Here is a 144,179-nt window from a genome sequence, read left to right as displayed (position 1 = left end):
GAGGAAATCGCCAGAAGCGACCTGACGGCCGACCTAGCGAGGGGTGGGCTGTCGTGAGAGATACGAGCTTGGCAGAGCAGGACCAAGCAGAGCTAGGAGTGGGACTGGTACCATTTGCACCACCCAAGGCTTAGGAGCTGCTTGTGAGTGCTCTTTGCGATGGTGGCCCCCCAGGAGGGAGTACCAGGCAGTGATAGGCAGAGATAGGCAGTGTTAGACGGCTAAGCGAGCACCATGCGAACCAGGGGGGAGCGTGGTCGGCGGAACTCAGCCGGGGCTTGATTCTGCCTACCAACGGCTGTGTAGCACCGCTATGAAGTGCCGCCGCTCCCACCCCTCGACTTACTTAGCTGCCGTCACAGTCGCTGCCTCGTTTTGCCTCGCCTGGTCACCGATCGCGGCTGTCCTGGTCTGAAGTTCGGAGCTTTGAACGCGGCTCCGACAGAGCCCCCGCTCCTCGCCTGCTCACCCACCTGCTCGCCCGCCTGCTCGGCTATCCACGGCTGACCATGCCCCCACCACGGCAACACGGCAGTGCGGCAGCGAACCCTCCGTTCTCTCCGTTCTCCGCCAATTGCTCGAAAGCAGGCAGCTCATTAAATTGACACCTCAGCAAAATAATTTATGTAATTTTTCAAACTCTCTACATCCCAATAAAACCTTGATGAGATATTATCCTGAGCCTAGCAAACAAATGTTTCCACCTTGCCCCACCGTGCCACCCTCAAGCCAATGCCTTCCTGTGAAGTTATAGACGAATAAGTAACCATCCTTCCTCCAATGAAGATCATCTTAGCTGACAAATTTGCTATTGATCCTAATAAATGGAAGCATCTCTCTACTCTACATGTATCTAAATTGCCTGAGCCAAGCAAAGTCTATCACAACAGGTGGCACCATAGTGGTCACCTTCAATGGTTTCCCAAGCAATTACGTCCAAATAAGTAATCATAGTTCTCTTATAGGACAATAACATTGACTCATAGATATTTATGTTGATTTTAAAACACACTACACCCCCTAAAGGGTCCATGAGGATTTAGTCTAAGCCAAGCAATGTATTCCTATGGAGATATATAGACAAATTGTTCCTAATAAAGGGCGCATCCCTCTATACTATCTTTATGTAAATTGTGTGACCCAATCAACATTCGTTACAACAGGTGGCAACAAACTTGTTGCCCCCACACCACAATGCAGTCCTATGTAGGTACATTTGAATAGGCAATCATAGTTGTTTTATAGGAAAATCACACTGCCTCACTAATATTTATGTTGTTTTTCAAATACACCACATTCCTCTACAAGGGCCATGAGTATTTGTCCTGAGCCAGGCAAAGTTTTCACCAAAACATAAGCCCACTGTGCTACCTTCAGCCAATCCATTCTTATAGTTTTACAGACAAATATGTAAATATCCTTTCTCTCTTGAAGATCAGCATGGCACACATGTATTTATATTGATCTCAATAAAGGGGAAATCCCTCTACACCATATGTATTTAAATTGTAATAACGGGTGGCACCAAACTGGTTGTCCTCACATCAATGCATTCCTATGCAATTACGCCCAAATAAGTAATCACAGTTCTCTTATCAGAAAATCACATTAGCTCACAAATATTTATGTTGTTTTTCAAACATAGAGCAAACACTATAAGATGATGGACTGAGAGCTGAATCGTTTCAGACACTCACCCCAGTCACAGATCTGGTTTGAATCTATCATCATTCTTCTGCAGACTAAGCCATCCCAGTTTGAACCGAGCCATATGAAAATCAGTCTTGCCCTGCTCCTCGCGAGAACAGTCCGGTCCGAATTGCCAGGCCAGGTCCTCCCTGGAGCGGAAACAAGCATCCTGGCATGGGTTTTGGGGCATCACCCCTCATCAGTCAAGCTAGCTTGAATCCAGTGGCAATGTGAGCAAGGTACCCATGTCTGGGCATACCCTGGCCACTTAGGGCAGACATAGCAAACACAATAAAATGATGGAGGGAATGCTCACATTTTTCAGACACTCACCCCCAGTCACAGATCAGGGTTGAATCCATCATAATTCTACTGCTTACTAAGCCACCCCAGTTTGGACCCAGCCATATTCAAATCAGTCTTGACCCTACTCCTCATGGGAACAGTTCAGCCTGAACTGCTAAGCCATGTCCTCTCTGGACCGGAAACAAGTATCCTGGGACTGGTTTAGGGGTATCACCCCTAATCATCCAGGTTAGCTTGTATCCAGTGACAAAGTGAGCAAAAGATTCACATCTGGGCAGACCCTGCCCACTTAGGGCAACATAGCGAACACAATAAGATGAAGGTTGGAGTTCTGAAACTTTATTTTACCCCAGTCACATGTCTGGGTTTAATCCATCAACAATCTTCTGCTCACTAAGCCCCTCCAGTTTGGACCCAGCCATATGCAAATCCATGTTGACCCTGCTCCTCATGGGAACAACCCAGCTCGAACTGCCAGGCCACGTTCTCCAGGGCCTGGAAACAAGCATCCTGGGACCCGTTTCGAGGTATCATCCTTCATGATCTAGGCAAGCATAAATCCAGTGGCAAAGTGAGCAAGGGAGCCACGTGTGGGCATACCCTGGCCACTTGGGGCGAACATAGCAAACACAATAAGATGATGGAGTGCTGAAACTTTTCTGGGGTTAATGTCTGAAACGTTTGGCTGATGAGGGGTGGTACCCTGAAACTGGTCCCAGGATGGTCCCAGGTTGCTTGTTTCCGGTCCAGGGAGAACTTGTCCTGGCAGTTCAGGCTGGACTGTTCCCAGGAAGAGCAGGGCCAAGACTGATCTTGCATATGACTTGGTTCAAACTGAGATGGCTTAGTGAGCAAAAGAACAATGATGGATTCAACCCAGATCTGTGACTGGGGGTGAGTGTCTGGAGACCTAAAGTGCATAGAGTCGAACTAGATCAGCTAGTGTACAACTATAACTGGCCTGTGATGTTTCACAATAATTGTTTATTGTATATTGTGTCTAGTCTGTGATTCTGGAACTTGTGATATTCCTCCAATACCAGCAATCATGAAACACTTTAAGTCTTTTTATACCCACTGACGGTAGCTCACCGTGTCTCACTTGTTACTGCTGATTGTTGACTCTTTTTCAGGCTGCACTTCACATTTGGATGGTGCACCAATTGATTTGCTTCCACACTATTTGGTGGAGAGTATGATATTGACTATCCATATCTATGTCGACTCATTGTCGTTCTGTCTTTTAGGTGGGTTGTGTCCCAATATAATTAGTGTACATAAGGTACTGTTTCCACCACACATATATAGTGGCGGTGTGTATCGGGCACTTGACATGTTGAACTACCGTCCAGATCCCCTGTAGATTAAGTTTCAAATGGTCCTGACAAAATGCCCAGATTATCCGCGATTATTGTATTGGCAAGCAACATGTAAGCCCTCTTTTGATGTTTTCATTTGAAACACAAATTAACATTATTTCATTCACTGATTTATGCTGTTTTTAGAAATGACAAGATCCATCACCCTAAATAAATAGTCTTAAATAATGTTTAGGTGTCTCTTAGTCATTTTTAGATGTTTTCACTTTCTTCACCAATTTACACTTGTAGCACCCTCCACCTAGGCTCATCACAGCTACCAATATCTGAAAAAGATCTCTGGCAAAAGGCCCCTTCAAGGGGCCCATTGGGCATTGCAGCGCCGGCCCAATAAGGAGCTGCCCGATGATGAAACATGCCACCCAATTTGGTGAGTGAGGGCTCTTGCTTCTGAATATTCATATTCCTCTGACTTTGATTGACTTGAGTTAGACATCTACAGGGTCCACCCTCTTTTTTTTTTTTAAAGGAAATGTATACCCTGTGTTTGCCAAAACATCATTAATATTTGTGAGCCAATGTCTTTTTCCTTTACAAGAACAATGACTACTTATTCGGACGTGCCTGCATAGGAATGATTTGCGTTGAGGCCAACCAGTTTGTGGCCACATTTTGTGACAAACTTTGCTTGGCTCACATGATTTACATGCATATAGTATAGAGGAATGTTCAATATAAATATTTGTGTGCCACATTGTTCTGCAAGAGAGAGAGGATGGTTATTTATTCGCCTGTGACGCTACAGGAATGCATTGGCTGGAGGGTGATACAGTGTGCTCATGTTTTGGTGGAAACGTTGCTTGGCTTATGCCAAATACTCATAAACCTTGTAGAGGGATGTTGTTTGTTCGAAAAACAACATAAATATTTGTGATCCGATGAGATTTTCCTTTAAACAACTATGATTAACTATAATGCATTCTGGTGTGGGGGCTACCAATTTGGTGCCACCTATTGTGACAAATTTTGATTGGCTCACACAATTTACATAAAGATAGCGCAGAGGTGGAAACATTCCTTGGATCACCACAGGACTTGCAGAGAAAAATCTGCGCATTGTGTGGTAAATCCAAAGGTGAAAAAGGCATCTCAGTCAAGGTAAAGCAGCAGGATCTGCTAATGTGCGATGCCGCAGACAAGCAATTGTTAAGAGGATACTCACGGCGTCCAGTGCAGAATTCTGCCAGCGATCTACCCATTCTGCAATCTCAGAGGTATCCAAGGTGGGAACTCCATTGCTTAAGACGCTGAAGAGAGTGCCATCATCCTGGATCAATAGTCAGAGTTACGCACACGCTAGGAGCAGGCTGTTATGTTAAATATTAAGCCACCCTAAAATGATGGTCCCTGTCTTTGTGGCTTTTTAGTCATTCTGTTTTTATATGCAAACACACATGTTCGTAACTCCACCCATTAATGCAGGAGCATGACAATCTCTTCGGCGTCTGAAGTGACTGACTCCCTTCCCTGGGGCTTGCCACAGAAAGTCATCTCCCTCCTCCAGACTACAGAAGACCTACACTTGCCGAGGTCCACTATCAGTGTGCTGAACTTACATCTTTCATCATAACTGTTCTGGACACTGTGCAGTTTTGACCCTATCCTCCCAAGTGGCGAGTCTAGAATATTCAGGCTATGATACCAGTGTCTAAGACTCAGTCTTGGATTTTGGTGAGAATTATCCTGAGGTTGCTGGGCCTCATGGCCTCTTGCATCCTGCTTGTAATTCATGACCATTGCCATATGGAGGCTGTGCGGTGAGACCTGAAATTCCAGTGAGGCCAGCATCAGGGGAATCTCTCTGACATGGTTCAGATTTTTGAGGGAACTGCAAATTACCTGCAGGGGTGACTGACAAACTGCATTTGTGGCTGTGGCAGGCCCCTCTCTTTTCCCCAACCAGAGCTTACTGTAGATACAGATCATTCACTCCTGGGCTTGGGCGGCTCTCTGGGAGAGGTGGAGATCAGAGGACTCTGGTTTCAGGTGGAATCCGGGCTCCACATCAATCTGTTGGAGCTTCAGGAGAGCCGGTTGGCATTGAAAGCCTGTCTTCCTTCAAACAGGGGAAGGTTGGTACAGATGTTCAGGTACAACACCACTGCTTTGTGATACTGAAAAAAACAGGCTAGGGAGGGTGGGTGGGGAATTGGTTTGGGTGGTGTTAAAAAAGAGGGAAAAAATAATCATTGCTCGAGACTCAATTTGGAAGCAAAGACAAAATACAATCATTATTTTATATAATGATTTAAAAACAGAGGAATATATATCACTGTGTTATCGTTTTTTTCTAGAAAATGTTTTTCTTTAGATGCTTAAGTTGGAATGTAGCCGGCCTTAACAGTAAAAATAAACGTAGATTGGTTCAGGACGAGCTTTGTTTGTATAAACCCCACCTTGCGTTGCTTACAGAAACTCATATTGGTGTAAAAGATAAAAAACTGCTTGGTCACTTGGGGTATGATCTTATTACTTGTTCAACTTTGGGCGCTTCTATACGGGGGTTGCTATAATGAAGTGTAAACATTTGAATTTAGAAATTACACGGACAATGGCTGACTCAAAGGGAAGATGGGCTATCATTCAAGCCGAACTGGAGCAATTTAAATATGTATTCTGTGTGGTTTACGGCCCTAATACTGATGATCCAACTATGTTTGATAGATTAACTATGGAATTATTAGATTGGGAAGGCGAACTACTCATTATGGGCGATTTTAATTGTGTGATGAACTATCATTTAGATACAACCCGGCGTCATGCACTAACACGGATGTGTAAAGTTAGAGCAGCGATATTAGAACTAAGTCACATACATAATCTGAAAGATGTTTGGCGTACTATACACCCTAATGTAGCCGGCTTTACATATTATTCAGCACCTCATAAATTGTGTTCCCGAATTGATATGGCTTGGGCTACAGAGAGAATCACGAATAATTGCACAATAGAGCTATGTCCCAGAGTGACGTCTGATCACAACCCTATACTGATTGAAATTAATATACTGACTAAAAAACAAGAGCTCAGACAATTCACTTTCCCGAGATACCTCTTTTCAGATACAATCTTTACTGCCCAGCTTAAGCAACACATTACTGAATTTGTACTGATTAATTTAAACTCTGTGACTGTAATACACGTTTGGGATGCTTGTAAAGCTAGCATTAGGGGCTTCGTACAACAATACGTCTTACGGATAAACTCGGAAAGGCGGAAAGAGACTAAAACACTGACTTCTAATCTTATAGCTTTGGAAAATCACCTAATACAAGCTCTGCAGCAAGAAACGCCTAACGTAGATCAGATAAAGATGGATTTGATTAATTTGAAGATTGCTACTAAAAAGATCTTGATTGAAAGACAAAGTCAGAAACTGCATAAGTATCATCTCTCACAGTATGAAAGTGGGGATAAAATAGGAAAATTATTAGCATATAAAGTTGCTGACAAGAAAGCGAAGACCATGATCAAAGCTATAAAAGATGACAATGGGGTCTGTTACACTCAATCGGATGATATACTAAATCAGTTTGTTAATTATTACACTAGGCTATACACACCTGAGAACTCCCCTTCTAGCGATCTTATCTTATCTTACATTAATAGACATCTAGCCAATCAAAATAACGGTTTAAGATTCAATCAATTGGAGGATGATATCTCTATTATGGAAATAAGAACAGCAATAGCTTCCCTTCCGTCCGGTAAAGCCGCCGGGGAAGACTTAATCCCAATTGAACTATATAAAATATGCTCACAGGAATTAGCTCCCCTGTTTAGTTTAGTTATCAATTCTATTAGGGAAACAGGGAAAGCGCCAGCCTCATGGAATAAGGCTAAAATAGTATTTTTCATAAAAAAATAGAAACCAGCCAATGATTGCGGGTCCTACAGGCCCATTTCTTTGATAAACACCGATGCTAAGGCCTTCACCAAAATATTGGCCACTCGGCTAGCCCCCCACATGCCAGAGCTGGTTAACATCCAACAGCATGGGTTTGTCACAGGGAGAGACACAACGGCCCACGTCAACATGGCAATCACAGCCTTTGATGTAGCTTCTACGGAGCTCTCCCCACTCGGTATGATCATGCTCGACGTGGAAAAAGCGTTCGACCGAGTGGGGTGGGATTATCTCTGGGCCGTTCTTAGGGCATTCGGTTTTCAAAGTAACTACATTGGCTGGATCAGATCCCTGTATGACCAACCTACAGCTAAGATAAGTTATGCAGGCATGGACTCTACCAAATTTCAGATAGCAAGAGGAACCCGGCAGGGGTGTCCTCTTTCACCCCTGCTGTTTGCTCTTTCTTTAGAACCATTTTTAAATGCACTTATTACTCAAATGAATATTAGTCCTTTTCAATTTGGTAGACATGCTTTAAAAATAAACGCATACGCGGATGATATAGCCATCTTCACAACCGATGTAGTTAAATCACTACCCTTGATCATTAGAGAATCAGAAGAATTTGGGAAGGTTTCGGGGTATAAATTAAATTTAAACAAGACGCAAATTATAGCCAACTATAAAACATTGATTCCAGTCCCTGGCATCTGTACTAATGCTACATATCTTGGAATAAAAATGTCAGCTCATCTTGGAGACTTAATCGCTCTCAACTACAGCCCACTCTTGAAAGAAGTAGCACTGTCTTTTAAAAAGTGGCACAAGATTCCATTGAGTCTTGTCGGCCGGATCAATCTTATTAAAATGAAAATTGTCCCCAAATTTCTTTACTTATTTAGATGTATCCCTCTTCGACTTAGCAGTGCTTTTTTCAAAAGACTCGATGGGTTATGCAGTAGCTACATATGGGGCTATAAGAATGCCCGCAGATCTATTCAATCATTGAAACTTTCCACTGAGATAGGTGGACTGAAGTTCCCTGACTTTAAACTATATTTTTTTGCTACTTTTTTCTCTCGTATTCGAAGCTTGCTAACCACTAAACTACCTCAACCTTTTTATTATGAGTTCATGTTAGGCTCTGATAGTAGCCTTTTTCTATTAAGGGTCCATGATCCCAATTTTTTCAAACGGGTTAAATTTAAGACCGCTAGAGAAATTATCGCCATTTGGAACACTATTATGAATTATGGGAAATTTTCTTTCTTTCATTCAAATTTACCTTTATGGGACAACCCAGGCCTTCCCGGAATCTTCTCTGATGGGGCAGGTATCTTCTGGGCTAGATGTGGGGTTCGTACATTAGGAGACCTTTTCGGACATGAGGGCTTTTTGGATTTCACGTTATTAAAAACTATATATAAATTGGATGATGCCATGTACTTTAAATACATACAAATGAAAGACTTTTTAGTCAGAAAAATGAAAATTAAAGATGCTAGCCAATCAGAAATTTTAAATTGTCTGTATTCTAACAAAACTAAATCAATTATTAGTGAGGGGTACGCATGTCTAATAAATCTAAAAATGGACGACTGTAGCAAACTCGCCATCAAATGGACCAATAGGATGGGTATAAATATAACACCAAACCAAATTTCGGGTTCTTTACGCCGAATCAATCAGGTTGTCCAGTCCTCTAGCTTAAGACTACAGCACTATAGAACTATTTGTCAACTCTACTACACGCTGCAGAGAATATCTAGCTGGGCAGGCAACAATGATGTCAGTAGCCGTACGAAGTGTCCTAAATGTGAATTACACGCTGCCGATTTAGTTCATATGTTTTTTTCATGCCCGTCTTTGACTGAATTCTGGGGGAAAATAGAAGACATACTCTCCTTTAAACAAATAATTAGCCCGAAACTCACTGCACAGTTGGTCTTACTCGATTTGCAGGATAGAAGTAACATATCCAAAGACCTCATCACTATCTTAATTGCCTGTGCACGACTGGTCATAGCTAGGGCATGGATCTCTCCTCATCCCCCGCACATATCGGAATGGTGGGCTTTAAGTAAGGAGATACAGCTGATGGAATTTTCACTAGCAAAACTATGGGGACCTCAATCTTTAAGGAAAAAAGAGAAAATTTGGAGACTTTTTTTATAACATTATTGTTTGGTTAATGCTGGCCAAAATCATTACTTATTTATTTATTTATTCATTTATTCTTTTTTACATATGTTCCTCTGTATCATTGACTATTGTATAAGATCTTAACGCTTTATGAATTTCTTATGTCTTTCTTCTTATATTTCTTATGTATGTGTCTCTTGCAATGATCAATAAAAATATTTAAAAAAAAACAAAAACAAAAAAACAGGGTGGGCCCTCTGTCAAGAGGCCTTGTGCCTCTGGACATGGCTGCAGCACCAGGGCATATCCCTAGTGGTTCAAATTCCTAGAGGGCTCTCTGAATGCCAGAGCGGGCAAACTCAGCCATCAATGCTTAGCAGATCCCGAATGGTGTCTCCATTCGGAAGTGGTGCAAGGTCTCTTCCAAGAGTAGTAGATCCTTGTTCAGATCTGTTCGCCTCCATTGAAAAGGCATAAGGTTAGCTGTTTTGCACACTGGCAACTCTTGCTCTGAGACGCTTCTTGTCTTGAGTGGAGCTCTGCCCTCCTGTACGCCTTTCCATTAATACCAATCTTGCCCAGATTTCTCAAGAAGATCAGGAACAATCGGCCCAAGACATCCTTGTGGCTCCCTGATAGGGCACAGGGAGTCTGGTATCCCGAGCTGTTGAGCAGAAGCATTGTTGCCGCATAATTGTTGCCTTGTTTTTCTGCCTCCTGTAACCCCTTGTGACCACTGCCTGCCCTCTGTGCACCTTGATCCCCCTGTTTTTGCCTTCTGTACCCCCCTTGTCTCCCCCTTTTTTGCCTTCTGTGCCCCCTCCCCTGTATTGCCTTGGTGTCCTTCCCCGCTCTTTCCCTTCTGTATCACTCTTTCCCGCCGCTGCTCCCTGCGGCCTGCCCCCCGCTGTTCCCATTCGCCACCCCGCTCCTGCCTCCCAGCTGCTCCTCCCTTCCACAGCCCCTCATATGGAAGCCGCGCAGCGGCCGCACAGCAGCCGCACACAGCGGACGCGCCGCTTGCGTGCCGAAGGCGTGCCAAAGGCAAGCCCGTCTGCGCCCGTCCGCGCCTGGACCGCGCCCAGCGCCAGGACCCCTGGTCACCGACAAAGTGAGGGCACCCGACTGAGATACGACTCCGCCGCCCTCAACGCACTCAACACGGGACGACCACCCGCCTGCTACCGAGCCACCGTGAAGCGCACCCACGGACCTTTCACCTGTCAAGCCTGCAAATTCACCTGGCTCCGAACTTGCCCCCCACCCCCCGAACCTCGCAACAACAACAACCACCTCAAGTGCATCCTCCTCAACACCCGCTCCATCCACAAACACGCCGTCGAATTGTGGGACCTCCTCGACACAACAGCACCAGACGTCGCCTTCCTCATGGAAACCTGGATGAACGCATCCTCGGCCCCCGACATCGCCATAGCAATCCCGGACGGCTACAAAATCACCCGGAAGGACCACGTCAACCAAACTGGAGGAGGAATCGCCATCGTCTACAGGAACACCATCAACATCACGACCATCACCGAAGATACACTCTCCGCCGCCGAACACCTACACTTCCAGATTCACACTGACCCCAAGACCACCCTTAGAGGAACGCTCATCTACAGACCCCCGGGCCCACGCACCGCACACAATTCAGCAAAACCATCGCCGACTTCATCAGCTCGCACGCCCTAGCCTCACCAGAATACATCCTCCTAGGGGACCTGAACTTCCACCTGGAGAAAAACAGCGACAACAACACCACCACCCTGCTCGCCAACCTCGCCAACCTCGGACTCAAGCAACTGGTGAACACCCCCACCCACCTCGCTGGCCACATGCTCGACCCCATCTTCTCCACCAGCAACTACGTCTCCTTCAGCCACTCCACCGGACTACACTGGACCGACCACAGATGCCTCCACTTCACCTTCAACCGCACGCAACAGATCCCCCGCAGATGCTGGAGCAAAATCACCACAGACCAGCTCCCCTCATCACTGGGCCAGAACCCGCCAGCCAACACCGCCGACACCAACGACGCAGCCAACAACCTCGCACAGTGGATCACCAACTGCCCCAACAACCTCGCACCACTGAAGAACCCCCCAGGCACGACCGACAACAGGAAAACCTCATGGTTCACAGACGCCCTCAAAGAATCAAAGAAATCCTGCCGAACCCTCGAAAAAACCTGGCGCCACAAACGAACTACGGAGAACATGACAGCCCTCAAAAACGCCTCCCGCAAACACCACCAGCTGATCCGCACCACTAAAAGGACATCATTCAAAGAGCGACTAGACAACAACACCCACAACAGCAAGAAACTCTTCAACATCGTCAAAGAGCTCTCCAACCCCAGCGCCAGCAACAGCGACATCACACCATCACAAGAACTCTTCAACTCCCTCGCCACGTTCTTCCACCGAAAGATCGCAGATATATACAACAGCTTCGGACCCCAGACTCTGCCTCCAGTCACCAAACTAGCAACCCCCACCACCACCCTCAGCGCCTGGACCCCCATCAGCACTGAAGACACCACCAACGTCATGAACTCCATCCACTCCGGCTCCCCCTCTGACCCATGCCCCATCATATCTTCAACAAAGCCGACGCCGTCATCGCACCCCATCTCCGGAAAGTCATTGACATCTCGTTCACGTCAGCCGCCTTCCCCGAGAGCTGGAAGCACGCGGAAATCAACACCCTTCTGAAAAAACCCACAGCGGACCCCTAAGACCTCAAAAACTTCCGCCCTATCTCTCTTCTTCCCTTCCCGGCTAAAGTCATCGAGAAAACCGTCAATAAACAGCTGACTGCTTTCTTCGAGACAAACAACTCGCTCAACCCGTCCCAGTCAGGATTCCGAGCCAACCACAGCACCGAGACTGCCCTCATCGCAGTCACAGATGACATCAGGACCCTGACGGACAACGGAGAAACAACCGCCCTCATCCTCCCAGAACTCTCGGCAGCTTTTGATACCGTTTGCCATCGCACCCTAATAAACCACCTCTTCCACACTGGGATCCAAGAAAGGCCCTGGACTGGATCACCTCATTCCTCTCCAACAGGACCCAGAGAGTCCGCCTCCCTCCCTTCCGCTCAGAGGCCACCAAGTTCATCTGCGGCGTACCCCAAGGCTCGTCGCTTAGCCCAACCCTCTTCAATATCTACATGAGCCCCCTCGCCGCCATCGCACGCAGGCACAACATCAACATCTCTCCTGCGCCGATGACACCCAACTGATACTCTCCCTCACCAAAGACCCAGCCACCGCCAAAACCAACCTCCAGGAAGGAATGAAAAACGTTGCAGAATGGATGAAGCTCAGTCGCCTGAAGCTGAACTCAGACAAGACGGAGGTCCTCATCCTCGGACAGTCCCCATCCGCCTGGAACGACTCCTAGTGGCCCACAGCCCTGGGCTCCGCACCGACAACCTCGGACCACACACGCAACCTGGGATTTATCCTGGACTCCTCCCTCACGATGACCAAGCAAGTCAACGCCGTCTCGTCCTCTTGCTTCAACACCCTGCGCATGCTCCGGAAAATCTTCAGCTGGATCCCCACCGAAACCAAAAAGACCGTCACCCAGGCCCTCGTCACCAGCCGACTGGACTACGGAAACGCCCTATACGCAGGAACCACCGCCAAACTTCAGAAACGACTTCAACGCATACAGAACGCCTCCGCACGACTCATCTTCGACATCCCTCGCTACAGCCACATATCCGCCCACCTAAGAAACCTGCACTGGCTCCCTGTCAACAAGAGGATCACGTTCAGGCTCGTCACCCACGCACACGAAGCGCTCCACAACATGGGCCCCGAATACCTCAACAACCGCCTCTCGATCTACACTCCCACCCGCCAGCTCCGCTCCGCCAGCCTCGCCCTCGCCACCGTCCCACGGATTTGCAGAACCACCACTGGAGGAAGATCATTCTCCCACCTGGCAGCCAAAACATGGTACTCCCTCCCCGCACACCTACGAATGACCCAGGACCATCTCACCTTCAGGAAACACCTCAAGACCTGGCTTTTCGAGCAGTAGCAGCCCCCCCCCCCCCTCAGCACCTTGACACCCTCACGGGTGAGTAGCGTGCTCTATAAATGTTCTAATTGATTGATTGAAGCATTGGACCTCCAATCATGCTGCCTCTTCAGGAGGATCTTCTGTTACATCAGCAGGGTAGGGTCCTGCGCCCAACCCTGGAAATGCTTTGCCTTCATGCATTGAGGTTGAGCTTCAACAGTTGACAGCTTTTGACCTTCCGAATGAACTCTGCAATGTTATCTTGCCAGCCAGGCATCCCTCAACCAAGATGGGATATGCCTGCCGTTGGAGCAAGTTTGTGACATGGTGTACAGTTAAGTGTGTTGACCCTCTAACTGCACTCCTAGTGGAGGAGTGTGGCTCAATGGTTAGAGCGGCAGACCCTGATGCAGAGTTCTGGCCATGGACCAGGGTTCGATTCCCGCCTCAGCGGGGTCTCGGACTCAATTTCCTTGGACCTGTTAATTCTCGCCTCGTGCCTATTCTAATCACGGGCCCCACGCTGCAACTCTGGGCAATAGCTTGCTTAGCCTCCACACCAGCCCCAACAGCGCTAAGGATGCCTGGCTTCACCCTGGGGGTGCCCAGTAGTGGACACTTCACAGGGAAAGCCAGGAGGGGTTCCACAGCGGTATGAGTATCAGTGCCAGGAAGCCGCATAGGCGACACCGCAAGGTGACCGTCTGGTGACAGTGCGCTCTATAAGTACCATGACATTTACATTTACTCCTTTCCCAAGCTCTTTTGTTAATTCTCACCTCAGTTCAGCACGGCTCTGCTTTGGGCATGTTGAAAAGTTATCTTTCTGCCATTTCAGCAATTTTGCGATTACCATGTCAGCCATCTCTTTTCAAATCCCATATGGTACATAGGTTCCTGAAAAACCTCCAGCATATATTCCCACCAGCGCCCTTTACTATTCTTCAGTGGAACCTCAACCTAGTTCTGACATTTTTGATGAACACCCCCTACAAACTTCCCCACAACTGTCCACTCAGGCTTCTCATCATAAAAAATGGCCTTCCTAGTGGCAATAACGTCTTCCCGGAGGGTAAGTCACAGGCACTCTCTGCCAATCCTCCATACCTTATCTTCTACTCAGACAAGCTGGTCCTTTGAACGCAAGCGTCCGAGTAGACGATCAACTCTTCGTGGGGCATGTTGGCGCCAAGAAAGGGAAGGCAGTGCAGAAGCAGACCATCTTGCGGTGGATAGTGCCCTGCATTGAAATCTGCTACGCATTGGCCAAAAAGCGACCCCGAGCATTCGCGCTCTCACTCTGCCATAGCCAAGGCTGCGACCACTGTGTTAGCCTGCAGAGTTCCTCACCTGGATGTCTGTCAGGCTGTAACATAGGCTTCCTTGCACACGTTTACAAAGTACTATTGCCTGGACAGTCTGGTCCGGTCTAACAGTAACTTTGTCCGTTCGGGCCTACATAGCTCTTTAGTCTAATCCATATTGCAGTCCCACCTCCAGGTAAATATTGCTTGGTTATCTGTTATAAGGTAAGGAATCTGCGGCTAGAAGTCTCTACCAGATGAACATGTTACTTACCTTCGGTAAAGCCTTATCTGGTAGAGATTCTACCTAGCCGCAGCTTCTTCACCAACCCTCCCATCCTCCATGCTCTGCGAACGGATGATAGTGTAAGGGAATTACCCTTTAAGGGCTATAGCTTCGCACACCAATGGTCCGTTTTCTCATGGCTCTGCACTTCTGCCAGTGAAATTGCAAAAAAAACCAGACTTCAGCACGCTGGGATGGCACTCATATAGGCATTTTGCACTTCACTTACGGCGCAGACGACAACACCACACAGAGCTGAACTACGCCACCTGCTGGCATGCAGGGATACTGCTCACCAGAAGTTTCTGGATCCAGTCTGCTGCCTGGAGAATATTCTACAGTAAAGAAATGAAAACATCCAAAACCAATTAAGAGGAATAGAGTTGGTTTTAATAAATAAAATGATACTAGAATGGCAAATTTCCAATCAGTAGAACCAGAGAAATGCAATTTCAAAGTTATTAGTGAAAATAGCGCTTAAAAGCACACATCGCCACTAGCAGTAATTGAATGTAAGAAATTGGGTTAGGTTATTGGTTGGGAGTAGGGGGTAGCCACACTCAAGCAACAAACACTATCCTCGTCAGGGTGAACTAGATACATTCACTAAATTAACCTGTGATTAATCCTCTGGTAGCTTGGCACAAAGCAGTCAGCTTTAGCTAGGACGGTCGTTGCTGGAGCTCCACGTTGGCAGTCTCTGCAAGCTGTTGTTGCTGTAGCGTGAACTTTAGCTCTTGCATTGACAGTCATTGCTGGAGGTTGTTTTCAATGTTAAGAGCAGGTCTGACTGGAGTGTAGCTTAGGAAGTTGTTGCCGGAAGCAGAGTCTTTGCGCAAACGGGCTGTTCGAGGTCACAAGGAGCCCAATTTTTAGCATTTCTACATTTGCTTCAGGAGGAGGGCACTCCGGTGCTAACCAAGGGTCCAGGATCTGGGGATGCACCCCTTGGGAACCAGAGGCTGAGTCAAGCTGAGGCCAACATGGCTAATTCAGGTCCACTTGCAGGTCCAGGCAGGTCCATTTGCAGCAAGTCAACTGGGTAGTTGCAGAAAGCGTCTGATGCATGTTGTGTTCCTGTAGCTCACACATATGGTCAGCCATCTGACCCTTGAAGTCACTCTGGTTAGTATGGGATGAGGGCAAGCTGGTCTAGTCTTCCTTCTCAGACAGCTACGCTTTTCTTCAAGCAGCAGAGCAGTCATCTGGCAACAGGGCAGTCCTTCTTCTGTAACTTTCAGAAGTCCAGGTATGTTCTGATGAGTAGCTCTGGTGGCCAATATGTACGCTTAGTGCCAGTCTTTCTGTGGGGGACTCCCTGTCCTACCCCCACATCTGGGGCTGGAAATTCATATCCCTTCCCCTGTCAAGGCTCCACACTGTCTGGGGGAAGGGAGGTGACAAAAGGCTGGGCAGGCCTGGTGTTGCATTCCTTTGTGTGCAGGATTCGAAACCCTTTAAAGTGTAAGTGGAGGTGGGTACAGACCTTCCGTAGTCATGTTATGTTATGTTATGTTAAGGCCGTACTTTTAGAGCGCACGGCTGCCCAAGAGGGCGTCCCGGCGCTTTGGCAAAGAGACCTGAAACCTAAAAACACAAAAGGCAGCAGCACTACAGTCACAATGATTACGCGGAGAAGAGCAGGGTCTTCAGCTCTTTCCTGAAAGCCAGGAGACTCGTAGCTTTGCGTAGGGAGAGAGGGAGCTCGTTCCAGCAACGAGCTGCCACAAACTGAAAGGATCGTTCTCCCATCCGGACACGCTTGGCCGGGGGCACCTCCAATTTAGCCAAGTCGGCGGAACGTAACAACCTCCGCGGCACATAGAAGGCAGTCCGCTTCCTAATATAATTAGGGCCGATTGAATGAAGGGCTTTAAAGGCCAGCGTAAGAATTTTAAATCTAATTCTTTTAGAAATAGGCAGCCAATGCAACCTATTCAGAAGCAGTTGAGCGCTGGCTCTCCTCGGCAGGCCGAAGATAGCTCTGGCCGCCGAATTTTGGACAATTTGCAGTCTGGCCAGGAGATACTTGGGCAGACCCGCAAAGAGCGCATTAGCGTAATCTAGCCTAGATCCCACTAACGCCTGGACTACTGTCTTCCGATATTGTAGGGACAGCAGAGGAAGAAACTTCCTCAGCATCTTGAGGATGCCAAAACATTTCCCGGATATCCCCATGATGTGTGGGCGAAAGGAGAGATCATCATCAAGCACCACTCCCAGATTTTTCACTTGGGAAGATGATTTCTCCGGGGGGAACATATCCTGGGGCCACCAGGACTTCCAGGCCGGGTCAGGGGCACAGCCGAAGAAAAGCAGCTGAGACTTATCCGAGTTGCACTTCAGGCTGTGCCGCTGAAACCACGCAAAAACTGCGCTCAAACAGCTCTTAATCCTGTCGCCGTCAAAAGCCTCACCTTTGCTGCATGTGAACAAAAGCTGGGTGTCATCAGCTTATGAGATGACCCGGGCCCCATAAGCCTCCGCTACAATCGCCAGAGGGGCCATATAGATATTAAAAATGGTGGGGCTCAGAATGGACCCTTGAGGAACCCCAACCTCTAGCGATTGCATTTCGGCGGAGAAAGGAGGAGCCCAGATCACCTGCCGGCGGTCCGATAGGAAAGAATGGAACCAGTCCAGGACCGTCCCCCGCAGGCCGATCTCCCTGAGTCTTAAAAGGAGACCAGCATGAGGGACGGTGTCAAAGGCCGCCGACAACTAAGCCCCCTTTGTGTTACTGTCTGAAAGCAATACACAAACCCCCAACTGCAGAGCCACTAACGATCATGTGACCCAGGACACTACCAGAAGGCACAAATGGTTCGGATAAGAAAATGCCAACTTTCTAAAAGTAGCATTTTCAGAATTGTGGTTCAAAATCAGAGTTTACTATTAAAGACGATTTTAAATTACAATGTATTTTAGAATAAACAACCTATATCTATCTGCTCTCTATCCAAAATTAGCACTTAATAAATGCAATATGGTAACCTGTGTTAGACAATAGGAGAGATAGGCCTTACAACAGTGAAAAACTATTTTAGGAGTTTTTCACTGCCAGGACATAAGTAAGTACGCGTACCCTACTTTTTAAATAAAATGCACCCTGCCCTATAAGTCTTTAGGGCCTAACTTAGGGATGGCATATAAGTATCAAAAAGGAAGGTTTAGACCTAGAAACAGGTTTATTTTGCCAGGCCAATACTGCAGTTTAAAACTGCACTGCAGGCTACAGTGGCACAAAAAGACTGTGTGTGCAGTTTACTGCCAACTCGACGTGGCATTTAAAACCCCTTGAAAAGTCTTAAACTCCCCATTTATTACATCTAAGTCATCGCTAAGGGAGGCCCTAGGTAGCCCATAGGGCAGAGTGCTATGTAAGTAAAAGGTAAGACATGCACTTTTAAGTTCTGCTGTGCTGCCCTGCTACCTGCTGCTCTATGACCCTGGTGAGGGAGAGCTTGGCTCAGTCTTGAACCCAGAGTGATCTCCAAGGGCTTGCTGGCTTGCCTCCTGTTGGTTGAGACTCAGGGATATCAAAGTCTCTACTCCTACTCTTGTGCCTAGCGCATTGGAAGTGGACCAGACACTTGCTTCCAAGAAATCAATGCATCTCTTGGCTGCGTGTAGCACAACCGACACATCAACTCTGCAGCAGAAGGGGAATCGGTGCATCGCATCAGAACCAACAACACCTGCAGAAACTGATGCTTGGAAGCACATCCCCTTGACTGGGCAGAGAAACCCAGCACATCACACTTGGAACCAACGACTCTCAGCTTCGGCGCTTCAGCTTCGTAATCAACACATTGCCACCACTGTATGAAGAAACTCAACACATCATCTCACCTGTGGGGGCCAACATCAATGCATCGCCCATCTGTACCCCTCATCTCTCTGTTGCGACCAAGATCAAGGTACTCCCTGGACCTCTGTGGCTCCTGTATCCATCCTTGCTCCATTGCAGTCGGCTTGAACTGTTGACTTTGCCCTGGTCCAACACGGCCAGATTACTTCTTTGGCACTTATTGCCTCTAAGCGCTACAGACACTTTTTATTCTTTAAAAATTCATATCTCGACATCTACTTATTGGACTTTCATCGTTTTGGTCTTGATACATTTATAAAATTAATGTCTATTTTTCGAACCTGGTGTGGAGTGTTTTTATGGTGTTTTCATTGGGTTACTGTGTGCTGCACAAATACATTTCACATTGCCTCTTTGGATAAGCCTGACTGCTCTGTGTGAAGCTACTAGAGGGTGGGCACAGGTAATGTTTTAGTGTTTATCTGACTTACCCTGACTAGAATCGTGGTCCCTACTTGGACAGGGTATATACCTCTGCCAACTAGAGACCCAATTATTGACATTGTTGATCTGCTGTGAGAATACCATATAGTAACTCATTGCTCACTACTACTCTATACTAAAGACCAATTTGAACCCTTTTTAATTCTCCCTAAATTGGCTTTTTGATTTTTTGCTACAACCATGTTTCTATCTGGAGAAGCTAACTTGAAGACCTACACTGTGGGCCAGCTCAAGGATTGCTGTAAGGGCGTTGACCTGTGCACTAAAGGCTTCACCAGAAAGATGGAGCTGCAAAAGGCACTGAGAGCCTGGGCAGAGGCCTGTAATGAAGGGGCCAAGACACCAAAGGAGGAGGAGCAAGAAATTGAGGAGGATGAGAAGCTGATGCTAGATGTTTAGGTGGATCTTGTACTGCCTGTGGAGAGGGTCAATGACTTGCTGGAAGCAGTGGTGGTTCACAGAGCTGGGAGCAGTGACTCATCAAAGAACCTGTCCCTGGAGGAGCTGGCAGACAGGAGGGAGGAGAGAAAGCTCAAGCTGGAGCTTGCCAAGTTAGAGCAGGAACAAAAGTTTGCCAAACTGAAATTTTAGGAAGAACAAGCTCTATAGGGCAGGAGATTGGCTCTTGAGGGGAGAAACATGCCCTATGAGCTGGACATCAGAGCACTTCAGGTGGAGCCAAGCAGTAATGGTGGCAACATACTTACAGCACCTACTAGTGAAGTAAGAGCCCACATACCCAAAGACTTGGTGCCCAGTTATGTTGTAGGGGATGACACAGACACATGTTTGCAGGCTATGAAGTGGCTCTAAGAGTACACAAGGTCCTAGATAAGTCCTGGGGGAGGGGGGGGGTGTTTGTGGAGGTAGATCACTACAGTAGGGAGGGATACCCTCTTGACCATGGAGATGGGGGACCAGACACACTACACTGCAAAGAAGGCCATTCTAGTCAACAAGTTTGGACTGACACCTGAGAAATGCAGACAGAGATCCAATGCCAGCCACACGCTCTCATCACAGACATGGGTGTATTTCTTAGTTTATGCTAGCAAGATACTGATGGGCGGGGCAAGGGGCAGCAAGGCTGATGATTATTCAGGACTGTACAACTTAGTTTTGAAGGAGCACATGCTTGATATTTGTTTTCCAGAGCTGCACCAACTCCTGGTAGATAGTAGGCTTACTGACCCCGGGAAGCTTGCTGAGGAGGCAGACATCTGAGTCAGCACCAGAATGTCTAAAAAGGTTTCTGGGGGGACTTCCAAAAGGGTGACCAGGGTTCCCATCAAAAGAAAGTGGGGGGAGATAAAATGAAGAAGTTCTCTCAATACCCTCAAAACAGTTCACAGGAAAAGGGTCAAATTCTCAATCTGGCCACCAGAAGAAAAAGTATCATGACAAGAGTCAGCAGCCAAAAACTCCCAAGTGCTATGAGTGTTTTGAGTATAGGCACTACAAGGGGAATCCCAAGTGCCCAAAAAAGCACAACCACCCTATGGAAGAAAATTACCAGAGGTGGTGAGTGTAGTACTGGGGGAGGAGTTTGTCCCAGTAATTGAGGGGAGTTCAGTGAGGTTACCCTAGTGTCCTTGTGTGACAGTGAGATGGTTCCTAAAATCCATGTGCCATTACATACTGCAAAGTGTATTCAGTCTGTCATATCAACTTTATTCGGTCGTCAGACCACAAAAGTACAGAATCCATAAATACAGCCCATTAAAAATGTTGGTCTAACATCTTTAAATAAGCCAACATTATACATAATAAAATCAGAAGTAAAATACAATGGCAAAGCCAACCATCTAAAAATCTAGGTAGTATACAGTAATTTACTTAATGACGGAACACATGAGAGAAAGGGCTCACAGCTGATCAAATTCATAAATGCAGCCCAATAACAATTTCTAGTCTAGCATCTTATAGAAACCATCACTATACATAGTGGGCCCGATTCAAAGAACTAACTTAAGACAAAATCCTAAATTTACTACCATTTTGTATTCACAGAAGGCACTTACTCATTTTGCTATTCACAGAAGGCACTTACTCATTTCTGTATTCACAGAAGTTAGGAGTCCTACCTTTACTACTCCTAAACTGAGAAAAATCCTAACTTTAAGACTTTCGATATTCACGGAAGGCATTTAGGAGTCCTAAAGTTAGGACTTCTAACTTCTGTGAATGCCGAAATTAGAAAGTGCGTTCTGTGAATACCAAAATGAGTAAGTGCCTTCTGTGAATACCAAAATGGTAGTAAGTTTAGGATTTTGCCTTAAGTTAGTTCTGTGAATCGGGCCCAGTAAGATCAGAAATAAAAAACATTGGCAAGGCTGACCATCTACAAATGTAAAAAGTATGCAGTAATTTACTTAATGACAGAGCAGAGGAGAAAAAGGGCTCACACCTGATCAGATCATGTGGCTTGGTACAGAGAAGCATTAGGATGTTCGGAGCTATAACACTAAGGTTAAATAAATATAACCGTAGTGTGGTGCTTCTTCTAGTGTGGTGGTGCATAAAAGTATTCATTTGGCAATAATCTGTCCAGGTCAAACTAGCTACCCCCCAGGAGATGTAACTAAGGTATACCAGCCCACTGGCCTGCTGAGAAAGGGTCAGAGATGGTCTTTTTGGCCTTTATTCTTAATGCCGACATATGCTCCAGGAACTTTGCAGTTGCGCACACAAATAATGGTCTAGCATCTGATTTTAGTATGCGCAATGCTGCCCCATGGTTACAGGTTCCAAGCTGTCTACATACGGGGTTACCCATTTTTTCCTAGGACCAAAGTATGCAGGACAACCAAAGAAGACATAACCGATTGATTCTATTGAGGCAAAGCAACAAGGGCAGCTTTTGTCCGCGGCAGCATTAACCTGTCTAGGAGTTTATAAATGTGTTCAGGGGTAGAGTAAATGCCTACGTTGTGTATAGAGTTTCCTATTGGCATGCACCGGGATAGGACCGAAATATCTTTCCAAGGTGCGCGTTGACTTGAAGTCCATAAATTCCTCGGTTAATATCCCCCTCCTGGTGCCCCTAGTTTCGTTCTGCACTACCCACTGTGAATACAATTTTTTGATCTGTTTCCTGGTGGGGATTTTTAAGCTGTTAGTGTTAAGGTGCAGATTTCCTCTAGGACAAAAGCATATGAGGACAGATCTGGAGTGGTTAATATCTTCTGCCAGAATAACAGCGAATGAAGTTTTACCAGGTCTTTAACAGATTTTATTCCCATATCTAGTTTAAGCGGGCAGAGTGGTGTACTTGGAGGGAGGGACACCAGGTTCCTAAGGAACTTGTTATTGGTAGTTGTCAAATTGCTCACTTTCTCAAAACCACACAACTCTGCCCCATAAATGGTACTGCTCACAGCCTTACTTTTATATATTAAGGGCAGAGGCGATCAGTTTTGTAAAGGAGCAGCAGTGTTCCTTCCTTAGGGCCTCTGTTACCTGTGTAAACTTAAGGTAGGTCTTATTTAGATGTTTTTCCAGACTATGCCTTCTGACAATCTAATACCCTGGTATTCAAAAGAACTCACTTTCTCAAGAGGTATGCCATCCAGAAGTAAACGCCCCTTAAATGTTTTATGTGGATTTAATAGCACCAGTTTTGTTTTAGTGGTGTTTATTTCAATGCCTCTATCATCGCAAAAGACCTGAAAGCGATTGAATAGAGTTTGGAGCCCCATCAGTGTTTTGGAGACAAGTAATGTATCGTCGGCAAAAAGTGGAGTGGAAATGTTCTCGTTCCCTAAGGTGGGCACGTACACTGGTGTTACAGCTAGAAAGCCGACCACATTATTAATATAAAGAGAAAATAGGGTTGGGGCAATAAAACTGCCCTGTCAGATACCCCTACTGATTTTTATGGGATCCGTGACTTCGCCCTGACCACCCCATCTCACCCTAGCCTAATTATCTTCGTGGAAGCATTCAAGTAGCACCAGGATTTCTGGGGCAGCTCCTCAGCACCTACCAGAGCTTGTTTCTATTCATTAGGTCAAATACAGACTTCAAATCTATAAACGCTACAAATAGACTCCCCTTGCCTAGTGCAACCACCTTCTAGTAGAGCAGAAAGAAATGGAAGACCTGGTCAATAGTTCCAGTTTTTTGGCAGAAACCTGCTTGGAACGGGGACAAGATATGTTTCTCGGTCATTCAGTCCTGAATCCTCACTAGAAGGGTACGCAGAACACTTTTTGGATGCAATCGATCAAACTAACGGTCCGGTAGTTAGAAGGATTGCTCCTATTCCCCTTTTTGAAGATGGGTATCACCTCAGCTCCTTTCCAAGATTGTCGGATTGGGCTTCCCCTGGCAATGTAATTTGAGAGTGCTGTTATGTATTCTGCCAAATTCGCCTTGTAGAGGTGGAAGAGATCCCTTGGGATCCCATCTGTCCCGACCGCCTTGGCAGGTACAGTGGCTTCTATAGAGGCCAAACTTTGTTCCTCAGTATAGGAAAGCCGTTTTCAGTGCTGGTAGATGTCTGGGAGGTTGGCTGTGTAGCAGGGCAATGAGTGTTGGTATACAGGGCACCAAAGTGCTCAACCCAGGTAATAGCCACAATGCTATTGGCTAAGGGAGACTGTATTTCATGGTGCCCTCTTCCCACAAGGGCTCAAAATTTCCTAAGGCCAAGTTGTGAGCAGGCCTCCCCTAATTCTCTTCACTTTTTTCTCATCCCATTCACGCTTGGCCCTTGCTAGGGATGATTTATATAGTTTCCTTAGGTCACGTGCCAATGGCGTGTTTCTAAGCCTTATGGCTGCTGCTAGATATCTCCTTAATGACCTGCATTCTCGTGTAAACCATGGGTTTGCCTTGGTTGTTACCTCCCGCTTTGACCTGGGATAGTGGGATAGGGCAATGAAATTTCGGGCTAGCTGGTCAAAGAAATTTGAATGCAGCGCACTTAAATTTTGCAATGTGCTCGGGTCATCTTGTAAAGATTGAATCGCAACCAGGTGATCCTCAAGTTCCTGTTTTATGTTGTTTTGTTTGGATTCATCCCCCAGGACCATTTGCCATTTAAGGCGGTGCATATCGTTCACGGGTGACACTTCTTTAGTGGCCATTATGTTGTTCACTGCACTCTCCTGTTTGCCCAATGGGTGTGCCAGCATCAGGCTTAGTGGGCTGTGGTCACTGTCACAGTTTTTGGCTATGGTCATGTCGATTACAGTTGGCCATAGCCTCAGGTCAACAAGAATGTAATCGATGCGGCTAAAACCTGTTGGGCCGTTGAAAGTCAATTCCCCTCATCTATCTGAGTGTGTTCTCCCATTCGTGGCCCTCAGCCTATGTTCTAGGGTCAATGCGTTCATTTGTAATGCTGAAGGTGACTGCTTCTTGATTGGTGGGAGATCAAGGGATGAGACTGACCATGATTTATCCTCCTCATTGACATGATAGATGTCCTCCTTATCGGGGTGCTCAAAGGGTACATTGAAGTCGCTACCCATTACTAATGAGTGCTCAGGCCCCCTCATGCCCAACAGCTCATGAAGAGCTAGTAGGGTGGGGAATTTACCCGTTCTGGTGCTCCTCGCATAGACGTTGATAATATCTATAACCCTGCCTAGTCCACATTGTAATCTAACTGCTAGGATGTCTGGGCTATTAGTGGGCAGCTCGCTGGCTACACAATTTAATCCGATGCTGATCAAAGTCAGCAAGCCTCCAGATGGTCGTCCCTGATTGGCAGCTATGGCAGGCTTATGGAATGGCACAAAGCCTGCCACGAATGTGGACGTAAGGCTCCAGGTCTCCTGCATTGTGCAAATGTCTTGTGTGTTTGATGAGCTCATTCCACTGGGGCAGCATAACTTGCTCCTTATGCCAGCCACATTCCATGAAACAATTTTGAGCTGGAGGTGACCTACCATCTGCAGCAAGTCACGATGAGCATAGGCATCCTGATTCTGTTCTCCATGGCGCTGGATTTGACTGTAAATATCAGTAGCTGTGGTGTTATGTACAGCTCCACCTCCGAGATCAATCTGTGGGGACTGTGTGGTATGTGTTGTATAGATTGAAAGTTCTAACCCAGCCCGTAAATTTGATATTGATGGTATCTCGGGTAGCTTTACAGCATCAACATTTATAGCACTGCTATGAGCTCTAGTTGCTTCAGCATGGCTATAAGGCCTGGGTGTAGCCAGTCATTTTCAGCCAAAGATGATGGCAAAAACTGCCTCCTGGGGATTCAATTGGAAGTGGGACGGGAAGTGTCAAGGGGAGTGGCAGGAGCCATCTGTCGCTTACGCTGGATGTTGGAAGTTGGTGGGGACTGTCTCCTGGGGATCTGGTTGGAGGTAGGGCAGGAAATGTCCAGGGCCAACTGCCGCCTAAACTGAATGTCAGAAGTTGGTGGAGGGCATGTCCTGTCTTCAAGGCCAATTAGAATATACACTATACTTTTGTTGGCTAGTGAGAGTTTAATAGTGTCTACTGTGCTGTTGGCAAGAACGCGTCTCCTGGCACTCGGAATATCATCCCTTATCATAGACCTGCATCCCCTCACATGCCTAATCCAATGTATGGATGTATTCTTAAGGGAGTCCTCATTCTCTTATTTCGCAATAGAACAACTATTGGGAACATTTGTCATATAATCTACATGGGGATGGAATAAAGGCAGTTTGAGTTTAGTACTTAGGGGAAGATTAACGAAAAAGTCATGCAACGCAGCGCAGCCCCCGCAAGGCTGCGCTGCGTTGCGCGACAGGGATGGAGCAGGAGAGTGCCATATCTTCAAAGATATGGCTATCTCCTCCCCTTTCCCTTGCGCCGGCTCTGATTTCAGCTGCCGTGCGCCATACACACACCTTAGTGCCGCACCGCTAGGGTGTGTGCATGAGTCCAGCACAGGTTTTGTACAGGAAGGGAACCCTTCCTGTACAAAATATTGTGCTCAACGTAAGGGACAGCTTTTCCCACTTTGTATGTGTGCTGCACAGTGCATCACGCATGCAAAGTCGGAAAAGGAAGGAGAAATGAAAGCATTTCTCCTTCCTTGCACCTAGTTGAAATGGGCGCAGTTTTCTCACGCTAAACCCAAAAGTTTTTCGTAAATTGGGTTTAGCGTGAGAAACCTTGGGTGGTTGCATGGGAATGCCCAAGCACCACCCTTGGTACGCCCCCATGGCGTAAAGTAACATGAAGTCGTGCAATGCATTGCTTTGCATTACTTTTACATTATTTCCAGCACTAAACAAGTTTGGCACTGGAAAGTAAATTACAAAAAAAAGATTTTGTGTCGTTTTACATCACTTTTGTGACGCAAAAAAAGCACAAAAGCTTAGTAAATCCCCCCCTTAATTTCTTGGCTGTCTCTGCCCCCCCACAATTCCCAGAGCAGGTGGACAATGCCCAGGTGCCCTTGTATACGACTCAATATCATGCTTGGCCCCCGTAACCCACTCTACTTGATTCATCCTTGATGGTAGAGTACTATAATTGCCTATACTTTGCTGGTCTATGATGATTGAGGGAGGTGTAGGGTTCGCTGAAGGAACTGGTGGGAAAGTTGAGTTGTTTGGGGGAGATGTCTCCCATTAATGACTGCTCTCTGTGTGTCTATTGCTGGTTAAGTATCTAAATTGCCCAGGTCTTCTAGTTTATCAAGCAGCTTGGCCATAAGCCTGGTGAGAGACCTGATTGTGGCTTTAAGAGTGATGACTTCCCTGTGTAGGTCATTATTTTTTGCGGGGTGCTCACTACCCTCTCTGTCTCATTAGTTACCACGTCCTCCTGGTACCCTAGCATATTTCAAGTAACCAGTGGGTCTGGTGGGTCTGAAAGGGGTAGAGATATGTTGCTGTATGGGAAAACAGCTATAGTTATGGACTCAGCAATGCCAGGGCTGAGCATGGTTTCGGGTGACTCAGTAGTCAATGACTGTTTCCTAGTTGTTGCCAATTTAAACATACTCTGGATGCACCCCAATTTTAGAGTGCTAGCAAGTGCAGGTATTGGGGAGGCAGTGGGATTGGCATTAGGTACTCTATCAGTGGCAGGGGGCTCAAGGAGTTCCCCGCATTCAATTAGTACATCGTCAATGAGATCGAGCATGCTGGGCCCCTCTGCCGAGCTCAGGCTTTGGGCTTTCCTTTTCGTTTTCTTCTTTTTGTGAACTCCGCCCGCCCCTCCCTCAGCACTCTTGCCCATTAATCAAGAAATGAGAAGGGAAGGCCCACCAATGAAACAGGATAGGGATTCCCAATTGCGTTCTAGATTGCAACGTACTGAATAGCACACAGTACCTTAGGGGTAGAGTCTCGGCAGACCTCTGCAATCGTTAGGATTAGTAGGTTAGGGGATTGCTCGGCCTAGCCTCCTCTGTACTCTGACAGGCACAGACAGGCTCGCCCTTGGCCCGGGCTTCGCCCAGGTGCACCCGTGCGCGTCCCGTGCTGCAGGAGAGTTCCGGCGCTTTTGTGGCGTGTCGGAGCTAGGTCCCGCCCCTCTTGGCATCGTCGCGCTAGGGGACCGCGTCCCACCCCAGCGAGGGACACGCAAGGAGCAACAGGTAAGATGGAGCCTCCCCTGGCCCAAACTTATAGGCAATGGGTTAACATCAATTGGCAACATGTTGAGGCTCTGAGGGGGACACAGGTGCCACTATGACTTTGGTAAAGAATCAACTGGTATCCTCAGAGCAGGTGATACCCAATGCATTCCACCAGGTTGTAGTGGGTGACAAAAGAGAGTGTCACTATCCATTGGCCCTTGTTCCACTTGAGCGGGAGGGGGGTCAGACTTTCTGAAAATTGCAGTAAGTTCTGTCAGAAGGGCTGTCTTTTAGGTAATAACTTTGAACACACTACCTGGAAGCAAGTAGAGCTCAAGGCACATCTGGAAATGTTTAACCCTGGTCGTAGCAACTTGATGTTGCTGATCGCGAACAAGGAAAAAGTCTCGCTGGGATGTCATTTTGCTAGCTCGCAGTCGCCAACTTGACGTTGAGGACGGCGAGCAAGCAAAAAATGACCGCTGCACTACGCTATGCGTGTTTCGTGCTGTGCTACGTTTAATTCCCTTAGAAACTTCACAAACTACGCAAGCTTAGCGTAGTGCTTTGCCCAGGCTTAGAAAAGTTAGGGTTGCATAAGTGGATTTGTGCAACAACCAGGCCCATGGCTGCCCAGGGTGGGAGTCAAAATGGGCTGGAGCCTTGAAAAATGGCACAGCCAGCTGCTAAACAGGGGAATGGCAAAGGGGGTGGAAAAAAAGCCCTAGAATGTCTACCAGATGAGGTGGATGGGGCACTTACGGTGGCTGCCCCAGAGCCCTCTGAAAGAGACACGGCTTGTGTGACCTGCTAGGCCAGTGGGTAGACATTAGATGAGCAAGATACACAAGATGGCTTACCTGAAACACGCAAACAGCAGCATACCAAGCAAAGCACTGCATACACGCCGCTGCACAAAGACGACACGGGCCGGGATGGACCTGGAAAACAAACACAAAGATACATTAGATGAGCAAGATACACAAGATGGCTTACCTGAAATACGAAAACAGCAGCATACATACCGTGAGAAGCACTTTGTGAACGCCGCTGCACAGAGATGACACAGGCCAGGGTGGACCTGGAAAACAAACACAAAGATACATTAGATGAGCAAGATACACACGATGGCTTACCTGAAACAGGAAAACAGCAGCATACATACTGTGAGAAGCACTTCGTGCACGCCGCTGCACAGAGACGACACGGTCCGGGGTGGACCTGGAAAACAAACACAAAAATACATTAGATGAGCAAGATACAAAAAATGGCTTACCTGAAACACTCAAACAGCAGCATACATACCGTGAGAAGCACTTTGTGCACGCCGCTGCACAGAGACGACACGGGCCGGGTCGGACCTGGAAAACAAACACAAAAATACATTAGATGAGCAAGATACACAAGATGGCTTACCTGAAACATGCAAACAGCAGCATACCGAGCAAAGGACTGCATACACGCCGCTGCACAAAGACGACATGGGCTGGAGTGGACCTGGGAAAGAAAAAAAAATACATTAGATGAACAAGATTCACAAGATGGCTTACCTGACACATGCAAACAGCAGCATACATATTGTGAGAAGCAATTTGTGCACGCCGCTGCACAGAGACGACGCTGGCTGGGGTGGACCTGGAAAACAAACACAAAGATACATTAGATGAGCAAGATACACAAGATGGCTTACCAGAAACACGAAAACAGCAGCATACATACCGTGATAAGCACTTCGTGCACGCTGCTGCACAGAGACGACACAGTCCGGGGTGGACCTGGAAAACAAACACAAAAATACATTAGATGAGCAAGATACACAAGATGGCTTACCTGAAACATGCAAACAGCAACATAGATACCGTGAGAAGCACTTTGTGCACGCCGCTGCACGGAGATGACACGGGCCGGGGTGGACCTGGAAAACAAACACAAAGATACATTAGATGAGCAGGATACACAAGATGGCTTACCTGAAACACACAAACAGCAGCATACATACCGTGAGAAGCACTTTGTGCATGCCGCTGCACAGAGACGACACGGCCTGGTCGGACCTGGAAAACAAACACAAAAATACATTGGATGATTTAGCAAAACAAGATAACTTACCTAAGGTGTTAGAAAATCGCTCCGTACATTTCAGCAACAAACACAAAAAAACACGAGAACGTCCCTCTAAAAAAAAAAAAAAACACGCCCACCAGTCTAAAAAGGGACGGGGCTTAAAAAAGAGAAAGAAATGAAAAAACACACCCCTCAATCCCAAAAAGACGGGGCTTGAATTAACAGACAACCCTCTTCTCCAATGGCTGGCCGCCATTTAGGAAGCCAGCCAATGGAGAAGAGGGTCGGGTTTAAGCCTGACTACTAAGAAACATAAAATCTCACTAGCGAGACTACGCTAGTCGATACCTAAATTTATGAGCAATAGCACCCCCACACCACCTCCACGCGGTAAGCCCCCCACCTCCACCTAGTTTATACCCCCCTCCCAACCCCGGAACCTACCCTCATGGCGGGGCATCCTCCCCATTCATCCCGAGGTCTGTGCAATTTACCCCCACCCCTATCCACAGGTCACTTCCTGCACCTTCTCGTTTCTTGCAACACCGTTTCCTCCTTTTCCCATAAATCTGTCTCTTATTTTCCCCCATTTGTTTGCTGCTTGTTTCCTTCTGCTCCCACTGCACTGCAGTTGGGCAGTTTACGTTTGGGTGTCGGAGGGGGTGCCTATACGCGAGGGATCCCATACAAGTAGGTGTGTGTGGGGGGGCATTCTGTACAGAGGGGTTGCCTATCGACTGGATGGGGTTCCCTTTATCGCTGGGTCCTGTATCGCTGGTTGTCTCAGATGAGGGATTCTGTGCAGCTATAAATATGTTTGTGGGTGGTCCTTTTATGGGAGTCACACACAGGGTGTAGGGGGAGACTCAGGTTTGTTTTTATAGGTGGGTCCAACATAGTTGCACCATCTGAATAATGTTTTTTGGGGGGTGCCCTCTGCGGTACCTATGTTTTAGGGGCAGTCCTGCACAAATGGGCTATGGAGGTCAGGGTTTCCTGTTCTATACGGAGGGCAGATACACAGCTAAGGGGGTCTGCAGCACGTCTGTGTGGGCCACGGTAGAACCGCTAATCCACTTGAAACCCTGTACAACTACGTTTCTGATTTCTTTGAGAGCATGGGGGAGCAGCAGCTCTGGTTTATTGAGGCTGGGGGTGGTCTGTAGCGATGTATGTGTTGTGAGGGGTGCTCAGGTGGTGTACTAGTTCATGTGTAGATAGGTGGTGATGAAATACTCAGAGCTGCCTCAGTCTGACACCTGCTCCTCGCCCCCTCTTAATTTACTGGGAATCTTATTTTTCATTTCTTTCTCTCTGTATTGAGCCGCCCTTGGCCTATTAGAGACGGGCACCCCCCTACAGCTGCAGGGTTTTATTTATTGAAAATTTTCGTTTGTGTTATTGCCGAACTATATCAATTAAACAGGAGTGATATTTAGGCCAATTAATTTATAGTATATTAAAGTACATGAAGCGAATTTGAACTGCTTAGATTATAAGTACATACGTTGGATGGTATAGAATATACCATGTACGTTGTAGTAAGTATATCCATGTTTTGAGGTTCAGTTTGTCTATGTAAATGTAAATGTAAATGTAGTTGAGCTTATATAGCGCACAGCTACCCGCAGTGGGTTTCCCGGCGCTTGCTTAGGGAACCCTTCCTGGTATTCCCCTGTGAGATAGCAGGGTATCCACAAGGTGAAAGTCAGGCATCCCGCCGCGAGGGGCCGTTGTGGAGATTAAGCAAGCTATTGCCCAGAGTCGCAGAGTGTGAACCCGTGAGTCGAGGAGGCACCGGGGCGAGAATTATCGATTCCGTGGAATTTTTTTTAGCCCAAGACCCGCCGAGGCGGGGAATTGAACCCTGGTCCAGGACCGATCTCAGCTTCCGGGTCTGCTGCCTCTAACCCCTGAGCCACACTTCTCCACTATAGTATATCGACCTACGTAACAGTCGGTTGGTTTACACTATATCCATGTGGTGAGTTGCATAGTGTAAACAGTGTGTTGTGAACGTGTAGGCTGAAAAAATTAGATTGAAAATATAATTGCGAAAATCTCAAACTTGCATGAATTGGGTCCATACAAAGAATCAACCTATATTTAATTCCTAGATATATCCAAACTCCTTTCCAATATTAGATTGGAATTATTAAATATCTTATTCTTGCTGCAGTCGGACCATATTTGTGACGAATACGTGAATATTGTTTGTAAGTGCAGGTCAAAAGTTTATGTGTAGCTATTTAGGTAATCTGTTTAGCAGTCTGTTTTTGCCAAGGAGGTTTTCATAGTGCATGTTTTCAAATGTATAAAACGGTTAGTAGGCATCTAGGAGAGTTAACTGCACTCTCCATATTGCATCCTGCTTTTTCCTTGCTGCTTCTTTCTAGCGCTATTCTCCTTCTTGCCTTCTCTCCAACATTATCTCTTTGACAGTTTTGCCACCTGTACTCATTCCCATGTTTCGAGTTGTTTTGCACCAGTCATACAGGTCCGATAGATTTTTTTAATATTGTGAAGTCAGTATTCACTCTTACATGTAGAGTGCCACTGACCCCTTCAGGTTGAGCACTTTTTATGAGTGTATAAATATATTAGTTGACAGGTTATCCTTGTCCAGGTTTGTATAGAATATCCGTGTGCGTGGGGCGAGCTTCAATCACCAGGAGGTGCTTGTATATCTACCTACATCTAGTGAGCTTGCTTTTTATACTCTCATTCTCACTGCCTGCATCAGCTAGTGCATGGCATACATAGGCTTTGACATGAACGTGACCGGTATGTGCATTATATGGAAATACATAAAGCTGAGCTGATGCATAGGTGTGCACTATGCTTCAGCTCACTGCACATATACACTATAAACAATTTTGCTGTATACATCAGTGCACTGTTGATCATTTCAGGTGGGCAAAATATCAATCATTAAGTATTTGTAAAGTGCTGCTAATCACCCATGAGAGTATCCATTGCTGGGATCAGTTTAAAAGCCAGTCCAGAGTTTCTTTATGAATTCTGCCACCGAGGGTGATATTCGGAGGGGGAGGCTGTTCCAGGACTTGACGGGGAGGTAGGGGAAGGAACAGCCTTTGCTGTGCCTTCAGAGGATGCACAGTGTCTAGGTGAGAGATGCGGACGAAAGGTCTCTGGATAGTTGGTGGAGGTTCAGGCAATGGTTGATGTCTGCTGGTCCTGAGTCGTGGAGGGCTTTGTAGGTGCATGTTATTATCTTGAATTGGAATCTTTTCCGGACGGGAAGCCAGTGGCGGTTCCAAAGGTGTGGGTGATGTTGGTCCATTTGGGCACGTTGAGTATGAGTCTTGCTGCTGAGTTCTGTATCGTCTGGGGTCTCTTCATTAGTTCGGTGGTGGTTATTGCGTACAGTGGGTTTCCGTAGTCCAGCTGGCTGGTGATTAGTGCTTGAGTGACGGTTTTACTCGTGCCGATGGGGTTACCATAAGATTCATGCACTCTCCTTGTAGTACTGTAATCATCCAGTCACTACCCATGTACTTTTGCAATGACCCAGGCACTAACACATGCACTGCTAAAATCCCCTGAGCACCACTGATGCAGTCTAGCCATCTCCCTGTGACTACCCATGCTCTCCTCCAATCACCCAGCCAGTTCCATGTCCTTATCTAATCACTTCACCAAAACGCAAGCACTTATAAATTCACCATGGACTCTCCTTGCAGTATTCTAATCACCCAGTCACTACCCATGTACTCATGCAATGACCCAGGCACTAACACATGTACTACTACAATCCCCTGAGCACTACTGATGCAGTCCAGCCATCTCCTTGTCACTACTCGTGCACTCCTCAAATCACCCAGCCAATTCCATGTTCTTATCTAATCACTGCGGCAAAACACAAGCACTTATAAATCCACCATGCACTCTCCTTGGAGTTCTCTAATCATCCATTCACTACCCATGTACTCATGCAATGACCGAGGCACTAACGCATGCACTGCTACAAACCCCTGAGCACTACTGATGCAGTCCAGCCATCTCCTTGTCACTACCCATGCACTCCTCCAATCACGCAGCCAGTTCCATTACCTTATCTAATCACTGCGCCAAAACACAAGTACTTAAAAATTCACCATGCACTCTCCTTGCAGTACTGTAATCATCCAGTCACTACCCACATACTCATGCAATGACCCAGGCACTAACACATGTACTGCTACAATCCCCTGAGCATCACTGATGCAGTTCAGCCATCTCCTTGTCACTAACCATGCACTCCTCCAATCAGCCAGCCAGTTCCATGTCCTTATCTAAACACTGCGCCAAAACACAAGCACTTATAAATTCACCATATACTCTATTTATAGTACTCTAATCATCCAGTCAGTATCCATGTACTCATGCAATGACCCAGGCACTAACACATGTACTGCTACAATCCCCTGAACACTACTGATGCAGTCCAGCCATCTCCTTGACACCACCCATGCACTCCTCCAATCACCCAGTCATCACCATGTACTTATCCAATAACTCTGCCAAAATCCAAGCACTTATAAATTCACCATGCTCTGTCTTTGCAGTACTCTCATCATCCAGTCAGTACCCATGAACCGATGCAATGACCCAGGCACTAACTCATGGCAAATACAGAGGAGGTCATGCTATTCCCAGGGGTACTACAAAGCATAGTGTTCCCTAGTCTATGTAGGTGTTTTCACTGTTTTCTAAGCGTCTTTTAGCATAGCACTGGCTCTAGGCCTGGTTAGTCAGTGTTAGTCACCACCAGTACCCGTCAGCCAAAAGTTGGGGGCACAGGAGGACTTTCTGCTCCTCTGTTGGTTCTTTCTGCACCTCTCTTGCTTCTTCCTGCACTTTTCTTCATTTTTCTGGACTTCTGTTGCCTCTTTCTGCATTTGTCTTGCTCCTTCCTACGCTTTTCTTCCTCTTTCTTCACATGTTCTACATTTGTAGGCATAGTTAGAAATTAGCATTTAAAAAACGTTGACATTCACTGAATAAAGCATAAGCTTCAGGGACGTTATAGTTAGAAATTAGCATATAAAAAACCTTTGGAATTCACTGAAAAAACCATAGGTTTCATGGACGTTATAGTTATTTGGACATTTCACTCGTACAAAATCAGAGAAATTCACCCGTTATAGTTAGTTCAGCTAACTATAACTCGCACCCCCGCAATGCACTGCTGATGACGTCACATATTACATCATTCATGACATGGTCAGTGACATCACTGATGGCATCACTGATGACATCTCAAATGACATCACTGATGACATCATCCACATGATAATCTGATGCACCTCCTCATACCCTAATATAACCTTTGATACACCCACTCTAAAATACACACTACCATTTTCGAAATCATAGACACACCAATACCAGCTAGTTCATACCCACTCACTAATTCCTTGTTCTACACACACATCCACTCATTCACCCATACGAACACTCATACATGCAGTCAACCATCAATACAACATTATCATATGCACTCACATATATATATACAGACACTCACACACCGCCACTCATCTATAGAGTTACTCACACACCTAGTCAGTCATGCAAAGAATCAATCATACTCCCATTTACTCATCTATACAGTTATGCACACACGACCGCACTTATTCAAACATATACTAACACATACTTACACTTTTATACAATAACTAATACAAGCACACACTGATCCATACAGCCACTCTCACAATCACTCACTCTCACATATGATCATGTATAAAGTCCAACACTCACATATACTGTCTTTCACATATGCAGTTACTCACACATGTATCACTGAGACATCCATTCACTCACCAACACACCCATACACATACTCACCCACATATACGTCCCTTCACAGATGCACTCTTGAACCCATACACCCAGTGAATCATCCACTCACACATCTATGAACAGAGTCACACCCCAGCCACCCACACAGACACTCAGGCACCCATACAGATACTCAGACAACCAATCAATAACCCATATAGATCCTCGTTTAGCTACTCACCAACCCATGCAACCGCTTACACATCAACTGACAAACTAAACTGTGTGAATGTCTGTATCAGTCACTAACCCATGTATTCAGTAAGACACATTTAATCACTCACCTATACAGTCAGTCACACACCTACTAAATCATCCATTCAGACACTTATATACCCACTCATTCTTCAATACACCATGGCATATATATAAAACATATTTAAACTTTATAGAAACACACAGTCACTGGATGGTGTCATCAGTGATGTCATCAGTGATGTCATTTGAGATGTCATCAGTAATGTCTTCAGTGATGTCCCTGACCATGTCATGAATGATGTAATATGTGACGTGATCAGCAGTGCATTGCGGGAGCGCGAGTTAAAGTTAGCTGAACTAACTATAACAATCAAATTTCTCTGGTGTTGTACGAGTGAAATGTCCAACTAAATATAACCTTTGGTTTCTCAGTGTATATATAGATATATATAGATATATGTATATATATGGCCAAACGGCAGCAGAGCACTATAGTGTTTGAATGACAAGCATAAATTCAATGAGTGATAGCAGAGGTTGTTGGTTGTGGTCAATAAAATGAATGCATTGTAATATAGTATTCTTCAAAGAGGTGAGTCTTCAACTGTTTCCTAAATTAGATCCGTATTGGGGTAGTCCTGATGGATACAGGGATGTTATGCCAGATCCAAAGTGTATAGATGGAAAAGTCCTACTGCCTTGTTATTTTTCTTTATAACACTTTGTAGTTTCATGATGATGTTCTGGCTGCTGGAATGTCAACAACCACCAGAGATAATGAGCTTGTCTCCAAAATAAAGAGGAGTGCTGGCTGTGATGGCTTTGTGAATGATACAGCCAGCTTTGAAGATGTTGTTGGCCTGCAAGGGGAGCCAATGGAGTTCCATCAGGACAAGGGTGATGTGATCATATTTCTACAGGCCCTGGATGAGATAAGGTGCAGCATGTAGGATGTCCTTAAAGGGTGCCAGCGTGGATTCTTTGAAGCCGTGGAGCAGGGCATTACCACCATCCAATTGTCTTTTGTTGCTATGTAATACATAACTCACACCCAAAACAAACAGCTGTTGCCTCTCATGGTTGCCTAGAAGCCATTAAGTTAAGCATTGCGTGCTTTATAAACACTATAAAAAACAACATATTTCTGGAGTAAGTAATGTCTGCTAGCGTTAGCTCCCCTCGGAGAGTCTAGAACCTTAATTTCAAGATTCACACAACAAGGTGTGGTATTTACCACATCTGGTATGTACTAGAAGGGAAAAACTGTGAAGGTGTGATAATAATCTCGAAACTCATGTCTCCAACCCATGTGCAAACAGAAGTTTGCACTGAGATTGTGGTGTAGCCCTGAACTTGTAATGAGGGTGAAAGAGGACAACTTTTTAATCCTGTGTAACGTACATAAGACAAGTTACATGATCTAACCAAGATTGTCGTTGAGTATCTGGAAAAGGGGTTGGCAGGTTTGTAGATCACACATTTTATGGATTAAAATGATCAGCTGTAGTTCTTTTGAGTATAATTAAGAATTTTTAATAAAACATAATTTTGAAGTTAATTGAGAAATACTTAGGGGTCATTAGGACGGCTTACGGACTTTGTCCGCCCGCCACCCTATCGGGAAAAGGGACCGTCCGCCATAAGGTCGGGGGTCCCGTGGGGGCAATTAGGATGCGCCGCCATAGTGGTGGACGCATCCTGCATTCCTGTCATTGTGGCGGGCGGTCCACTCAGCACCGCCCGCCACAATGCCAGGAAGGCATGTTGTGCACTTCCATACACAACATAGAAGGCACCGCGCAGTGCCTACCATGTTGTGCATGGAACTGCTGGGGGGTACCATAGGTACCCCCCATGTGCACCCCCCACCCCACAGAGTCCCTGGGGGCCTGCAACGGGCTCCCAATGTCAAACACCGCATGCCCTTCCGTCGTGGCATTGCCACCATGGAAAGGCATGTCCCCGTCTGCATAGTAATATGGATGGCTGTGTCTAACAGACACCGCCACCATATTAAAACCTTTTCCACCCGGTCAACTCATTGACCGGGCGGAAAAGCGGCAGACGGTCTTTCCGTCCACCGTGGTCCCCCCCCGCCATAGCAATATGGCGGGGGGAATTGGGTGGCGGACGGGGTTGGATAACGGGCGGATCGCCACCGCCATGCAGGCGGTGCCGATCCGCCCGTGATCCTAATGGGCCCCTTAGTATTTGGTGTGCCAGGCAAAGTTTCTAAATGTTTGAATATGAAAAATGTAATGCAATTCCTTCAATCAGGAGCTCAGGGAGAGGGTAATGCATGGATGTCAGTCTACTAAAATGATAGTGATAGTGATAGGGCTAGCCAAAGGTGACAGTATGTACCAGTTTACCACAAATGACATTACAATGTTAATCTTTTTTCACACGAATAACCTGATAACCTGTATTGGAAATCAGGACCTGTATGCAATGCCTCCCCACGTTTTGCCCCATTTGGGAACCCTAGATGCTGGTTTTCTGACTCTGAGATCGCCCTGGGATCTGCTAGGCAGGCCCAGGACCAGTGCTATGGTGAAAAACACACTTAGAATACAGTGAAAACACCTACATACACTAGGGTACACTATGGTTTATGGTACCCCCAGGGATTGGTATGACCTTCCCGATAAGGCCCTAGTACATAATGGGGTATGGGGATTGAAACTACCTTTCAGTCCCTAGTATATATTAGAACATGGCAGTTTAGAGGCCAGCAGGCCTTTCTCCACTTGCATGTGTGTACGGCTGAAGCCTGAGGTCAGTTTCAAAATGAAAATTGTGGACAAACTCGACTTTGGTGTTTTCAGCACTTGAAAATTGCCTTAAGTGTCCAAGTAGTGGGGGGGGGATCAGGCATGTATAAGGAGGACCTTTATAAGATACTTTTATATGCTTTGGGTTTAGTGAAATTGACCATTTCACTCCCAACATTGTAGTAAAGTGCTTCCCAAAATCGACTTTTGTGCTAGGAGCACTGTGGAGTGAGGGTCTGTAATATGTTTACATATTCAGAACTCCTAACATCTCCCCTAGGTATCCCAGGGGAGGGGGGCCTGTAGATATAGGCAGGGTTATATAAAATATGTTTTATAGGCCCTGGTGTTAGAGAAATTGCCCAGTTCATTTTTCCATTGCAGATCCCCAGCCACATGGGTTAACATGGCAAGCAGTTATTAAATAATAACTAACGCCAGGAAGTCATAAACTATCATTCAAGGACTTCCTAGAATGTTATTGATAAATCCAACAATATGCTATTGTTGAATTTATCATAACATGTACAGACAAGAAGTTATAAAACTTTCTTGTCTGTAAGCGGAAATGCAGTTTTCCAATGGTCTGTCATGATTTGTCAGAGTTAAGTGGGTTAGCCAGACTGCTTTGATGAGGTGTTAAGTAACTCCATGGGTTAGAGAGCCATTCTGGGAGGACAGGGTTCTGCTACACAGGAATGCCAGAGCAGGGGGAGGGGTCGTAACCAATAATATTCAATAAAAAGAGGAGACAGGCAGGAGAAGAAAGTTTCATTTACACCCCTACTCTTTGAACCCAGTCAGATGGCAGGATTAAGGAAGGAACAAACAGATGCAAGGAGAGGGACAATATGGAGATGAACCATCCTGAAGGTTTGTTTAGCCAGCTCTTGCCTGTCTGCTAAAAAACTCAGCTACGTTGCATTTTGGAGAAATGGTGCTCTCTGGGAGACCATTGTGTCACACTTTGGAGGAAAAGGTCATGCTCTGGGGTGGTGTCCTGCACCTCATTGGACAGGAGTGCACTCCTGTGTGACCCCAGAGAACACTGAATAAGTATCTGAGAGTTGTATTGCCTCGCAGCTCTGCTGCTTGAAACTAAGAGACGAAGGATTGCCAAGCTGGAAACTTGATTTGGACCATCCGGCCCAGAACTCTGAAAAGACTGCGCCTGCTGCATTGTCTGGAACTACAGCACTTTTGTTGTACCATTCTTCAAGAGTAATAAACAGCGGAGGACGCCAGGCTAGAAACTTGATTTGCACCATCAAGCCCAGCTTTCTGCGTGTCTGCGCCTACTGCATTATCTGGAACTACAGCCCTTTGGATGTACTTTGTTTCAAGAGGAATAAAGAGTGGGATCTCTGCAAGCTACAGGTTAACAGAGCTCACCTGCATCAACGTCACCAAGAGTCCCCTGACTGGAGTGTATCCTGTAAACTTTTAAGGGCGTTGTTCAGGTGCATTGTGAAAATCATGATGTCAGACTGATCTTATGCCAACCGGTTCCACATGAGCAGAAGAGTATTTCTCCAATGCCCTCCGAAGAATTCACGCCTGCCAGCACACAACAGTGGGAAGGGAAAATGGGAGGAGAAAGAGAGAGGCTGCCTTGGTTCCTTGCACTGTCTTCTACTACGTCCTCTAGGTCTTCAGAATATCTTCTTTCTTTATTAGACGTTGTGCTGAAGACTGGTATGTAGAAAAGATAACATACATAAACACAATACTTTTTCTCATATTATTCATTAACATATTACTCAAAACATCACATGTTTCTCTAATACCTAGAACCTGTCATTTCAAGTGTTCTGGAAAGAAACTCTCTCTTGTAGATGAGTAGAAGAGAAGTCCTGAAAATGTTTCTTTCTTCGTCAAGCACAGTGTCAAATGGTGAATATAGTTGAGAAAACCTTACTTGAAACCAGCTACGAAGATAGAGTTGCAATTCACTGACAGCTTTCACAAAAGACGACCGTTGGTATTCTCACAAAAGGGAACGATTTTCTTCAAAGAATGTACTTCACTGCCAAAATTTGAGACAGGAGATAAACCCCTCTCTCTGCACATCAGCCTTCGAAAAGTAGGCATAACCCAAAAAAGAAGAGGAGTTAATTCCAAGAATTCCTGTCAAGAGACAGGTGCATTAATGAGACACTGGTTCACTTTGAAGAACTACAGTTGAAGTGTGCAGAGCGAGGCTCGTGCCAGAGTGAACAAACCTGGAAAAGCCAGAAAGAGCAGAAGCATGGAACGCTAACCGCGTTAGTAGCCATGTTGGACGATCTATCAGCAGCCAAATAGCTTCAGGAGATGATTCAAGAGAAATCAGGTAAAAGATAATTGCTTTCTCCAGCGTGGATATTTCCTGACTTTATACCACTTACTGATTTTAGGCCCTTGAATGATGGCAATCACTAAGTGATTCCTGCAAAGAGGCTCCAACCAGTCGAGCCTTGTTAGGAAACGTCTTGTGGAATTCTTTTACGAGTCTTGGTGCATGTTCGCCTTAAAAGGTCTCCCTTGATCTTTCTTCCGGGCCAAAACCTTTCCAGTCAATTAGGTAAAATAAGCAGCCTTTCACAACTTTAGAATATAACATTCTATTAATTTCAATCTTATCTGATCCCACTAGGATGCTAGGGGGAGACTCTTTCATTCGCAATTTTGAAGGACTTCTTTTATTTAAAGACACTTGGAAAACTGGGTGGATCTTAACAGAGGGTGGCATTTTCAATTTCACTGTCACTGGGTTTATCATTTTGGTTTCCTCACAAGGTCCTAAAAATCTGGGTTGGAATTTCCTGTTTCCTTTTAAATGTAAGTGACGTGTGGAAAGCCACACCTTATCACCCTCTGAATACTGGGGACTTGGTTTTCTCTTATCTGCTTGTCTTTTGTATGCGACCTTTGCCTGACACAGATTTTTTCCAGCTATTTGATAAGCCAACCACAATCTCTCAGTCAAGTTCTCAACAGCTGGAACCGAATCATCCTTCTTGCCCACAAACACATTCAGATTTTTCCCATAATTTAAATAGAAAGGGGAAAAACCGTTGGAAGAGTGGATTGCACTATTATATGTGAATTATGCCGCCCAAACCAACTCAGCCACTCACCCTCTTTATTTATAAAGTTTTATATAGCGCGAAAATGATCCCATGGGATATCAGAGTGCATACATAACAAATAAAACAATTACAAAGAGAGCATCAAAGAGCATTACGAAGCTAAAAATAGCGAGTCTGGTAGGGGAGGAAAAGATTAATTAAGGAAATATAGCAAAACAATTCAAGACGTAAAGGTGTAAGTCCAGTATCTTACAGCAGATGATCCAAACCCAATTATGGTAGGAACTTGTTCATAAGGAATCTTTTTACTTCCAATTTGAAAGCAACCATGGAGGTGATTCTGCGTACTTCAGGAGGGATAGAGTTCCAGATCCTCTGGGCAGAGCCGGAGAAAGCTCTTTGACAATTTCTCTTTTTGCGAAAGATCCGTGGTTTCAGGAGGAAGTAGAAAGCCCTTCTTGAGGGTCTACCACCTCCAGATAGTTCTAGCTTTTGGTCTAGATACCTGGGGTTTTTGAAATGGAGACCTTTGTGAGACAGGCAGGCAATCTTTAGCTGTATTCTAGCTTCAAGAGGCAGCCAATGTAGAGATTTTAAGACTGGGGAAATGTGCACATTTCTTTTTGTGCCGTGGTTAGTCTGGCCGCAGCATACAATGCAGCCCTCAGTGGGGCCAAGATATATTTAGGGAGGCCACAGAGTGTAGCACTGCCATAGTCTAGCCTCGGCAAAACCATCGTTTGGACAACCTGCTTGAAGTCAGCTTATTGAAGGAAAGGTTTGAGATTCCTAAGTAATCTCATCTGGTGATTCGCTCCCTTGCATGCCTTGCTAAAATGATTCTTCATATTTAAATGCTTGTCCATTGTGATTCCGAGAGATTTGGGTGAATCAATAATGTGGGGGGAGCAGTTGAAAAAAATAATTTGATATGTATCAATCTAGGCAACAGAGCGTAACGAGAGGTCGAAATGAACTGAGCTAAAACATTGGTTTTTTGTAAAAAAGGGGAGTTCAATTTTATTCACAAATTATTAAAACACATTGAAATAATAATACACATTTACAATTTACATTAAACACATGTAACTCAATGAATTGAGAATACACAACAACACTGTTAAAAAGAAGCAAATAATTCAACGAGATGGAAGTTACATAAAATGAACACAATTTTTAAGAGAAAAATGTGGCTAAATTAATCTCTACGCGCGTTTCGGCGAACCAGCGCCTTCTTCTGGAGCAGCCACGATAGTATCTACAAAAAGGAAAATATCATATAAAGAAACATTATATACAATATTACTCTTGTTGTGTAACATAAAAACACTTCAGAACAATCCAATGTTATTGTAGTAGTCTCAGACTTTCCATTTTGTTTTGACCAAACGTTTTTATATTATAACATTACTATTAAGGATTTCATTTCCTTGCCTTGAAGGTAATCATACATGCGTAACTGTGGTAGATCATTGAACCCATAATCTTTTATCTGCACTAGTGGTCACAGAAAGAAGACAGTGTCTTATAATCATAGATTGACTATTCCCAATGTTGTAAGTTTAAAGGTTTTTTTTCATTGGATGGTTAATAAAGGCATTCTGATATTTGTATCTCTCTAGTTGAACCTCTAACTAGCGTGAACGATGAAGTAGAGAACACTAGAGATGGTCGCAGTTATCAGGAAGTTATTCTAGCAGGACCTAAATAATAATATGCAATGCATCTATATCATAAATAAGGTCACTTACTTTAAAAACACGAAATATATTGCTGTAATTCGATGACGCAATCTGGTCTGTACGTCCAACGAGTACCCTTTCTTTTGTTTATGTTATGTAGATATTCTAAACCATAAAGAAACAGTAAATGAACATTTGAGCCCTTATTATTATAGCCTAGTCTTATAATTTCTTCATGGCCAATACTTAATAGACGAACAAGATTGGTGTATTACCTATTTTAATTGAGGTTTGCAGATGGATATTCCATAAACATTGATGTGATTCGTTGGTCTCGAATGTTGATTTAAATTTCTATATTTCCTAAAGAAATTATAGGATCTTTCAATATATTTGATCTTTCAACTTTTGATTTTTTAATTTTAACTAAACAATTAGTAAGGATATAGTTTTTTACTTTAGAAGATGAAGGTACCTTAATTAAGGAGTAGGGGTTCATTTAGACCCGCCGCCCGGAGTTAAAAAGTAGTGGCCGCAGTAATGCGTATTTATGTGAAACTGGAAAGGTATGATCCTCCTGATGTGGGGATAGTTAATTGTGATGATTGCCTACAGAATGGATAGAAAGAAAGCTGGCATAAACATCTATACTATATAGTCACAGGGTAGCAATTTCTTAACTAAAACTTTTAAGGAGAGGAAGGACTGATGGTTACCTTTTTGGTTGCGCTCAGAGGCGGTTGATTCAGATGATTTTAAAATAACTCCCTGTCTGTAAAATAGAAAAAATGGTAGGGAAGTTATGTTACTCGCTCATTATTTAAAACTTGCGAGTCAACTAAAGAGTGACTAGATTGAAGGTGCCGCATTAAGGATTTCTTCCAGGACTCACCCAATAGATATCAACAGGGCTCCAAAAATCCGGCGGCGGGACACGGGGGTTCTATGCTCCTTCCACGAACGATGGCAACTGAAAGCTCTATCAACTGCTGTTTATATACCCTACTTGATTGGATAAGTAAGTGCACCTGACCTGTGTGTGGGAATGGAGAAAGGACCACCAATTGCAGGGAAGTAGAAAGAGGACTCGATTCTCTAAAGGGATAACCAAGATGGCTTCCAAGTACACTGTCACTTGAGTAGACATAGATGATGGTGTGGAGCGATTAGACTCACCTAACTCAACAGAAGAGTAAAAACGGAGAAGGGAGCCATATTATCAAGGGGCACTAAGGTCAATTTTACCTATTGACCAAATACAAATTAGGAAACTCTATGTACATAGCTCAACAAGAATGATTCCAAATATAGCCATAGGCACGTTATGTATTGAGTAGCGATCTACCTAATAATTTGCAAAAGAAAGGGTCAAATCGTGCGGAATCTCATAAGGCTTGGAACTCTGTTTGATACCACTATACGTGTAAACTTGAAGAAACTCCAGATTTTCTATACTTTTAGTAATTATTAGATCAATGCTTCCCAGATCTAATGTTGCTTAAATCAACATAAACGACAGTGTGGAACGCAAGGAAAATTCCACCTAGTCAGGATAATGGAAGATAACACGAGGAAGTTGCATCTTAGGTGGGCACTGAACTCAATTGTTATTGTTGTAAAAATCAAACCAGGGAATTATCAGTGACACACCGCACGTGTATGCGGGAATAAATCTGGACTCGTTATAAAGCGGTATGCGCTCTATTTTATGGATGTGAAAATCAAACCATAAAGAGAATAGTGCAACTAAATAGTATATTTGACAGAACCATAGATGTCAACATGATGGAAATCTATATCATTTACTATTTTAAAAGATTATACATAAATAATATAAATTGACAGAAAGAAAGAATGGTTATGGTAGTAATAGCTAGAAGAGGAAGAAAGGGGACCCCAGTGTATGTGATATAATATGTGATATCACATGAGGAGAAATACTTTGGAGCTTCTTAATAATTATTTTACTCAGGACACACTATACATAACTGTCAATTTATAAACGGAATGGATCTTCAACATTACATCAGATAGAGCCAAAACAAATATTCCTGAGGTAGGAAAAATCTGCGGTTATTCTAGCAAATAGCGTGCTCCCATGGCAATTCACTATTCATTCCTTCCCGAAAGGTGTTAAAGACAAATATCCAGAACACCTCCCTCTTTTTTCTAATTGCACATCCACCATTGGAGTCTGAGATATGAATTTTTTCCAGCACTCTCCATTTGAAGTCATTTGCTTGGTGTCCCTTCTCTAAGAAATGCTTCACCATTGGGGCAGCAAGTTTGTGAGTTCTTATCGCCGAACGATGTTCGTTTAGCCGTGTTTGTATAGCACGGGATGTTTCTCCTATATACCCGAGGAGACACGGACACTGTATGAAATAGATCAGATTTGAGGATCTGCAATTCCACATTTCTTTCGCCACTGTTGTATGGCCATTGTGTGTGAATTCTTTGCCTCTTATGATGTTGGTACAAGAGGAACATGAGGAACAAGGGAAGGTTCCTTTTATTGGATTGCCTGATACAATCGACCTTTGTACTGAATGATTTCTGTCAGATGTAGGTTGGAAGCGTGAACGAACGATATGTTCCTTAATATTTCTGTTCCTCTTGTAGGCAAAAAGTGGCTTAGCTAATTTCAATTCTGGAGTACAGTTGCTGTTTAAGATGTGCCAATTTGAATTTATGACTTGTTTAATTTTAGTGTCCAGGGTAGAATGTTTAGTTACACAAACCACCTGGTCAGTAGTTTTTGCAGGTTTTGGTTGGAGCAAGTGATCACGGTCATAATAGCGGGCACGCTTATAGGAGTGTCTCACTAATCGGTGAGGATAGCCTCTCTCGATGAATTTGCTTCTCATCACCATTGCCTGTCTGTCGAAATCTGCAAGGCTTGTGCAGTTGCGCCTGACCCTTAGAAACTGGGAGAATGGGATTGAATCTTTTTGTGACCTAGGGTGAAAACTACTGTAATGCAGTAGGGTGTTTCTGGCTGTAGGTTTCGTATGCAGATCAACTTTTAAGATGCCCGCATCATTCATAATTTCAATATCTAAGAATTCCACCTTATCATCACTGATATGAGACGTAAAGTGCAGGTTGGAATCTGCTTCGTTTATCCAAGAGATAAACTCCTCTAATGTCTCCCTCCCATTGGTCCAGACAAAGAAGATATCATCTATGTATCTGGACCAATGGGAGACGGACTCGAAAAAGGGAGCTAATTCATTATATATATTTTTTGCTTCAAAAGCCGCCATAAATATATTCGCAATCGAGGGCGCTACTGATGCGCCCATACTTACCCCCTTGATCTGGCGGTAAGTATTCGATCCAAATTCAAAAAAGTTGTCGGTTAGGACAATTTCCAAACATGCCAGTAAAAATGATTTGGGGCAAGAGATGTTATATGAATCAATGAACCAAGATGTAGCTTTCATTGCTCCAATGAGGGGAATATTGCTGTACAAAGACTCAACGTCTAATGTGACTAACAGGTCTCTTCCAGGGGCAAAGGTTAAGCCTTCTGTTTTTTGTATCATGTCACCTGTGTCACGCACATATGACTTGATCTTAGATACAAATGGACGTAGATAGTTGTCTATATATTTGGAAAGGGGCTCAGTAGCTGTACCTATGGTAGAGACTATTGGTCGATAAGGGGGATCAGATGGGTTTTTATGGATCTTTGGAAGCCCATATATGCAGGCTGTTTTTCCTTGGTGATGATTTAAAAATTCAAATTCCTTGGGATTGATGTGGCCATCTTCTAAAGCTGTTTTAGTTAAGGATCTTATTTTTTTAGATAGATTCAATGAGGAGTATGCTTGAATCGGGATGTAAAAAGTCGTGTCACCCAACATTTTTAGCATGTTGAGTTCATATTGGGCCGTGTCGATGAGAACAATCCCACCACCCTTGTCACAACTCTTAATAGTGAGATCTTTATTGGATGAAATAGTCGATAGAGCTAGATGTTCTTCTTTGTTTATATTATAAATTGGTTTTGGGATGTATCGCAAAGCTTGGTCCAGTTTCTTTAAAACGACTAGCTCAAAAGTGGCCACTTCCGGTCCTAGTTGTTCCAAAGAAGGACTAAAGGTCGATGGAAGACTCAAAGATTTAATATTGGTAGTTTCTATATCAATACCCTCATTAGTTGCAAAAAATCTTTTTAGACGTACTTTCCGGAAGAATGAAATTATGTCACAGTATAGTTCAAAGAGGTTTGGGGTTGAATGGGGCACAAAGGAAAGACCCTTAGATAACAATGCAATACTGGAAGAGTCTAGATTAGTTTTAGAAAGATTAAAGATTGGAATTATGTCCCCTGCTTCCAATATTGCCTGTTTCTTGTCTCTCGTACAAATTGGGCTTCCTCCTGTTGTTGTTGTTGATGGTGTTGGGGTTTGTAGTTCCCTCTCGGTTGCCCCTGAAAATGGACTCTGGGGCGTCCCCGTCCCATCCCTCTGTTCCCTAAAAAAGGCTGTCTGCGTGCCCCTCTACCTGAATTGTAGTTGTAATTAGGTTCTGGTTCGTAATACCCTTCAGTCTCATTCTCTGAATCGGAACTTTGGGAAAAGGTGTTTACCCGTTGCTGTTCTTCACTGTTGTCTACAGTGAAGTGATTTTGTTTATAAAAATCTATTTTTAGATAAGGGTAGGTATTTTCAATTGTGGCATATCGTTTGTCTTTAAGTAATTTGTCGTTTTTTCTTTTGTCCAGATAGCTGGAGAACGATTCTAATTCTTTATTGCACTCAGCAATTTTTTTCATTGCATCCTCTATATTCCCCATTTTTTTGATTTTGTCTTCAAGCTCATCAATATCTGATCTTACTTCTGCAGCTAGTTCTTTTGCAGTTTCGACTATTAGCATCATCAAGTCTCTTGAACACCGGCTGGCAATTCTGCTCCACTTATCAAGAAATGCCTTGTGGTGCACAAAGAGACCAGGGATGTTTTTAACACGAAGACCTAATGGGATAATGCCCAGGCGAAGATATGCCAACATGAATTCGCCATGGGCTTCAATACGTGTTAGCTTTTTCTTAAGATCTAGTAATTTTTTAGTGTCGTCATTATGGCGTAAGGGTTCACTTGAAGGATGATTAAACGAACTCGAAGTGCCAACAAGTGTCTCGAATTCCTCGTCAGTGAATCCGAAGGTTTTTTGGAGAGCCATAAGGTCTGACAATTTATAGGGATCTATATATACGTTATCTAATGTCTATGATAGCTTTTAAGGCAAGGAAAGGAATTACAATGTTTCAAAAATAGAAACATTTCTTTTTGTGCCGTGGTTAGTCTGGCCGCAGCATACAATGCAGCCCTCAGTGGGGCCAAGATATATTTAGGGAGGCCACAGAGTGTAGCACTGCCATAGTCTAGCCTCGGCAAAACCATCGTTTGGACAACCTGCTTGAAGTCAGCTTATTGAAGGAAAGGTTTGAGATTCCTAAGTAATCTCATCTGGTGATTCGCTCCCTTGCATGCCTTGCTAAAATGATTCTTCATATTTAAATGCTTGTCCATTGTGATTCCGAGAGATTTGGGTGAATCAATAATGTGGGGGGAGCAGTTGAAGGCAGTGAGATGGTTCAATCAGCGGTCTATCTTGGGGGTATGATTTGGAGGAGAAATGAGCAGGAATTCGGTTTTGGAAGTGTTGAGTAGGAGATGGTTCTCGGTTAGCCAGTTTTGAGTATTCATGAGAGTAGTGTTGAGTGATATAAGTTTTTCTGGGGAGGAGATTTCCAGGTAGAGTTGCGTGTCATCAGCGTACATATGGAAGAGAATGTTCATTGAATTTAGTGCATTTGCTAGTGGTTCTAAGAATAAGTTGAAGAGTATGAGAGATAAGGCGGACCTTTGTGGGACCCCCACGGAAACTGGCGTGGGCTGGGATAGAGAGTGGTCCCCCTTTAGTCTTTGGGATCTGTGATGGAGGAAGGACGAGAACTTATGCAACACTAGATCAGAGAGGACCATCCTGTGCTCCAAGATAGATAAAAAATTGTCATGATTTACAGTGTCAAACGCAGAGGAGTTGGAAATTCTCAATGTGAGCCCAAAGTTGTGATTGGATGCATTTTTCAAAGAGTTTGGCCAGAGTAGTGATGTTGGAAATAGGGCAGAAGTTGGAAATTCTCAATGTGAGCCCAAAGTTGTGATTGGATGCATTTTTCAAGGAGTTTGGCCAGAGTAGTGATGTTGGAAATAGGGCGGAAGTTGTTAAGGTCGGTACTATCAGCATTAGTTTTTTTAGTATAGGTGAAACCTGAGCTGCTTTTAGGCAATCAGTTATCAAACCTTGAGTCAGTGAAGCATTGATAATCTTTGTCCAATGGGGCATGACGACCTACTTGATTTCTTTGAAGACGGAAGGTGGTAACGGGTTGCTAAAATGACTGGATGGATTGATACTCTGAAGAATCTTCTTAATGTCACTTTCGCTGAAGGGAGTAAAGGTGCCCCATGAGGCATTATTCTTGGTATTCTGACTAGTTGGTTCAAGCTGATCTAAGAGGGCCTGAGGGTGCGCAAACCAATAGGATGATAAAGAAGCCGTCGTAGAGTCCAGTTTGATATTGATGATTCTTGATTTCTCAGTAAAGAAAGCAGCCAGAACTTTACTTGATGGTGTGCTGAATTCTGGATGAGGGCGATTAGGAGCTTCCACTGAATGTTGTTTAACAATTTCAAAACATTTTTGGGGGCGATTAGAGGCTTGATTGAGTTGGGATCTGAAATAGTCAGCCTTGGCGCTCTTGATTTGTTTGTTATAAGTACTTCTTAATGGTCTTAGGACTTTTAGCAGAACCAAGGATGGTTTGGATCTCTAGGATCGTTCAATTGCCCTTAGGTTGCGGCACCCAGAATTTAGGTTGTCATTGAACCATGGTTTGGAGATTTTTGTGGAGTATTTTTTTGTTGGAGTGGTGCAATGGAATCCATGATACTTCAGAGGGTAGAGTTGTAAAAGTCCGTAAGTAAAGGAACCTCTGACATGTCAGCTTGAGAGGTAAGGGCAGATTTACATTGGGTTGCTAGAGCACTTATATTGACATGTCTAAGGTCCCTTTTCCATATCTTCAACTTCTTCGGTTGAGTGTTCCTCAGGGACCCCTCCCGGTGAACATAAAAGAAGATGCTGTGATGGTCGGACCAATCACAAGGGGAAATGGTCCTGCAAGTATAGGTGTAGGTATTGCTCAAGCTCCTGATTTACCCTTATCATCACTCCATCTGTCTCTGGATGATAACTGGTAGAATATCTAGAGTCAACCACTAAGTGAAACATGAAAGACCTCCAGAAATGGGACATGAACTAGGTTCCTCTGTCTGAGATCACAACCACTGGTATCCCATGGAGTCGAACTGCATGTTGAGTTAACAACTGCGCCAACCTGCTGCTCAGGGCATTGCCTTTAAGGGAATAAAGTGGCTCATTTTAGAAAAGGTATCCACAAAAACTAGAATGAGATCCAAGGAGAATGTGTGCCAGGGATAAGGGGCAGAGGGTAGTGGCTGTAACAGACCCTGAAGAGCTTGTCAGGTTACCTTTCCCTTCACACATTTCTCACAATTTTGAACATACTGTCTTATCTGATAGTTTCTTTCGGGCCACCAAAAATACCTCTTGATTAACTCTACGGTCTTTTGAATCCCTTGTGTTCAGCCAAAGGATTGTCCTGTAGGGTTTGCATAGCTAATTCCTATATTTTGGTTGTTGGTAAATACAAGGCTTCCTTGAAATAAGGTAGGTTATTTCTTATTTCTCTTTCTAAGGGCCAGATGTAGGTAATTTAGATTTACCGACTCTTAAATACCGACCCATACCGAATCAGTATTGAAGAGTCGGTAAATTTGAAGGAGGCAGATGTAGGTAAAAAAATTACTGAATCTGTAAGAGTCGGTATTTACCGATTCTGTAAATACCGAATCTGTATTTCACATTGATTCCTATGGGCCTTGAAGCCCATAGGAATCAATGGGAAATACAGATTCGGTATTTACAGAATCGGTAAATACCGAATCCTGCAAGGGTGCAGGGGGTGTCACTTTGACACCCTCTAGCACCCCAACTACTGGCTTGTGTGCCATGTGGCACACATACATGTGGAGAAGTGTGGCTCAATGGTTAGAGCAGGCAGACCTCGATGCAGAGCTCTGGCCAGGGACCAGGGTTCGATTCCCGCCTCGGCGGGTCTCTGGCTCATTAATTCCCCTGACTGGATATTCTCGCCTCAGTGCCTGTTCTGATCATGGGTCCCACGCTGCAACTCTGGGCAATAGCTTGCTTAGTCTCCACAACGTCCCCAAAAGCGCTGGGATGCATGGCTGCACCTTGGGGGTGCCCAGGAGTGGACATTTCCCAGGAAAGCCAGGAAGGGTTCCTAAGCGGTATACGGACAGCGCCGGGACACCTCCGGTGGAGGTAGCTGTGCGCTTTACAAATTCTGACATTTACATTTACATGCCCTAAGGGCATGTCTGTGTGTCACATTGCACAGGTGGGCATACACAGATGTGCATGCACACCTGAATTCTGTGGCACTCTCAGGAGTGTCATCTACATATGGATTTACAGAATCGGTATGTTTACCGATTCGGTAAAATACCGAAGTGGTAAATTTACCGAATTGGTAAATATACAGATTCTGTAAATTCCGACCCACCTACATCTCAAAAGCTAAATACCGGTCGGTAACGGCCGAAATCGGCCGTTACCGACCGGTATTTGGCTACCTACATCTGGCCCTAAATCTTCTTCTGCCCATATTTTCTTTGCAGCAGTTGATAAGGATTCCTGAATTCCAAGTTCGATCCCTGAATACTTAGTGGCTCTAACAAACATATCTCTTGGAATGATTTGTGAGATATCTGACTTTTTTGAGTTGGCTTCAGAGCTTAATCTGAAAAGAGCATCCACCTTTCCATTAGAAGAACCTGGTCAGTAGGTAATCATAAAATTGAAGTCCACAAACAAAATACGGAGACCATCTAAATTGCTTGTGTGTTAATGTCTTGGCAGATTTCAAATACTGCAAGTTCTTATGGTCCGTGAATACAGTTACCACATGTCTGTCTCCCAAAAGATAATGTCTTCCGGCCTGAAATGCATCTTTCACAGCTAACAATTCTTTATCTGCAATGGGGTAAATAATTTCCAGGAGTGTCAGGTTCCAAGAACGAAATGCGTTGGATGTAGTTGGCCTGTGGTTTGGTGTCATTGATATAAGATTCCACTAATAGCTTGATCAGAAGCATCGCCTTCTACATAGAAGGGTTCATCAGGATTTGGATATAACAAAATCGGAGCTGTGGTGATGACTTCTTTCAGAAAATATAGGCCTCTTCTGCCTCAGGACTCCATAAAAAGGTTACCCCTTTCTTTAAAAGATGGGTTAAGGGCCCAACCTTATGGGAAAAACCATTGATGAAACATCAATAGAGCTCTGTACTTCCTTCCCCAAATTTGGAGATGGCCAATTCCGATTAACATGAATTTTAGATGGGTCCATAGATTTCCCTCTGGGAGGGAGGACAAATCCCAAGAATTCAACCTCTTCCACATGAAAGGCACATTTCTCTAATTTTACATATAAATGGTGTTCCCTCAATCTCTGAAGAATGGCCTTGATGTGGTGTACATGTTCAGTCTCGTTTGCTGAAAAGATCAAGATATCATCAATATAAACCACTGCCACCCTATCCAAAAATGTTCTCAAAACATTGTTTACAAAATGTTGAAAAGCCTCTAGAGCATTACATAATCCGTATGGCATCACTAGGCATTCAAAGAGCCCAAATCGAGTATGGAAGGCGGTCTTCCACTCGCCTCCTTCAGCAACTCTAATCAAATTATAGGCTCCACGAAGATCCAACTTAGAAAATATCTTGGCGTTCTTCACTTGATCCAACAAGACTGAGATTAGCGGAAATGGATATCGATTTTTGATGGTGACCTGATTTCATGCTCTGTAATCAATGCAAGTTCTAAGTTCCCCATTCTTCTTTGGAACAAAGAACAAAGGAGATGATACTGGAGATTTGGAGGGTCAAATACATCCATTTGCTAAGTATTGATCCAAATATTCCTTTAGGTATTGGTTTTCTGCTTCAGTCAGAGCATAAATATGACTGCATGGTAATATTGCTCCTGTCTTCAAATCAATCTTGCAGTCATATGGTTTGTGAGGTGGAAGTTTATCTGCTGCTGTCTTGCTGAAGACTTCTTTAAATTCTTGGTATTCCCTTGGAATGTCTGTGGTGACAACTGAATTGATCATTTGAGAAAGCTGGGCTAAAAGGTTAGTTTGTGACTCACCTTGCGCCCTCTGTTTTTTTTTTACACAATTCTCTTGACAATAATTTGAATTCATCTTCACTGTTCTTTTTTCCCAATCTTTTTTTGGGTTGTGCTCCGTAAGTCAAGTCAATCCTAGAATTAGCTGGAATTGTGTACCATCGATCAGATTGAATTTAATTTCTTCACAGTGACCATTAAGGCCAGAGAGTTCCATTAAGTCAGTTTCTTCGGTAATGGGACCAAAGGATAAACTTTTTCATTCAACTGCCCGGACAACTTAAAAAATATTCTTCTTGGTAGGGCAAATGCCTATCTCTCTTGCATACTTGATATCGCAAACCTTTCCAATGGATCCGGAGTATATCATAACAGGGACCTCCCATATTTTTCCTTCATTAAATCTTACAGTCAAAGAAACAGTGAGATGAGGAGCTGCTGCTTGCAGAGTGTTAGCTACCTGGTGAGAATCAGGAGTTGTCTTTTGCTTCTACACACCAATCAGAGCAACTCGTTTTACTGATGGTGTTTCTGTTTTAAAGGCAGATTTGACTTTGGTTTCTTTGGGCACTCTCTTACGAAATGCCCAGCATTTCCATAGTGCATGCAGAGATTTCCTAATCTTCGCTTCTCCTTCTCTTCCTTGGATAATGGGCCTCTAATACTTCTAATCTGCATTGATTCTTCACCCACATTGGGTTCAATTGGTTTAGTAATCTCAGATTAAATTCTGTCAAAACGTGGAGGAAGAAGCCGAAAATGTCTTCTCTTCTCTGTCTTGCGCTCATTTAATCTTTGATCCATCTGCAAAATCAGGTCTATGGATCCTGAAATTTAGGTGGGTATATTCGATATTTGCGCCAATTAATCCTTTAATTCATCCTTCAAGACTCTGTAAAAGAATGCTGCTCTCTTTAACTCTGCCCAGTTTGTTTCTACCTCCAATTTGTTGAACTGATGATCAAATCTCTGTTCCCTTGATGTAGCTCTAGACATTTGTTATCAGAGGCTTGAGTGACTGCTCTTCTATCAAAACTTCAAAAGAACTCAGACATGAATCTTTCAAAATTGTAAAGGATAGGATCATTCCGATTAACCAAAGGCATAGACCATGCGGCCGCATCAACGCTCAGAAAAGACAATACGAAAGCCACGTTTGATTGATTTTCTGTAAAAATAATGGGCCTACACAAAAAATGTAATGAGCATTGGGTCAAAAAAATCTGTGTCTTTTTGGGATCTCCACAGAAGCGTTCTGGTGGGGCTAATGGAACTATGGGATAATCTGAGTGGATAATTCTGGGGTAGGTGTGTATGAGATACCATTTTTTTCCTTAGAAAACTCCGAGGGACCGGCTGAGAGCTCATCTACTTTTGCCCGTAGACTCTTATTTTTCTCTATTTGATTTAATTTGATTTAATTGCCTTTGCATTGTCTCTAATACTGTAGCTAATCCCTTTAAATCCAAACCCTCAGCCATTCTGCTCGGGTGCAATGAGTTGCAGCACTTCAATCTGTCAGACTGACCTTATGCCAACCAGTTCCACAGGAGCAGAAGAGCATTTCTCCGATGCCCTCCGAAGTCTACTGTCAGGAAAAATTCACGCCTGCCAGCAAACAACAGGGGGAAGATGAAATGGGAGGAGAAAGAGAGAGACTGCCTTGGTTCCTTGCACAGTCTTCAACTACGTCCTCTATGTCTTTAGAATATCTTCTTTCTATATTGGACGTTGTACTGATGACTGGCAGGGGCGTAAAACACAGTCCCCCGCAGCCCCCACAATGTGGAGGGCCCCCATCCCCTTGTGGGGCCCCTCTGCGCCACACTTCAGCCAGAGAGCTCCAGATTGAGTCCAGACGGGACCCCTCTACTTACCCTGCGGGTGGGCCCCCTCATATTTCGTGACACCACTGATGACTGGTATCTAGAAAAGATAACATACATAAACACAATACCTTTTTCTCATATTATTCATTAACATATTACTAAAAACACCATATGTTTCGCTAATACCTAGAAACTATACGACAATAGCTTTCCTATCGTATGATGCTGGTAGACAAGAATCATTTCAAGGGCTCTGGAAAGAAACTCTCTCTTGTAGATGAGTAGAAGAGAATTCCTGAAAATGTTTCTTTCTTTTTTAAGCACCGTGTCAAATGGTGAATATAGGTGAGAAAACCTTACTTGAAAAGAGCTACGAAGATAGAGTTGGTCACAAAAGATGACCGTTTGTATTCTCACAGAAGGGAATGATCTTCTTCAAAGAATGGACTTCACTGGCAAAATTTCAAACAGGAGATAAACCCCTCGGTGTGCACACCAGCCACGAAAAGTAGGCGTAAGCCAAAAAAGATGAGTAGTTATTTTCAAGAATTCCTATCAAGAGACAGGCGCATTAATGAGACACTGCTTCACTCTGAAGAACTACCGTTGAAGTGCGTAGAGTGAGGCTCGCGCTGCAGCGAACAAACTAGGCCTGGGCAGCAAATTCCGTTCCGCTGGTGGAATTTGCGGAATTTGGGTAATTTTGCGTTCCGCAGAGAACGCAAAATTGCCCAAAATTCTGCATTGCGCAACTTCGTGAAATTTTTTTCTTTCTTTTTTTTTTGTCCTCATTTACCACCATGGTTACCGATGCACACTCAGGTGGGATAACTACAAGCTGTCTCAGTTTATCAAACTGGTAGGGATAAGACGAGGTAGAAACGACCTTCCCTCAGCCCTGACGTTTCCCTCCAAACATGCATCAAGAAAATCAAATTACCTAAAGATAGGTGATATTTGGTGGAATTTACAGCCACATCGGGCCGGGCTTAGGACCGGACAGAGGCTCTACAAATGGTGTGGGCACCACAGTAGCGTAATCATTGGACCCGGGGAAAAAGAAAAAAAAAACCCCCTGTTAATTTAATGTTCCCCTGACAACAGGTGCCAAAATGACCTTCTACTTCGATTACCGGCCCTAGCCAGATCCCATTGTGAGACCTGCAAGACGGATGCCTGCCAGTCGTTGAGAGAGGGAGGAAGAGGGTCCTTCCATTTTTTACAGATCTCCCTTCTGGCCAATAAAATAGAATAGAACACAAGATTTTTTGCTGCAGACTGGACCCCATCCAGGATCCCGAAAATCACTAGGGGAAAGTCCAGAACTACTTGAAAGCCCAGCGATACCGTAAGAGTGTTACTGATCGCATCCCAAAAGGGATGTGGGCATCCGAAGCAGCTACCAAACCACACTTGGCGCAAGCTACCGACTTTCCCTCAGTAAATTTAGAAAGTCTAAGAGGAGAATAATATGCCCTGTGTAGGGTATAGAGATGATTTCTTCATAACCATGCAGGCTTCACGATGTTCCATAAAAGGCCAAATGAGGCAGACCATAGCTGTTGCAGGTTGTGTCCAGTAAGAAAAGAACCCCACAACTGGTCCGGTAGCTTAAAATCTCCATCTATTTCTTCCAGTAAAAGTTTATACCACAGAGAGGTCTCCTTCCTTGCGGGAGCCATGTCCACTAAACTTGAAATTAGCTGACTGTAACCTCCAAGAGGAAGCTTATTCCCTCGAGTGGGTAAGGAGTTGTAGGAATGGGTCCAGCTAACAATTTGCATATATTTAAACCTTGCAAAATTAGGGCCAATTTTATTCCTAAAATGTTCCCATGTGAGCAGGTCTCCATCCAAAAAGAGGTCACCCGACACTTTCAGACCAGCTTCTTTTAAAGGGTCCGCTAAGCTATCTCCTAACCAAACTGGACTTTCAGGGAGACCCCATAGAGGAGTCCTATTGCAAAAATACCCCAGCTTTATAGACTTTGTTAATTCTGACCATGTTTTGGCCATCGCTTGCAAGACCTTCAGCTTAATTTTTTTAAAGAATTTTGGGCTTCCGAATTTAAAGAAGAAGACAGACTGACTGACTCCTTCCCCTTTAAGCAGAGCTGAGAACATGGTCCCCACCCCGTAGTCTGTAGGCATTTTTAACAACATACGAGTGTGTGATAGCTGAAACGCCCATGCATATAATTTTAGGTTTGGGGCAGCCAACCCTCCCTTCTCTCTGCGCCGTCTAAGTTTCTTCCAAGCAATTCTTGGAAGCTGCCTGTCCCAGATAAAAGATGACATTTCCGACTGTAATTTAGATAATAAAGATTGGTCAAAATAAAGTGGGATGGTATTAAATAGAAAGGAAATTTTAGGTAAGATTGACATTTTGATCAAATTTACTCTCCAAATTAATGAAAGCGGAAGATGGACCCATGCCTGCAATAGCCTACGGCAGTCTTTAGCTATTGCAGAGAAGTTTACTGATGCGATTAACTTAATATCTTTCACAATATTAAGGCCCAGATACCGCATAGAGGAACTGGACTGTATAGTAGTGGCCCTCGCATCATCATTCCATACAAGGATCTCAGTTTTCGCGGCGTTGATCTCATAACCCGACACTTGCCCGAATTCTTGGGCGATTTTAAAAACTGCAGGGAGAGCAGTGCAGACATCAGATGTAAGAATAAGGACATCGTCCGCGTATAGGGATACCTTTCTCTCCCATCCTCTATACACAAAAGATTTGATGTTAACATCCTCCATGAGTTGTTGAGCGGGCTGCCCTCTCTCTCCTCTTCTATTCGATTTTTATATCGAACACTCACACCTAGTCAAAAGATCTGGGTTTAATCCATCACCGTTCTTTAGCCCACTCTGCCACCCCAGTTCAGACATGGCTACATGCAAATCAGTCTGACCCTGTGCCTCATGGGAACAGTCCAGCCCGAACTGCCAAGCCATGTCTTCCCTGGACCGGAAACAAGCTTCCGAGGACCGGTTTCTGGCATTCCAGCCGTCTTCAGCCCGGCTTGCTTGAATCCAGTGGCAAAGTGAGCAAGGGACTCACGTCTGAGCATACCCTGCCACACTTATGGCGGCCAAAAGCGGTACAAAAGGGGGTTTGCCACTGGATTCAAGCAAGCCGGGCTGAAGACGGCTGCAATGCCGGAAACCGGTGATCTGTAGCTTGTTTCCGGTCCAGGGAAGGCATGGCTTGGCAGTTCTGGCTGGACTGTTCCCATGAGGCACAGGGTCAGACTGATTTGCATATAGCCATGTCTGAACTGGGATGGCAGAGTGGGCTAAAGAACGGTGATGGATTAAACCCAGATCTTTAGACTGGGTGTGAGTGTTTGATTGGTTCAGATGCTCCGTCCATTTCCGCCCCCTTTTGTACCGCTTTTGGCCGCCATAAGTGTGGCAGGGTGTGCTCAGACGTGAGTCCCTTGCTCACTTTGCCACTGGATTCAAGCAAGCCGGGCTGAAGACGGCTGCAATGCCAGAAACCGGTCCTCGGTAGCTTGTTTCCGGTCCAGGGAAGGCATGGCTTGGCAGTTCGGGCTGGACTGTTCTCATGAGGCACAGGGTCAGACTGATTTGCATATAGCCATGTCTGAACTGGGGTGGCAGAGTGGGCTAAAGAACGGTGATGGATTAAACCCAGATCTTTAGACTGGGTGTGAGCGTTTGATTGGTTCAAATGCTCCGTCCATTACCACCCCCTTTTGTACCGCTTTTGGCCGCCATAAGTGTGGCAGGGTATGCTCAGACATGAGTCCCTTGCTCACTTTGCCAATGGATTCACGCAAGCTGGGCTGAAGACGGCTGCAATGCCAGGAACCGGTCCTCGTTAGCTTGTTTCTGGTCCAGGGAAGGCATGGCTTGGCAGTTCGGGCTGGACTGTTCCCATGAGGCATAGGGTCAGACTGATTTGCATATAGCCATGTCTGAACTGGGGTGGCAGAGTGGGCTAAAAAACGGTGATGGATTAAACCCAGATCTTTAGACTGGGTGTGAGTGTTTGATTGGTTCAGATGCTCCGTCCATTACCACCCCCTTTTATCCCAAGATGCTGGCGGCCGGTGGCCCTCTAGTAAGATTTGATTAAACATGATGGAAAGAAAAGACACTATTTCTTGCTCCAGGGCTCTATAAATTTCAGCAGGGAGGCCATCGGGTCCTGCAGCCTTCCCTTTCCTGCCCTTTTTAATAGCTGACCTAACCTCTTCCTCAGAGATGGTGCTATCCAAAAGTAAACACTGCTCAGTGGAAAGAGAAGGAAGAGGGATCTTACTCAGCCAGCCATTAATAGAATCTGGGTCAATTTTATTCTCCTCATGGTAGATTATTTGGAAAAATTCCCTGAAGGCCCGCCTAATGTCTTCATCCGAAGAGAAAGTGGTATTATCCACTGAAATAGAGGCTATATTGTTGCGGGCCTGGTCTGTTTTGGTTTTCCAGGCCAATAATTTTCCTGCCCCCTCACCATATTCAAAGTGGGCTATTTTACTAGCCTCCCACTTCTGCTGGATTCTATGGTTTAAAACGGAAGCCAGTTGACCTTTCAGCACCAAAAGTTGCTCTTGAAGCTGGTTTAACACGGGCTCAGGAGAAATAAGATTAGCATCTATCTCTAGTTGTTTATTAGCTATCTTAGCTTCAATAGAAAGGATTTCCTCTCTGTGCTGTTTCCTACGATACAACACTTTACCTGTGATATGACCTGTCAAGAAGGCCTTAAAGGAGTCCCAAACGACTCCACTGGACGCTGAGCCTATATTAGTTCTCATAAAATTATGAGCCTCAGCTTCAAGAAACAAAATGTTGTCTGGATGAGAGAGAAGAGAACGATCAAAGGACCAAGCCCGAAAGGAACTTTTAATGGGCCCCTCAAGTTCCATAACTACTGCAGAGTGGTCAGAGAGATGTAAAGGGAGATAACTATTACTCTTGACAGTATCCACCAATCTCTGGCTGATTAAAATATAGTGTATCCTAGACTGATGATGGTATTTGTAATTTCGAAAGGAGATACCTTGTTGCTGTCCTGACCTTACTCTCCAAATATCGACATAGCCATATTGTTTCATGGAACTATGCAGAAGGGACCTAGTTTTAGATAGTGGAAGGGGGCGACTATTAGCGGATTTATCAAGCACCGGGTCTAATACAACATTGAAATCACCTGCCAAGATGATAGGTTCAGGAAATGACAACAAATGCGAGAAGATAGATTCTAAGGTTGTAGGGTCATCTTGATTGGGTCCATAATAACCCAAGATTGTAGTTTGTGAACCAGCTACAACTACCGATGCTATGGCCCATCTGCCACCGGGGTCAACTGCCTGAGATAGCAGCCTTGCTTTTATCTGTTTCTTAAATATAACTGCCACACCTCTGTTATTCATTGATTGTGATCAAGATACCGCAAAATCGATCCACCTATTTTTCTTAACAAGGGCAAGCATCTCATTCTGAGTTAAGTGGGTCTCCTGGAGTATAATGACCTGCCCATCAGAGTCTCGTAGATACTGCATAATTCTGTTAGCTCTTGGCTTGGTGAGCAGGCGATTTACATTCCAGGAGATATACTTTAAGCTACCTATAGCTACCAACCCAGACTTGACCAAACCACCTAAACCCATTAAAAAAACAAAAAGGGAAAGTACCTAATTGTATCTTTAAGTCGACAACCATTACCTGCCGTAAACCTTCCCACACACAACATATGTGGACAATGAGGACAATTGTAAGTTTTTGCCACCCCCCCAACACCTAACTTACCCTTGTGGCCCCCTCCCCATGAAAAACCCTTGCATTATCTAACCGGAGCAAGTCCAGTAGATAGCACCCCTCCTCGGGCTCCCGCCAAGCCCCCTCTTCGCCCCCCCTAGCACAACCATGACGCTATGTTCTGTACCGTGTAGAGACACATATTACAGGGGTAGACAAAAGAGAAAAAGATAACAGTCAGACCACCCCCACCTAGATAGGAAGGTGAGATGATAGAAGATGGGGCAAAGGCCACAGCATCCAACAAGAGGAAAGATGGGTTAAGGGATTTATTTTTTGAGGGCGAGAAGAAAAAAAAAATATATATATCCTTCGGTTTTCACCCTATTATATGTGCCCCTCTTAAATTTTTTTCCTTCTTTCTTTAAAAAATAGAAAAAATCTTTTTTTTTTCTCCCTTTTTTCCCCTTTTCTTTCTTTTTCCTCCCAATCAATTTTAACTTTTTTCAAATACTTTTTCTAATACTATTACTATAGTGTTCTCAGCGTGATCTCAAAGTTTCATCCAACAATAGAAGAACTCAAAATAGATTGGCCTACAAGGAAGTGTTACCGAGCTAACCTATGCTGAAAGACCGTTATTGCTCTTATTACCCAACTCCAGTAATAACTCATCGGCTGCCTGCACAGATCTTATATTAAACATCCTGTTATTGTGCATAATTTTTAAGGCAGCCGGGAACGTGAGCTGGGCAGTTGCACCCAATTTTTTAAATGCATCCAAGCGCCTCAGAAACTCCCATTGCTTCTCTGGGGTGACTCTGGACAGGTCAGACCTGATTAAAAAAGTAAACCCCTTCCCGGCCAGTGATTTCTGTTTTAGGGCCAAGGTAAGAATCTGCTCCTTGAGAGTATAAGTGTGGAAGTTCACCAAGATCTTAGGTGGTTTAGACCTTTGGGGGTTTCGCCTAAAGGGATCCCTATGCACCCGTTGGATATCAATAGCCAACGCATCAATTGAGTGATCTAAGCCTTTAGTAGTGCTGTGATAAACAGTTTAATATCAGAGCCCTCTGATCCTTCCGGGACGTTGAGGATACGAATGTTCCCGTGTCTAGCGTTATATTCCAATGTTTTCATTCTTTCACTAAGCGCCAAATCGTCCAGAGTGAGTTTATCAATGTCTACTTTAGTCTGATCCAAATGCGTTGATAATACAGCCACCGTCTCTTCCAGGAGTCCCGTTCTTGAAGTAAGCCCGTCAATCTTATTATCCAAAGACTCACAGTAATTTCTTATCTCAGCTTGATTAGCAGAAGATTCATTAAACCCCTTCCTTATATCAAGGGACAGCGAAGTAAACATCGCCAGTAAGGAAGCAGCCGAAATGGCGGTGCCTTTGCCCAAGTTCATACCCTCGTTCATGCCCTCATTTGAACTACAAACTTCATTCTCTACAGTGGTGTTGGAACGGGTACCAGAACCGATGTGCTGCTCGCCCAAATCCTCTGCATCAACCCCTACATCAACAACCGCACCGGCTCCCAGTCCCGCATCAGATGCATCAGATGTGGCCCCCTCCATCTTACTAGAGGAATAGGCAGAAGAGCTACTGAACGCTTCCACAGGCCCACAAGCATTATCTGACAGCAACATGGGATCACCTGCTGGTGAGTGATTCAATAATGTTCCCATCTCCAGGGATTCCAGGGCAGTACAATCAATAGGATTCTGTGATACCACAACAGCTCTCAGATCGGGGGTAGTCAACAGGGGTGACTCAACTTCAGTCTCAACTTCGGAGACAGGTAAAAGAGATGACATCGTGGATGGCGTCGCAAAGAGGGGGTCTAATGGAGTATCTGTGACCACGACAGATGACAGTGAACGATCCTCCGAAAGATCCAACACCTGGGGGACTACTTTAAAGTATGAGCGTAATGACGGAGTGATTTTAGACCCCGAAGTTACTACTGCTTTAAGATTCTTAGTAACCTTAGAGGACCTTGTCTGTTTAGATTTTACCTCTGTGGACAGAAATGAGGAGGGCTTGCTCCTTACCGACAACACAGGACTCTGCTCAGAAGGCACGACTGCTACCTCTTTCTTTTTTTCTTTCTTTTTCCAGCCTCGTTTATTTTTACCTTTTTATGATAGGTAGAGGGGGAAGAAGATATGCCTGGTGATACAACCGATGCTACTGCGGGTATTACATCGGATACTGTCCCCAATAGAAATGTGGTGGATGTTAGCAGTGAACAATTAGACTGAGTGTCCTTACCGCAATCAGTAGTGCTGATTACCTCTGCCCCCTCCACCGTCGCGATCAGGTCTGCATGTGCCTGTGCCTGTATCTGCACCTGTATTTGTGCCTGTGGCTGTAGTTTCCCCCGGGTACTCTACTCTGCTTGGGAATCACAGCAGCGGCCTTCAAACCAGGAGCAGAGTGTACAAGGCTCCGTACCCTCCTCCCCCTTCTTAGCTCCAGTGCGGCAGACCACAGCCTCAGCCCCAATCCCTGCGGCGAACTTCCCTGTGATTTCCTCAGGATCAAGGAGCCAGCAACCGGGCCATCGGGAGATCTCAAAGCTGGAACAGCGCGACCACAGCAACCCCCTCCAGCCGCCTCCGAGCATGAACATAGAAAACGGACATCCCGGTGCGGCACTTCCAAGTAGACGTCAGCGGACACACAGCCGGGGCAGGTAAACAGAGAGATATGGGCAGAGCGGCGAAAAAATAGAAGTGGCAGAATTTGAATTAGGGCAGAGCAAGTAGCGTATACATCACCTCACACGCAGAAGTCCACTCGGTGCCCCATGAGAAGTGCTTCAAGGGAGGTAACGGGAAGAGCCTTAGCGGGAGCTCGTCACAGAGCGCCGCAGCAGCTCAGCAAGCTGCCGCCATGTTTTTCCCTTCTCCGAGCCCCCCAGCTGATGAAAGCCCAAAAATAAATTTTTTGCTTGTTCATGTTCTCAAAATGCGTGTTTGCGAGATATTTCCCCCCGAGCACGCAAACAGCAATTGCGAGCAGGAAAAAAGCATCACGAATAAGCAATTCAGCGTGTTCGTGGAATTTCTGCGTGTCTGCAGAGATTTTTTACCGTTTTGCAGAGATTTGCATAACGCAATTATGCAAATTACGCCCACCCCTAGAACAAACCTGGAAAAGCCAGAAAGAGCAGAAGCGTGAAGAGTTAACCGAGTATGGCCTAGATGTAGGTAAATGTGATTTACTGATTCATAAATACCGAATTTTACCGATTCAGTATTCATGAATCGGTAATTCAAATGTAGGTAGAAATTCGGTAACAAATACTGAATCGGTATGATTCGGTATTTACCGATTCTGTAATTACAGAATCGGTATTTGCCATTGATTCCTATGAGCCTTGAAGCCCATAGGATTCAATGGCAGGTACCGATTCGGTAATTACCGAATCGGTAAAAATACCGAATTTACAAGGGGGACAGGGTGTCACTTTGACACCCTGTTGCACCCCTGTAACTGGCTTGTGCGCCATGTGGCACACATACATGCCCTTAGGGCATGTCTGTGTGCCACATGGCACAGGTGTACATGCACAGATGTGCATGTACACAAGAATTCGTTATTTACCATGCAATTGTATTACATGGTAAATAACAAATTCTAAAGGCCCTGTAGCACTGTTAGAAGTGCTACCTACATAGGAAAATACAGATTCGGTAATTTTACCGATCGGTAATTTTACCGATTCTGTAAAATTACCGATTCGGGAAAATTACCGAATCTGTATGTTTTCAGTGCCCCTACACACCATTGTCAAAATACCGGTCGGAAAAGGCCGAAAATCGGTATTTTCGGCAGATTCCGACCGGTATTTTCACACCTACATCTGGCCCTATGTCTTTGATTCGGTAGCCATGTTGAAATTCCGCGAACCTTCGGCAGCCAAATAGCTTCAGGAGATGATTCAAGAGAAACCGGGTAAAAGGTAATTACTTTCTCCAGCGTGGATATTTCCTGACTTTATACCACATACTGATTTTAGGCTCTTGGTCGGTGGCAATCACTAAGTCATTCCTGACGAGTGGTCCCAACCTTTCAAGGTCCTTCTTTGAGATTCCAGACCCTTGGATTGTGTTTTGGACACGTTGGACCCTCAAGAGGAGGAGGCTGCATGACAACTAGTGAGAAGTCCTCCAGAAACGTTTCTAAGTGTGAAGGTAAATTCTTGACCGTGACCTCCCGCTTAGTGTATCCAACCAGGGCTCCATCACAGTCAGCCTCAAACTTTGACTTTGTCCCGTCAGAGGTGACCAAATATCTAGAAGTGGCACTACTGGTTTCTAAGCACTAGAAAGTGCCTAAGTTTTAAAAATTCATATCTCTGGTTCCCTACATTGGATTTTGTTCATCTTGGTGTCATTTTAAAGATAAAAATAATTCCTTTGTTTCTAAATTGTTGTTGGAGTTTTATTGTGTGTTGTGTCTTAATTATTTACTGAATTGTTTTTTTTATGCTTTACATGCCCGTATGTTAAGTTAACCCTGTCTGGTCGCAGCCAAGCTACCAAGGGTTGAGCATGGGAATACGTATCTAAGACTTATTCTGGGCCCTATATTGTGTTAGTTGCCTTATTGCCTGTGGTAGATAAATATTTACCACTACTAAAAATCCACTTTCCAACAACCTGAAACAACGTGTTTGTTACTAAGGTAGTGGGAAAGGGCAAGGAGTGAAAAGAACAGAACATAAACAAAAAACCTTTTAAAACCCTTAATGACAAAATATGCAAACATAGCATATAGAAATGTTATTTCCATGAGATAGCACATTAAAGTCAGACCTATTGGCCTTGCGGCATGGAGTAGTCTTGTGATGTTGGTGGTGGGATTGTTGATTTTAGTGGTATTGTTGGTGGTATTGGTTGTAATGGTATTGGTGTTGGTGTGGAATTGGTCGTGGTATTGGTAATATTGATAGTGGGGTTGATGACAGTGGTGGTGGAATTGCTATTAGTTTTTTAATTGGTCGTTGCTTTGGTGGTTTTGACAATCCATTGGTGGATGCGATATTTGTATTTATATTATTTGTAGTGATTTTTCAGGTGGTATGGTATGGTATTGATGGTCTTGATTGTGGTGTAGTATTAGTGGTATTGTTAGGGTTGTGCTGCTGGTGGTGGTATGGGTGGTGTCATTTGTGGTATTAGTTTTGATGGTGTGGTAGCATAGGTGGTGCCATTGATGGTGGTGGTATTGGTGGTAGTATCTGTCATGTTGGGAATGTTGTATGTATGAAATAAGCAATTGATAGTGGCAAAATATGTGATGCATAAACGTACATTTTAGAAGTAAAACAGTCCTTTAAGCATACAATGCAAATACTTTTTTAGAGGTAGAATGAGATACTTAAACTGCTAAAATCATGAGGCAAGAGAAAAATACTACTCTGGTTGCATCCAAAGCACACTGTTTATACATTCTAAAGAATTGGTAACTAGAGGGTCTTAGAACAGCTAATAGCTGCCTACAGCCAGACCTATAAATGTGATTGACCCACACGCAGTTAATATGAACAGATGAACTGCTTATTTTCAGCTGAAGAATAACTGAGATTCACTGTATAGTGCAGTCACTGCTTTTCATTTTTGATCTTGGAAGAAAATAAACACTTTCTGAAAAGTCTCACTGACAATTTATTTGGTTAAATATCAGTACTTGTGACAATAATAGAGCTGTGACCAGTATTGAACCCTTTTTCTGCAGCTACAATTTTCGATTCTTGAGACACCTCCTGGCATTTGGATTTGCAATTGACGAGATCAACAAAAACAATAACATTTTACCAAATCTTACCCTTGGATTTGATATATGTGACTCTTGTCCAAGCCACGTTTCTGTGATACAGTCTGGACTGCAGGTTTTATCTGGGAAAAGTGTAAATGTCCCAAATTACAACTGTGGACAAAAGGAACAATTGGTTGCATTTGTTGGGCACTTGCCATCACCGACTTCTTTTGCGCTCACTACTTTAACAGGGATCTATAAGTACACTCAGGTAAGTGGAAACCATTGTGGCCAGGGTTAAGGAAAACAAATCAGTTCTGTTATGAATGATTCCTCCTGGCTCCTCTTAAACCAGTACTGAGTCTGCCGTATGTCACAAAATAGAAACTGAAATATCAGCCTATTTACAGGGCCGGCTCTAGGGCGGTGCAACCGCACAGGGCGCTGACTTCAGGTGGGGTGTCCTGTTTCTAAGTGTATTATGGTTTAAAAAGCACCTGCTGCTGTGCTTCTGGCCTACAGAAATGTTCAGGCAACAATATAAATGTCAAGATAACTCCAGTGATTATTATTCGTCTTAAAGGGAGACCAGAGGTTTGTCTGCTGGAAGTTTTGACTCATGGTACAGTAGCACAGAGGGTTAACAAGCCTGCTGCAGAGAGCATGTACCATGCTGATTGCAAAGTGCATGTAATGTCACTAGGTCTGTTGGTTACTGCTTTTGTCTGAGAGATCCTTTTGGCAACAATCTAACAACCTTTAACCCCTTCGGGGCTGATGACGAGCTCAGCTCGTCATGAGAGTAACGTGCCGTGCGCTGATGACGAGCTGAGCTCGTCATGTAACGCGGTAAATCGAAAAACGCAGCGCGCAGCGGGAAAACCGCTAGCGCGCATGCGGTTAATACTTATTCCACCCAACTCAGATGCAACCACTATCTACTCATCGGCGGGGCCCATAACACCACGAGTTACACACACTCACACACATACTCATTGCATCTGAATCAGTGACAACGAGCTAGAGCTTCTGGCTAGCGGGGTACCTAGGTTTACATTTTACACATTATATACATTAGCTTCTATTTATTATATGCCAACATATTACCTGGAAAACACTACACCAAGGCACTCCACTATTTGATCAATAGATCATCTAGTAGAAGTTAGTTGATGGAGGTCAAGACCAGCTTAATCGTAGTAATCTAAATAAAACATTAACATTTATCTTGTCATGACTTTATTTAAATGAAACACAACTGGAGTTAAAGTTTTAAAAGTAATTTTATCTATTCATTAAAGAAACAGAAGTTTAGTTTATTCAGATAAACAAATATATAGCCATCTATTTAGTACATTATATTAACTAAATCTGTCATAAGAGAATAACAGAGTTGCATAAGTTTCAATCTGCCTCTCTATTTTACTTAACGCCTCAAAACAAAATCTCTGCATGCAATCATCTTCATTACTCCAAAGTTAAAGTCCAAAATTTTTGAAAGTCTCTAGCACCATAAAAAAATAGTTCAAACCAAGCATGTTGTGGTGCAAAATAAAATCAGAAGCAAGCTTTATTACCCTTTTTCAAACACAATCTTTTATACTCTTTTTCACTAACTATAGAACTAAAATTGAAACTTTTAGGGTCCATAGTTCATTCTGATTGGTCCAGCAATGGAGTGACAACGATCACCTCATCCATCCTTGACAGAACCAGTTTTTCAAAATGCAAAGTCATCTCACTTTTTCTCTTAGATGTCATCTCCGTATTTTATTTTGTCATTCAATTCAGTTGTATCATGGTCCTTCCGTTCCCAGGGTTTCAGGTGCACAGCAATTCTTGGCACCCTCTTACACTCTTGGGTCAGATTGGCCTTGATATCGTTTGCTCAGTGTACCAGGCACATCATTGATCCAACCATTTCCTTCGTGCGTATGCGTAAGACTCTTTCTTTCAAGCTACTGTTAAGATTGCAGCCAGAGGCCATTTATAGTGCCCAGGCCATGTAGGCCTCAATGAGAACTAGTGCGAAAACAAACACAATAGAATGTTAAAATATAGAATTATTATTTTCACTGTTAACCACCCATTTTTCTAATATTCCCATTAATAAATTACCTAGCTGAAGCGCACACACACATAGCTTTATATGGATGTACGTCGTTACAACACATGCTTTTACAACGCATGCCTTTACGACGCAAGTTTTACAACGCAAGTCGTTACAACGACTTGCGTTGGGGGGCGCTGGATAGTGAATAGTTTAATTTACTATTCCAACTCCAGTCCCCGTGGATAGTAGGGAAGGTGTTGGATAGTAAATTAAAACTATTCCCTATCCTAGAGCGCCCCCCAGCGCAAGTCGTTGTAAAAGTTGCGTTGTAATGGTTGCGTTGTAAGGGTACTTCTTTGTAAAAGTTGCGTTGTAAACGCTGTACTCCGCTTTATATACTTACCAAACGCGTTTATTTTCTTTTAGCCACGATATGACACACACGTTTACAAAAGCAAAATACACATGCGGTTTTCGTATTATAGCACTATATTAGTATGACTCGTTCACGATTGTTAATAAATTAGTTATTTTGCAAATGGCAGTTAGTACCCATGTGTAATGTTGCTATCTAAATGCTCTATTGCTGATTAATTATCAGTGCTTCAAACGATTAGATTGATTATAGTTATGTGAGTATGACTTCACAAGGGGTACACAAAAATGTTTGTCTCACCCCTGCTCCATCAGTTACTTGCAGTTTATATATTGTAATCCTAATATAGAACAGTGAGCTATAAACTGTCATCAAAGAGTTGCACGCAAACTGCAAGCTATAGAGTTGAGCGCTATGATTATTTCCCCATTCTTTCATCATCCTAATGTTGCAAATGGGGTTCATTTGAACGGAAAACAAATCTGATTATTAAAGAGAACCCGCAATCATGGTATTATGTTTAAAATTCTGAGGTTGTGCTGCTCCAGACCAGGCACTCTTAAACTATGCTGTCTACCTATATGAATGGCATATGACTCCTACACCTAGTAGTCCTCTGTCTTATGTAACATTTCCTATACACTAATTTACACACCTATGATTGATCATCTCTGTGTAGAGTGTGTGACGTAAAGTGCTCTGTCACCCTACACTGGTATGAGTGGCGGCAGCGCTATGAAACTAAGTAAACACATCTGAGAGAGAGTGGTTATGGAGACTTCAGGGGCACAGTTAAAGGGTGGTAGTGAGGGAATCCTTGGAGGACATGGTCATTGGTGAGCACCAACAAACATTGTCGCACTGAGCGCCACCATCACTAAAGCCGGCCCTGCCTACATATGTAGCATAATGTTAATATCAGCTCCAGAATATGATGAAGGTAAGTGTGGATTTGTAATTATTAACTCATCTGTAATGATAGTTGGAGAGCTGATATAATGATATGGATGTACCTCTAGGTCCATAAACCGACAGATATTGTAGTACCACACCTACTGAAAGAGGCTACGCTCATGAGACACCCTATTATCTTTCAATCACCTTCAAAACATCATTCGTCCCTGATTGGCTTCTGCTCTCCAACTGCTACACATTTCTTTATTTAAGGTTCTATGAAAGATGGACTTATCTCCAGAGTGCTGCACACAGGATTTAGAATATTCATGTAGCATATTGTTACTGATAGATTTCTACTTCCTATTTCATTATGATGAATAACCTGCAGAGCATTATTTTATCCCAGGTTCTTCATGTGATCACATTACATGTATTCGTGGACACACCACTATATCTCCCCTTTCTCAATTCCTAAACCTGTATAGTGGAAGCAATATATGCGATGTAAACCTAACTGTACACTATGCTGTCTAGTATGCTGTCACATTTATATGTTGCAGCTCAGAGCCCCCTATCATATGCTGGGGTTTGTATTCTGGTTTCAGTGGAACCCTCATACCTGGCGCTGAGTTGTGAACAGCACCAGTTTGGGATAATGCTGCTTACTTATAAATGTTCTTTCCAAAACTCATCTCTATGAGTGAAGTATTTAACAAAGAAAATACTTGACATAAAATGTAAAAAACTTGATCGTACTGGAACACAGCACCCACAGGTCTGTGCAGCAAATGCAACACGCCAAGCCATTTTGCTGGCTGTGGAACCTGTACTTGTGTTTCCATATAGGAGACACACAACCTCTCAAGCTATTTTATTGGAGATTTACTCTGTGACTTAAATGTCATGGGCCTGATTCACAAACTACATTTTGATGTACGTGAAGTTGTACTACAGTAGTACTGCTTACTACAAAATTCAATTCACAAAGCCACAAGTGTGAATCTCCACCTCTCCTATTTTTTTTTATGGGAGATCCTCACACATGTAGATTTACAGTAAACATTGGCGGGTCCATGGGGATTGGTTAGAAAAAAGGGAATTGTTGCTACTAAATGTGAGGGGTTTAAGGAGGAGTTAGGAGGGGTTTCGGTGGGGATTAGGAAGAGACATGCACCGACCCACAAATTAATAAACCTATTGGTATTCACAAACTGCACTTCTAAAGTTACTACAACCAAAAAAGACCCAAAGCAGTAGTAAATATACTACAGCTCTGCCACTGGTAGTGCAACACACTCCTACAGAAAATAATGGTATAGAAACTTAGAATAAAACACCACAGAAGTAATGTTAAATCAAAAATGTTTAAACTAGTTAAAATATAAATAAATGTATTTTCATTTTACAAAAATTATTTTAATAACCTATTTAATTTAACTTAAAAATTAATGTAGCATTACTTTGTGTTAGAATATACTTAAATTACTTTTCATTCTATACATCAATTGTAATAATTATTAATAGGTAATAAAAATATAATTAAGATGGGGATATTTTAAATATAAACTACAGCAAAACAATTCGCTAAACCAATCGTATGACCGAATCGAATTCGTAGCCCTTTCCGTACGACTCGTACAATTCCGTCTGAATCGTGTAGTACGATTCGTTTGAAAAATATACGACCGAATCATTGCGAACCGTACGAAAAGCAAGGGAAAATCAGTACGACACGGACCCTCACAGTGAACCGTACGAATCGTAAACATGCTGTACGACCCGACAAGTACGATCTGGACCGGGGAATGAGAACACGATCCGTACGGAAAACGTCGCATATGAGCGATTCATACGGAGAGCCACACAATCACATGCGCACCATACCCCTGCAATCATGGGGTGTATGCACCGTACCCCTGCAATCATGGGGTGTATGCACCGTACCCCTACGCACCGTACCCCTGCAATCATGGGGTGTTTCGTACGCGGTTCGAGTCGAAATCTGCTTTTCTGGACGTTTTTTAGTTCCCGTAGAAAAAGAGTCGTACGGAGTGTTGACGAGACCAATCGTACTTGCTGGGTCGGAAAATGCTGCCTCGATCCGTACGGACGTCGCGTACTGCCTGTTCTGAATGCGATTCATACGGATTTTTAAGTTGTATGCTCTTTCATACGATTCGTACGGAGATCTGCTTTGGGTCCGAATCGTACTTCATCGTACGTACGGGGACATTTAAGGGTACGATTCGTATGGGAAATATGCTCCGTACGGCTATTTGTAAGCGATTTTACCGAATAGGAATTGGCCCCTTAATGTATTCAAAATATTTACATTTTAAATTACGTTTATAGTGCTGAATACCTAGAATAAATACATAAAATTAATTTACATTAATATTTAACATAATATTATTTTTACTATTTTTGTTTAAGTTTAATCAACTTTTGTACATTTGTCTGCACTTTACCATGTGGATATCTCTGCCACACGAGTGGAGACCACCTTAAAACATAACATTTATTTGTAAAGAACACATTCGCCCATAGGCCGCTTGGCACTGAATAACAGATTTTTTTTTACCTAACTCAATGATACTCATTTTATCGACCTCAGAAAGATGAAAGACTGAGTGGATGTTCGGAATTTGAACCTGTGACCATGAGGTCAAACACAGAGCCCTACAGTGGTCCACTAAGCCATCAGACCCAGCCTATGGTAAAGGAAAGAGAACCTTTTAAAACTTTATTAAACTTTAAAAAAAATATATATATATTTTTATGTTAAATATTAATGTAAATTAATTTTATATATTTTTTAAAATGTCGAACAAAAAAATGCTGCAGCACTGTTAAAATAATGTTTAATTAAATATTTAATTAAAGTAAGTATATTAAATTAACAGTATTTTTGAAGATTTATTAAAGAAATCGCACCTAAAATAAAAATGTGTATTTATTTATTATATTTAAAACTGTTCGACAAAAATCTATTAATAGAATTATCTTAAATGATTTTAAAGTTACATTAAAAAAAGTAAAGTTGCATTTATTTTTGAAATATTGTACCATAACATCTCAGAAAAGGCAACAAATCAGGAGCTTGCTACCTTCTTCGAACCCTCCAATTGTCTTGACCCTGCACAGCATGCGTTTAGACCTAAAAATTGTACTTAATCCACCTTATTGGCAGCCACTGAACAGATCAGAGCCATTGCCGATAGAGGTGACAATGGGACCCTGATCCTGCTGGATCTGTCAGCCGCATTTGACACTGTTGACCATTCTATCTTGGTGAACCATCTAGAAAGGATAGGTATTAAAGGCACAGCTCTCAAACAGATTAGGTCATTCTTGACAGAGAGCAAGTAGTGGCATTGGAAGAATATACCTCCGCTCTCTTTATGCTTGCCTGCGGTGTCCCACAGAGATCTTCATTAAGTCCAACACTGTTTAATGCCTCCATCACCCCATTAATTCATCTTATCCGATCTTGTAGGTTCTCTGTATTCTCATATGCCGATGATACCCAACTAGTGGTATCTGTCTCATCAGACCCTGAAAACTGGCCTTGCATTTCAATACTTGTATGGGCAGCATAGCTAACTGGATGCAGAGTAACTGCTTAAAGCTTACCTCAGAAAAAACTAAAGTATTACTCTTTGGTAACAATACCCCCTTTTGGAACAGCTACCGGTAGTCTCCCAGTCTTGGGCCCCCTTCCACTCCTAGTACACAAGGCTAGAAACTTTGGGGTACTTTTTGATACCAAGGTAGCTTTCATAGAGCACTCAAAGCAATTAACATCTTCCTGCTTTCTGATGTTAATAATTAAAAAAAATTCTCTTCATCCTGCTAGAGTTAAGAAAAACAGTAGTTCTAGTATCTCTAAAATAGACTACTGCAATGCATTATATGTAAGCTCTTATTCTCATCTTCTTAACAAATTGCAGACACTTCAAAATGTGGCAGCTAGACTATTGTTGAATCTTCCAAAATGTTGCTCAGCCACTCGAGCTATCAGAGATCTGCATTAGCATCCCATCAGGGCACTAATAAAGTTTAAGGCTTTGTAGTGGGTCTTGAAGGCCCTGTATCAGGATGGCCCTCATTTCCTGCAATATATCTTTAAGTGGTACTCTCCTTCTCGTGCTCCATGATCCAGAAATGCAAGGAAAGTCAGGTGGTAGGTGTAGGGTCAGAGAGGAAAAGGGGAGTCTGACCCGCTGTGTACGCAGAATCCCTGCATCTTGGGGGGCTCCCTGAATCTACCCAGAGTGCACTGGTGATCCCTCTCCCCAAGACTAAGGAGATCGGAGCACCAGTCACAGAGTATAAACCTCTGTCTATGCTCAATTTAGATTTTAAGATTCCTAGCAAAATACTGGCACTCAGATTGCTCCCGCATATGCAATCCATGATACATGCGGACCAAAATGGGTTAATTCCCTCTCGCAATACCTCTTTTAATTTACGCAGGCTGTTCTCTGTTCTCCTCCATGGTGAGAGGAACTCCACACCCACTGCAGCTGTACTCTCAGTCGACCTAGAGAAAACCTTTGATATGGTTAGCTAGGACTACCTTTTTGAGGTAATGATACGGCAGGGCTTACGAGAAGGTTGGGTGAAATGGGTACAACTTCTTTATTCATCCCCGACGGCAAAGGTTTGGACGGGGAAGACAGTGTTCTCCCATTGCTCCATACTGCGAGGAACCCGACAAGGGTGCCCCCTCTCTGCTTTTCTATTTGCACTAGTGATCAAACCCCTGGTTGAACTGTTCCGAGAGGGTAGGAAAGGCATGGGACTTAGGCTGGATGGATGGCTACACACTATCTCCCTATATGCTGATGAACTGTTGGTTTATTTTAAGTCAGATGTGAAAGGTACTACAGCGGCCCTTACACTCTTGGAGCACTTTGAAACCCTATCAGGTTTAAGGGTCATGAAGAAGAAAATCTACCTCTTCCCATTGGTGGGACCGACGCCTAGACCAGAGAGGCTCCCGGCAGACAATAACTGGGCCCCACATTCATTTAAATACCTAGGTATACACCATGGAAGACCTGAAGGAAGGGAACTTGGGTAAAGGCAAGCGGTCCCTCCGCAGCTGTGTCACTTTTTGGGGCACTTTGCAGCTGCCCATCCCCGCCCAGGTTTCTTTGACTAAAATGGTAATCCTGCCCCAGTTACTATATTTTTTTGTGAATCTGCCAGTCCTGATGCCCCGCGGATGGTTTAGACCACTGAACTCTCCAGTGCGAGATCTAATATGGGGAAGTGGAAGATGAAGAGTATCTTTGAATATACTACCGCGGCCAATGACTGCTGCAATCGTTATCACAATGGGTAGAGGGGGTGAATGCGGAAGGAACCTGGCTGATGGACCCTTATGATACCCCTGAATTACTATTAGCCAAATTACTGAGATCAACGACTGTCACTCCCTATCGGTCAGCACTACAACTTACAGCCTTTCAGACTTGGAAGCGATGCATGCTCGGACTGGGGGGATCCCCATGGTACACCCCTTCATTGCTGTCAGTCGGGCTCCCTCATGGGGATTCAATGACGAGCAAATTACACCATGGACGGAGGTGGGCCTAGTTTTGGTGGGAGGCTGCTACCAAGATGGTTCGTTAATCCTGTTATCTGATCTGATGGATAGCAATGGCCTTCCCTCAGGACAGTTTTTACGATATGAGGCCTTGGTCCGTACTTTTGATCAGTTGTGGAGCAAGGAAAGGGAAGAGCCAGCAACTCACCCAGTACTGCATGCACTTCTCACGCTGGTTACTGCGAGGCACCAAGTGAAGTGGCACCACGAGGTTCTGGTCTCCGTGTCCACTACTCCATTGAGGGAGCTGTGTGTGAGATGCAAAAGGGTGATATATAGAGAGCTTACAGAGGTGGAATGGAGTAACGTCCTCCGGTCTCCCAAGAAGATATCACGGAATACCAGACTCAAATATACTCAGTTCAATTACATACACATGGCCTATATGATGCCTCACTGACTTAACATAATGTATGGTAGGCTAGTGAGGAATTGCCCGAGATGTGCCATGTGGATGCTGACTTTATACATATGACTTGGAGCTGTGGTATCATGCAGATATATTGGGTGGAGATTTTAGCTCTGGGGAGGGAGCTACCCCCGCAATATAGACTTGCTTGCTGGGGCTTTTCCCACAAACAATTAAACAAAAGGTGGGGAATAGACTGATTGATTTGGCCCTGGGATTGGCCAAGCGACGGATAGCATTAGAATGGAAGTCCTCATTTTTTGTTGAGTGCTGAGGATAACCAGCTGGAACCGGGACGTGATTAGCTGGGCCAGAGCAGAGGGCAGAGCTCTGATTTGGGAGGAATCGAAGGGCATAAGGAAACAGCTCATAGCAGATCTATGAAGGGAAGCATTGGTGGCCAGGGAAAATCCAGAACCAGAACAGTAAACGGGAGGAGAGACAGGGAGAGATAGTGGGTAGCTCACCCTTTACCACGGTAGATGGCCACTGTCGAGTCGGGACGGGTTTGGGCAGGTATACAGCAGTGCAAAGAATATAGACACCTCCAAACAAAGACAGAGCCATACGTTCAGATATGGTAGGCAGCAGAAAGTGAGAAGGCCCCCCTAGGAAGATGTGTACCAGTTGGCTGTTAACGCTTAGTAGCTAAGAATGATAACATATCTCTTGAGTTTGGTACCCTGTGACCCTCTCTCTGCACGATGTAGGGTTCATTGTTTAAATTTTAAATTCTGAGTTTGATTTGATGAGGACAGTATTGAGCCCTGGTCTGAGGCTGGAGTCGGGACACTGGGATGGGACCGAGTAATTGTAGGCATTGTCCGGCGGAAAGATGGCCACAATGAATCATTGAATGGTAGATAAGATCTAGAAAGAGTGCAGATAAATCTAGGGAAATGAGAAGTGGTTTTTAGATGGGTTATCAGGCTGAAATGTGTACGAAAATGCCTACAAGATAATAAGGATTAAGCAATGCAAAGTGAATAATTGAGAAATATGTGTATATAAATGCCTCAAATTACAAATGCAAATAAAAATATGTTTTAAAAAAAAGTCAATATGCTGTTTAGATCAACAGAACACATGGAAAGCCATGGTGTCCAGTGAGAGCAAAAGAGAAAAATAAAAAAAAAATTATGTTTTCAAATTCCAATTTAGGTTGTTTTGGAAAAATGTCAAATTGTTTCCATCACACGGAGAGCCAAATGTTTATGTGTCCTGTGTGGGGGACACAACATCACTGCTGATTACCTTCGCAGGTCATGGTCTCTGTAACACCTCTTGGGTCAGGTCAATGGAGCAAAGGTGATCTTCTCTGGTTCCCACAGTAGGCACTGAGGAAGTACTCGACATCTGTGAGCCTGTTGCAGAACCGGTGTCCATTCCGACAAGAGCTGAAGCATCCCGTGGTGGCTCTAAGAATGCCAACATCAACATGGGAATACGCTGTGGAAACTGTAACATGTGGGCCCTTAAGGGGTCCAGTAGTATGTCTATGTCCAGAGACACAACCGATAGAAGTGTTAGACAGTTGTCCAACAGGCATTCATATCCGCAGAACAGGCAGCGGAGCACAGGCAAGACGCAGTCAACCCAGATTGATCTGAACAATAGAAACCAATGCTCGCTTAGTTCCCTAAGCCGAGGGGTGCCCAGAAGGAGTACCATGCGTTCATGGCAACGTTGCATCAAGAGTGCTTTTTCCATCTCTTTGGAGGCTCGGATGTCCATTGCGTAGCAGGAAACTTAAAACTAGGATATCCACTACAAGTACTAGGATCAGCGGAAGCCCTCCAAAAACACTTCCTAAAACGGAGTGTATAAATGATGGAATTACACTGAAGAACTATCTGAAAGATGCTCAATAGTCCAGAAATTATGCTCTTAAATAGGTGTACTATCCCACTCGTATCAGACATGTTAAAGATACGGTGCTCCAACATCCCCGAAATGGAGCGGGAAGTTAGTTCGGACTAGTGCCTGTATCTCAGCTGAAGACCTTGCAACCTAGAGATCAAAAGTTTCTCTGTCTGAGGTTAAGGCCACATCCTTCTGTAAAATAATGGCTTTCAGTCTGCTCAGAGAATAAAACCGTATAAGGGAAACATTCAACAAAGGCCGTAGCGGCTAAGCATGGGCTGAAAATTCGTTCCGCTTGCGGAATTTGAGGATTTTCCGCGATTTCGCGATCCGCGAATCTCACGAAATCGCGGTAAAATCCGCGAATCAGTGGGGACGAATTTTCAGCCAAGCACTTACAGGGTTACAGCAGCAGGTGCAAAAGTTGAAGCTAATTTTTTGTAACCTTTTACAAAAGGGTTACAAAGAAATTAACTTCAACTTGGGCACCTGCTGCTGTAAGCCTGTAAGTGCTTCCCGGCGCCGCGTTGCCTACTTGCAACTATTCTCTGACCCTGCTCTGACCCTTGAAGCAGGGTCACAGAATAGTTACAAGTAGGCAATGAGGCGCCTGTCACGAAAATTAAATCTCAACAGGAAGCACTGACAGATATAAAAACAAGCATTTGCAATGCAATAGGTTTCGCATTAGGAAAGTTTGGGCTATTGGTCTTGTAAATGACAATTTTTTTTATTTATGTGTTGGTTTTGAAAATAGCCAAATTAATAGCTTTGTCATTTACAATGCCAATAGTTATAACTTTCGCAACTGTGACACCTATAGCAATAGCATTTGTAATGCAACATGTTTTGTATTTACGTGACTTCGCTGTATTGATATTACAAATTACAATGGCTTTTAATTTTTTTAAATAATTAATACTTAAATAAAAGTGATTTTAATTTATAATGGCAATAGCTTAAACTTTTGTAAATAACTTTTGTGAAGATTATGTTCAGTGTATTTTATTGTGACGAAAATCCAAGAACAGAAGTGAAATATTAACATCTTTTTGTGACATTTGTAATAAAGTTTGAAACATTGAGAGAACATATTTGAACCAGTTGTTGAATGGTTGCGCGGATTGATGCTGGGGTGGCACTGAGTGGTGCTGTGGTGGTGCTGAGTGGTGCTGTGGTGGTGCTGAGTGATGCTGTGGTGGTGCTGAGTGATGCTGGGGTGGTGCTGATTGGTGCTGTGGTGGTGCTGAGTGATCCTGTGGTGGTGCTGAGTGATGCTGTGGTGGTGCTGAGTGGTGCTGTGGTGGTGCTGAGTGATAATGTGGTGGCGCTGAGTGATGCTGTGGTGGCGCTGAGTGAAGCTGTGGTGGCGCTGAGTGATGCTGTGGTGGCGCTGATTGGTGCTGTGGTGGTGCTGAGTGATAATGTGGTGGTGCTAAGTGATAATGTGGTGGTGCTGAGTGATAATGTGGTGGTGCTGAGTGATGCTGGGGTAGCGCTGAGTGATGATGTGGTGATGCAGAGGGCAGAAAGGCACTAAAAGCAGTCTAACAAAGGGCAGAAGGGCAGAAAAACAAGGGAAAAACGAGTCTAACAGAGGGCAGAAGGGCACAAAAAACCAGTCTAACAGAGGGCAGAAGGGCAGAAAAACAAGGGAAAAGCGTGTCTAACAGAGGGCAGAAGGGCACAAAAAACGAGTCTAACGGGGCAGAAAGGCACAAAAACGAGTCTAACAGAGGGCAGAAGGGCACAAAAAACAAGTCTAACAGAGGGCAGAAGGGCACAAAAACAAGGGAATAACAGAGGGCAGAAGGGCACAAAAAACTAGTCTACAGAGAGCAGAAGGGCAGAAAAACAAGGAATAAATGAGTCTAACAGAGGGCAGTAGGGCACAAAAAACGAGTCTAACAGGGGGCAGAAGGGCAGAAAAACAAGGGAAAAAGGAGTCTAACAGAGGGCAGAAGGGCAGAAAAACAATACCTCTACTCAACTGGAGTACTTTCTACTGTCTAATCAGTAAGTGCTCCCTCGTTGGCTAAATGTATAGGGGCAGATTTACAATAACTGGCGCATCCCCAGGGATGCGCCAGTTATTGTGCACCGCAGATTGCGACGCAGCTCCATCAATGCTCTGGGGGCCCTATCTCCCCAATGCTGCATCAAGCCTTGCGCCTGCTTCAAGCAGGCGCAGGGTTTTGACGCAGCATTGGCCTAAAAGTGACTGAGTGAATTCTTGTAGATTTCACTCAGCCACTTTTAGGAGGCGTTCCTGCGCAGGAACGCCCTCCCCTGCGCCGGAACGCCTCCTGATGGCGCAGGGCTTTACAACGTGACACATCTCTCAGATGCGTCACATTGTTAATACCCAGCACCATGGCGCATCTTTTGTGCTGCCGCTGCTTCACAAAAGGTCTCGGGAGAGGGCGGCAGTGGTGAACCAGAGGGTGGCAGTGATGAACCAGAGGGTGACAGTGATGAACCAGAGGGTGGCAGGGGTGAACCAGAGGGTGACAGTGCTGAACCAGAGGGTGGCAGGGGTGAACCAGAGGGTGGCAGGGGTGAACCAGAGGGTGGCAAGGGTGAACCAGAGGGTGGCAGTGATGAACCAGATGGTGGCAGGGGTGAACCAAAGGGTGGCATGGGTGAACCAGAGGGTGGCAGTGGTGAACCAGAGAGTGGCAGTGGTGAACCAGAGGGTGGCAGTGCTGAACCAGAGGGTGGCAGTGGTGAACCAGAGGTGCTGTGATGAACCAGAGGGTGGCAGTCGTGAACCAGAGGGTGGCAGTGGTGAACCAGAGGGTGGTAGTGCTGTACCAGAGGGTGGCAGGGGTGAACCAGAGGGTGCTGTGATAAACTAGAGGGTGGCAGTGGTGAACCAGAGGGTGACAGGGGTGAACCAGAGGGTGGCAGTGGTGAACCAGAGGGTGGCAGTGCTGGACCAGAGGGTGACAGTGGTTAACCAGAGGGTGGCAGTGGTGAACCAGAGATGCTGTGATGAACCAGAGGGTGGCAGTGGTGAACCAGAGGGTGGCAGTGGTGAACCAGAGGGTAACAGTGCTGTACCAGAGGGTGGCAGGGGTGAACCAGAGGTGCTGGGGTGAACCAGAGGTGCTGTGATGAACCAGAGGGTGGCAGTTGTGAACCAGAGGGTGGCAGTGGTGAACCAGAGGGTGACAGTGCTGTACCAGAGGGTGGCAGGGATGAACCAGAGGGTGCTGTGATGAACCAGAGGGTGGCAGTGGTGAACCAGAGGGTGGCAGTGGTGAACCAGAGGGTGGCAGTGGTGAACCAGAGGGTGGCAGGGTTGAACCAGAGGGTGGCAGTGGTGAACCAGAGGGTGACAGTGGTTAACCAGAGGTTGGCAGTGGTGAACCAGAGGTGCTGTGATGAACCAGAGGGTGGCAGTCGTGAACCAGAGGGTGGCAGTGGTGAACCAGAGGGTGTCAGTGGTGAACCAGAGGATGACAGTGCTGAACCAGAGGGTGGCAGGGGTGAACCAGAGGGTGGCAGGGGTGAACCAGAGAGTGGCAGTGCTGAACCAGAGGGTGGCAGTGGTGAACCAGAGGGTGGCAGGGGTGAACCAGAGGGTGGCAGTGGTGAACCAGAGGGTGGCAGTGGTGAACCAGAGGGTGCTCTGCCCATACACGACCGCATGGGTAACTTCGCCATGCAAGCGGCCCGCGAACACGCAAAAAGCCCCACGAACACGCAAAAAAACGCGAACACGCAAAAAACCCCGCAAACACGCAAAAAAACAAAAATCCGCAAATTTGCACGAATTCGCGGATTTTGCGGATTGCGAATTCGATTTCGCACTAATTCGCGGAACGCGAATTCGCAAATTTTGCCCATACTTAGTAGCGGCGCCTCCCTGACTGTGTGGGTCTGTGGAAACAACACTTGTATACAACAGGTAACCCTGGAACTTATTTTGACCAGATATGCGATGCCTGGCAGCATCCCACAACAACTCTGATCATTCAACATCAAATAACTCCCATTCAAGAGCAGTTGGAACAGCGGATGAATCACAGCAGCTGGGGATCTCTCCAAATGGCATGTAAGGTTTGCAACGCCCCCTAAGACTATTTAAAGCGCCGCTTTCCCGCCCTCATTCAATCTGTACTCCTGAGGCAAAACAGCCGGGAGGTTTGACTTTTAAAACGTGTACTTTATGAAAATTGTGTGTGATTGTGATTTTAAAACTGCGCACTTCCCCTCACCTGCACAGCGGTTGGGGCACTTATTCTTACCTCTTGACTCCCTGGCAGTCGATTTCAACACCGCCACGGGATAGAACAACGCCATTCCCGACAGCAGCGAGCGAGCCTGCAGTCAGGCCACGCCCACTTCTTGAGGCCACGCCCAATCTGCACTTTAAATATGTGCAACACCCGTACGCGCAGCGGACGGGCGCAGCGGGCGCGCCGTCAGCGCGCCAAAGGCGCGCCAAAGGCAAGCCCGTCTGGGCCCGTCCGGGCCCAGACGGACCTAGGCCCAGAAATACTGCCGGAAACCCCACGCGCGCACGTGGTATACACGGGAGACATGCTTCGAGCACTTCAACCTAGAACAATCTTGGCCTGTTACCATACGCATACCGTAGGTAAACCTTTCCACTACTGTATGCGCTGCGCTCCACCCCCTACCGCATCTACAAAACCTGGACTTAAGATTGGTCTTCTTAACTGCCGCTCCCTCCCCAAACATGCAATTGAAACTAATTTACTAATCCTAGACCATGACTTCGATTTGCTCTTCCTTACGGAAACGTGGCTATCAGACAGCACCGACTCGGACATTGTCGTGGCCCTGCCCCCAGGGTACCTCTGTCAAGCACTTCATAGACCCAAAGGTAGGGGAGGGGGGTAGCTATAATTTTTAAGGATCATCTTACCTGCAGAACCACTGATGCTCAAATCGAGGACTGCGAAAGCTGCCAATTCTCCATTCAATTTTCCCCAGCCCACTCCTTGTCGGGCTTATTGATCTACCGCCCCCCGGGCCCCCCGGGAAAATTCCTGAACGCCCTTATTGAATCAGTCTCACAACTAGCATTCTCTGTCAGCAATTTCCTCATTTTAGGCGATCTCAACTTACATTTGAATGACCCTACAGATCGGATAGCCGTTGACCTTCTCCAAGACCTGTCGTCACTCAACATCCGACTGGTAAACAATGAACCCACTCATGAGAAGGGACACTTATTGGATCCCGTCCTCACTAATGCGACAGCCATCACTACTAAGTCTCCCTTGATCCTCCCTTGGACAGACCACTTTCTTGTCCCAATTTCCTGGGAAACATCCCTCACCAACCCTCAAACCTCTAAAATTCAGACCACTGACAGACGGTGGCACAAACTTGCACCTGAGGAATGGGCCGCCGTTCTAGCGGAGTCCACTCCTGAGCTCTCCAGCGATCCAGCTATGGCTGACGAGCAGGTTAATGAATGGATAACCTCCTCTCTTGATGCACTCATCCCTAAAACCTCCTCTCTTAAACACCCCAAAAGAGTAGCCTCGGCTCCATGGTACACACCAGAGCTTAAAGCCCTGCATCAAGAGTGTAAGAGAACGGAACGATCCTGGAGGAAAGTCAAATCAGAAACAAATAAAGAGATCTATCTGGCTTCTCTCCTTAATTACAAAATTACCATCCGTAAAACCAAAAAAGTATTTTTTCAGGAGAGAATAGAGAAAGCAGTATGCTCCAGCAAGGAATCCTATGCTATCCTAAAAGACCTTTTGAAACCCCCATTACCCGGACCTATACATCCCACTGACCCTATAGCTGACCAGACCAAATGCCAACAATTGGCGGATTTCTTTCACGGGAAAATCCTAAAAATCCTCGAGGCGATTCCTTCCGCGATTCCGGGCGAGGAACTCGATCTCCCGCAACCGTCAACATCCTGCCGTCTCTCTTCTTGGGGCCAAGTCACGACTGAAGAAGTAGAAGACACGCTATCGTCCATAAAAAGCGGCTCACCTAAGGATCCCGCCCCACTCCGAATTCTCAAAAAGGTAGCCTCCACGATCATCCCTCCTGTGACTCACCTGATTAACACGTCACTCCAACAGGGAGTTGTTCCCCTAAGCTGGAAGGCGGCGGTCGTGAAAGCTCTGTTAAAAAAACCCTCCCTCGACCCCGAAAATCTGGCGAACTATAGGCCCATCTCCCTACTCCCAGGAGTCAGCAAGATTGCTGAAAAACTGGTGAATAGAAAACTTTCCCAGTTCCTGGAGGGCAATATCATACTAAAAAGCTCCCAGACGGGCTTTCGCCCAGGGCAGGGCACAGACATCGCCCTCCTAGCAGCGGTTGAAGAGGCCAGAACGCTATTGGACGGAGGAGGATCAGTGGCAGTGATCCTCCTCGACCTTAGCGCGGCCTTCGACACCGTCGACCACCGACTCCTTATTAAAAGACTCAAGGGAGCCGGTGTAGAGGGCCCCGCCTTAGCCTGGCTTACATCTTTCCTGGCTCAAAGGACCTATCAAATCTGGGAGAACAACGCCCGCTCCTCCGAAATTCCCCTCCAATGTGGCGTGCCTCAGGGCTCCTCCCTGAGCCCCACTTTATTTAATATCTATATGTCCACATTGGAGGAGGTCATCATTCCATTCGGAGTGAGTGTCGTCAGTTATGCTGACGACACACAATTGGTTGTGTCACTATCTCACCCCAAACAACAACCAGCAGACCTATTTAATTGCCTTGCGCAGGTCCAGCACTGGATGAACACCTCTGCCCTAAAATTAAATGGGTCAAAAACGGAGGTTCTGCTCCTGGGCCCAAAAGGACTTACACTGTCCCCGAACATCTGGCCAGTCTGCTTGGGCCCTCCTCCAGAACCCAGAGAGGAAGTAAAGAGCCTTGGAGTGTGGCTTGACACCGACCTCTCGTTCAATGTGCAGGCAAAGAAAGTGGCTGGGACCTGCTTTGGACTCCTGAAGTCATTGAGGAAAGTCCTGCCCATTCTGCCCCCCAACTCCCAAAAGTTGCTTATTCAAGGCCTAATAATCTCGAGGCTTGATTATAGCAACGTGATATACCTGGGCGCTCCAGAGATGACTCTGAATAAACTGCAAAGAATTCAGAATACCGCGGCCCGTATCCTCACGAATACTCCCGCCAGAGTGTCGGCGAAACCGGCCTTAAAACTCCTCCATTGGCTCCCTATAAGAGAGCGGGTCAAATTTAAGGCCCTGTGTCTGGCCCACAAACTTCGACGAAATCAAGGCCCCCCTGCTCTCAAGAAATTCATCGCCCCCTACAAATCCTCAAGACCTCTCCGTTCCGATACTGAAAACCTCATTGTTGCCCCCAAATTCAAGAGAGCCCGATCAGGAGGAAGGCGTTTCTCAGTCCAGACTGCACGACTTTGGAACACCCTCCCCCGAGCCCTGCGTCTCGAACCTCAATACCTCCGGTTTAGGAAACTGCTCAAAGCCCACCTTTTCCCACAGTGAATTACTCCTGGCCCTTATCCTGTTCCTTTGTTCCGCCCTCCCTGTCCTCTTCCCTGTCCTTCCTTTTTTTCCCCCCTCCCTTGGTCCACTGCACTCAGGAGATAGGATTTTCTAGCGCTGGGATACCTCCGGGTGACTACGCGCTCTACAAAATAAAATAATAATAATAATAATAATAACTGAAGCATTACATGCTCCATGAAGCATAATATCCTGACAAATTTGAGACCCACTCAAAGAATTCTCACAGTCTGAACCGCTGAGAAAAACTTCAGTGTCCCCATTCCTGCATCTAAATCTGTACTGTAACTCCCTAAATTCATGTATATATTCTTTACCCAACGCTTCATATCTGAACACTTGGTAATACTGTAGACAGTATTTAAATTGGAATGTCATGACTGGCAGTGTAATATTGCCATGGATTAACCATTCTGGTAATTGGACCACTTTTTCAATGTGCAACAATGTATATTCTGCATCTCTTCATTCCATTGTCATCTGTCTTTCTGTTAGATTGTATGCAGAAAACAGAGACGTGCTGTTGATATACCACCAAGGCATGTCACCAGAGCGCAATGATTGTAGCATCCAGCTCAGTAATAGACTGGATCACAATTGGGATTGCCTATATTGACGACTAGACAAATCCTGTTCTATTATATCTATAACAGAAGACACAATGTTGCCCAGTGAATAAATCCTGTATGTTAGCGTGGTCATCGTAATGTGGATCACTGCCAAAGCCTTTTCTAGGTTAACCCTGTCGATCCCACGCAATCTGTCAGCAGCCTCCGGTTGCGAGATTTTCCATACTTCATTGTAAATAGCGTATAAGAAGCATTTCTGACGTGGTTTCTGGGGACCTAACAAAAAATCCAGAAGATCCAAGTCATCTGACAGTAAGGACAAGTGTTGTTTCACCTGGTACAGTGTTGAGGTTTTTATCCACTCTAGGCATAACTTCCCAAAACTGTAAGATTTCAACATCCACAAATGTTCTCGTTGTACGTAGCGCTGGTCAGACCTATGGATACTATAACCTTCGTGGGAACCCTGAATCTTGACTGACACCTATTTGTGTTGACAGACCAAACCAACCATCCCTTCCAATTGGGGTCTGACGAATTGTACGATCCATTATGTAGAATGTCATCTAGTTTATTCTCATTATGTTGAGTTTAATTCTGCCAACCCTCAAAGTGTGTAAGTGAGAGAATCCAAGGTGTGTTCAAATACTTTACCTTAGTTAACCCAAGAAAGGAAGTCTGTTGCACAGTGTTGTTTAGAAGATGATTTGCTGAGATATGAGGCATGCCGTAATAAGGCCTCAGTTCCCTGAACATGCCAATCTTTAGTCCCCAGACAGATTTTGTTTCTATTGTGTCCCCCCAAAAGTTGAAGCCTTGTAAAGACAGCTAGGGACAGCTGGGGAACCTTTCCTTGAGAGATCACCTACCAGAGGGAGTGCCCGCCTACCCGCCATCTCGCCGCAGCGGAGACCGATTCCGCCAGTGACCGGAGGAGGAAGAGCCGAGTCCCCCCTGCCGCCGCAGCTCAACATCTTCGCGGAAGCAGAGCGGGGGGACTCCAACACCCAGGAGCCTGTGCGGGGGCGCGCGACAGTGACGCGCAAGAAGGCGGCCGGAGGCGCCTAAAACAGCGGCGCCGCCGGAGCGCCTTGGGAACCTTTCCTTGAGAGATCACCTACCAGAGGGAGTGCCCGCCTACCCGCCATCTCGCCGCAGCGGAGACCGATTCCGCCAGTGACCGGAGGAGGAAGAGCCGAGTCCCCCCTGCCGCCGCAGCTCAACATCTTCGCGGAAGCAGAGCGGGGGGACTCCAACACCCAGGAGCCTGTGCGGGGGCGCGCGACAGTGACGCGCAAGAAGGCGGCCGGAGGCGCCTAAAACAGCGGCGCCGCCGGAGCGCCTTGGGAACCTTTCCTTGAGAGATCACCTACCAGAGGGAGTGCCCGCCTACCCGCCATCTCGCCGCAGCGGAGACCGATTCCGCCAGTGACCGGAGGAGGAAGAGCCGAGTCCCCCCTGCCGCCGCAGCTCAACATCTTCGCGGAAGCAGAGCGGGGGGACTCCAACACCCAGGAGCCTGTGCGGGGGCGCGCGACAGTGACGCGCAAGAAGGCGGCCGGAGGCGCCTAAAACAACGTCACCACCTCCGCGTAGCGGGACGCGAGCGGGACACAGCGCCGGGCTAAGCCCGGGTAAAGGGCGGGCCCTCTGTGGCCCTCAGAGGCCTGCAGAGCCTGGCCTTGGCCAGACACCCTGTCCGATTGTTAGCAGCCCAGGTACAGTGAGACTTTAAAATTGTAAGTTGATAAGACATTGAATATATATACCATCGTGAGCCTGTAGGACAGTGATATTCCTAGACTGGTAACTGTAACTGGGAAAAATTTCTTCACCTGCTGTTTTGTTGAATATCATTTAGGTTCGCTATGAACTGCCCTGAGACTAGAAGTATGGCAGCTGCCGGAGTTAAGAAACTGACCGGTACCTTAGATGACTTTATTGTCCGTACTAATGCTCTTATTGACGAAGGGATTATACTGATGGACAGAAGGGTGTCTCAAGATTTAGCTATGGCTAAGCGTTCCTCTTTAGGCCATATTGCACAAGCACGTACTCCTAATAATGTATCTGCTTTGAACACTCTTGTAATGGTACATAAGGAAGGGGGCTGTAATGTGCCAGGCTCCCAGGAAGACCTGGAGGCAACCCCTAATCTCTCTCTGTTAGCGGATAGCGGCCCGGCCGCTAAGGAGATTGTAAACATAACTACAGCGAGTGCCTTAAATGAAAGGGGCAGGAAAGAGGGGGCAATCCCCAAACAGAAGACTAATAAACAAAAGTATACCAAACCTACTACTCGAAAAGGAAAAAAAGCCCATATTGGTAAGAACCAGGATCCAATTTATCTGGACCAGACGCCCTCGAATGTGAGCACCAATTTAGTTGTTCATACTCATACCAATGACATCATGGGAGGGCCCTAGGCAAAAGTGGGCTTACCATTAAGTCTACCTGATGAAACTGTTTTAGATAGTAGCTTGGAGGGAATTTTGGATCTTACTGGTGAAGATGATAATCTAGCTAGAGGTAGTGAGGACAGTAGTAGCCTAAATATGGTGAATAACAACATTCTTGAAATGCTAAAAATCCTCCTAGAACCAATTGAGGTTAGGTTACGCTGTCTGGAAACTATACTGAGTAATATTCATAAAGACATTAGCGCCCCTAGCTTTAATTTGAATAACAAAGCTCCACAAGTAAAACCCACAACGAATAAGCTGCCTACAGCTGCTAAAAGTGTTCCCACCGTTAATCTGCCTCCAAAACCCACCACTAATTCACTACCTAAACCCATACCAATACCTAAAGATCCCACCATAATTGATAGAGTAGTGCCACTTACACAAACTCCTAAGTTACAACAGGACAAAGACAATTCAGAAAAAAGAGAGGTGCGTAGAAATATACACCTACCCCCAAAAGCTGCACCATATGTTGTGGTTCTTACTGGAGTACCTCAATCGGATGCTAAATCAAACGAAAATAATGGGGGGCTTGTAAATAAAACAATATTCTGGTTAAATGATAACTACCCCCTCCCCCCAGCCATCAAAAGTAACATTCTGATGGTTGAAAGGGCCCCATGGGTTGGGTACAACAAAAAAAGGATTTTTGTTACTCCTTAGCACACGTTTTGCTATTAAATGATAATGTTAAATACACGTGTTTCCACAGTACAGATCATTCATCAACAAATAAAATGGCTAAATCCTTTTGTTCAGGGTTTGTCGTTGTTTATTGAAGAAGACGTCACAGCCAACACGTGTTTCGTCGTACTGGGGAATGTAACCCCCGACTTTTTCAAGGCTGTTTAAAGAAAATGGTAATGTTGTAGCACATTACTTTAGGTCATAACATTTGATCTGTTATTTACACATAGCATTTAGGTGGTTTTTTTGGGTGGTTTTTTAATTTTTTACAATTTAGGTGGTAGTGCAATATTTCATTTGCATTCATAATAAGCATGCTCGTATTGTGACATTATCCGTTCCAACTTTTGATACAAGCTTCATACTATTAATAAAGGTTCATTTGCAATGTGATTGTTATTAACAACCTAGAGATTATGAGCCCATTATAAGGTATGGAGAGACCGGTGATGGTGTCATTATCACTATTTTGGGGGTGACATGCAAGGTTCTTCTAATTGTGATTGTTTTTGTGAAGTATAACGTGGGTTCATGCTTAACTAGGAACCATGCATTTTGTACCTATCTTCCGTTGCTGTTTCACGTTCTGTGTGAGGAAATATGGAAGCATATTGTAAATCCTGTTTGGGACTTCTAGTACCACACAAGTGCTGTATATTCAAGGATTTTGAGCTATTACTCACGTTAGTTGAGGTGATACTTCCAACCCTCAAGGGGTTCTGGTGTGGATATCGTGGGTGCTATTCCAGCTTTGATGATATGATGACCAAAATAATGGTTCTCTATCTGTAAGTTATAATTCATGTGTCAGATATATGCCTTTCTGACATAAATTAACATTTTATTTGTTGATGAATGATCTGTACTGTGGAAACACGTGTATTTAACATTATCATTTAATAGCAAAACGTGTGCTAAGGAGTAACAAACATTTTGTGGCATTGCCTAAACAGAAGAGGGAAGTGGTTCTCTTCTCCTTTTAGCACCGTGAGAAAATTGTTATCTATTTACTTGTATACAAGAAAAGTGCACATCTCCCTGTGGCGCCATCAACTTAGCATAAATACCACTACTCTAGTAGCAAAACAAAAAAAGGACACACGGTGATTGCGTGGTGATAACATTTGAGAATCCACGCACTGCCGAATATATCACAACGAGGCCACCAAGAAACCATGGCTTGTCCATTGTGGCTAGGGCACTATCATACTTTTACCCTGAGGGTGAACACCGGGATAATAGGTGGAGCTGGATTAGGGATAACCGACACCAAGGTGGTAATAATGGTCAGGTTTTTGAAAACACCTATTATAACACACAGTGGGATGAGAGGCACGGGGACGGTTGGAATGTTGTGAAACACAGAGGGAGGCCTCCTTACTTTCGTCCACAAAGCTATGATCCAGGATGGCCAGGCAATCTGTAATTCCCCCCAATCTTCCCGTGTTATAACCGGTTTGATTGCTTGGAAGCAGTGGATTGACTCCCCAAGATTAAGGTAGAAGCTCTGAAGACAACTAAACCTGTGGACTTGGGTTTGATAAACCTCCCAGGGCTTGAAGAGACACAAGAAACACGAGCGGGGGATGAGACTATACAAGGGAGCCAGGTTAGACAAGTTGGGGTCATTACAGACACCCCACCTACAGAAGAATACTGCAAGGTGATCTTCTGGAATGTGGCAGGGTTAAAGCAGAAGATCTCTAATCCATCTTGGGATGATGCCATTACCGACGTGGGTATATTAGCCCTTCAAGAAACTTGGGCTACCGCGCCGATACATCTTAATGGCTATAAAACTTATTTTACCCCTGCAGTAGGGGGAGTACACGGAAGACCCAAGGGAGGGTTGACTGTGTACATATCTAATCTCTTAGTTTATGATAAAATCTCCTTTTCCCCTGGATCCAGTTACTACCAAAAAATAGCGATAGACACAAGGATGGGTCCAAAGATGGTTCTTTTTAACTTTTACAATAACTGTTCAGGTAGCATGATTAAGGACGTACTTGCTACTCTAACCTTAGATATGCAGTACGAACTTGATATGAGTAAAAGGGGTGAAGTTATGTTATTATGGGGGGGTGATTTTAATTGTACTCTCTGCAAAAAGGGTCAGAAGGGCATTTGCGGTTTAATGCTGGAACAGGACATAAACCTGACGCATTTTGAACATACCCTACTAGGTGACTTATTAAATGAGATGATTTTTAATTTTGATTTTGGGTTTTCTAATGAGTTAGCCCATCATACAATGTCTTTCGTTCCAACTTTTGTTGGGCGGGGGGCTTCATCTATTATTGATTTTAGTTTGTGTACGCAAAGCTCTGCGGGTAGATTGATTAGCTCGAGTATCATGGACTTACCACTGAGTGACCACCTTCCACAGGTATTAAAAATGGAGAACCTTTTTGCTATACACGATAAAAGAGTACGCCCCAACCAAATGGTCCAGGATGTGATGTTGGGTGCCCAAAATGGTTATAACCTTAAATGGAGTAAAGTGGTCCCGGTTGATTTTTTGTCTAAATTATTGAATAAATGCTTGAGTAGTTTTTTGATCTGCTTAGATAAACATGCTGAGAGTAGCGAAATAATAACCCATTTTAATATCATCTCTACTACAATTAAGGAAGCACTGTGGGTTGCAAGGAAAAATTCCCTAAAGTCAAATAGGAAATGGTTTGATAACAAGTGCACTAAAGCTTTAACAAAGCTTAGACAAGCGATTCATAAAAGACCACGGGATGTAATCTTAATCAGAAATTCAAGGAGGGACTATAATACTGTATTAAAGGACAGGAGGGCCTCGATAAAAAGGGAGGCATGGGACAACTTATGTGCGGCGTCACAATCAAAGGATCCGGCTGCTTTTTGGAAGGTTATTAACACCCCCCTCCTATATGAACAAAAACCACGCATGGAAATTGCCGTTTCAGAAGATGAGTGGGTGGCTCATTTTTCCTCCCTTTATAGGGCCGTGGAACCAGTCCTTGACATAGGTCAGGACCTTGCGCTGTTAAATTTAGATACATCTAAAGTCCTGGTTGTAACCCTTCCTGAAGTTCTTGCGAGCTTGAAGGCGACCAAGGGGGGTAAGGCGGCTGGACCAGATGGCATACCTGCTGACCTCTATAAGGCTAACACCGAATTGTGGGGGCCATTGCTAGTCCAGCTTTTTAATGTTGCTTTGGCAAATAGTCTAACTTCTACTTGGTTTACATCGGTCATTGTCCCAATTTTCAAGAAAGGGGACAGGCTAAACTGCACTTGCTATAGGCCAATTTCTTTATTGGACTCTTCTGTAAAAATTTTGGGGAGAGTGGTTTTAGTTAAATTACAATGCTGGGCTGAAGATAATGGGGTGTTAAGTGACTTCCAATTTGGGTTTCAAAAGGGCCTAGGGACTATAGAGCAAGGGTTGAATCTGTTTACCTTGCAACAGAAGTACATAAAGGTTAAAAAACAACGTCTATACCTCACATTTGTTGATTTATCATCAGCTTTTGACTGTGTGTCACACAATAAACTGTGGTCAATTATGGCTGATTTGGGGGTAGACAACGCCATTATATGCTTTCTGAGAGATCTATACTCCGGGGCCACCGCAAGTGTCCGATATGGGAAAAACAGTGAATGTAGTAGACAATTCGGGATTGGTCGGGGTGTCCGCCAAGGGTGCGTTTTAGCCCCTTTTTTATTTTTGTTATATATAAATGGCATGGAGAAGCACCTCGTGCAGGAGGGTAGGGACATGCCTATGGTGGGTGGTAGGCCTGTTCCTGCCCTGATGTACGCTGATGATGCTGTTTTGATGGCACGCACCCCAATGGCTTTACAAACCTTGGTTACATCCTTTAACAGCTTCATGCTTGGTCTAGATTTGAAAGTTAATTGTTCTAAAACTTTGTCTATGAATTGTGGGTCAAGAACAAACAAGCATTCGAAGCCAATTTTTATTAATTCCAATCCCTTAGAAAGGACCTCCACCTTCCCATATCTGGGGATATTGTTCCACGAAAGTGGCTCATGGACTACTGCAATTCATGCTAGATCTCTGCTATTTTCTAAGACTATTATGGCCCTAAAATGTTTCATGAAAAAACTTGGAAAAAAACCCATAAAGGAGATTTTAACTGTTTAAAATGCGACTTGTTTATCTGTAGTTACCTACGGATCAGGATTGTGGGGTTACTCAAATATCAGTTCAATTCAAACCATGGAAAATAAGTTTTTACGTCACATTCTGTCCGTGCCCGAAAGTACTGCAACGATGATATGCCACGCTGAATTGGGAGTACCGTATGTTACGGAAACCATCAAAATTCAGCCAATCCTTCTCTGGCATAGGGTTTGGACTAATGATGAATGTGTGGTAAACCGGGCTATTTTAAAGGATATTTTAGCATTGGACAATATTAATGATTTTAAATGGATATGCTATGTCAGAAACTTTTTTGAAGAATTAAGTTGCCCCCAATACTTTGAGGATCCACCTTCAATGGCATGCATATCTAGAAGAGAGTTGAAAAATTTGTGTATGTCGTTCCTCAGGGAAAAAAGGCATATAGTGGAGGCGAGAAAAAAGACTGTTTCTGTTCATCAGGATATTTTATGTGGAGAGAAATTACAGCCATATTTATCATTGTATATGTCCAATCATGAACGTTTTCTTTTGACCCGGTTTAGACTTAACATTGTTTTTAGGACATTATCTTTCCCTGTGATGAATTGCTGGTCGAAAGACCTATGTTTCTGTCCATGTGATGATGTATCCCCACAATCTGATATACATATATTATTTTTTTGTAAATTTTATACCTTTTTCCGCAGAAAACTTATCATCCCTATTCTTAAAGATTTAAATGTATATAGATGCCGCCTAGCTTTTTTAGAATGTCAGAAAATGGAAACTATTTTTATGGTAGCCTCACTTGCCGAATTTTTAAAATCAGTTTTTAAGTGTCGAAAATTTATTCAAATGGATTAATTTTCTATGTTAAAACACATGTACTTATTTTGGTTTCTTCTTTTTCTTTGTGACTTAAAAATGTTTACTTAACCCCTTGTAAATTGTACCTTTCATGCTACTTTTATGGTTATTCTTCTTTTTTAACCGAATAAAGTATTTTTGAATCTTGACAGCTAGGAAATAAAGGGAGAAAAATATATCTGTTTTGTATTGGTTAGCATTTTTTTCTTTGCAAGTGGAGGTGCAATCTTATAATAATAAGAGGTTGGGTCTGAAGTGTTAAACCGAGAAAAATAAGCAAAGTTATGTGCAAATATTGGCGAACTACTTTTCGGTGGTGTTGGGCCATGTTCCCATTGCTGGTAAGTGAAAGCCTTACGTAAATACCTGCTTTAGGCAAGAAATGGTGATCATAATGTTAGTAACAATTCATGGTGTCAAAATGAATGAATGAATGAATGAAGGTAGTCTAATAGTGCGCAACTTAGCCCAAGGGCATCAAGGCGCCTAACAAATGATATAACATGTCATATGAGCCAAGTACCAGATTACATATAGGCCTCTGCAAAGAGTAAGTATGGGCGAAATCTGAGAAATCGCGGTCCGTGAAATCGTGCAAAAGCGAATTCGGGATCCGCATAATTCGCGAATTTGTGCGAAATTGCGAATTTTTGTTTTTTTGCGTGTTCGCAGGGCTTTTTGCGTGTTCGCGGGGCTTTTTGCGTGTTTGCAGACCGCTTGCACGGTGAAGTTACCCATGCGGTCGTGTATGGGCACAGCACCCTCTGGTTCATCACTGCCACCCTCTGGTTCATTACTGCCACCCTCTGGTTCGCCACTGCCACCCTCAAGATCATGACTGCCACCCTCTGGTTCTTCCCTGCCACCCTCTGGTTTGCCACTGCCACCCTCTGGATCATCACTGTCCCCATCTGGTTCATCACTGCCACCCTCTGGTTCATCACAGCACCCTCTGGTTCATCACAGCACCCTCTGGTTCACCACTACCACCCTCTGGTTCACCACTGCCACCCTCTGGTTCACCCCTGCTACCATCTGGTTTATCACTGCCACCCTCTGGTTCATCACTGCCACCCTCTGGTTCACCACTGCCACCCTCTGGTTCGTCACTGCCACCCTCTGGTTCATCACTGCCACCCTCTGGTTCAACACTGCCACCCTCTGGTTCATCACTGTCACCCTCTGGTTCACCACTGCCACCCTCTGGTTCACCACTGCCACCCTTTGGTTCATCACTGTCACCCTCTGGTTCATCACTGCCACCCTCTGGTTCATCACAGCACCCTCTGGTTCACCACTGCCACCCTATGGTTTACCACTGCCACCATCTGGTTCACCACTGCCACCCTCTGGTTCATCACTGCCACCCTCTGGTTCACCACTGCCACCATCTGGTTCACCACTGCCACCCTCTGGTTCACCACTGCCACCCTCTGGTTCACCACTGCCACCCTCTGGTTCATCACAGCACCCTCTGGTTCACCACTGACACCCTCTGGTTCACCCCTGCCACCCTCAGGTTCAGCACTCGCCACCCTCTGGTTCATGACAGCACCCTCTGGTTCACCCCTGCTGCCACCCTCTAGTTCATCACAGCACCCTCTGGTTCACCGCTGTCACCCTCTGGTTCACCACTACCACCCTCTTGTTCACCACTGCCACCCTCTGGTTCATCACTGCCACCCTCTGGTTCACCACTGCCACCCTCTGGTTCATTACTGTCACCCTCTGGTTCATTACTGTCACCCTCTGGTTCATCACTGCCATCCTCTGGTTCATCACAGCACCCTCTGGTTCACCACTGCCACCCTCTGGTTCACCACTGCCACCCTCTGGTTCACCACTGTCACCCTCTGGTTCACCACTGCCACCCTCAGGTTCATCACAGCACCCTCTGGTTCACCACTGCCACCCTCTGGTTCATCACAGCACCCTCTGGTTCACCACTGACACCCTCTGGTTCACCCCTGCCACCCTCAGGTTCAGCACTCACCACTGCCACCCTCTGGTTCATCACTGCCACCCTCTGGTTCATTACTGCCACCCTCTGGTTCAGCACTCACCACTGCCACCCTCTGGTTCATCACAGCACCCTCTGGTTCACCACTGTCACCCTCTGCTTCACCACTACCACCCTCTTGTTCACCACTGCCACCCTCTGGTTCATCACTGCCACCATCTGGTTCATTACTGCCACCCTCTGGTTTGCCACTGCCACCCTCTGGATCATCACTGTCCCCCTCTGGTTCATCACTGCCACCCTCTGGTTCATCACAGCACCCTCTGGTTCACCAGTGCCACCCTCTGGTTCATCACTGCCACCCTCTGGTTCACCACTGCCACCCTCTGGTTCATCACTGCCACCCTCTGGTTCATCACTGCCACCCTCTGGTTCATCACTGCCACCCTCTGGTTCACCACTGACACCCTCAGGTTCAGCACTCACCACTGACACCCTCTGTTCACCACTGTCACCCTCTGGTTCACCGCTACCACCCTCTTGTTCACCACTGTAGATTATGGGGAGAAAGCACACCTGCCCAGCCTCAACTGAGATGAATTAATTTGGGGCTGGTTAATGTGTCACTGAATTTGTGCTTCAAGTCTGGCACCTGCTTCCTTAGCTGTAAGTGCTTCCTGTTGCAGTTTTTTTTTACAGGAGCATTGTGCCATACTTGTAACTATTCTCTGACCCTGCTTTGAGGGTCAGAGCAGGGTCAGCGAATAGTTGCAAGTAGGCAACTGAACTCTGGAGGGGCCCCTCAGGAAGCACTACAGGAAATTGTTACAAATTAGCTTGAACTTTTGCACCTGCTAAGTGCTTTCAGTTTTCCAAAATTCATTTTTCTGCCATTTCGCGAGATTCGCGGGGTGCGAATCCGTGCGAAATCGAACGTGCAATCCGCGAATTCGTGCGAATTTGCAGATTTCTTTTTTTTTTGCATGTGTGCGCGTTTTTTTGCTTATTTGCGGACCGCTTGCAGCGCACCTACCCCGAGGTTGCCCATGCGGTCGTGTATGGGCGCGGCCATCTTGTTTGCGTGACGTGTTTCCGTGCGCTAGTTGCATGCTCGCGTCGTATGCGGCGCACGATTAGGTGTTCGTGGGCTTTTTAGGCGTGCTCACGGGGGAAATATCGCGCAAACTTACCCACGCGGTCCTCTATGGGCGCGGCCATCTTGTTTTTCATTCACTGCTATGGTTTTGGACATGCTACCTTTCTTACATCTTTGTAATCCTATGTTTTTCTGAACTTTTTTTTGCTTATTATCTATCTCTACAATTTCCTACATCTATATTTTGTGTTTTTATTTTGCTTTTTGTTACTTTATTACCTACTTTATTTCTTTCGCTCTCTCTCTTTTTTTTCACAACTATTCTTCTTTCCTTCTTCTTGTGCCCAGGACCATGGCTAAGGGAGGCGGCAAGGGGAAGGGCCCAGCACCCCGTACCCGGCTCCCTTGTGGGCGTTTGAGGGGGGAGGAAGTCCAGGCCAGGGAGATTTTCTCTGCGGTGGAGGTGGCCGCCTTAATTGTTTTTGTTCAAGCCCACCTCCCTATGACCGTGGCAGCAGGTGGGCGGATTGCTTCCGGTTACGGCCTCCGGGAGCGTCGCCAGCTGTGGGAGAAGGTGTGCCGGCGCATGTGTAAGGAGTCTGGGGTCCGGCGCACCTACCAGCAAGTGACGCACCGGTGGAGTGACATCCTGGACCGGGAGCATGACATGCTCGACCTGCTAGGATTGGAGATCCCTGGCCTTGGTAAGTTGCTATTTAATAACTACTGTTTTTCCTTCTGCTCTGTTATATTGCTAATCTATTTTTTTCCTGAAGAGTACGAATGCTGCTGATTCGATTACATTGCAGGTAAATTAATGTTTAAATAGCTTCTGTCATTGCAGGTGCTCGTCTGGTTATTGGCGTTGCTACTATGCTTACTTGTTTGCAACTTTTTAGTCATTTGAGAGCATTACTGCGTAATGCTAGAGACAGTAGACTCAAGTCTAGTCCTTCTTTGTACTCCAGCTGCAGCCACTTGGAGGAGATAGTGGTGGATTGATACGTTGAGTATATTATTTATTACTTGTTATAGGACATTTGTTAGTGGTCTCCAATCATGATGACGGACTGTGTCTGTCACGCGACGTCTCGTGCTGCTGAGTGATGGCAGTCGTAGTAGAACCTTTTTGTTGTTGATGTAGTTAGTGAATTACATACCTTTCCTATTAGACGGTCTGCGAATCCTGCAATACTGTACTACTATCCACCTAGTTGACTAGATCAGATGCAATTGTTGTTAATTTGTTTCCCCGACATAATTTTAGATTGTGTTCAAAGAAATCAAATATTTCTAAAAAAACAATCATCCAAGTTGTGTTTCTTTATTTCATGATCACCAGCAACTCCCAGGGGCAAGGCGCCGGCGGCGACTGAGACTTCGGTGGCAGAAGGCGGACAGGATCAGTCCCTTGCAGGCTCTTTTGCTGGCCCCAGTAAGTTGTTCTATTGTTATATTAATACTTATACTTACCTAACTTTTACAGCTCCTATTCATTACAAACTGTTTCCTAATAATTCTATGTTTTACAAAATAGTCTTTGATCTTCTTCTAATGTAGACTACTTTCTACATTCCTATCCTGCCTCTACCATCACTCTCTGTGATACTACTATTTACGAATATGAGTCGATCTGTGTAGGTAGCAAAGCTTGCCCATTCGGCAAACGGTGTGAAAAAACTCTGATACAGCAATAGCTCTAGGCACTGAGTGCAGTCCTCTGGGTTGCCCTTGCTGTCTATTCCAGTCTTCTTAATGTAAGTGCTTTGACAATTTCCAACAACAAAATGTCGTTGTTTACACCAAGTAAAAGGTAGCAGTTGCCTTTTTGATTTGAGAGGAGCACATCCCATACTGCTAGTGTTTCAGGGACTATTCTGCACACAAAGAAGTATGGACAAGATAAATAGGACATTGTTGATGATAGGTGCAGTTCGACTTTCGACATACCTCAGTCCGAACAGAAGTTGAACCCCCAATCCCCTGACCGACTATCTAGTGTGTATGACAAATGATTTTACGACCCAGAAGAACAGAAGAAGACTACCGCCGAGTCCCGGCCTATCTGAGTCACTGAAAGAAACATGACTGCCAAGTGCAGTAGTTCAAACCTTTCCGCTCACTCACTCGTGAACAAAAACCACACAGTGTTTGTTAGTTTTAAAGTTTTATTTTCAATTAAGAAATGAAAACGTTATTTCTTTATTTTTAATAGCGTAGTATTCTGAGCGAGCAATGGTGATGGATGAAGATGACGTTAAAGTTCAAGCAACATTCCCATGAATGAAATTAGTATGACTCAAACTTAATATTAGTTAACAAACACATGAAATTATTAGAATAACTGTGCGGGAGCCCCCACCTTCTTTAAAGTACTTAAAGTACTGCTGGTGATGACTTACTAGTAGTTGGGGAGCTGCAGCGTGTGGTTTCTTTGTTTGATTTACAGCGAGGGCGACAGCGGACCCTTTATGTTATCTTAGAACTGGCCACAGGACTCTGGAGGCAAGCGAGGAGAGCACCGTGACTCTGGGCTTGTGGTAGTCGCGCCAGAACACCAAGGCGGACTCCAAGTCCCAGGATCCTTCAGCTGGCACCACCTGGCCCGGGAGCAAGCCACGCCCACACCTCCCATCCTATATAACTGTACCATCTTCCCCGCGACGTGGGAGCGCGCGGGAGTGTCCCGGGAGAAGCCCGGGACAAGGGCGGGCCCTCTTAGGCCCTCAGAGGCCAGAGGAGGCCGGGCTTGGCCTCCCCCCCCTTTGATTTGCTACCTACGGCGAGGATGGACTGCTTGTACAAGACTCTAGTAAGCAGACCTACTTAAAGCCCTTCAATTGGCCCTTTTGATAATTGATAAATGTACTATCACAGTTCTGTCTGCGACAGCACTAAGGGCTAAGTGTGATTTCACCAGCTTTCCGTAGTTTTTGGTACTCATCATGACTTTGCCGGTCTCCAAAGACAAATCCTTAGTGGGAGGAGGCAGCAATCGAGGAACGTTAGACAATTATGCCATTAGGGGTAGCGCAGGAATTGACAGGGATATCGCACTTGCTGAGCGACGGGCCGAGAGACGTCGTTCTGTTGAGTTTATCAAGAACAAACGTTCATCTCTGGGACCGTCACAGCTAGCCATGTCAACGCACTCCAGCACGCTCTGCGAAAGCTAGGGTTTTGATGCATCTTTCTGTGACAACATACCATTACTCCTCCGAGATAGAACTCCCCCATTCGAGTCAAATAATGACTTGATCATAAATCTCTCTGCCTCGTTTGTTAACACGATACCAGAGGCAGAAGCCTTGCCAGACACATCGTCACCAATTGTAGAGACTGCCCAAAAGTCCAACACAATTCCCACAAACCCTCGAGTACAAGGCCCACCCCCGAAAAAAAGGAGAAAGTGGGGGAGTGGACCCCAGAGAAATAAGGTTAATCCAACTAATTTTGGTAATTCTAAGAGCTCCTCATCCAATGCACCTACAGTACCTGCACCAGCTATTCCACTACACCTGCCAATAATAGAAACATCTGGCACTGACCTAATGGGAAGTATTGAAAAACTGATTAGATCTCTCACTCTCCCTTTAATAGAGAGACTAAAAAGAATAGCCCAACAGCTGGGGAATTTAGAACAGGCAATCGGGGAAATCAAAGATGGAACTAAGGATCTATTAAAGCCCCCACTAGTGCCCTTAACTACCCCATCAGCCCCAAACACTATTGTTCAAAAGGAAGTAAAATCTACGAAGCAAGCTAAATTGAAAACCCTGAAACCAATGTCCCCTAAAACAATTTGGCAAAAAGCAAAAATCATAGAAAAAGAGAAAAAGGTAGGTGGGAAACCCAATTTCTCAGGAAGTGCCCAAAACCCTAATGGCCATGAAGATTCTGCAAGGACATCCGTGCCTAAGAGGCAAAATGTGGAACTGCCTCCGGAAGCAGCTCCGCTCGTAGTGGTCCTCAAGGGAGTCCCACTCTTAGAGGATGGGAAGAGAGAAGACCAATACCAGCTAAAAAATAAAGTTATATTTTGGCTCAGGCAGAATCGACCACTTCCTCCAAACGTACAAACGTAAATGGTGACATTTTAAACGTGAGGCGTCTTCCCTGGTTAGGACACAGAATAAAGGACATTATGGGGGATATTATTATAATAAATTTCAGAGATAAAAGGGCAGTCAGACATGTTTTAAACTGGTCCCCCTCAAATGGCAGCAATGCAATTATAGCACACGAATTGCCTTACTTTTACCCTAGAGCACTGATGACCTCTGTAGCTAATTCGAGGCCCCTATTTCGAAATGAGGACGATTGCATTAGACCTTTACTCCACCATCAGGATGATCACCTTAGGCCCCCACTTAAACATCAAGCTGATCGCTTCAGGCACCCACCTCAACATCTGGACGATTGTCTTAGGCCTCTACTTCCACATCAGAAGGATCACTACAGACCCTTATATTAATATCAGAATAATGTTTTTAGGCCTCCACTTCAAAATCAGGATTGCTGTTTTGGGCCTCCATCTCAGCCTCAGGTCGATCGCCTCAGCCCCTTTCTACAATATCAGAATGGTCAATTTAGGCCCCCATATCAATATCAGGATGGCTGTTTTAGGTCCTTATCTCAATATCAGAATGACCGCTTTAGTCCCATATTTCAACATCAGGACGATCACTTCTTACCTGTTTACAACCGCTACGCGGTATTATCAGGTTTGGAGGGAGTGGACTGACTTGATTTTCGGGGCATAGTAGAGGATGCTGCTGATAGTCCACAAAAGGTGTCTTCTACAAGCATAGAACTAAATACTAATTATACTGCTCATGTCTCATATATTTCTAATCCAAGACGTAAACGGTCTCAGGTCGCATCTATTGATGTGTTGGGCAAGTCCATAGGCCCGAATCAGGCCCATTCTATCCCTGTTTCCGAACAGGATCTAAATCCTAATCCTGTTACTGGATCCGTATCAGATATGCAGGGATGTACGGGGGAGAAGAAAAAAAACTGTATTGCAGTTCTATTTTGGAACATAGCAGGCCAACGATCTAAGGTCATAAATGATGAATGGAGGGACTTTAGCCCTAAATTTGATATTATAGCGCTTCAAGAGACCTGGACTGTTGATGTGATACACATGGAGGGATTTAAAACCTATTTTACACCTGCCCAACCCTCCATCTCAGGCAGAGCGAAAGGAGGTCTAACAATTTATGTTTCAAACCTCCTTAATACTACGGAAGTAATGCCTATAAATCTGGATCTTAATTTTCTGATTCTTAGGCTGAGCTTAAACAACAGGGATAACTTCCTTATAGTGAATTATTATAATAACCTTCCTGATGTTGAGGCAGTGAACTTGGTATCCTTGATCCGGTCTATATTAATAACTAAAACAAGGAAGATAACTAATGAAGAGGCAATTATTTGGGGGGGATTTCAATCTGGGACCATGCCTTACTGGTAATAATAATAATATCTGTGGTATCCTGGATGAATTTGAAAACCCCATTTAACATTTTAGACACTCTACCCTAGGTAATTGTTTAAATGAAATCATATTTGAGTTAGACCTGGTCCAGGCAAATACCCTGAACAAGGAGAACTTAATACTGGCTCCTACATTTCATGGGAGAGGATACCAAACAACTATAGATTACATCCTGGTCTCAAATGGCGAGAGGACTATAGATGCAGGACTCACTAGACATACAATCGCACTAAGTGATCATTATACTCTCAGCTCTTATTGTCCCACAAACCGAAGAGTGGCCTGGGTTCCATTTTATCACAAAACAATCTGGCATTAAACAGATTAAATGGATATGCGCTGAAATGGGGGAAAGTAGACCCTATGGAAATAACAAAATTAGTGATAGTGAGGGCCTACCCCTCCATTATGAAATGCCTTACCTCAGATACCACACATACAGAAGTCATTGATAACTTTGAATTGATCGTTAAAGCGATTAATGAGGCTCTGTGGGTAGAAATAAAACACAGGTCAAAAAGGAAGAAGGGTTGGTTTAACCATGAGTGCACGGTTGCTTACTCTAATTTAAAAACTGCATTGAGAAAACTGGTGAGGATCCCACACGAGATAACATCATTAAGGAAAGCTTATAACTCTGCACTAAAAAACAGGAAAAAGAACTAAAAAAACAACTCTGGGACCAATTGCATGAAACCTGCATCCACAAAAATTCGGCTGCGTTTTGGCAAGTGGTCAAGTCTCCCTTTTTAACTGACAATACTAATCATGCTAAGTTAGATTTAGCAATAGAGGAAAAGGAATGGGTTCTCCATTTTTCTAAGATTTTTTCAGTCGGTCCGGAGTCTGCTAAACCTCAGGACCTAAAATCTCAGAATTCTAATTCCCGGGATGTCCGAGATAGTCCTTATCCCATCGACCAACAGTTCTCATTGAAACAAACCGCCCAGGCTCTGAGAGCTAGTAAAAATGGGAAGGCACCGGGCCCAGATGGCGTCCCTATCGATTTATTCAATGCTCAAATCGACCTCTGGACCCCCTTCTAACCAGAGTCCAGAACGCAACTTGTAATATAGGCTTACTGGCCTCATGGTCAAAATCCGTACTAGTTCCTATCTTTAAAAAAGGTGATCGGGAGTCAGTAACCTGCTATCGTCCAATCTCTCTTTTAGACTCCCTTGGAAAGGTGGCAGGTCGAGTCATTTTAGAGCAACTGCAAGATTGGGCGGACGATGGCAGGATTATCTCAGATCTACAGTACGGGTTTCGCCAGGGCCTGGGGACCATCGAACAGGCTTTAAACCTTACACTATTGATAGATAAGTATGTTTACATCAAAGGAGGAGACCTGTACATGGTCTATGTGGACCTATCGTCTGCATTTGATTGCGTTTCCCACTCCAAACTTTGGACATTACTGGTTGACATGGGGGCTCCATTGAATCTGGTCAAGTTCCTGAGGGAACTTTACTCAAATGCCACTGCAAGAGTGCGTTACGGGGTGGGGGTGGGTTGACGGAAGAGTCCCCAGTAGAAAAAGGGGTTAGGCAAGGGTGTGTCCTGGCCCCTTTCCTCTTTACATTATATACTAACGGGCTGGAAAGAGAGATGATGAAGGGGTGCCAGGATCTTCCAATGGTGAACAAGCGTCCAATACCTGCACTCCTTTATGCGGATGATACCGTCATATTAGCTCGTACCCCCCGTGAACTTCAAAAGAATTTGGATAGATATTCCACATTTATGGCAGGCCTCGACCTGAAGATAAATATCAGTAAAACCTTTGTCATGAGGGCAAGTTCTGGCCACAAAAGCAAAAGGAAAACGAGTGGCATCTATCTGAATCAAGAAAAAATAGCAACCACACAAAAATACTCCTATTTACGCATAACAATAGATCATAAATTATCCTGGAAACCGGCTGTGGAAACGAGAAAACTTCTCTTTTTAACACCTTGGCTGCTAAGGCAATTCCCGCTGGGTGCTGATATTTTTTAAATCCCATTGATCATGACGAGCTCACCTTGTCATTAGCACAGCTCCAGTGTGTCTCATGACGAGCTGAGCTCGTCATGAGCATGGAACAGGTTAAGAACAACTACAGCCCTTGTCAATTTTACCAGGAAGTTGGGAAAGAGAGCTCCCTCTGAAATTATTACGATCTATAAAGCTAAATGTCTATCTGTGGCTTTGTATGGGGTGGGTCTCTGGGGCTTTGTGGTTACGGATAGCATTCAGAGAGTCGAAAATTCTTTTCTGAGATTTCTTCTTGCACTTCCTGGGAGTGCGGGTACCTTTGCCTGTCACTTAGAGCTGGGTCTTGTATATGTGAAGGACCTAGCCAAAGTTGAACCACTTTTATTATGGCGCAGGATTTGGACTTCGGATAAAGCAACTCTTACCCAATCTATTCTATCCGACTGTCTAAAAATGGACAATGCTCGTAGGTACAGGTGGTTGTGGTACATTGCGAGGTTCTTTCACGACTTGGGTTGGGATAAATATTACCACAATCCCTCCTCAATACGTGAGGTTTCGAGGAAGGTCTTAAAAAAGAAATGTCTCGCCCATCTCGAAGAACTGAGACTGATGAGTCAAGCCGCCAAACCTCCTGTTACCCACAGTTTAATGATACAATCGGTACCCACTATACAGCCGTACCTCACTTATAACACCACGAGTTACGAGTGTTACCTTCTGGTAAGATTCAGGATGAATTTCTTCCATTGAATGGTTGCATTTCCATCTCGAAATAACTGGGCTAAAGAACTTTCTTGCCGTCCTTGTGATGACACTTCTTCACAATCGACTTTGCATTCCATTCTTTTTTGTAAATTTTATACTGAATCCAGGAAAAAATGGTTTATTCCGTTCCTGAGGCGTATTGGTTATAGACAATGTCGCCCAGCTTTACTGTTTTTACAGATGTTGGAGGGAGAGCAGTTGGTATTTATAGTAGTTAGTTTTCTTAAATGTATTGTTCGCCATCGTAGGAACTTAGATTAATATTGTACGAAGGTCAGTTCATAAATGTATCAACATAATCATGTAATGTCAATTCTTTCTAATTTTAATGGATTTACTCTGTTGGTTGTGAATCGTCTTAACTAAAGATCAACTAGTTGCTATGCATATCCCCTGTTTTGTTTCCTTGTAAAAAGACGAGGTGGGGTATATATTTTTCAACCTGTAGATATCATGTTCTTTTTATGTATGATCATTTTATTGTATGCTTTTATGATTTGCAACCAAAATCGAAATAAAGCAAGAATTGAATTGAATTGAATTGATTTACTAGTAGTTGGTGAATCGTCTGGCAGAAGGGCAATGGAATCTTCTTTCTGTAATGAGAAAAATGGTGCACGTTAAGCAAGCATTTATCAGTTGTCATAAGAAGAAGTGTAGCATTTAATGAAATAAGCATATGAAAGGTTAACACCCTCCCCAAAACCGTTACTTTTTTTCAATCCCAGTGATAAAAAATGTGTTATGTAACATTTTCTTCCATTACGAGACAAAATAGGGGGTTGTGTATGGCATCTGAAAATATGACATACTTTTCCTAGACGTCACAACATCTGATTCAGCACAGATGACCACCAGTGCCGGGGCCAGCAGTGCGGAGGGGTCAATTCTGGATGCGGCGGCGCCAACAGGAGGAGCTGGGGGGGAAGACTCAGCGGCGGCGGACGGTGGTAAGTTATTATACTCCTTACTTATTGAAATTTTTTTGAGTAGGCTCGCAAAGGAGTGTATGATGTACTGTACAGTAGTACACAGTACACTAGTATAAGTACACTGTACTGTCAAGAACATTTACTAATTTAGAACTACTTTTTGGGCTATCACGGAGAAGACAGTCAACCTTGACTTTTAATAGCATTAGCGGCGGTACTTCTCTGGTAACCAATGGCCCCTCTATTTCACTTCAACTCAGCTGGCAAATTTTTATTGTGAAGCCAAGTCATATCAGATGTAGTTTAGGGATGTGAAGATCGAAAAGTTAAAGAAGGGTGAAACGAAGGACGAGCGAGTCTTAATATTTATGACTGTAAAGAATGGTTTTGTTGAATGCAATTCAACATAAGAAGATGGCGGTTTCCAAAATATAATGAAAAGTGTGTTAGTTGGTTGTTGACAAAAAGAAATTTTGGTACATTTGAGACATTAAGAAGAATCATAGACGTACTTTGGAAGCCTGGATGTTATCTTCTTTATCCTCCTCGTCGATAGCAGAGGTGTAAGATGTAGTAGAGCAGACGCTGAGTGGATGAAGTATGGCCAGTGGCAGTGCCACCCCTATAGAAAAGTAAGACATTCCTATCCCCACCTGCATGTACTGCTTAAAGTACTGCGAGTCTGCATCATCATTGCCTGTGTCTGTATTTCTTGGGTGAAAGCTGAGTGAGCAGCCATTATGGCGGCTACCACAAGTTCACGTACCAGTAATTTCTTTTGCAAAACAACAGAAAAAAAGTATAAAGGCCTTTTTTTAGTACTCTCTGACTATGTATGTAGTAGTGAGTCCACCCATAGTGCTGCTAGTGAAATTCCTGAAACTCACAGTAATGTCACAGGCTTACAAAGATGGCGGAAAGATACATGCCAAAATGTTATACTGTGTTTGCTACTTGCTGGTGTTACTGAGTGTCAACTTTCCGTTCAATTATTTTGACTTTATGTCAAAGACTATTGGCTACAGTATTTTTCTTTCTTTCTTCATAGATCCTACTCCCAAAAAGCTCACCCGCAAGGAGATGGCTGTCCGGGCCAGGGCCCGTAAGCTGGAGGCTATTTGTGCCGAGTATCGGCGGTTGTGGGCTCGGGAGCATGAGGAGACATCAACCTCTACATCCTCCTCCACTGCCCCCGGGTCCACCAGCCAGAAGCCTCCAGCCAAACGGAGCCGTGGCCCGACAGCCTCCCGCCGCCGCTGCACAGCAGCAACAAAATCAGCGCCCCCCCCCAGATCTTGGATGGTTCGTGTGCGCCGGCTACTTAGAAGAGTGGACTACCTGGAGCGGTTGGCCGAAAAACATCAGCGCCAGCTCCGGGACCTCCGCAAAGAGCAGCGGGACATGCAGCAACAGCTTGCCAAACTACGCCACCGGAGGAAGTGACTGTCCCTTGCCGTTTCAGAAGATGAGTGGGTGGCTCATTTTTCCTCCCTTTATAGGGCCGTGGAACCAGTCCTTGACATAGGTCAGGACCTTGCGCTGTTAAATTTAGATACATCTAAAGTCCTGGTTGTAACCCTTCCTGAAGTTCTTGCGAGCTTGAAGGCGACCAAGGGGGGTAAGGCGGCTGGACCAGATGGCATACCTGCTGACCTCTATAAGGCTAACACCGAATTGTGGGGGCCATTGCTAGTCCAGCTTTTTAATGTTGCTTTGGCAAATAGTCTAACTTCTACTTGGTTTACATCGGTCATTGTCCCAATTTTCAAGAAAGGGGACAGGCTAAACTGCACTTGCTATAGGCCAATTTCTTTATTGGACTCTTCTGTAAAAATTTTGGGGAGAGTGGTTTTAGTTAAATTACAATGCTGGGCTGAAGATAATGGGGTGTTAAGTGACTTCCAATTTGGGTTTCAAAAGGGCCTAGGGACTATAGAGCAAGGGTTGAATCTGTTTACCTTGCAACAGAAGTACATAAAGGTTAAAAAACAACGTCTATACCTCACATTTGTTGATTTATCATCAGCTTTTGACTGTGTGTCACACAATAAACTGTGGTCAATTATGGCTGATTTGGGGGTAGACAACGCCATTATATGCTTTCTGAGAGATCTATACTCCGGGGCCACCGCAAGTGTCCGATATGGGAAAAACGGTGAATGTAGTAGACAATTCGGGATTGGTCGGGGTGTCCGCCAAGGGTGCGTTTTAGCCCCTTTTTTATTTTTGTTATATATAAATGGCATGGAGAAGCACCTCGTGCAGGAGGGTAGGGACATGCCTATGGTGGGTGGTAGGCCTGTTCCTGCCCTGATGTACGCTGATGATGCTGTTTTGATGGCACGCACCCCAATGGCTTTACAAACCTTGGTTACATCCTTTAACAGCTTCATGCTTGGTCTAGATTTGAAAGTTAATTGTTCTAAAACTTTGTCTATGAATTGTGGGTCAAGAACAAACAAGCATTCGAAGCCAATTTTTATTAATTCCAATCCCTTAGAAAGGACCTCCACCTTCCCATATCTGGGGATATTGTTCCACGAAAGTGGCTCATGGACTACTGCAATTCATGCTAGATCTCTGCTATTTTCTAAGACTATTATGGCCCTAAAATGTTTCATGAAAAAACTTGGAAAAAAACCCATAAAGGAGATTTTAACTGTTTACAATGCGACTTGTTTATCTGTAGTTACCTACGGATCAGGATTGTGGGGTTACTCAAATATCAGTTCAATTCAAACCATGGAAAATAAGTTTTTACGTCACATTCTGTCCGTGCCCGAAAGTACTGCAACGATGATATGCCACGCTGAATTGGGAGTACCGTATGTTACGGAAACCATCAAAATTCAGCCAATCCTTCTCTGGCATAGGGTTTGGACTAATGATGAATGTGTGGTAAACCGGGCTATTTTAAAGGATATTTTAGCATTGGACAATATTAATGATTTTAAATGGATATGCTATGTCAGAAACTTTTTTGAAGAATTAAGTTGCCCCCAATACTTTGAGGATCCACCTTCAATGGCATGCATATCTAGAAGAGAGTTGAAAAATTTGTGTATGTCGTTCCTCAGGGAAAAAAGGCATATAGTGGAGGCGAGAAAAAAGACTGTTTCTGTTCATCAGGATATTTTATGTGGAGAGAAATTACAGCCATATTTATCATTGTATATGTCCAATCATGAACGTTTTCTTTTGACCCGGTTTAGACTTAACATTGTTTTTAGGACATTATCTTTCCCTGTGATGAATTGCTGGTCGAAAGACCTATGTTTCTGTCCATGTGATGATGTATCCCCACAATCTGATATACATATATTATTTTTTTGTAAATTTTATACCTTTTTCCGCAGAAAACTTATCATCCCTATTCTTAAAGATTTAAATGTATATAGATGCCGCCTAGCTTTTTTAGAATGTCAGAAAATGGAAACTATTTTTATGGTAGCCTCACTTGCCGAATTTTTAAAATCAGTTTTTAAGTGTCGAAAATTAATTCAAATGGATTAATTTTCTATGTTAAAACACATGTACCTATTTTGGTTTCTTCTTTTTCTTTGTGACTTAAAAATGTTTACTTAACCCCTTGTAAATTGTACCTTTCATGCTACTTTTATGGTTATTCTTCTTTTTTAACCGAATAAAGTATTTTTGAATCTTGACAGCTAGGAAATAAAGGGAGAAAAATATATCTGTTTTGTATTGGTTAGCATTTTTTTCTTTGCAAGTGGAGGTGCAATCTTATAATAATAAGAGGTTGGGTCTGAAGTGTTAAACCGAGAAAAATAAGCAAAGTTATGTGCAAATATTGGCGAACTACTTTTCGGTGGTGTTGGGCCATGTTCCCATTGCTGGTAAGTGAAAGCCTTACGTAAATACCTGCTTTAGGCAAGAAATGGTGATCATAATGTTAGTAACAATTCATGGTGTCAAAATGAATGAATGAATGAATGAAGGTAGTCTAATAGTGCGCAACTTAGCCCAAGGGCATCAAGGCGCCTAACAAATGATATAACATGTCATATGAGCCAAGTACCAGATTACATATAGGCCTCTGCAAAGAGTAAGTATGGGCGAAATCTGAGAAATCGCGGTCCGTGAAATCGTGCAAAAGCGAATTCGGGATCCGCATAATTCGCGAATTTGTGCGAAATTGCGAATTTTTGTTTTTTTGCGTGTTCGCAGGGCTTTTTGCGTGTTCGCGGGGCTTTTTGCGTGTTTGCAGACCGCTTGCACGGTGAAGTTACCCATGCGGTCGTGTATGGGCACAGCACCCTCTGGTTCATCACTGCCACCCTCTGGTTCATTACTGCCACCCTCTGGTTCGCCACTGCCACCCTCAAGATCATGACTGCCACCCTCTGGTTCTTCCCTGCCACCCTCTGGTTTGCCACTGCCACCCTCTGGATCATCACTGTCCCCATCTGGTTCATCACTGCCACCCTCTGGTTCATCACAGCACCCTCTGGTTCATCACAGCACCCTCTGGTTCACCACTACCACCCTCTGGTTCACCACTGCCACCCTCTGGTTCACCCCTGCTACCATCTGGTTTATCACTGCCACCCTCTGGTTCATCACTGCCACCCTCTGGTTCACCACTGCCACCCTCTGGTTCGTCACTGCCACCCTCTGGTTCATCACTGCCACCCTCTGGTTCAACACTGCCACCCTCTGGTTCATCACTGTCACCCTCTGGTTCACCACTGCCACCCTCTGGTTCACCACTGCCACCCTTTGGTTCATCACTGTCACCCTCTGGTTCATCACTGCCACCCTCTGGTTCATCACAGCACCCTCTGGTTCACCACTGCCACCCTATGGTTCACCACTGCCACCCTCTGGTTCATCACTGCCACCCTCTGGTTCACCACTGCCACCATCTGGTTCACCACTGCCACCCTCTGGTTCACCACTGCCACCCTCTGGTTCATCACAGCACCCTCTGGTTCACCACTGACACCCTCTGGTTCACCCCTGCCACCCTCAGGTTCAGCACTCGCCACCCTCTGGTTCATCACAGCACCCTCTGGTTCACCCCTGCTGCCACCCTCTAGTTCATCACAGCACCCTCTGGTTCACCGCTGTCACCCTCTGGTTCACCACTACCACCCTCTTGTTCACCACTGCCACCCTCTGGTTCATCACTGCCACCCTCTGGTTCACCACTGCCACCCTCTGGTTCATTACTGTCACCCTCTGGTTCATTACTGTCACCCTCTGGGTCATCACTGCCATCCTCTGGTTCATCACAGCACCCTCTGGTTCACCACTGCCACCCTCTGGTTCACCACTGCCACCCTCTGGTTCACCACTGTCACCCTCTGGTTCACCACTGCCACCCTCAGGTTCATCACAGCACCCTCTGGTTCACCACTGCCACCCTCTGGTTCATCACAGCACCCTCTGGTTCACCACTGACACCCTCTGGTTCACCCCTGCCACCCTCAGGTTCAGCACTCACCACTGCCACCCTCTGGTTCATCACTGCCACCCTCTGGTTCATTACTGCCACCCTCTGGTTCAGCACTCACCACTGCCACCCTCTGGTTCATCACAGCACCCTCTGGTTCACCACTGTCACCCTCTGCTTCACCACTACCACCCTCTTGTTCACCACTGCCACCCTCTGGTTCATCACTGCCACCATCTGGTTCATTACTGCCACCCTCTGGTTTGCCACTGCCACCCTCTGGTTCATCACTGCTACCCTCTGGTTCATCACAGCACCCTCTGGTTCACCAGTGCCACCCTCTGGTTCATCACTGCCACCCTCTGGTTCACCACTGCCACCCTCTGGTTCATCACTGCCACCCTCTGGTTCATCACTGCCACCCTCTGGTTCATCACTGCCACCCTCTGGTTCACCACTGACACCCTCAGGTTCAGCACTCACCACTGACACCCTCTGGTTCACCACTGTCACCCTCTGGTTCACCGCTACCACCCTCTTGTTCACCACTGTAGATTATGGGGAGAAAGCACACCTGCCCAGCCTCAACTGAGATGAATTAATTTGGGGCTGGTTAATGTGTCACTGAATTTGTGCTTCAAGTCTGGCACCTGCTTCCTTAGCTGTAAGTGCTTCCTGTTGCAGTTTTTTTTTTACAGGAGCATTGTGCCATACTTGTAACTATTCTCTGACCCTGCTTTGAGGGTCAAAGCAGGGTCAGCGAATAGTTGCAAGTAGGCAACTGAACTCTGGAGGGGCCCCTCAGGAAGCACTACAGGAAATTGTTACAAATTAGCTTGAACTTTTGCACCTGCTAAGTGCTTTCAGTTTTCCAAAATTCATTTTTCTGCCGTTTCGCGAGATTCGCGGGGTGCGAATCCGTGCGAAATCGAACTTGCAATCCGCGAATTCGTGCGAATTTGCAGATTTCTTTTTTTTTTGCATGTGTGCGCGTTTTTTTGCTTATTTGCGGACCGCTTGCAGCGCACCTACCCCGAGGTTGCCCATGCGGTCGTGTATGGGCGCGGCCATCTTGTTTGCGTGACGTGTTTCTGTGCGCTAGTTGCATGCTCGCGTCGTATGCGGCGCACGATTAGGTGTTCGTGGGCTTTTTAGGCGTGCTCACGGGGGAAATATCGCGCAAACTTACCCACGCGGTCCTCTATGGGCGCGGCCATCTTGTTTTTCATTCACTGCTATGGTTTTGGACATGCTACCTTTCTTACATCTTTGTAATCCTATGTTTTTCTGAACTTTTTTTTGCTTATTATCTATCTCTACAATTTCCTACATCTATATTTTGTGTTTTTATTTTGCTTTTTGTTACTTTATTACCTACTTTATTTCTTTCGCTCTCTCTCTTTTTTTTCACAACTATTCTTCTTTCCTTCTTCTTGTGCCCAGGACCATGGCTAAGGGAGGCGGCAAGGGGAAGGGCCCAGCACCCCGTACCCGGCTCCCTTGTGGGCGTTTGAGGGGGGAGGAAGTCCAGGCCAGGGAGATTTTCTCTGCGGTGGAGGTGGCCGCCTTAATTGTTTTTGTTCAAGCCCACCTCCCTATGACCGTGGCAGCAGGTGGGCGGATTGCTTCCGGTTACGGCCTCCGGGAGCGTCGCCAGCTGTGGGAGAAGGTGTGCCGGCGCATGTGTAAGGAGTCTGGGGTCCGGCGCACCTACCAGCAAGTGACGCACCGGTGGAGTGACATCCTGGACCGGGAGCATGACATGCTCGACCTGCTAGGTTTGGAGATCCCTGGCCTTGGTAAGTAGCTATTTAATAACTACTGTTTTTCCTTCTGCTCTGTTATATTGCTAATCTATTTTTTTCCTGAAGAGTACGAATGCTGCTGATTCGATTACATTGCAGGTAAATTAATGTTTAAATAGCTTCTGTCATTGCAGGTGCTCGTCTGGTTATTGGCGTTGCTACTATGCTTACTTGTTTGCAACTTTTTAGTCATTTGAGAGCATTACTGCGTAATGCTAGAGACAGTAGACTCAAGTCTAGTCCTTCTTTGTACTCCAGCTGCAGCCACTTGGAGGAGATAGTGGTGGATTGATACGTTGAGTATATTATTTATTACTTGTTATAGGACATTTGTTAGTGGTCTCCAATCATGATGACGGACTGTGTCTGTCACGCGACGTCTCGTGCTGCTGAGTGATGGCAGTCGTAGTAGAACCTTTTTGTTGTTGATGTAGTTAGTGAATTACATACCTTTCCTATTAGACGGTCTGCGAATCCTGCAATACTGTACTACTATCCTCCTAGTTGACTAGATCAGATGCAATTGTTGTTAATTTGTTTCCCCGACATAATTTTAGATTGTGTTCAAAGAAATCAAATATTTCTAAAAAAACAATCATCCAAGTTGTGTTTCTTTATTTCATGATCACCAGCAACTCCCAGGGGCAAGGCGCCGGCGGCGACTGAGACTTCGGTGGCAGAAGGCGGACAGGATCAGTCCCTTGCAGGCTCTTTTGCTGGCCCCAGTAAGTTGTTCTATTGTTATATTAATACTTATACTTACCTAACTTTTACAGCTCCTATTCATTACAAACTGTTTCCTAATAATTCTATGTTTTACAAAATAGTCTTTGATCTTCTTCTAATGTAGACTACTTTCTACATTCCTATCCTGCCTCTACCATCACTCTCTGTGATACTACTATTTACGAATATGAGTCGATCTGTGTAGGTAGCAAAGCTTGCCCATTCGGCAAACGGTGTGAAAAAACTCTGATACAGCAATAGCTCTAGGCACTGAGTGCAGTCCTCTGGGTTGCCCTTGCTGTCTATTCCAGTCTTCTTAATGTAAGTGCTTTGACAATTTCCAACAACAAAATGTCGTTGTTTACACCAAGTAAAAGGTAGCAGTTGCCTTTTTGATTTGAGAGGAGCACATCCCATACTGCTAGTGTTTCAGGGACTATTCTGCACACAAAGAAGTATGGACAAGATAAATAGGACATTGTTGATGATAGGTGCAGTTCGACTTTCGACATACCTCAGTCCGAACAGAAGTTGAACCCCCAATCCCCTGACCGACTATCTAGTGTGTATGACAAATGATTTTACGACCCAGAAGAACAGAAGAAGACTACCGCCGAGTCCCGGCCTATCTGAGTCACTGAAAGAAACATGACTGCCAAGTGCAGTAGTTCAAACCTTTCCGCTCACTCACTCGTGAACAAAAACCACACAGTGTTTGTTAGTTTTAAAGTTTTATTTTCAATTAAGAAATGAAAACGTTATTTCTTTATTTTTAATAGCGTAGTATTCTGAGCGAGCAATGGTGATGGATGAAGATGACGTTAAAGTTCAAGCAACATTCCCATGAATGAAATTAGTATGACTCAAACTTAATATTAGTTAACAAACACATGAAATTATTAGAATAACTGTGCGGGAGCCCCCACCTTCTTTAAAGTACTTAAAGTACTGCTGGTGATGACTTACTAGTAGTTGGGGAGCTGCAGCGTGTGGTTTCTTTGTTTGATTTACAGCGAGGGCGACAGCGGACCCTTTATGTTATCTTAGAACTGGCCACAGGACTCTGGAGGCAAGCGAGGAGAGCACCGTGACTCTGGGCTTGTGGTAGTCGCGCCAGAACACCAAGGCGGACTCCAAGTCCCAGGATCCTTCAGCTGGCACCACCTGGCCCGGGAGCAAGCCACGCCCACACCTCCCATCCTATATAACTGTACCATCTTCCCCGCGACGTGGGAGCGCGCGGGAGTGTCCCGGGAGAAGCCCGGGACAAGGGCGGGCCCTCTTAGGCCCTCAGAGGCCAGAGGAGGCCGGGCTTGGCCTCCCCCCCCTTTGATTTGCTACCTACGGCGAGGATGGACTGCTTGTACAAGACTCTAGTAAGCAGACCTACTTAAAGCCCTTCAATTGGCCCTTTTGATAATTGATAAATGTACTATCACAGTTCTGTCTGCGACAGCACTAAGGGCTAAGTGTGATTTCACCAGCTTTCCGTAGTTTTTGGTACTCATCATGACTTTGCCGGTCTCCAAAGACAAATCCTTAGTGGGAGGAGGCAGCAATCGAGGAACGTTAGACAATTATGCCATTAGGGGTAGCGCAGGAATTGACAGGGATATCGCACTTGCTGAGCGACGGGCCGAGAGACGTCGTTCTGTTGAGTTTATCAAGAACAAACGTTCATCTCTGGGACCGTCACAGCTAGCCATGTCAACGCACTCCAGCACGCTCTGCGAAAGCTAGGGTTTTGATGCATCTTTCTGTGACAACATACCGTTACTCCTCCGAGATAGAACTCCCCCATTCGAGTCAAATAATGACTTGATCATAAATCTCTCTGCCTCGTTTGTTAACACGATACCAGAGGCAGAAGCCTTGCCAGACACATCGTCACCAATTGTAGAGACTGCCCAAAAGTCCAACACAATTCCCACAAACCCTCGAGTACAAGGCCCACCCCCGAAAAAAAGGAGAAAGTGGGGGAGTGGACCCCAGAGAAATAAGGTTAATCCAACTAATTTTGGTAATTCTAAGAGCTCCTCATCCAATGCACCTACAGTACCTGCACCAGCTATTCCACTACACCTGCCAATAATAGAAACATCTGGCACTGACCTAATGGGAAGTATTGAAAAACTGATTAGATCTCTCACTCTCCCTTTAATAGAGAGACTAAAAAGAATAGCCCAACAGCTGGGGAATTTAGAACAGGCAATCGGGGAAATCAAAGATGGAACTAAGGATCTATTAAAGCCCCCACTAGTGCCCTTAACTACCCCATCAGCCCCAAACACTATTGTTCAAAAGGAAGTAAAATCTACGAAGCAAGCTAAATTGAAAACCCTGAAACCAATGTCCCCTAAAACAATTTGGCAAAAAGCAAAAATCATAGAAAAAGAGAAAAAGGTAGGTGGGAAACCCAATTTCTCAGGAAGTGCCCAAAACCCTAATGGCCATGAAGATTCTGCAAGGACATCCGTGCCTAAGAGGCAAAATGTGGAACTGCCTCCGGAAGCAGCTCCGCTCGTAGTGGTCCTCAAGGGAGTCCCACTCTTAGAGGATGGGAAGAGAGAAGACCAATACCAGCTAAAAAATAAAGTTATATTTTGGCTCAGGCAGAATCGACCACTTCCTCCAAACGTACAAACGTAAATGGTGACATTTTAAACGTGAGGCGTCTTCCCTGGTTAGGACACAGAATAAAGGACATTATGGGGGATATTATTATAATAAATTTCAGAGATAAAAGGGCAGTCAGACATGTTTTAAACTGGTCCCCCTCAAATGGCAGCAATGCAATTATAGCACACGAATTGCCTTACTTTTACCCTAGAGCACTGATGACCTCTGTAGCTAATTCGAGGCCCCTATTTCGAAATGAGGACGATTGCATTAGACCTTTACTCCACCATCAGGATGATCACCTTAGGCCCCCACTTAAACATCAAGCTGATCGCTTCAGGCACCCACCTCAACATCTGGACGATTGTCTTAGGCCTCTACTTCCACATCAGAAGGATCACTACAGACCCTTATATTAATATCAGAATAATGTTTTTAGGCCTCCACTTCAAAATCAGGATTGCTGTTTTGGGCCTCCATCTCAGCCTCAGGTCGATCGCCTCAGCCCCTTTCTACAATATCAGAATGGTCAATTTAGGCCCCCATATCAATATCAGGATGGCTGTTTTAGGTCCTTATCTCAATATCAGAATGACCGCTTTAGTCCCATATTTCAACATCAGGACGATCACTTCTTACCTGTTTACAACCGCTACGCGGTATTATCAGGTTTGGAGGGAGTGGACTGACTTGATTTTCGGGGCATAGTAGAGGATGCTGCTGATAGTCCACAAAAGGTGTCTTCTACAAGCATAGAACTAAATACTAATTATACTGCTCATGTCTCATATATTTCTAATCCAAGACGTAAACGGTCTCAGGTCGCATCTATTGATGTGTTGGGCAAGTCCATAGGCCCGAATCAGGCCCATTCTATCCCTGTTTCCGAACAGGATCTAAATCCTAATCCTGTTACTGGATCCGTATCAGATATGCAGGGATGTACGGGGGAGAAGAAAAAAAACTGTATTGCAGTTCTATTTTGGAACATAGCAGGCCAACGATCTAAGGTCATAAATGATGAATGGAGGGACTTTAGCCCTAAATTTGATATTATAGCGCTTCAAGAGACCTGGACTGTTGATGTGATACACATGGAGGGATTTAAAACCTATTTTATACCTGCCCAACCCTCCATCTCAGGCAGAGCGAAAGGAGGTCTAACAATTTATGTTTCAAACCTCCTTAATACTACGGAAGTAATGCCTATAAATCTGGATCTTAATTTTCTGATTCTTAGGCTGAGCTTAAACAACAGGGATAACTTCCTTATAGTGAATTATTATAATAACCTTCCTGATGTTGAGGCAGTGAACTTGGTATCCTTGATCCGGTCTATATTAATAACTAAAACAAGGAAGATAACTAATGAAGAGGCAATTATTTGGGGGGGATTTCAATCTGGGACCATGCCTTACTGGTAATAATAATAATATCTGTGGTATCCTGGATGAATTTGAAAACCCCATTTAACATTTTAGACACTCTACCCTAGGTAATTGTTTAAATGAAATCATATTTGAGTTAGACCTGGTCCAGGCAAATACCCTGAACAAGGAGAACTTAATACTGGCTCCTACATTTCATGGGAGAGGATACCAAACAACTATAGATTACATCCTGGTCTCAAATGGCGAGAGGACTATAGATGCAGGACTCACTAGACATACAATCGCACTAAGTGATCATTATACTCTCAGCTCTTATTGTCCCACAAACCAAAGAGTGGCCTGGGTTCCATTTTATCACAAAACAATCTGGCATTAAACAGATTAAATGGATATGCGCTGAAATGGGGGAAAGTAGACCCTATGGAAATAACAAAATTAGTGATAGTGAGGGCCTACCCCTCCATTATGAAATGCCTTACCTCAGATACCACACATACAGAAGTCATTGATAACTTTGAATTGATCGTTAAAGTGATTAATGAGGCTCTGTGGGTAGAAATAAAACACAGGTCAAAAAGGAAGAAGGGTTGGTTTAACCATGAGTGCACGGTTGCTTACTCTAATTTAAAAACTGCATTGAGAAAACTGGTGAGGATCCCACACGAGATAACATCATTAAGGAAAGCTTATAACTCTGCACTAAAAAACAGGAAAAAGAACTAAAAAAACAACTCTGGGACCAATTGCATGAAACCTGCATCCACAAAAATTCGGCTGCGTTTTGGCAAGTGGTCAAGTCTCCCTTTTTAACTGACAATACTAATCATGCTAAGTTAGATTTAGCAATAGAGGAAAAGGAATGGGTTCTCTATTTTTCTAAGATTTTTTCAGTCGGTCCGGAGTCTGCTAAACCTCAGGACCTAAAATCTCAGAATTCTAATTCCCGGGATGTCCGAGATAGTCCTTATCCCATCGACCAACAGTTCTCATTGAAACAAACCGCCCAGGCTCTGAGAGCTAGTAAAAATGGGAAGGCACCGGGCCCAGATGGCGTCCCTATCGATTTATTCAATGCTCAAATCGACCTCTGGACCCCCTTCTAACCAGAGTCCAGAACGCAACTTGTAATATAGGCTTACTGGCCTCATGGTCAAAATCCGTACTAGTTCCTATCTTTAAAAAAGGTGATCGGGAGTCAGTAACCTGCTATCGTCCAATCTCTCTTTTAGACTCCCTTGGAAAGGTGGCAGGTCGAGTCATTTTAGAGCAACTGCAAGATTGGGCGGACGATGGCAGGATTATCTCAGATCTACAGTACGGGTTTCGCCAGGGCCTGGGGACCATCGAACAGGCTTTAAACCTTACACTATTGATAGATAAGTATGTTTACATCAAAGGAGGAGACCTGTACATGGTCTATGTGGACCTATCGTCTGCATTTGATTGCGTTTCCCACTCCAAACTTTGGACATTACTGGTTGACATGGGGGCTCCATTGAATCTGGTCAAGTTCCTGAGGGAACTTTACTCAAATGCCACTGCAAGAGTGCGTTACGGGGTGGGGGTGGGTTGACGGAAGAGTCCCCAGTAGAAAAAGGGGTTAGGCAAGGGTGTGTCCTGGCCCCTTTCCTCTTTACATTATATACTAACGGGCTGGAAAGAGAGATGATGAAGGGGTGCCAGGATCTTCCAATGGTGAACAAGCGTCCAATACCTGCACTCCTTTATGCGGATGATACCATCATATTAGCTCGTACCCCCCGTGAACTTCAAAAGAATTTGGATAGATATTCCACATTTATGGCAGGCCTCGACCTGAAGATAAATATCAGTAAAACCTTTGTCATGAGGGCAAGTTCTGGCCACAAAAGCAAAAGGAAAACGAGTGGCATCTATCTGAATCAAGAAAAAATAGCAACCACACAAAAATACTCCTATTTACGCATAACAATAGATCATAAATTATCCTGGAAACCGGCTGTGGAAACGAGAAAACTTCTCTTTTTAACACCTTGGCTGCTAAGGCAATTCCCGCTGGGTGCTGATATTTTTGAAATCCCATTGATCATGACGAGCTCACCTTGTCATTAGCACAGCTCCAGTGTGTCTCATGACGAGCTGAGCTCGTCATGAGCATGGAACAGGTTAAGAACAACTACAGCCCTTGTCAATTTTACCAGGAAGTTGGGAAAGAGAGCTCCCTCTGAAATTATTACGATCTATAAAGCTAAATGTCTATCTGTGGCTTTGTATGGGGTGGGTCTCTGGGGCTTTGTGGTTACGGATAGCATTCAGAGAGTCGAAAATTCTTTTCTGAGATTTCTTCTTGCACTTCCTGGGAGTGCGGGTACCTTTGCCTGTCACTTAGAGCTGGGTCTTGTATATGTGAAGGACCTAGCCAAAGTTGAACCACTTTTATTATGGCGCAGGATTTGGACTTCGGATAAAGCAACTCTTACCCAATCTATTCTATCCGACTGTCTAAAAATGGACAATGCTCGTAGGTACAGGTGGTTGTGGTACATTGCGAGGTTCTTTCACGACTTGGGTTGGGATAAATATTACCACAATCCCTCCTCAATACGTGAGGTTTCGAGGAAGGTCTTAAAAAAGAAATGTCTCGCCCATCTCGAAGAACTGAGACTGATGAGTCAAGCCGCCAAACCTCCTGTTACCCACAGTTTAATGATACAATCGGTACCCACTATACAGCCGTACCTCACTTATAACACCACGAGTTACGAGTGTTACCTTCTGGTAAGATTCAGGATGAATTTCTTCCATTGAATGGTTGCATTTCCATCTCGAAATAACTGGGCTAAAGAACTTTCTTGCCGTCCTTGTGATGACACTTCTTCACAATCGACTTTGCATTCCATTCTTTTTTGTAAATTTTATACTGAATCCAGGAAAAAATGGTTTATTCCGTTCCTGAGGCGTATTGGTTATAGACAATGTCGCCCAGCTTTACTGTTTTTACAGATGTTGGAGGGAGAGCAGTTGGTATTTATAGTAGTTAGTTTTCTTAAATGTATTGTTCGCCATCGTAGGAACTTAGATTAATATTGTACGAAGGTCAGTTCATAAATGTATCAACATAATCATGTAATGTCAATTCTTTCTAATTTTAATGGATTTACTCTGTTGGTTGTGAATCGTCTTAACTAAAGATCAACTAGTTGCTATGCATATCCCCTGTTTTGTTTCCTTGTAAAAAGACGAGGTGGGGTATATATTTTTCAACCTGTAGATATCATGTTCTTTTTATGTATGATCATTTTATTGTATGCTTTTATGATTTGCAACCAAAATCGAAATAAAGCAAGAATTGAATTGAATTGAATTGATTTACTAGTAGTTGGTGAATCGTCTGGCAGAAGGGCAATGGAATCTTCTTTCTGTAATGAGAAAAATGGTGCACGTTAAGCAAGCATTTATCAGTTGTCATAAGAAGAAGTGTAGCATTTAATGAAATAAGCATATGAAAGGTTAACACCCTCCCCAAAACCGTTACTTTTTTTCAATCCCAGTGATAAAAAATGTGTTATGTAACATTTTCTTCCATTACGAGACAAAATAGGGGGTTGTGTATGGCATCTGAAAATATGACATACTTTTCCTAGACGTCACAACATCTGATTCAGCACAGATGACCACCAGTGCCGGGGCCAGCAGTGCGGAGGGGTCAATTCTGGATGCGGCGGCGCCAACAGGAGGAGCTGGGGGGGAAGACTCAGCGGCGGCGGACGGTGGTAAGTTATTATACTCCTTACTTATTGAAATTTTTTTGAGTAGGCTCGCAAAGGAGTGTATGATGTACTGTACAGTAGTACACAGTACACTAGTATAAGTACACTGTACTGTCAAGAACATTTACTAATTTAGAACTACTTTTTGGGCTATCACGGAGAAGACAGTCAACCTTGACTTTTAATAGCATTAGCGGCGGTACTTCTCTGGTAACCAATGGCCCCTCTATTTCACTTCAACTCAGCTGGCAAATTTTTATTGTGAAGCCAAGTCATATCAGATGTAGTTTAGGGATGTGAAGATCGAAAAGTTAAAGAAGGGTGAAACGAAGGACGAGCGAGTCTTAATATTTATGACTGTAAAGAATGGTTTTGTTGAATGCAATTCAACATAAGAAGATGGCGGTTTCCAAAATATAATGAAAAGTGTGTTAGTTGGTTGTTGACAAAAAGAAATTTTGGTACATTTGAGACATTAAGAAGAATCATAGACGTACTTTGGAAGCCTGGATGTTATCTTCTTTATCCTCCTCGTCGATAGCAGAGGTGTAAGATGTAGTAGAGCAGACGCTGAGTGGATGAAGTATGGCCAGTGGCAGTGCCACCCCTATAGAAAAGTAAGACATTCCTATCCCCACCTGCATGTACTGCTTAAAGTACTGCGAGTCTGCATCATCATTGCCTTTGTCTGTATTTCTTGGGTGAAAGCTGAGTGAGCAGCCATTATGGCGGCTACCACAAGTTCACGTACCAGTAATTTCTTTTGCAAAACAACAGAAAAAAAGTATAAAGGCCTTTTTTTAGTACTCTCTGACTATGTATGTAGTAGTGAGTCCACCCATAGTGCTGCTAGTGAAATTCCTGAAACTCACAGTATTGTCACAGGCTTACAAAGATGGCGGAAAGATACATGCCAAAATGTTATACTGTGTTTGCTACTTGCTGGTGTTACTGAGTGTCAACTTTCCGTTCAATTATTTTGACTTTATGTCAAAGACTATTGGCTACAGTATTTTTCTTTCTTTCTTCATAGATCCTACTCCCAAAAAGCTCACCCGCAAGGAGATGGCTGTCCGGGCCAGGGCCCGTAAGCTGGAGGCTATTTGTGCCGAGTATCGGCGGTTGTGGGCTCGGGAGCATGAGGAGACATCAACCTCTACATCCTCCTCCACTGCCCCCGGGTCCACCAGCCAGAAGCCTCCAGCCAAACGGAGCCGTGGCCCGACAGCCTCCCGCCGCCGCTGCACAGCAGCAACAAAATCAGCGCCCCCCCCCAGATCCTGGATGGTTCGTGTGCGCCGGCTACTTAGAAGAGTGGACTACCTGGAGCGGTTGGCCGAAAAACATCAGCGCCAGCTCCGGGACCTCCGCAAAGAGCAGCGGGACATGCAGCAACAGCTTGCCAAACTACGCCACCGGAGGAAGTGACTGTCCCTTGCCCCTTTTTTAAAGACTGTTGGAGGGGTGGGAATTGGGTGTTTGGGAAAGGGGACTTTTGGACTTTTTGACATTGGTTGGGTTAGGGAGGGGGGGGTGAGTTCAGGTAATTTATTTTGTTGTTGTGCTGAAAACACGAATATATATTTCTTAATAATTATTTTTCTTACAAAAACACAGTATACACGTTCATATATTATTTTGTGTGGGGGTTGGCGGTGGTTACTGGACATTTGTTTTCTTCAAACTTACCAGCATGAATGAAACATCTAGTCCTGAAATGTACCAAAATGCAAGTAACCAAGTTAGTAAATGTAGTAGCCCTACTACTGTACTTTACTAGTAGTACTGTCAGTCTCTGCTCTCCTCCCAACTTAGTCGTCCTAGCCCCTTTATTCTACTACCTCTCCAATATGCTTATCTTACCTGTGATTTGTGTTTGAGAATCGGGGTAGCTGCATTGCAAATGGTGATTAAGGTTGGTTGTTGACTTGAATCCTCGACGGATGCAATATCATTGTTGTGCTGGTAGCAGTAGCGGTACACACTGGCAGTATCACCATATGAAAAAAAGAGGAAATTAAACATTGAGTGGCCTGAGCGTAGCATTAGAAACAGTACAATAGATAGTATGGTACAGAACAGTGCCCTAAATTGTAGCCTAGGCAGTGCCAACGTAAGGTAAGCATTAAGCATTTGATTGTTCACGTCGTGTAGGAGGAGGATGTTCTTATCAATCCACGATTCTCGATAATTCTCGCCCCGGTGCCTCCTCGACTCACGGGTTCACACTCTGCGACTCTGGGCAATAGCTTGCTTAATCTCCACAACGGCCCCTCGCGGCGGGAGGCCTGACTTTCACCTTGTGGATACCCTGCTATCTCACAGGGGAATACCAGGAAGGGTTCCCTAAGCAAGCGCCGGGAAACCCACTGCGGGTAGCTGTGTGCTATATAAGCTCAACTACACACACACACACACACACGATGGCGCACATGAACTTCTGGTTGCTTTGACCTTATCCTCCCCAGCAAGTGTGTGGAATTTATTGTTGTTGTCAGTCACACCTCAATGAAATACCTCACAGCCCGGGGGAAGAAGGTTAGGGTTTGAAAATTGGATGGGAATGGAGTTTTTTGGGAAAGTTTGGTAAAGAGAAAAAAAAACACAGCATGGACAGTCAAACAACAAATGAAGAGAAACAAATCTTTGGATTTGAAGATATTGATAAATCTTTAAAGGGACATAAAGGAAGTGCACTACTGCATGCCAGAAGTGGTTTACTATATGGATGGTTAGGTTACTGAAAAGTAGTACTACTACTTACTGCAACTTACTAGTAACTACGAAGAAACAAGTTGACAGTACAGGGCTGCAGTCAATACGCAATTTCACTTGCCTCTCTGCCCTCAGAGAGAATAAACACTTAGAACATTAAATTAGTGTTAAACATAGCAAAGACGTATCAAATAGCTGGAGGGATGAATTTGAAGCAGAGATCAAACAAACGCACAGAGTCACACTCGTAGAAGTAAGTTCAAGTTCACAAGAATATCATTAAAAAGAAAAGGAGAATTTTGGATACTATTACTGTTTTTTTGTAGTTGTCCAGTTGAATTTGTGAAGTTGATGCATCCAGCCATCCCTCTTAATCGCGGTACTCCTTCATTCCATCGGATGTTCCGTCGATCAATCTTGGTGACCAGACACACTGTCCACTGCCTGCCTGATGTGGATTTGCGGATCGCTGATTGTAAGCCTGAGTAGTACATCGATGGCACAGGGTAAAAGCCTGCCTGTAATTGATGATGGAAAAACATAACAGTAAGTGATAAATACACCTCGGAGACAAAGAAAATATATAAGGCACGCTGTGTAGTGCAAAAATTACACTTTCACTTTCAGAGAAGACAATCCCCAAAATCTAGAACACCCCACATTATCCTCCCAAAAACGTGCAGAATACTGCTGCTACCTCGCAGAGGCCTAATTTCAAATCGTGCCAAAACGCACTCAGAAAGTATGCCCAAACCCCCCTTTCCCACCATGGATTTTCTTCAAACCACTTGCAATCAAAATTAGACATTCCAACAAGTGTTCCAAGACCCCACCCAGTCGTAAAAATCTAGAACACCCCCAAACACATGCAATACAATACCGCTAACCCTAACGAGCCCTAAGTTAAGAATAGTGCCAAACGCTTTCTTTAACTAGGCTAAATCCCCCCTTTCCCACCATGGATTTTCTTCAAACCACTTGCAACCAAAATTTCACATTCCCACGAGTGCTCTAAGACCCCAGAACCCAGTTGCAAAAATGTAGAACACCCCCAAACACATGCAATAATGCTGCTAACCCTAACGAGCCCTAAGTTAAAAAAGTGCCAAAACGCTTTTCACCAAGGATTTTCTCCAAACCACTTTTATCCGGTATTAGACCTTCCCAGCAATGCCCCCAGACCCATCAACCCAGGCGAAAAAAAGTAGAAGACCCCCAAACAGGCAAAAAGCAAAACCGGAGAAACTCACACTTAGAAATATTTAGGCCTCATTCCAAAATCACTCCAAGCGCGCTCTGCAGCTGGGCCCTAACCCCTTTTCCACCATGGATTTCCTGAAAAACAAATGCAATCAAAATTAGACTGTGCCAGCAGTGCTCCCAGACCCCAAACCCCACTCCCAAACACCAGGAACCCCCCCAAACAGCACCCCAAAAACAGGCAAATGAGAAAAAACGGAAACACTTTTTCACCATGGATTTAGTCCAAATCACTTTTATCCGGTATTAGACCTTCCTAGCAATGCCCCCAGACCCGTCAACCCAGACGGAAACAAGTTTAACACCCCCAAACAGCCAAAAAGGAAAAATGGAAAAATGGGCACTTTGACAAATTTCTGCATAGTTCCCAAATCACTCCGTGCGCGCTCTGCAGCTAGGCCTTAACTCCCCTTTGCCACCATGGATTTTCAAACCACTTGCAATCAAAAGTATCCATACCCAGCGTTGCTCCAAGACCCCCCAACCCCCCCAAACACCAGGAACCCCCCCAAGCAGGCCCACGAAAACACGAAAGTGAGCGAAAACTGTGAAAAATAAAAAACTTTTTCACCTTGTATTTTATCCAAAACACTTTTATCCGGTATTAGAAATTCCCAGCAATGCCCCCAGACCCGTCAACCCAGGCGAAAACAAGTAGAAGACCCCAAAAACAGCCAAAAAGCAAAAATACAAAAATGGGGACTTAGACATTTTTAGGTACATTTCCAAAATCACTCCGTGCGCGCTCTGCAGCTAGGTCCTAACTCCCCTTTGCCACCATGGATTTTCTTCAAACCACTTGCAAACAAAAGTATCCATACCTAGCATTGCTCCAAGACCCCAAAACCCACCCACAAACACCAGGAACCCACCCAAGCAGGCCCCTGAAAACACGAAAGTGAGCGAAAACTCTGAAAAGTTAAAAACTTTTTCAACATGGATTTTATCCAAAACACTTTTATCCGGTATTAGACCTTCCTAGCAATGGCCCCAGACCCGTCAACCCAGGCGGAAACAAGTTTAACACCCCCAAAAAGCCAAAAATCAAAAATGGAAAAATGGGCACTGACAAATTTCTGCATAGTTCTCAGATCACTCCGTGCGCGCTCTGCAGCTAGACCCTAACTCCCCTTTGCCACCATGGATTTGCTTCAAACCTCTTGCAATCAAAAGTATCCATACCCAGCGTTGCTCCAAGACCCCAAAACCCACCCACAAACACCAGGAACCCGCCCAAACAGGCCCCCGAAAACGCTAAAGTGAGCAAAATGCCTGAAAATGGAAACACTTTTTCACCTCCGATTTTCTCCAAACCACTTTTATCCGGTATTAGACATTCACAGCAATGCCCCCAGACCTGTCAACCCAGTTGGAAACAAGTTTAACACCTCCAAACAGCCAAAAAGCAAAACCACAAAAAGTGAGACTTAGCAAATTTCGGGCCTACCTGGAATTCAGTCCAAATGCACTGTGCAGCTAGGCCCTAACTCCCCTTTTCCACCATGGATTTCCTGAAAAACAAATGCAATTAACATTAGACTGTGCCAGCAGTGCTCCCAGACCCCAAAACCCACCCACAAAAACCTAGAAGCCCCCCAAACAGCCCCCCAAAAACATGCAATACTGGTATATTCAAAACATGGCAAATTGCGCTGTTCACAAAACATTGCTGTTTTCAGCACTTCCACTACTTCGATTCTCTTGAAACTCACCTGGACAGTCACTTGTTCCAGCGATTCACAAGAATCTCAGTAAGGCAGAACAAAATCGAACCACTGCGCTCTTTGAAGAAGAAGAAGGAGAAGAAGAAGAAGGTCTACGACTAGTTTTCACTTAGTTTTCACCCAAACAAACGCGCCCGCAAAACACCCAAAGAGGCCAAAATTCTGCCAATTAAAGTAAAGTAAAGTCCGCATTTGTAAAGCGCACAATCACCCGTAAGGGTCTCTAGGCGCTGGGGGCCGTCGGGAAGATTAAGCGAGCTATTGCCCAGAGTCACATGGTGCTGGGTTAACCTGCCGCCGGAGCCGGGGATCGAACCGTGGTCCCCAGATTCCAGCGTCAGTCGCCCTGGCCGCGGCGCCACACCTCTCTCTGGACCAAAGAACACCAAAACCCCCTAAAACATTGCCAACATCATTATGAACAAGCCTGCATCGGGCCCGAGCCCTAGAATCAGCGTGAACCATACCAACTTAATCCCAAAAACCCTAGTAAATTGCACTGACTGAACCCTAAACCGTAGATATGCTTTGTCTGTCTGTGTCAAAGAGCCTAGGTATGCTACATCAGGAGGATGGTTCACTCAGTGGTGCCTGCCTTGACCGTCTGCATGGCCCTGCCGCAAGCATGTCCCAAAAATCCGATCCGCTCAAGAATTTGCGATTTTTTAATACTTTTGCAACATTTGCGAAATACCGAAAAACAGCAAATTTTGCAAACGTAACGGATATTTGGCCCAAGCTTGAGGTAGTGCCATGCAGAGGGTCAAGGCAGGCACCACTGAGTGAAGCAACCTGATGTAGCATACCTAGGCTCTTTGTCAGACAGACAAAGCATATCTAATTGTATGCAGCAAGCCACATAGCCCCAATTTTACATGAACTGCTGTCTGGAGTGGACTCTGTCTGGCATAACAACAACAGTACACTGCCTCGCCCTCAACCAATACATACCACGAATAGACAGACATGTAGTCCTGCTGTAGTAGTTGTTGTAGACAGGTTTACCTGTTTGCCACTCAAGAATTGGCCATTGTTCTTCCGTAAATCGACGCTGATGATCCATCCATCCCAGTGAGTGACTGTAAAGAAAAAAGATATATTATTTAATCAATCATCATGGTATATTGGCAAGTGAGTCCGCTCCAAGGTCATTTTACATATTTTGTGAAATGCAATATAGTGGCCCCTCAATTTGAAGTACAATTTTAAACAAACAAGGTTAAAAAAACAGAGTTGTTGACATGAGGTACAATTACTGTGTGAAAGATTAAATATTAACTAAGACAAGACATAGGAATCATCATTTCATGCACAAAAAACAAACAGCAATTGGTTTCATCAGAGCCAGACAGCCATTGCTGTCCACTGCATGCCATCTTCTCAATTATTCATTACCTGTTCTACTTTTTGTCCGCATCTTCTTCGGAAAGTGAGAGCCCACAGGGCAGCCTCTCCTGTCAATATCTGAAGTAACTCTGTCAGCAATCAGCAAGCATGATAGTCAGTCAGTAATTTCAGTCCCACTTGAGGTGACTCATCATATTCCATCCATCTGCCTTGAGGGAAATGGATAGGTGGAGTCTGGAGGAGGAGTATTAAGGAGCATGATTGAGTTGTGAACTTGTGAACCTCAGGAATGCAGACTGAGGCACCTTAAAATTAATAAGGAATATAAGATGAAGGCAGTGCTGCTGATGGACTCGTTGTGATTAGGTGATTAGAGTTTTGTTGTGGTAAAAGTTGCAAAACAAAGAAAGACACACAGGAATAAAAGTGAATAAGGATGAAAAAAAGGAAGTCATTTTCAGGGCTCGGTGTGAGGGAAGTAGAGCTCATCCTCAAACTCCATGAATTGAGACGGGAGTAGGTCAGGTAACAGAGAAGAACTTCCGTCACCTAAGTCGGTGTCCTCTTCTTCCTGCGTGCATTCACGTACTTTGTAATCTGGTGGTATCAAGTGTTGATTCATCTTGATCAGTGTTAACCTCTCCACATTTTTGGCCGAGAGGCGGGTCCTTTTTGAAGTTACAATGGCACAAGCAGCACTGAAAACACGTTCAGAAGACACGCTTGCAAGTGGGTAAGACAAATAATTTATAGCCAGGTTGGTGATCAGTGGTCATAGATCCATTTTCCTGTACCAATACAGCAATGGGTTCGTATTAACAAAGACCTGTGTTGGCTCATCCAGATAGACCTGCACCATCAACTCAAGGTTCTCCATGGTTGCTCCACTTTGCGTACCATCTGTGGCCTTCTCAGCACTGGAACAAACAAACCCTTTATGAGTCAGCCAATCCGCTTCCGACAATATTATGGCTGGGCCTGGTGCAGGTGAGGATGATGATACGGTTGCTGCTGGTGTCGTTAATGGCTGTGAGGGAAAGTGACTCCCTTCGCCCACAGATTCAGAAGTGGAACTTGACGCTGGATGGCCTGCTGATTCAGTTGGACTTCTGACGGCTCCTTGAATTTTCTGCCGATCTTTTTCGAACCGACTGGCTGACACAGCTAGCCAATGTTTGTACTTTGAAACATCTGCTTCATCAAAAGGAATGAATGCTTTGCTGGCCACTGCCTTTTTGTACCGTGGATCCAGAATAGTGGCACAAATGTAATGTTGTTCTGTATGTATGTTTTGAAGCCTTTCATTGGCAACTAGGCGGCTTAATAAGTTCTCCGCCAACCGATATGCATCTTGCTTTCCAACATCATCTCTGAACGTTGAAGACACCGCCTTCAGTTGGTGCTCTAGCATGACCAACAATGGGATAGCTTTGCTCAAAGAACAGGCCTCCCTGCTGACTTCACGCGAGAAGACCTCAAATGGATGAAGTATGTCTGTCAGGATTTAAACTAGCTTCCATTCCTCCAACTCTAGCCTCTTGTCTTTATGATCAGAACCTAGTTGAAAGACATAGTCATTGATTACCATGCACTGCTCAGACAGACGCTCAAGCATGTAAAAGGTTGAGCCACCTCCTGGATGAGTTCTTTGACTGGCACTTTACGTTCATGTTGAATGCATCTCAGCTCCTTCCGGGCCTTAAAACAATGGCTGAAATGAGTGCAGATTTTTCGGCAAGTGGTCAGTAACTTTTTGACTGTGTTTTCAGTTTTCAAGAAATCTTGCACAACCAGGTTTATACAGTGCGCCAAACACGGCACTCTGAAATATTGACCCTCCTGCATGGCCTTAACTATATTACTGCCATTATCCGTGGAAACATAACCAACTATGCGATTTCTTGGTTGCAGCCATTCAGAGACCTTACTGTTAAACTCCTCCAAAATGTTTTTTGCAGTATGAGTTTTCTCCATGGCAAACATGGCTAATGTTGCATGTTTCCGAGTAGCTTGAAAAACTATGTCCAGGTCAACACCTGCACTTGACTTGCCTCTAACCCCTGCAAAAGACCCTGCAAAAGAGACCCAGTGTGCAGTGATGCACATGTAATCAAGGGGTTGGCAACTGGTCCACATGTCTGTTGTCAAGTGGATAGTGTGAACAGCATTCTTCTGCAAAGCTGCCCCAATCACCTCCAGCACATCTTGATGTAGTGCTGGAACCGCAACTCTGGCAAAATAGGACCGGCTAGGAACCTTCCATTTAGGGCAGACTGTTGCCACGAATTCTAGAAACCCCACCCCTTCCACGAAAGAGAAAGGGAGAAGGTCCAGCGCTAGCATTTTAGCCAGCTTTGTGTTATACAGACGTACCGTTGGGTGGTTGCGTTCAAATGACGCCTCCGACCACAACATTTGGCGAATTGTGGGCTGGATCATTTTACGTGATGATGATGATGATGACGTCTTCAAACCAGTTAGGCTCATTGATGTAGTTTTTCGCATAGGTGTCCCTCCCACACTCTTAGTGTGCCTCATAGATGTTGCAGGGGTAGAGGGTGTGGGCGATACGACTGCAGTGCTGCTGCCAGGGGTACTGGGTGTACCAGAAAAAATGTCTGTCGCTTTTTCACTTCCCCCTGCACGATCAACCTCTTGTCATCATCAGATGCAATATCAAGGGATACATTTGGATTTGTTTTCTTTTGCCTTCCTCGATCTTCCTCATGTGTGCTTCCCAAATGATAGTGTGGTGCTGCTTGAGATGACCTCTCTGGCCTCCGGTACCATAGTTGGTACCAAGCTTACCCCGACTAACTAATACTTTACAAATCGAACAAACGACCACGTTTTCCGCCCTTTGGCTAACAGTAAAGAAGTCCCAAACTGGGGACTGGTGATGTCTGCTGAAGGTGGAGGTGCTACTTTGACTTTCAATGCGAGATGAAGTGGAGGATGGGCGTGGCTGAATTAGTTTCTGTTGTTCACTTACAGCACCACTACTGGAGGTCGAGCTGGATGGAGGTCCATGCCGGCACTTCTGACTAAAAAACATGGAAGCTGTAGGCCATGTTGGTGTTGTAGTTAACGGAGGTGGTACCAGTGCCGCGCCGCCCATATCCCGCTCAGCAGCCATTCGGGATAGGGTCAAAATGTGTGTCTGCTGCATGCCCGCTAGGGCTGGAGTGACGTCAGTGATAACTGGGTCATCGTCAGACTGTTCATCAGCAGCAGAAGACACCACTTCTTGTTCGTCGTCATCACCCATAGGTCAAAGCTTTGCGGGAGCCTTCCTTTTAGGCTTAGCTACCTTTGTCGGCTCATGGCGTGACTCACTCTCAGACTGCATGGCTGGGTTCCAATCACGATCAAGGTCATCAGAATAAAGGGGGCTTGAAGAAGAACTTGTAGTAGTAGTAGTATCCCTCCTTGACCTTTTTCTTGCTGGGGATCTGGAAGACAATGGATAATCATCATCAGGAGTGGCTTCTTTGGATGATACCTCTTCTTGAATATCAATTTCCTGATGTGCCCCTACTTCTGGAGGACCAAGCGATGTGGGCAGTTGTGCCGCTCCATGAACCTCTAGTTGCACCTCTCCATGCACCTGTCCATGCGCCTCTCCTTGCGGCTCTACTTGCGCCTCTCCTTGCGGCTCTACTTGCGCCTCTCCTTGCGGCTCTACTTCCGCCTCTCCTTGCGGCTCTACTTCCGCCTCTCCTTGCGGCTCTACTTGCGCTTCTCCTTGCGGCTCTACTTGCGGCTCTACTTGCACCTCTCCTTGCGGCTCTACTTGCACCTCTCCTTGCCCATGTACTTGCGCTTGTACTAGTTGCACGTGTGGTTGTCGTTGCGGCTGTGGTTGTTGAACACTCGTCAGCTGAGTTACACCCGGCGTTGATTGGATGGTACTTTCTTGTGATGAGCCAACATCACTGGTCGATGGTGATTGAACAACTAAAGTGGCTGCCGCAGCAGCACTCATGGTCTTGGACCTAAGTTTGCGTGGTGGCACTGAGCCCAATGAAGCAGAGGTGCTGCTTCCAGCTTTGTCCCCGGCGGACACCGCTGCTGCTGCAGGCGTAGTTTTTTTTTCTCCCAAAAAAGGTGTCGGTGGGCACACCAGTCTCCTTGGTAGGTGGTGCCACTGGCTTCTTCTGCTCCTTCTTACTGGCAGTGGCACTGGCAACTTTTTTCGCTGAGCCGCTGCGGGCAACTTTCTTTGGGGCCGTCTTCTTGAGATGTCAGAACAGCAGGCCTCAGTTGCACGAGTTGCAGAGTTGTCTTGTCTGTGGCCACACGTGACGTCACGTGACGTTGTGCTGCACACACCGCTGCAGGACTTCTTCCTGGCACTGGTGGTTCTCTTGTGCACCTAAAAGCAATGGAAGAAAAAGGAACATCAGTTAAACACCCTAAAAAGTCGAAAAAGTCGAAAAACACATAAAAATCACCACAATCCCATGCCATCCATGCCCTTAATGATGTTTAAATTCAAGACACCCCACAGAAAGACTTGGTCCATGCACCACTGAGTACCCCTGGGCATAATGGATGAAAGCAAGGCAAAATGGGTGCAGGCCTGAGCACACTGCCTGGCTTCAAAATGAGCCCCTGACCCCCACCCACATGGCCAGGCCCCAACAGCAACCAAAAAGTCGAAAAACACATATAAATCACCACAATCCAATGCCATCCATGCCCTCAATGATGTTTAAATTCAAGACACTGGAGTCGTGTGTGCATTACATATGCGAGCACATCCCAAGGAGGCACACCGGAGTGGTTCAATCAAATGATTCCAAAGTTTTCAAGTTCAATATTTTATTTCCATAGAGGTAAATAGTTTATTTCAAGATGTTGTCGTCATATCAATGAAGTTCATACATATTTAATCCATAGTATGGTTGTTCAACGAAAAGCTCCGATGCATTTCGGGCGGGCTGCCCTTTATCAAGGAGCGCTGAAAGAAGAAGAGAAAGATACTATTGAGGGCGAAAGGTAGAGGTCCAATGAGCTTGTGCTGCTTAGAAAGGGTTGTGGGGGGCTGGTGAAAGTGATAGAGATAAACCGGCCACATGGCCAGGCCCTGCCAGGACCAGCCCTCAAAATAGCCCCCACCCACATGGCCAGGCCCCAACAACACCCCAAAAAATCGCAAAACACATAAAAATCACCACAATCCAATGCCATCCATGCCCTCAATGATGTTTAAATTCAAGACACCCCACAGAAAGACTTGGTCCATGCACCACTCACTACCCCTGGGCCTACTGGCTAGTGAGGATTTATAGGCACCCCAAAATTAAAAAAAAACAACAACATATAACAGTGAGCTAAAATTCCATGACATAAATGAGAATTAAGTTTTAAAAAAATCACAGAAACAGTTGTATCATGCACCCATGACTAACCCTGGGCCTACTGGATACTGTGGCTAGCTACCCACCACAATATATATTTTGTTAAAGTTGTGAACATTTTTTTAGAACTGGAGTTGCCTCAACTGCAATGCCCCAAACAAACAACACCAACTTACTTGTAAAATCTCAAGTCCAAAAGTGATCCAAACTCCAAAGTCCAAAAAGTTCTCAAATACAAATATCCACCAGCAGCCACAAAAAGTAATCCTTCCAGCTCCACAGCCAAATGAAAAGTGACCAGGACATGGACAAAGCACTGGAAGGAGCCTGCTGGACAGGAACAGGAAGTTGGAGACTCTGGGGCACTTCCTTCCTCCCACCCCACCCCAAAAAATGGACTCCTGCACCAAAAAGTGCAGCCAAATGTCAATCTGAGGAGTTATTCTGATCAAAATCATCATTTTCACAAGGTTTATGCTTCCTCCGGTGGATTTTTTGTGCAGAATTGCAATTTGTGCAATTTCGGGAATGCGAGCTGTTCAAACCTCCCGCCGGAAGTCAGCTGTGCGCCGTCGCGGGCCTTTATGACGTACTCGCGTTGTCAAACTCTCGCCGTGCAAGATGGCTAGCCGCGATGACGTAATTGTGTTCGAAAAACTCTCGCGCGATCACGCAGCAAGATCGAAAATGGCGCAGCACACGCAAAACCGGGAGAAAAACAACTCGGTAGGCTCAGAGTCAACGCCGTGCGCGCGATATTGTATTTTTCAAGCGCGACCAAGCAAAATAATTTGTAGCTTGTGAATTTGCAAATTATTGGGCAATTTCGCGTGATTCGCAGATCGGGAAATCGTCAAAAATCCGCAAATTCGCCCGCGAAACGGATTTTACGCCCACGCTTAAGCCACGTTTTTAATGCTTTCCTAAAGAGCATGACCAATGGTTGCACTTTTAACTCCAGGGGGAGGGTGTTCCACAACTTCGGAGCCAAGAACGAAAAGGCCCTCCCTCCCCATCTGGCTCTAGAAACCCAGGGGACAGACAAAAGGTTTTTGCCGGAGGAGCGAAGGATTCTGCTGGGAGTGTAAGGGACCAGCAGAGATCTTATGCCTTCTGAGCTTACTCCAAGCAAGGCCCCATGAACCAGGCACATGGTTTTAAAAGCGATCCTAGCCTGAATCGTAAGCCAATGCAATCTCTTCCTAGCTAATGTGGCAGAGGAGAGACTAGGGACATCAAGAACAAATCTGGCTGCCACATTTTGGACAACCTGCAAGCGCTGTATCAGGCCTTTATTGATGCACGCATAGAGCGCATTGCAGTAGTCCAATCTGGATGATACAAGGGCAACCACGATCTGCTTACGGGCTTCTAAGGAAAGATAATGAGTTATTTTCCTCAGAATCCTGATAACGCCACAGGAAGTAGAGACAGTTCTGTTTACCTGCTGGTCCATAGCGAGCGAGGTGTCAATGAGCACGCCCAGATTCTGGGCGGATTTCGAGGACAGAGGACAGGCTCCAGATGTCCTGATCTCCACCGAAAACCAGGACCTCGGTTTTCTCTCCGTTCAACTTCAGTGAATTCAGGATCATCCACTGTGAAACTGCCTCCATGCAGTTCCTGAAGTTGAGAGCGGAGGAACTCACCGAGTGGGAGAGAGAAACCATGATTTGGGTGTCGTCAGCATATGACAACACCTCCAACCCGAAAGATCTTACTAACCTGGCAAGAGGGGCCACATAGATGTTAAAGAGCGTGGGGCTCAAGGCCGACCCCTGTGGAACCCCACACTGCACAGGTTTGGCGGGGGACAGGTATTCTCCCAACTTAACCTTCTGCTCCCTCTAATTGACAAAGGAGGCTAGGAGGCTCAGTGCTGGGCCCTCCACCCCAATCTCCCTAAGGCGAGTAACCAGAATGGAAGGAGACAAGGTGTTGAAAGCTGCTGTCAGGTCGAGCAGGACCAGAAGAGTGGTCTGGCCCCGGTCGACCTTTGTGCAGATGTTATTTACGACCACCGTAAGAGCCGACTCAGTGCTATGGAATTTTCAAAAGCCATGTTGGGAAGAATCCAACAGGCCAGAGGTATCTAGAAAAGCAGTCAGATGTTGATTGAGATGAGTCTCAAGCATATTTGCTGGGGCTGGCAACAAAGATATTGGGCGGAAGTTCTTTAAAATCTCAGGATCCAGAGTAGGCTTTTTCAGCAGGGGCTTGACCACAGCCATTTTCCAAGAGGAGGGGAAAATGCCTTCAGTAATGGCACGGTTCATCACCTCTAGAAAGAGGGACAGCAAGACCTCCCTAAAGTCCTTCAGGGGACACGGGTCCAAAGGAGATCCAGATCTTGGGGTCGATTAGGATGGCGGACGGACCTGCGTCCGTCCGCCACCCCAGAGTAGGAGGGACCATCCGCAGGGGCAGCGGCGGTCCCTCCTGTGCAATTAGGATGTGACCGCCACCCTGGCGGTCACATCCTGTATTTTTAACATTGCGGCGGGTGCTGCTTCAAGCAGCACCCGCCGCAAGGTTAAAAATGAAAGCAGTGCATTTGCATGCACAAAGCGGCAGGCACCTCGAGGTGCCTGCCGCTTCGTGCACGCAAATGCAGGGGGTACCATAGGTACCCCCCATGTGCACCCCCCACCCCCCCTTCACCCCTGGGGGCCCGCAACGGGCCCCCAAACAAAAGTCCGTATGCCTTTTCACGGCGGAAATGCCGCCGTGGAAAGGCATAGAAATGCTGACATCCTAATATGCCTGGCGGTGTCTGATAGACACCGCCAGACATGTTAGAGCTTTTCCGCCGCGGTCGGAAAGCGACCGCGGCGGAAAAGCTGCGGACGGTCTTCCTGACCCCCCAGCCATCCTAATCTGGCGGGGGGTCTGTGAAGGCTCCGCAGCGGTTTTTCCGCATCCTCCGGGCCGGCGGACTCTTCCACCGGCCCGGAGGATGCGGAAAAACCGCTATCCTAATGAGGGCCTTAGTTTTTTCCAGAAGCAAGTCCAGCTGCTGGGAGGTGAGAAGGGGAAAGTTAAGCAGACTACAATGGGGTTCATTTACCCGGCATTCTGTAGGGGGCGAGGCCAGAGGGAAAGGGGGACCCAAAAGGCCCCTCGAAGTTTCAAGAGTAGCATGAATGTCAGCTAGTTTTGTGTGAAAGAACATGGAGATCTTATTACACAACTCTTGAGAGCCCACTATGGGGTCTGGTGTTATCAGAGTACAGAGGGAGTCTACAATCTTGAATAATTCCCTAGGGGGAATTAAGGGAGGCCGTTAAGTTAGAGAAATGGGCCTTCTTTTCCTCAATTACCTTCGCTTTATACTCTCTAAGGAGGAGTTTGTGTTTTTCCTTCTCCCTGGGGTCAAAAAGAGTTCGCCAAAGCCTCTCCTGTTTCCTACAGCCCTGCCTTAGTAGCCTGAGTGTTTCTGAAAACCAGGAGGCCGAGGGTCTCTTTCTGACAGAATAGCAATGTAAGGCAGGGGCCAGGAGGTCCACTGCTCTCTCAATGGAGTTGGAGAGATAGAGAACAGCGGCATTGATATCTCCTAAGGGGGATGGCCTGGGGTTAGTCATGAGAGGGGCTAGTGTATCATTTTTAATCCTCCTGTAGTTTCGCTTGAGTTCCTTTTTCCTGGGGTCAGATGTATCATCATACAATTCGGTACTGGAAAATGCAACAGTTTGTTCTAAATCAGACAGCATATTAGTTACAGTTTCAAAGTTCCAATCATCAGAGAAAGTACTGGAGGTGATGATATAACTTAAAGAGATTTTAAACAAGTGTGGTATTTTCAAAAGTTCAGTTGGACCATCTACATCATATGAAACCCTATCCCAAACTATTCCTTCTGTTCACTAAGGACAGCTTTCATGTTCACGAAGAGGTGACGTATGCGGTTTCAGGACCAAGTTCACATGTTGTACTGTAGAGCATTCTGGGAGATGTGTCCATCCAGGAGCAGGAAAAAAGACAGTCACAACACCTATCCAAAGGACTAGGAAGAGTAGCCCAATTGCAATCCAGAGCTGTAGCCAGGGAGAAACAAAGTAAGTCTTTTTCAGCCAAAGGTAGAGATCATGTATTTTTTGTTTGTGGGAAACAGTAGCTGGCTATGACTCAGGTTCACTCCGATCCAGAGAAAAGCTGTCAAAATCGATGAAGTAGCTAGACACTGTTTGATCTATCTTTGGTAGCTCAGCAGGTTTTGTAGATCTGGCATATGACTCATTATGAGACTTATTCACATAGATGTTGGTATTAGGCCGAATCGAGATTTGTGCACCATTTGTATTTTGTTTTTCAATTTCAACAGGCACGAGTTCCATTCCATTGTTGGCAACTCCTTCACTTTGAAGAGTAGACTCTTCAAACTTTATTAATCTTTCTGGCTGAACTTCCTGTATGCTAGCGAGAGGAGATCGGCGGCTACCCAGGAGCCCACACGGTTGCTAATCATTATCGGCCACATAGTGTAGTCTGATCAGATCAATGGAGACAAATTACTTTTCTTTCTTGCTGGCAAGGGGCGGAAGAAGTACTTTTCATGTTCCTTCAACAACCAGGACAGGTACAGGTACTCTTTAACCCCTTCCATGCTCATGACGAGCTCAGCTCGTCATGAGGTACACTGCTCGTGTGCTCATGACGAGCTAAGCTCGTCATGACCACACCCATTTTCATTGCTGTCCAGCACAGCAGGGGATACCTTCAAGCAGCGATGGTGTTAAGATGGCCCAAATTATTTTTGTCCACAATATTTTCTCTGACCAGGTCCCCGATCTTTGGGACCCAGGCAGGTCTTGCCGAAACAGCCTTCAGATACCCAGTGGTGGTGACTTTTACTAGGACATTGCTTTGTAATGCCCAGAATTCATTACGTTCCTGTAAAACAGCCAAATGATCATTGATGTCAAATGCTTTTTCATCTGCCAGAGTGCTGCCACAATTGAAGTCGGGTACCCACAGGCTAGTCCCAAACAAGAATTCGTATGGAGTACGGCCTCCCAGGGAACTTCTTGGCATGTTATTAAGTGCCCTCTGGACCCCATATAGGTGATTGACCCAACTGCCACCCTAGCCTAATACCCTTGCTTTTAAGGATTGCTTTAAGTCCCATGTTTTCCTCTCAACAATCCAATTTCCCTCTGGATGATATGGAGAGGAGTACCACAAGACCACACCCAAACTTCCCATGGCGTCTTTGTAAGCCCGAGAGCTAAACACAGGGGCACGATCAGAATGTAATGTGCCAATTGTGTATGTACCTCTAAAAGACTTGCAAATCCTTTATAACAGTTTGAATGTCAGCTCAGGGCTGGGACCAAACCCACAGGAATGTAGAGCATGAACCTACTGCCACCAAGATGTACTTGTAATCCCCATCAGATTGTAAGGGACTGCAGTGGTCCAAATAGATACATGCGAGAGGTCTGTCTGAGATGAGTAGTGGTGTTTGTGATGGCCATGCTGCGGTGGAACCTGTCATCAGCTGACAGATGTTGAACTTAAAGACAAAGTCTTTGATCTGTTTAGTGAGACCTGGCGTCCAATATCGGTGTTTCAGTAGTGAAACTGTTGCAGTAAAACCTGTGTGTGCTGAACCCAGATCCTCTTGTGCAGCTAGTATTAAACCTTATCTTCGATCCATATTTGGTATTACTCTATCCCACACTCTTGGAATTTGAGTATACAATATGTTTTGCACATCTAACTTGTAGGAGTACTTGAGTTGAAAACCTTTTGGCAATGCTGAGCTGTTATTACGCATTGACAGCTACCATTATCTGTCCGTCTATCCTCTTGCTAGAACGAGTGATTGTAGCAATGGCAGCAGTTCTCACCGTCGCCTTGGCGGTTTAATCAGCCAGTGAATTCCCTTCAATGGGTACGCCAACACGCTGTTGACTCAATGTGTGAATTACATGAGTCCGTGGCAAGCCTTTTTTCAGCTCTGCCACTTGTTCCCAAAGCAACTTGTGTTTTACTATGCAACCTTTAGAATCCTAAAACCATTCTTGCCCCTTTAGTGAAGATGTTCATTGTATGATTGGACACAGTAAAATGAATCGTATACAATTAGCGTAGGGAAGTCCCGGTCCGTACTTTTTAGTGCCAGTATCAGAGCTTTTAGTTCTGCCAGTTGTGCTGTGCAATCTCCTAGAGACTGCGTCTGAGTATTGCTAAGACAGAACTTGCCATCCAACATACATCCCTTTACAATCGCACATGCAGCGTTGTATTGCTGTTTACTTCCTATGACAGGTTGAACAGATCCGTCAGTGTAAATGATGTATTTATACTGATCTATAGGCATTATTCAATTGGGGAGAGGATATTCTTGTTCGTACTGCAGAAATGCTCGTGTTTTCAATGTAGAATCGAATTTGTAATCTACATCTGTTGCAGTGAGAGAATTAGCTCATTGTTACCATTGCTGACGCGTTTGGAACGCTTGCCTTTGTAACAGCCTCTAAGGTTGGTACTGGAGTTACGACAATAATTTGTTCCCCCTGAGCTAGTTCTCTTTCTCTCACTACAGCAGTCTGTTCTGCCATCAGTAATTTTTTCAGTTGATGCAAACCGCATTTCAGTCTTTGTGTACAAATGAAATTTGTATGCAATGGGTACAGTTTCATCTTCATTGAAGGTGAGGTAGGTGTATCCGGATTGACCCGCTATTACAAGGATCACCAAATTTGTAGAGTTTACAAGTGTGTGTAAGTGTTTGGAAGCTATTCAGCGATTCAGGTTCAGAAAAACTTTATTCGGTCTTTTACAACCATAAAAGTATACAAGATAGATAATATACCATTCAATAAAATAATTAGATAAAAATAATAAAATAACATCCAACCCTGTAGTTTCATATTTGTCACCTATCCAATCCAATGGGTTCAGCAAAGTGCAGATTGTATACTATGCAGTAGGTAATATTTCCACAATCAATACAAATTTAATTGGGCCCATAGATCCCAAAACATTTTAAAATTAATCTTAAAGACTTCTAAAAAGGACAATTCATTTTTAATCTCATAAAAATTCATATATTACCCTTGACGTTACTTTTAACCATTCGTAGCTCCTTCGCTACGTAGAGCTCTAACAATAAGCAACTCAGATCTCATCACATTTGAGGAACTCTTTAACATTTTGTATGTACTTCCCCATGACCCAAGCTATATCTAGATTATTCATTTCTATTAAAATGTATACTGCTTGCCCCCTGTTTTTAATACCATACTTTGAAAAAAATCGGACATAAAAACTCTCTTCAAATCTCTAAAACCTTTCGGCAATCCAGTAATATATGTAGGATGTCACATGTTGTCCCTAAAATGCAGGTGCATTTTCCCTTACTATTTATCATAGCTCTTTTTACCCCGTTATTCACATAATATGGGTTTACCCCAATTTTTAGCCTTAGCATTTCTCACCTTAACAGACAACTAGGAAGCCTGTCAATACAAGGGAAATGTTGTTTGTTTTGCCACGCTAAGGCCATATGGAGAACTGAGCTTTTCCTCGAAAGGTAGTCTTGGTCCTGTGCTCGAGAAATTTCTTTTCCTAGATTCCTGAGTTCACTTTTATCAATCTTAATTTCAAGGGACTGGGGGCACAGCGTAAGCCTTATCATACGACACGCATTATTGATAATGGCTCTAGTCCCTTTTGCCCACGTTAGCGCACTCTTTACAATCTCGTTTGTGCACCATTGTGAGATTTTATAATCATCTCCCGATCCCAAACGATGCTAGAAACGTAGTAGAGCCATGCAAGCTTTAATACTTCATGAGGTGAATCCCAGTTCTAGTCTCACTGCCTGGACCATTGACGATTTAGGCAAAGAGAATAGATTTTTCAAAGTGTTTCCCTCCTCCACGTCCCATCTGTTTTTGCTACTCAAATAAAGCACCTCTGCACCATTTAGACATTGGGGTGGTACCATTGCTAAGTATGCATTTAAGACTGGTCTATCGGATATTTCGCCATACACACTATTAAATCTTTTTAATCCCATCACTGAAGCCGATGTCCTCAGTTTTAGTGCGCCAAGATGGATATACCAATGCAGACTTCTCTCGAACCACATCACCAGGTATCTATATTCTGTTACCTTTTCCAATTTCTCGGTGCCCAGAGTCCAAGAAAACTCTGATTTCCTTCTACCAAAACATAAGATCTTTGTCTTATCCATGTTGACAGTAAGTTTTTTAACTTGACAGTATTCATTGAACCAGTTTAACTTTCTTTGTAAGCCAATCTCAGTCTGGTCCGTAATTACCAGGTCATCCGTATAGAGTAGACATGAGATATGTTCCCCGTCTTTGCTTCGGGATTGCCCCTCTTGCCTTACATAGGGTTGAGGGCAAGTCTGCAATAAATAAAGAAAAAAGCATGGGGGGCCAGTACACACCCCTGCCTCAGCCCATTACCGATCTGATTATTTTTTTTATAATCTCCCATCTACATCTAGGATTATCTGGGCCCAATTTTCGGGATGCAGTACTTCAATTAGGCCCAATAAATCCCTTGGGATAATGTACCCAATGAAGGTCTCCCACAGCTGATCCCGGTCCACCAGATCAAATGCTGCACGGAAGTCCACAAAGCAGCAGAACAGCCTTGCCCTCTGCTCGATTGACTTCCGCGCAGTGGACCAATGCGCAAAACATTGGTCTACCATTGAGTGTCCCTCTTTAAACCCTCCCTGTTCTGTGGGCACAATTCGATTTTCTTCCACCCAGTCCTTGATTAATCTCAATAATACTTTGGCGAAAACTTTTTCACGTATATCTAAAAGATTTTTTAATCTATAATTTTTGGGGGCGTTTACATCTCCATTTTTATGGAGTAGCCTTACAATAACTCCTTTCCAGTTATCTGGCACAATCCCTGTATTAAGGATCCCCTGAAATATTTTCGCAAAAAACTCTGACCACCAATCAGGCTTATAATAACTGCAGGCAAATTATCTGGGTCTGCCACACGGGTTAGATTTAGACGAGCTAATATTTTCCTAATATGGCTGGAGGCAAAGTGTTCTTTTATCTCATCCCTCACTCCTGGCCATGCTATTATATTTGTTTTATCTAACATTGGCCACTTCCCATAAATTTCGCCCAGATAACCCACCCAATCATCTTTGGGGACCGAACAGTGCAGAGACCCTAATACTTTACCTGTGCTTTCTTGTCCCATCTTCCAGAAGCCTTTCACATCTTTGGCTTCTATTACTGCTAGCATACTTACCCAACAA

Source organism: Lissotriton helveticus, chromosome 10 (genome assembly GCF_964261635.1).
Source record: "Lissotriton helveticus chromosome 10, aLisHel1.1, whole genome shotgun sequence".
NCBI classification, from domain to species: Eukaryota; Metazoa; Chordata; class Amphibia; order Caudata; family Salamandridae; genus Lissotriton; species Lissotriton helveticus.
This window is presented reverse-complemented; position numbering follows the sequence as displayed.